The sequence below is a fragment of the Microtus oregoni genome, unplaced genomic scaffold (genome assembly GCF_018167655.1).
Source record: "Microtus oregoni isolate MIOR12 unplaced genomic scaffold, Mior012 000031F_ref0000149, whole genome shotgun sequence".
NCBI classification, from domain to species: Eukaryota; Metazoa; Chordata; class Mammalia; order Rodentia; family Cricetidae; genus Microtus; species Microtus oregoni.
The window spans coordinates 23,661,125-23,800,439 of record NW_024543090.1 but is presented as its reverse complement, the minus strand read 5'-3'; the positions used below and the strand labels follow the sequence as shown (position 1 = coordinate 23,800,439).

General features: G+C 49.7%; 6 protein-coding genes across 9 annotated transcripts; 3 read left to right on the top strand and 3 right to left on the bottom strand.

The window, feature by feature from the left end:
- Positions 1-4,506: 4,506 nt before the first annotated feature.
- Shf (Src homology 2 domain containing F) lies at positions 4,507-24,457 on the top strand. 2 transcript variants are annotated; one of them, XM_041679096.1, is made up of 7 exons: positions 4,507-5,003; positions 13,266-13,407; positions 16,030-16,236; positions 17,750-17,890; positions 19,160-19,331; positions 19,460-19,579; positions 23,495-24,452. In XM_041679096.1, the coding sequence occupies exons 1-7, from the start codon at positions 4,509-4,511 to the stop codon at positions 23,679-23,681; spliced, it is 1,464 nt and encodes a 487-aa protein (XP_041535030.1). In that variant the 5' UTR covers positions 4,507-4,508; the 3' UTR covers positions 23,682-24,452. The 2 variants fall into 2 exon arrangements, with proteins under 2 accessions (XP_041535030.1, XP_041535031.1); XM_041679097.1 differs by lacking the exon at positions 17,750-17,890 and having other exon boundaries at positions 23,495-24,457.
- A 1,018-nt stretch (positions 24,458-25,475) lies between these two features.
- Positions 25,476-59,235, bottom strand: Duox1 (dual oxidase 1). The gene is made up of 34 exons (XM_041679095.1): positions 59,156-59,235; positions 56,863-56,971; positions 54,653-54,736; positions 54,095-54,259; positions 53,086-53,273; positions 52,731-52,932; positions 52,403-52,569; positions 51,954-52,014; positions 51,753-51,849; positions 50,037-50,124; positions 49,211-49,313; positions 48,778-48,950; positions 46,744-46,919; positions 46,380-46,498; positions 45,665-45,802; positions 44,872-44,985; positions 43,968-44,167; positions 43,239-43,424; positions 39,548-39,773; positions 39,287-39,380; positions 38,863-39,038; positions 36,624-36,693; positions 36,119-36,244; positions 35,044-35,222; positions 34,707-34,937; positions 34,112-34,211; positions 33,938-33,987; positions 32,656-32,783; positions 28,723-28,876; positions 28,120-28,352; positions 27,752-27,910; positions 26,510-26,665; positions 26,278-26,406; positions 25,476-25,699 (listed from the first exon to the last, which is right to left on the bottom strand). The coding sequence occupies exons 2-34, from the start codon at positions 56,918-56,920 to the stop codon at positions 25,577-25,579; spliced, it is 4,653 nt and encodes a 1,550-aa protein (XP_041535029.1). The 5' UTR covers positions 56,921-56,971; positions 59,156-59,235; the 3' UTR covers positions 25,476-25,576.
- A 5,825-nt stretch (positions 59,236-65,060) lies between these two features.
- Positions 65,061-68,238, top strand: Duoxa1 (dual oxidase maturation factor 1). Of its 2 annotated transcripts, XM_041679241.1 has the most exons (6): positions 65,061-65,207; positions 65,523-65,580; positions 66,184-66,318; positions 66,570-66,783; positions 67,035-67,252; positions 67,920-68,238. In XM_041679241.1, the coding sequence occupies exons 1-6, from the start codon at positions 65,061-65,063 to the stop codon at positions 68,171-68,173; spliced, it is 1,026 nt and encodes a 341-aa protein (XP_041535175.1). In that variant the 3' UTR covers positions 68,174-68,238. The 2 variants fall into 2 exon arrangements, with proteins under 2 accessions (XP_041535175.1, XP_041535176.1); XM_041679242.1 differs by lacking the exon at positions 66,184-66,318.
- A 1,043-nt stretch (positions 68,239-69,281) lies between these two features.
- Positions 69,282-72,622, bottom strand: Duoxa2 (dual oxidase maturation factor 2). The gene is made up of 6 exons (XM_041679133.1): positions 72,337-72,622; positions 71,426-71,483; positions 70,903-71,037; positions 70,445-70,658; positions 69,991-70,205; positions 69,282-69,660 (listed from the first exon to the last, which is right to left on the bottom strand). The coding sequence occupies exons 1-6, from the start codon at positions 72,481-72,483 to the stop codon at positions 69,467-69,469; spliced, it is 963 nt and encodes a 320-aa protein (XP_041535067.1). The 5' UTR covers positions 72,484-72,622; the 3' UTR covers positions 69,282-69,466.
- A 165-nt stretch (positions 72,623-72,787) lies between these two features.
- Positions 72,788-90,696, top strand: Duox2 (dual oxidase 2). Of its 2 annotated transcripts, XM_041679182.1 has the most exons (34): positions 72,788-72,962; positions 73,271-73,392; positions 73,653-73,742; positions 74,147-74,311; positions 74,803-74,990; positions 75,151-75,352; positions 75,520-75,686; positions 75,999-76,059; positions 76,169-76,265; positions 76,679-76,769; positions 77,186-77,288; positions 77,784-77,947; positions 78,456-78,631; positions 78,833-78,951; positions 79,277-79,414; positions 79,626-79,739; positions 79,900-80,102; positions 80,374-80,559; positions 81,417-81,642; positions 81,724-81,817; positions 83,337-83,524; positions 84,039-84,108; positions 84,449-84,529; positions 85,263-85,441; positions 85,622-85,852; positions 85,925-86,024; positions 86,657-86,706; positions 86,907-87,034; positions 87,282-87,435; positions 89,047-89,279; positions 89,447-89,605; positions 89,880-90,035; positions 90,139-90,267; positions 90,513-90,696. In XM_041679182.1, exons 2-34 carry the CDS (start codon positions 73,323-73,325, stop codon positions 90,633-90,635), a joined length of 4,635 nt encoding a protein of 1,544 aa, XP_041535116.1. In that variant the 5' UTR covers positions 72,788-72,962; positions 73,271-73,322; the 3' UTR covers positions 90,636-90,696. The 2 variants fall into 2 exon arrangements, with proteins under 2 accessions (XP_041535116.1, XP_041535117.1); XM_041679183.1 differs by lacking the exons at positions 89,047-89,279; positions 89,447-89,605; positions 89,880-90,035; positions 90,139-90,267; positions 90,513-90,696 and adding an exon at positions 88,789-88,979.
- A 13,969-nt stretch (positions 90,697-104,665) lies between these two features.
- Positions 104,666-136,393, bottom strand: Sord (sorbitol dehydrogenase). The gene is made up of 9 exons (XM_041679292.1): positions 136,185-136,393; positions 126,310-126,343; positions 121,465-121,629; positions 117,219-117,378; positions 112,684-112,802; positions 110,538-110,603; positions 109,564-109,739; positions 106,581-106,702; positions 104,666-105,782 (listed from the first exon to the last, which is right to left on the bottom strand). Exons 1-9 carry the CDS (start codon positions 136,248-136,250, stop codon positions 105,617-105,619), a joined length of 1,074 nt encoding a protein of 357 aa, XP_041535226.1. The 5' UTR covers positions 136,251-136,393; the 3' UTR covers positions 104,666-105,616.
- Positions 136,394-139,315: the final 2,922 nt, after the last annotated feature.

The following is a 139,315-nucleotide window of genomic DNA, read 5'->3' as shown; positions in this document are numbered from 1 at the left end:
CACCCCTGTGAATACTATGTGTATCATGCTGTTCATACATCTGTGCCTTTGCCTGACTCATGATGCCCTCCTGGATTGGAAAGGCTCTGCACCTTTTATTTCATCTATCCAAATCTTGAAGGAGTGTAGAAAGTCAGGGAAACATAATGATGGCATGGCAAAAACAGAAGATTTTCCTCGCTTCAGAGTCTGGTTGAAAATTCTAAAGATTCCTATCACTAAGGCTAATGATCTGAGTTCAGTTCCTGGTAGAATTGTGGAAGGAGAGAACCAGCTCTAACCTACACACTATAACCAGCACACACACACACACACACACACACACACACACACACACACATGCATACTTGCACGCACACACATTTTTTAAATGTTAAAAAATTCCAACAAAGCTGGGTGGTGGTTGTGCATGCCTTTAATCCCAACACTTGGGAGGCAGAGGCAGGTGGACCTTTGTGAATTCGAGGCCAACCTGGTCTACATGAGCTAGTTCCAGGGCAGGCACCAAAGCTACAGAGAAACCCTGTCTCATAAAAAAATAAAATTCCAACAAGATTTGTTGTAAATGTTGCCAACATAGTATTAATCTCTGTGTCATGTATAGATATTTTTTGCTACAATAATAACAGGCTTAAGTTCTGAATATATATGGCCTTAAGTAGGCCCTCATTCTTTTACCCAAACATCTCTAGAGAATCCCTAGCAGAACTGCTAGCTTTGCTCATAGTAAAGTTATCCTACATCCATGTATCCTTGTAAACTAGAGTTTTATCTTATCAATTATAGTCATATCAGGGACCCCCGAGGAACCGCCTTGTGGTCTCATTTGGGTTTCTTAGCAAATCTTTGAATATGGTACCTTCAAACCCCTCCAAGATCCGATATATGATTACTGTAGAAAACAGAAGCCACCAAAAGCAATGAGCATGACTCTTGGGGAGCCTACAGGAGCCTGTATCCACAGGGATGTCTTGGGGAGCCTACAGGAGCCTGTATCCACAGGGATGTCTTGGGGAGCCTACAGGAGCCTGAATCCACAGGGATGTCTTGGGGGGCCTACAGGAGCCTGTATCCACAGGGATGTCTTGGGGAGCCTACAGGAGCCTGAATCCACAGGGATGTCTTGGGGAGCCTACAGGAGCCTGTATCCACAGGGATGTCTTGGGGAGCCTACAGGAGCCTGTATCCACAGGGATGTCTTGCTTCTTCAGCTCTTCTTTGGGAAGCCTACACCCATGCTTTTGGGTGTGTCTTATCTTTCTACCGAGAACTTCTCTTTCTCTTAACATTTATTATTAAGCCTGTATTAGAATATCTTTTTTTAAAGATTTATTTATTTTTATGTGTGTGGGTATGTGTATGTGCATGTGTACACATGCCCACAGAAGCCAGAAGAAGGTGTGGGAGCCCCTGGAACTGGAGTTGCCTGACATGGGTGCTGAGACCAAAGTCAGTCTTCTGGAAAAGCAGAAAGAAAGTGCTCTTAAACCACTAAGTCATCCCTTTAGTTGCCCCCCCCCCTTTTTTTGGAGACAGAGTGTCCCAGGATGGACTTGAATTCATCAAGGGAATCCTCCTGTTACAGCCTCCAAGTGCCCACCATATTTTACAGGGTTCTGTTTTTGTTTGTTGAGACAGGGTCTCTCTGTTATGTAGGAGCCCCAGCTGCCCTGGAACCAGATGTGTAGACCAGGCTGGCTGCAAACTCCCAGAGATCCTCCTGCCTCTGCCTTCCAAGTGCTGGGATTAAAGTGGTGTGCCACCATGCCCAGCATCGCAGGTTTGTTTTCATCTGTGGGACAGGGTTTCAGACAGCCCAGGCTGACCACAAATTCCATCAAGATGATGTCCTTGAACTCCTGATCAGTGGCTTCAACCTCCCAGGCACTGGAATTATGTGTGTGTGCTGTGTGTCTTAGTCACTTTTCTATTGCTGTGAAGAGACACCGCCACTAAGGCAACTTACAGAAGAAAGCACTTAATTGAGGACTTGCTTACAGTTTCAGAGTTAGTCCACTATTATGGCTGAGAGCATAGGGCAGGCTGGCAGGCATGTTGCTGGAGAAGTAGCAGAGAGTTTTACATCCTGATCAGCAAGCAGAGGCCAGGGGCAGGGGGTTAGAGGGGGAGCTGCAGGGGCTGGGCCTGTAGTGTACTGTTTATTATTATTATTTATTTATTAAAACAATTTATTTTACATACCAATCCCAGTCTTCCCTCCCTCCCCTCCTCCTGTTTCCTCCATCTTCTCCCTACCCCACCCCCTATCCACTCCACAGAGAGGGTAAGGCCTCCCATAGGGCATCAACAAAGTCCGTCCCAGGACCAAGGACCTCCCCTCTGAATCTAGGCTGAGCAAGGCATCCCTCCAAAGAGAATGGGCTCCAAAAAGCCAGTTCATGCACTAGGAATAAAGCCTGATCCCACTGCCGGTGGCCCCACAAACAGCCCAAGCCACACAACTGTCACCCATATTCAGAGGTGTAATGGGCTTTTGAAACCTCTAAGCACACCCTCAGTGACACATCTCCTCCAACAAAGCCACACCTCCTCCAACAAGGCCACACCTCCTCCAACAAAGCCACGCCTCCTCCAATAAGGCCACACCTCCCAATCTTACCCCCAAACAGAAGAGCCTATGGAGACCTTTCTCATTCTAACCACCAGGCATCACCATGTTCCCCTCATTTTACATTTCCTGAAGCAAATACAGCTGGTGTGGTGGCTCACACCGGTAACCCCAGCACTTGGGAAGCTTGAGCCAACAGGATTGCCAAGAATCCGCCGGCAGTAGCTCTTATCATTCATCGCCCGCCAACCTTAATTCTCACACCAGCCACTATTATTAGCCTACCTAGCATAGGACCAGGGGCATTGTCTTGCCCATAGAACTGGCTAGGTCATAGAGCTGTTGACTCCTGACCAAAGGCTTTTCCATCCCTTCACATGTGGGAATTGCTAGAACATCCTTGGGTACCTGTCATCTCTTTTGCTCACCTTTGCACCGTTAGTTAATATTTTAGACTGTACATTTTGGAATGTAAACCTCTTATTTCTGTATTACACCTCACGAAGCGATTGTTTTCAGTGTCTTTTACGGGCCCACTATCCAATGTGTAGCTGGGGTCCAACAGCATTTGTATTACCTGGCAGTAACCGAGCTGGACCTGCAAAAATGATCATCTGCAATGCAACAAGACACCCCCACCCCGGGAGATTAGGGGTCACATTACTGTGTGGGAATTCATATATATATTTGAATTTGCACACAGAAATGTAATATATTTGAAATCTGGAATCATAGGACTATTAGACTTGCTGTTTTCCCATCACACCGTTCTCCCTCAGCTTTGAACTCACCCCTCTTTGGAGACTCACATTTTCTCTGCTCATACAAAAGGCTGTGCTAGTCCGTCAACTCAAGGCTCTCTGGAGACAGGAACTGAGGATCGCTACTTTAAACCCGACTGAGCTTTTATAGGGAATTCCTGGTCAGCTACAATACGAGACCCTACCCTATCTCAAAACAACCATGAGCAGTTGGAGAGGCACAGAGGCAGCAGGCAGAGCCTGTACCATGGTGAGATAAAGCAGATAGCTTCCCGGGTGGGGGCGGGGCGGGGGGACCTGTTGGCCTTAGCTTTAGGGCTGCAAAACTCTTCTTCGTTTCTAAGACAAAAACGCCAAGCATCTTGGCGTCAGGGCAGCATTGGAGCCCTGAGAGTGTAAGAGGCTGCTGATAAACAACGTTGCAACTGTTTCTCGACTTGATTTATTGACGCGTCTGTTTCTATTCTTTCACTAACCTGATTGACAAACCCAGGGCGTAGCTTGAGGGATTTCCACAAGAAATCCTTCAGTGCAACCATCAGGGCTGTGTGGGCCTGCCGGGGACAGGTGCGATCATGGATGGGAATTGTTTTGTGCGAGCGAGGGTTGTTAGCATGTGAAGCGGCTGGGTGTATGTGGAAACCAGAGCAATGGGTGTCTCCAGGGGAATTGATTGCATGCGATGTGAGAAGTTTGCCTGGATAGAAAAGCAACCTAGATTTGGGTATGAGCTGAGGGATAGGAGGAGGTAGGCGGGACTCCCAAGACGAGGGAGTAATAGGTACATCTGAAGAACGGTTCCTTCCTAGACTCTTAGAGAATATTGTTTCCGAGTCTCTGGGCTTTGGGGGAGGAATAAGATGGGTGGGATGTGCCTGGGGGCTCGACTTTCCGCGTCTGACGCAAAGTGGGAGCTGGAGAAGAAGAGCAGATGGGACCAGTGAGCGCCCCACAGGAGCACGCGCAGCGACACGTGGAGGAGTCTCCTTCGGCTCGGCAATCGCACCCCCGCACCCCGCTGTCTCCCATCTACTTCTCTCTAGTCTTCGGGTCCCCGTTAGGCAGCGGGCCCCGCCCCTCTTGTCACTGCGAGCCCCGCCCCTCCCGCCGGCGCAACCCCGCCTCCTCTCGCCCCGCCCCCGCCGCCCGCGGTCTGCTCGCTCAGTTGGGAGGACCCCATGCTACTGAGCGGAGCTCCTCCTCCGGGCTCCGGCCCCGGGCCGCGGGCGCAGGGCAGCGCCGGGGGCGGCCCCGGGGGATCTCGCCGCGGGGCTGGGGGTGCGGGGGCTGGCCCGGGAGGGGGCGGCAGCGGCGGAGTCGCAAAGTGGCTGCGGGAACACCTTGGCTTTCGTGGGGGCAGCGGCGGAGGGGGCGCCAAGCCCGCCCCCCCAGAGCCCGACTACCGCCCCCCTGCGCCCTGCCCGGCCGCGCCCCCTGCGCCGCCCCCGGACATCCTGGCCGCCTACAGGCTGCAGCGTGACCGCGACTTTGAGGACCCCTACTCCGGGAGCTCGTCCGTGTCTGCCGCCCTTTCCACCCCCGCCGCCCCTGGCCCCACTCCGCCCCCGCGCCACGGCTCACCCCCGCACCGCCTCATTCGAGTCGAAACCCCCGGCCCTCCAGCGCCCCCTCCGGAGGAGCGGATCTCCGGACCCCATGCCAGCAGCGACAGGGTGAGTGGTGCGCGGGCGTACCCCAGGAGGGGTGGTGGTCTGAGGTCTGGCGATTTGGAGAGGGACAAAGGTAGCTTGGCTGGGGCAGCTTGGCTGGGGCCCAGCCTTTAGCCGTCAGTATTTCTGGTTAAAATCTGGGGGCTCAGATTTTAACCCCTTTGTTAGATTCTCCACCGACTAATTTGAGCCCCCAAACTGTCCTGTTTCCTATTAGAGCCCCAGGACTGGTGACCTCCTCCCTCATGGGTACTCCAAGCTTTGCAGCCTCTCCACTGTGATCCTGGAGCCCCTTTTTCTAACGGACATTGAGAAGCACCCCACCTCCCTTTGCAGGTTTATGGCCTTTGTGCCCTCTGTGGAGCAGCAGCTTCTCTGCCCTTTGATCTCTGACTCTTTCCCCCAAGGCGGAACCGGCACAAAGCTTTCCCCTCCTCTTTCTCTCTCCTTTCTTCTTCCTCCCACCCTGTCCTGGAGTCCAGGCATGCTCGCAGTCTGAAGCTCCAGAAGGGAGCTGAAAAGTGAGATTTCTTATGTGAAAAAAGCAAGTGCTGGTCTTTGCCTTTCCCGATGAGGTTAGAGGGGTGAGCTGTTAAGATGGGCATTGTACAGCTCTTGCTGAAGAAACTCACCCCCAGGGTGCAGGCACACTCCCTCAGTTCCCCCCAGTATGAGGATGCTTGGTGGTCAGGACCTGTTGCCCAGTGAGGGCTGAGCAGCTAAGTCCTTTGGCGATCTCCCCTTGGCCTTCCTCTTCCTCAGTCCATTCTGAGGGAGGCTGGAGCTTCTCTTGGAGCTGCAGACTCGGGAAAAGAGTTTGTTTCCCCGGACATCTGCCTTCTTTCTTAATTCCACTTTTATCCTGTCCTGCAAGATAGACAGCCGTCTGTAGTTCCCCAGCCCGAAACTGGAAGATGATGACTGTGAGCCACCCCCAGCTCTGTTGTCCTCCACATGTCTGAGAGCTAGTCTCCCCGGGGCCTATTCACCTCTCCTCAGCAGAAAAGATTTTTATCTGATTAGAGAACAGTTAATGTCTGAATCCTCAGGTTTCAGAACTAGGGTTTCCAGCCAAGAGAGTACTGTCCAGTGAGGCTTCCTGGATAAGAGAGATGTGTCAAGAGCCCCAGATGTGTGATTCGTACCCCCCCCCCAAGTTCTTTCTGTAGAGCATGGCTGCCCATCCTGACCCAGCATCCTAAGCTGTAAAAGCAAGGTTCAAGGGCACTTCTCCCAGGCTGTTCTGTCTCTTCCCAAATTCCCCCTGCTGCTGTATGGTGTGATGGTGGTGTGGCAATGAAGTAGGGGGAATAGCTAGGCCTTGGCTTCCCCACTGGCCAGTTAGTCTCCTCCTCTTTGGCCACTGGCTGCTGGCCCATGGCCTAAGCTGTCCTTGGCTATTTTCCTCCCTGTAGTGGCTTAGAATGACCTAACAGGCTGCCCACTAGGCTGTGGGTTCTTCCAGGATAGGTCTGCTTTTTTTCTTCATTTCTCTGTCTCTGAAGTGTCTAACAAAATGTCCTGAAATGGTGTCTGTCCATTCTCAGGGTGGCCTAAGTGTCAGGAACTTCCAAGACACAGTTCTTCCACTTTCTTCCAGAAACCTCCAAGGTAGCCATAGGCACACATACAGACCCTTAGAGCCTTCTAGTCCAGACCATCCAGGCTTCAGTTGGGTCAACTCTGATCTGTGGGTTGTTTAGACCTGGGGGAGGGGGCACACACACAAGAGGCGTCTGATTCTCTTGTCAGCCAGCCACAGAGACGGGAATGAAATCCAACAGGCTCTCCCAGGAGCCACACAATCTATGCTTTCTTCGGTGGGTGTGATAAAGGGATGAAGGATGTGCCACCAGAGCTGTCCCAGGGGCTGACCTAGGGCTTGTCATTATTCAGAGAGCAATCAACTCCCCACTGTCTAGGAACAAACCTTGAGAGATCCCAGAGTCTTCCCTGGGAAAGGCTAGGCACAACAAGGTGCCTGAACTCTTACCCTAAACCAGGTCGTCAGACACCCCAGGGCACATGCACAGTGCCACCTCTGGCCCTCGCTCCCACTGAGCTGTGTATGGTTGCTTCCTTCCTCTTCTCAGCCCTGCAGAGCTCCTTGGCTGGCAGACAGAGGCGCCAGAATGCACCGAGAGGGGCTGTATCCCGAGACTGGATGAGATGGGTAGAGGCGCCAAGGAGCTCACAACATGAGGTGGCAGGAGGGAATGGGGATCTGGACAGGGTCCTGAGGTCCTATGCAGGGCTCTCTGGCTGCCAGCCCACCCTGAAACCCACTGGTATAATTGGCAGAGGCACAGAGCTGACCATCTGGCCAGGCCTAGCAGGGCAGGTGTGGGAACAGCAAGATCGACACCCTGCAACCGGCAGCTAGGGCATGGCCAGATGGCCCCCAGAAGAACCCCCTCTGGTGCTGGGCCCTCGTCCCACCTCCAGGCTTTGCTCTGGCAGAAGGACCAGCGTGTTGGGCCTCCTCTTCATTTGTTCACTGTTCTCCAAGCTTCAGCAGGAAAAACGTGATCTAACTGGGGAAAGGGGATGGGGCTGTGATTGAACGAAGGCTGGGTTGCCTACCAACATCTGCTGTTGTCTGCTGTGATGCCAATAACAGGCGAGACCTGGCATGGCCAATGAAACGGGTGCCCCATATTGAAACCAGGCCTCATATTCCTAATCCTTGGGCAAGACCCTAGGGCTCTTGAGTACCCAGAAATTGTTTGTAGATATTTCTCACTTTTATGGGGAAAGGCTCATAGCTCTCAAAATTTTTACAGGAGTTTTTAGCCCCTCAAAGTAGTATTGAAAACTTTTAAAAAGATTTCATTAACAATTTAAAAAATTATGTATATATGCTTATGTGTGTTTGTTTATGGCTTTGTGTATACAAATGCAGGGCCCTTGGAGGCCAGAAGAGGGCATCAGGTCCCTGGGAAACTGTAGGTACAGGAGGTTGTGAGCAACCAGATGTGAATGCTGAGAACCAAACCCAGGTTCTTTCCAAGACGGGAGTGTGTCTTTAACTACTGCACTGTATCTGTAGCCCTATACTGAGAACCTTTTTAAAAATACAAACATGTATGCTCACGTACAGACACACGTGGGAATGTCAGAGGAATTTCTGGGAGTCCATTCTCTCCTACTATGTGGGTCACAGGGATCAAACTGAGAGAGGTTTGGTGGCAGGAACCTTTACTCCCTGAGCCAGTTTACTAGCCCCAGTATTGAGGACTTTTAATAACGAATGTATGTCGCGGATGTACATAGGCTAGGGTCATCCAGGCCTCTTCTAGAGAGGAGAGGACAAGCAGGAAGAGTAAAGTGAGGCCGGAGGTATCCGTATTCCATCAGGGCATTCCTGTCCTGATGTTAGCAAAGGACCACTCTCAGCCAGTGTTCATCGAGTGTAGAGCATGTGTCCTTATGTGACACTGGCCTGGGTGCTGAGAAGGACACCTGTTCCCTGTTGTTTTTTCTTTTGAGGTTTTTCTCTTTTTTTTTCCCCCCATAAGCTTGCCTTCCCATGCCCTCTCAGAGTGTGGGAGTCTGGTCACCTTATCTTCTGCTTGTTCTGTGGTGGAGATAATGAGGGAAAGTCGTGGCAGAGGGAGGAGTCCAGGGGAGGGACTTCTGTGGCCCAGTTAGACCAGCCCTGGGCTGCTTGTCTGTGTTATCACTGGCACGTCAAGGATGGCTGGAGAATGTGGCTGCTGATGGACCGTGGGGTTGGTCTGTGGCACCAGATGTCTAGGGGATGGCGTGGCCAGGGAGTGACTTGGTCAGCATCTCAGCCCTTACACCCTACCCTGCCTTTGAGAGCTGGCAACAGCCGAGCAGTTGCTTGTGGATGGGGAAAGAAAGCTACCTAAGCTAAGCCAGTCCTGAAGGGGCCGAGTCCTTCGAGGGGCCTCCTGCCTATTCTACCTGTCCTCATTCCAGAGCCAACATGACATTGTGTAAGAGCCAAGATGGGGCCCGACTCCTGCATGCTCTGGCCTTGTGGGTACCTCCAGCACACCTCCAGGTGCTTCGCTTTCCTAGAACTTTGTGTCTATGAGTGTGAGCTCCTGGGGGACCCCCCAAATTGGTTTCTTTGTCCTTAATACAGTAACTGGCATTTGCTGAGCCTATGTCTTGTGCCTGGTGCCATTTTCTAGCAGCTAAATTATACTGGACCAGTCAGTATTTATAGCAACCTTATTATAAGAAAGAATCTGTCTCTGGGTTGTACGTAGGGAACCGAAATATAGGGATGTTGAGTCCCACTTGCAGGGCTTTTCAACCAGTAAGACATTAGCCCTGAAGTTTACAACACAGCGGGACTCTGGACCAAGCCCCACGCCTGGGCCTTCAGCACCTGCTACCCGCACCCAGCAGAGAGGTGGTATTCCTGCAGCATTTGCTAACTAGCAGTGTGAGGCTCTTAGAGAAGGGATGATGTAGTTCAGGGCTGAAGTCACTGTTTCCCGGGGACTAGGGTCTAGCCCTGGGGGGACTGTCCTGAAGTGAACACAGACATGACATACCCCGGGGCCTTACAGGGTTGGTAGTGTCAGCCACATGTCTGTCGTGCTTGAGTGTTTTGTAAGTATGATTAGAAAGGGGGAAATGACCCCTGTGCTTCATGCTGGCATTTCCCAGGCCAATAGGAGAATAGGAGAAGGTATCAGAGTAAGTGGGGGCAGCAGGGACAGATGTTTGACCTCAGAGAAGTAAGTCCTGTACTGTTAACCACACTGATCAGCTCATAGGTGTTCAGTGACGTAAATACGTTGGGGAGATACTAAAACAGGCAAGTGTTTTTGTTAGTTTGTTTCTCCATTGCAGAAGACTGAACTGGTGTGTGTGTGTCGGGGGGGGGGGGGTGTCATTGAGCTATGTCCCCAGCCCCTAAACTGAAATATAACCCTAAAATGTGGAAATGCCTGTGAAAAGGGCACTAAATGTAAGCTTGAAGCCGTGGCAGAAATAAGCAACGAGAGAGTTTGGGAACTCTGAAGTCCCCAGAGTACTTGTTCTGCAACTCCTGGAACCCGTGGGGAGGTCGGAAAACTGCGGAATGGGAGATGACAGCAGATGGTAGGCCTGTTAGCTACCTTGGGAGCGGTGTGGGCAGGAAGGAGAAGGAAAAGCTCACAGCTGCTCTGGGAGGGCCTCTGCCGAGCTGGAGGAGTGGCAGGGTCCTAGGGACAGCCTACTGGATGGCAGCAGAGAGCAGGGAGTGACACCTTTGAGTAGCACCTGTTTACCTCCTCGCTGGGAAGTGGTTCAGCATTTCAGTGGCGTGCCGGCTAGGACAGAGGCTGTGTGCTTCAATATCACCTTTGTGTCAGGCGCCTTTCCAGTGCCCCACCTGGCAGTTCCTCCCATCTGCCCTTGAGCCAGAGGCTTTGATCCCTATTCAGAAGTAGATTGTCCAGTGTGCCTGATCCTCCTCCTGCCACTGGTCACGCAGGCCACTCAAAGATCAGAGCGATTGGGGTGGGGGTGGCGTATTGATGTCACTTCTAGGATAGAAGCCTATGAAGGCGCTCTAGTAAATATGAATTCAGTATCTACTGTGCGCTGGGGCCTGGGATAGGTATTGGGCAGAACAGTGGGCATATCAGAGGGGTTCAGGGGCCACGAACAACAAACCATCGTAGGCCACACATAGTCCACAGGGACAGCTTTTCTGTAAGCAGTTTATCCCCCTGTAGACACAGAGGCACCGGGGAAGCAGGCCTGGGCTCTGACTGGAGTTTTCTGTGCCCAGAGTGGCTACCAGTCCTGCCAGCCTTCCCAGCTGGTGACTCTGCTGTCATTCCTGTTCCGGGCTTCGTGGGTAGCCCTCTGGATGCTCCAGCCCAGGGTGGGGGTCGGGGCTTCCCAGAGCAGGGTGTGGAGCCAGGAGTGGAACAGAGGAGCCATTGAGCTGCCACCTGCTTGCCCACAGGCATTGTCAGCTGGCGCTGGGGAGGCGCACACCAGCCTGGGAGGGGTCAGGACTCCGGGGAGAAGCAACTGTGTGTAATTCTAACCGGGCTTACAGAGGGGAGGCCTGGAAGGGCTCTGAAGTGGGGCCCCAGGAAGGGTGTGGAGGGCTTGACCTCACGGCGAAGCTTGTTAGGACCCAGTCTTGTTTAGAGAGTCTTGGTCCTCCATTCTGACCGTACTTTACCTAGGTTCATGTCTTCTCCCTCTTCGAAATCAGGGAAGAGTGCTTCCATCCCTCCCTCTCATCTTATCAGATGGATTTAACATGATTTCCTGAGAGCTTTCAGTTCCTGGGGTGTTCAGTTGCAAATGTGGGTCCTGCCCCCTGGAAGTGCCCCGTCTTTCTGAAGATACCCAGTAAAACAAGCATTTGGTACACAAAGTGATTGGCCCCAGGAAGGAGATACCTGGAGAAGCATGGAAGAGCCTTCTGAGGGGAGAAAAGTGAGTAAGGATTGGCCAGAGTAGGAAGGTGTTCCAGGCAGGGAGGAAACCATTGGATAATAAAATGACCATAATGCTTTCAGAGCTGTGCTCCAAAGACGAACCTTGAACGTTTTCCTCAGAACACTGGAGGTCTGCATATTGTAAGGTTTAAGGAGAATGTGTCAGGTGATGCAGACGTTTGTTGAGCAGCTGCCACACAGGGGCTGATGCTGTATGCTGACTGGCAGAGTCGCCAGCAGTGAGCAGTGGGAAATCCTGTCGGTGCCGGTGCCAGGGGTCGTGTGATGGATTCTAACAGACCGCTCTGTTTCCTGGAGGAAGGAGGACATAAGGGTTAAGGCAATGGTGGTGATACAATAGAAAGATTTTTCTAGGGCCTCTTGGTTGCTTATTGGAGCTAGAGACGAAAAAAAAAAAGTAAGAGTTCTAGGCTAGCAGATGGCTTGGAGTACTGACAGGTTGGTGTGACCTACTCCAAGCAGGCAGGTATGAAAGGAAGTGTTGGAGTTGGGCCAGACTGAAACAAGGTAGTAGTAAAGACCCAAGAATAAGAGAGAGGCAGCCATTGGGACAACCTCAGAAACCTGTAGGTGGGCCAGATGGGGTCAGAGAAACAGCCAGAGGAACATGAGGTAGGGTTGGTTCTTCCATCTCCTCCCTCCGGGTTCCAGGTCCTTTCACCGAGGGCAGGGGTCCCCCCTGGCTCAGTGGCTCTCACAGCTCTGATCCAGCTCAGGTCTGAAGTCCAGGCTTCAGTTTGTGAAATGCAGGAGTGGCCTCTCCCTGTGCCCCTTCTGATGTCACCCGCCTGTAACCCAGTGAGTGGCGCAGTGCTCCAGGGTCTGGCTTGGTGAGTCCTACCTTCTCCTGCCCAGTTTGGAGAGAAACTCCATCGTCCTCAGCCCTACCCTGCCCTGAGTGTCTCAGGTTCATCCGCTTTCACTGGGAGAAGGTAGATGGCTGACCACTGTATGTGACAGTGATGGGCAGCTGGGGAAATGGGGAAAAGCTAAGACTGGCTTCTGTAGCCTGGTCTCTGGGGACTCAGGGGCTCGGTAGTGTCCCAGGGCAGTGCCCCTAGGCAGTTCTCTCCCAGGAGCATAAGAAGACCACTGGCTACAGGTTGATAGCCCTGTGCACAAACAGTAAGAGTTCCAAATTTGATTTTTCCATTAGACAGAATGGTTTGGGGGTGTTTCCCTACCTACCTATTCTCCAGTTTCTTCAGAGAGAGCATAAGATGAGCACAGGATAAGGACGTGATAAAGATCAAACAACAGAACGGTGGCAGAGTGACGTCTCTGCTTTCTTGCCTTGTTTTGTTTTGTTTTGTTTGAGACAGGGTCTTATCACTTAACTCTGGCTGGCTTGGTATTCACTACGTAGGCCAGGCTGGCCTCGAACTCCCAGAGTTCCACCTGCCTCCGCCTCCTGAGTGCTGGGATTACAGGCTCATGCTGCACCATCTACTTTATTTCTTCACGGTCACTGACTGTTTCTCCATTGAGCATCTGAAGAGTGGCAGACCGCACCGCACTAATCTCTGCTGCCTCGCTGCTCTGCCCTTTCGGCTCTTTTTGCAACCAGTTGTTCCAGCGACACATGTGTAACCAGTGCTTTTGAGTCCTCTCTGTTGAGCCCGTGTGTGTATAGGCTCTTGTCCAGCTTGGACCCTAAGATAAACTCCTAAGATTCAGTCACTTCCTGCTCCCTGTTGAGCCTAGGAGATGACCACAAGGCAGAAAATTAGCAGGAAAGAAAGAAGCCCCGTCTCTACCTGGGGAGCGGAGCGGCCTGCCCTTGTCTGAGCCTCCTTTTCTCTGCCGACTCCCATAGTTGGCAATCCTAGAAGACTATGCAGACCCGTTTGATGTTCAGGACACTGCCGAAGGCTCAGGAGGAACTTCAGTTGTTCCAGAGAAGGTTCCTGAAAATGATGGCTACATGGAGCCGTATGAAGCCCAAAAGATGATGGCTGGTAAGTACTGGGGATGAGGGAGATGCTCCCCAAGGCCTTGACTCTCCAATACAAATGTAAGGACTGGTCCTGTGGTCCCTGGAAAATAGGGAGAAAGGTCCTGCCAGGTCCTCAGGAATGTGGCCAGGACCTTCAGGACAGTCATTTTGGAAGAGAAGGTATATGGTGTGACACCCGAGGCCATAGAAAAGGCCTTGAAAGCAAAGGTCCAGTAGAAGCACTGGAGAGAGGAGGGGCAGGGTGATGGTATAGATCAAGTCAAACCTCCCCAAAGGAGTCAGTCGGCGGCCTTTGGAAGTGTGATGCGTCTGAACTGACATTATCAAAGAGAAACACTAACGGCAGTTAAAGATGTCCATGCATTAGGTGTCTGGTGTGGAGCAAGTATCTCAGAGTTGGAGAAGAAAGAATTGAGTCAGACCCGCCCTTGGGGAACAGAGGCCAAGGGATGACCCCGGGGAAAGAGTAAGGGACGGGGTGACTAGAGGACGAGGGCGGGCCAAGAGAAATGCTGGTTCGGGAGACCGAGAAGAATGCAGAGGTTGAAGTGACGAGCTTGGATTTGTGCCAAAAGAAAAAAGCAGGGTTACCGTGGCATTTAAGGGGAGTTCCGAGGCCGTGGATACAGAATGGACTAGGAGAGCCTATCATAAAGTTGAATTAGCAAGCTCTTTCAGAAGTGGTTGGGTTTGTTGCTTCCTGATGTTGTGTGGTTTTGGTTGTTCTTATGAGACATGGTATCACTACGTAGTCCAAGCTGGCCTGGAACTTCTTGTGTAGCCTAGGCTGGCCTCGGATTTACTGCAACCCTTCTGTCCTCACCTCCCAAGTGCTGCAATTACAGGCATGAGCCACCATGCCCTGCCCAGTTGTTTGGGTTCTGAGGAGCCAGTAACTAAAAATTCTTTCTTCCTCTCCTTGGAAGAAATAATTAAGAAATAAGATTAATGAAAGGGCTAATGGAGATTAAGATGTTAGCTTTATTAAGATGTCAATTTATAAAGTTGATCAGAGAACATAACTTAGTGATATTAACACAATGGGTTTCTTGTACTTTTCAAGAGAGTCAAACTTGCCCACTCAGGGCTTGGTGGCACAGGGTAGTTGTGGCCTCTGCACAGGGGCATGCTCCTCACTGCATGGACAGAAAAGGACTGGGATTACTGTGTCTGCAAGAAGGCAGAGCTGACCAATTAGATGAGCTGCCCTGCCCTCCTCCTTGTTAGCGATGGGTGAAGGGACAGAGTGTCACCCCAGGACACTTATTCTAGGGAACCCTAGAAACCCAAGCCTGAAAAGTGGAGGTTTGTTCAAGTAAAAGTCTAGATATGGAGAGGGGAGGTTGAAAGTCATGAGGTTGAAAGTCGTGAGCAGATGAGATTTCAGCCGGAGAGATGGTGCAGTATTAAGCGCCCAGACTGCTCTTGCAGAGGACCTGGGTTCAGTTCTCAGCACCCATTATCTGGTGACTCACAACAGCCTGTGACTCCAGCTCCAGGGGACACAACACCTCTCTGTGACCACCTTCTCTCATTTGCACAAACCTACATCCAGACAGACACATACACGTGCTTAAAAACAAAGCAAATCTTAAAAAAGCAAAGAATGCGGTAGGGTCAGGCCCAACGGAGCATCGTAGTGACCGGAAGTGGAAAAAGTAAAAGCGCTACCCTGTTTAAGTCTGAGAGAAGATGGCCTGAGCCATGCCACAAGTGTCCTGGAATTATATGTGGAAATGAAAGTGCTCAAGTGTGCATTTTTCTTTTGGAGCAGTGGGACCTGGGGGAAGGAGATGTCACTGGGCATTGAACCTAGGCCTCATGCATGCTAAGCAAGTGTTCTACCACTGAGACTCAGTCCCAGTCCTAAAATACACATTTTTGTGGCAAGTTAGCTCTGGAGCATTATTATTATTATCATCATCATCATCATCATCATCATCATCATCATCAGATTTGGGTCAGTGATCTCAAAAATTTCCTAAGCTCTGGAGAAGGTAGTGAGTCTGAAGGGAGCTGTTGTTAGAACCAGGCATTGTTAGTAGCTGTTCCAAGAGGACCAGAACTCCAGACACAGTTGTGCAGTAAGTCTGGGCAAACAGTTCAGAAGTCAGGGTAGGGAGAAGTGAGATCTGGGCTTGGGGACAGAGGCCAAGAGAGGATCCAGGAGAAAAGAGCAGCGGGAGGGAGGGAAGCCAGTGGCTGGTTACCGACCTGTCAAAGGGGAAACTTTAAGAGGAGGAGAGGCCCGTGGTATATGAGCAACAGAGGATTTCCTGATTGTGATTATTTCAATTAGAACAGAAGTGGAAATTAATGAATAAGTAAACAGAGCTAGGCACTAAGGAAGAGATGGACTAGAGGAGGACTGTGCCTCAGTTTCCTTCACATGCCCACTTCAGCTTCCCAGTTCTGGCTGGCCATCCTGGGATCCTTCTCCTGTCTTCTACCTGCCACTTCCTCCCCTGGAAGGTCTCATGCTTTGAGAGCCCTGGGAATGTTTCAAGGGTGCGGGACCAGGATTTGTGACGGCTGAGTTCCCCTAACGCCAGCGCATCGGCTCTGAACAAATACCGCCTGAGATGCTCAAGGTTGAGCTTACTACTCCTTTTTGCCCTGGCAGAGATCCGGGGTTCTAAGGAGACTGCAGCCCAGCCCCTACCTCTCTATGACACACCCTATGAACCAGAGGATGAGGGGGGCAGCCCAGAAGCTGAGGGGACTCCCTGGCCCAGGGAATCCCGCCTGCCGGAGGATGATGAGAGGCCTCCGGAAGAGTATGACCAGCCCTGGGAGTGGAAGAAGGAGCGGATTTCCAAAGCCTTCGCTGGTGAGTCTTGCTGGCGTGGGAAGCTCTGCTGGGGCCTCTGAGCACTTCCCAGGCTCAGAATAGGAGGAGAGGACCCTGGGAGCCAAGCAAGGTCTAGGGGTGGAGTTCTGGAGCAGGGTGATTGAGTTCTGTGTGTGGGGCTGGGACTTGGGCAGTGTGGATGTAGCGCCGTGTGCAGGGCATGGGTATGGGAAGAGAGAAGGAGCTCTCCTACATCTTGCCTCTTCGAGGCCAAGAGGCTTGAGCTATAACTACCTTTGGGGTTTTGGATAAAAATAAATTCTAATACAGATTTATGAAACTTGTGGCATGTGTTAAATATATTTGAAAAGAGGGTATTTAACACTTGAAATGATGAAAATAGATGCTTATGTACCATGGATTCTGGGGCTGTGTCTTCAGTGGTAGGCCCTGCCATGGCAAGGGTGTCTGGCTCCAAGGGCAGTTCTGGGCTACAGATGGAGGCTGTGAGGTTGCTAAATGAAGATCAGGTTTCTCCTGCCCCAACCACACCAGTGTCCCAGGCCCAAGTCCACCAGGGAAATGTGCATATTGGCAGTCTGAGATGGGTGGAGCAAGGGCTTGGAATTGGGAGACAGCCTGAATCTTGAGGGCTTAGATGCCATTAAATTTCATTCCTGCTTCCATGCCCCTGCACACACACACACACACACACACAAACACGCACGCGCGCGCGCACACACACACACACACACACACACACACACAACCTCTCACACAGAGACAGCTCATCCTGCATCCAGCCCTCTGCTCTGCCTTCCCCTCCCCACCCTGGCAGCCAGACTGGGAAACCACAGGTTTCTGCTTTGCTTCCTGTAAAGCACACACCCATCAAGGATGGGCCATTTATCTCCAGAGGTCTCCTTGGAGAATCAATACTGTTTGGATTGCTTAATGGGAAAATCTATGTTCATCATTAGGAAGCCTCGTTAGTGGTCCTGCTGCCGCTGGTGGCGTCACTCTTCTCAGGACTGGGAAGAGGAGAATTCGGTTTCAAAAAATCATCTGCCCCAAGTCTGAGTGTTCCAGATACCCTGAGGCTTCGCGCCCTCCCCCAGGCTTTGCCCCTGTCTTCGAGTCTGCCAGCTCCCAGACTGGGGGTTAGGAAAGGAGACAAGGGGTGTCGGGAAACTGGGTGTGGTCCTGGGAAGTGTGGGCAGCTCCTGTGCCCATGTTTCCACTCTCCCGGTCTTCTTGCTCCCTGGAACTGGCAGCTAGTGAGAGGTGGAAGATTAGGGCCGATGGAGCAAGATTCTGTGCCTTCCTGTTTGCCACTCAAGATCCCCACCTTTTCCTTACCAGGCAAGGCTGGTCTAGTACTGGCCCTGCCAGGCCCTCAGAATCCTGTTCTGCCCCCGGTGTTGCCTCTGCCTCTGCCCTCCTCCTTTCTAGGCTGTGTGTATCTTACCTCTGCATTTTGGTGTCTCAACGTCTGCCTCTCTCTGTCTCTGTCACTGTCTCTTTCTCTTCTCCCTTCTGCTGCTGGCTCCAGTTGACATAAAGGTCATCAAAGACCTACCTTGGCCTCCGCCTGTGGGACAGCTGGACAGCAGCCCCTCCCTGCCTGACGGGGACAGGGACATCTCCGGTCCAGCTTCACCCCTCCCAGAGCCCAGCCTGGAGGACAGCAGCGGTGGGTCCTTTGGGGACTTGTGGCCAGGGTGATAGGTCCTTTATCCTTTAGACCCTGTCTGTGGGTGTGGGTTGGAAGAGAGAACAGAAGTGCCCATCCCTCTCTCCCTAGAGCTGTATGCATGGTCTTTTAACCAAGGCACTTTCCTAGTAGGTTCTGCACTGTGCCACAAAATTCACTATTGTCAGCTATAAGGAGGCGGAGACAGGAGGACTGCCTTGAGTTTGAGGCCACGCTGAGCTGCTACATAGTTCCAGGCCGGCCTGGGCTATAGAGTGTGGAACTCTGTCTAAATACAGAGGAAACCATTGTTTTTATAATTTAAGTTCTCTTCGGGTGGAGCTTTGCCTGCTAAGGCAGGTGTTCCTGAGGTGTGGGGAAGTGCTGGCAACAGGAGATGCTCTCCTCTGGTGACTGGAGGGAAAAAAGGTAGTCATTCATTCAAGAGCTAGAGGGAGAAAGAGCCTCGGTCGGTGGGGCAGGGGGAGGCATCAACTTCTACGTCCAGTTTGCCCAGAATGAACACCCAAGGGTGTGTGGGGTGGTGGTGTGTGTCCAGGCATCAGCCTCTGTTGCACACTGCGCATGAGACTTTGTAGATAGTTTGTAAGTGCAGGCGAGAGAGAGTCACCTGTGTATGTGTACCTGTGGGCATGGGCCCCACTGGGGGTCCCCTTGTGCTGATTCTCAGGCTGCCCTGCTCTGGAGATGCTAGACCCTGTGCTCCTATGGATGGGGGAGGAAAAGCAATGGGCAGCGACCTTGGGTGGAGAGGGGCTGGCAGTCTGGCGGCTTTGGACAGGATTAGCCTGTCAGGATGGCACCAAGGGGAATCAGATAATTGTTCTCGGATCAATAAGTCATTTCTACAGAATGGCTTGGCAAGGCGATTTGGGGAACGGTAATGAACTCTGAGGAGGAGAAAGAAACAATATTATCAACACTGAAGCCACCCTGAGGGGGGTGGAAGAGGAGAAGGCAGTCGGTGGAGGGAGAAGGCTTAAGTGGTTTCTCATGTTTTGTCCTCCCTCGCCTGCCAGTGTGGACTGGGAGGCCCCAAGGGCTCTGCCATGGCTTAGTGACTGCTGCATCCTCACCCCCACCCCCATAGTGGCCCAGGATTCTGTCCCTGGAGTCAGGCAGACAGACCAGTGAGTGTGCCCTCCCAGAATATGCCTTTGACCCTTGTGGGGACTTGAAAGAAGTAAGCACTTGAGAGGACTCTGCCTCTGAGGACCTCGGAGTCCATGGTCAGTATGTTCCTTACAGCCCAGTTTGAAGGATTGGAGAAGAACTGCCTGTCGCCTGGCCGGGAGGAAAAGGGGCGGCTACCTCCCCTGCTTTCTGCTGGGAACCCCAAGTCAGCCAAGTCCCTAGGCGTGGAGCCCAGCAGCCCTCTGGGGGAGTGGACAGATCCAGCACTGCCTCTGGAAAACCAGGTGTGAGTGTCTGTGTCCACTGGGGACTCCCTCCCTATTCCTCCCCTCCTGCAAGGAACACCCAGAATGGGTGGGCCTGGACGGCGAGGGACCCAGCAGAGATGCCCCCCTTCCCCTCTCTCATCCTCAGCTGGTACCACGGGGCCATCAGCCGCACAGACGCCGAGAACCTTCTTCGGCTGTGCAAAGAGGCCAGCTACCTGGTGCGCAACAGTGAGACCAGCAAGAACGACTTCTCTCTCTCCCTCAAGTAAGTAAGGGTGGTCATGGGTAGAGGGCCCACTAGCCCGCCCCCAGAAGAGGATTCAAACAGTCTCTTCTGGTCCATCCAGGCTGGGAAGAACCACATGCCTTGTGAACTTCTGCTTACTCCACCCCAGGCCCTGGGGAACCTGAAATGTCAGAGACTCCTTAGCCCCTGTGCTTCAAGGAAAAAGCACTTGAAGCTTTCTGTCACTAGCTGTTCAACCTCTTGAGGCCTCTGTTTCTTTGATAAGATTGAATAAGATCCATTTTATTGGGAAGGATTTAATAGCATTTGACTTAGTGTCTTACTTAGCACCTAGCATGTTCTTAAACACCACGCTAAGTGCTTAATAAATTATTGCCATCACTGTTAAACCCTAATATGTAGAAGCCCTGACAAGGAGGAGCTTTACTTAAAGTAGTCAGCAGGGTGAGGTGGGGGGCAGACCTAGGTGCAAAGCCATCCCACTGAGTGAGGAACTCTGTATGTGAAGGGCCAGGAAGAGGTGACCAAGATAGGGCCCTCCTTTTCCATCAGCTTGCTGTTCTACACAGCCCGGACTCAGACTCCCAGGCTCTCCAGTAGCAGGATGGCCAGCTCTTGGCAGCCAGGCATTCTGCCCAGGATAGCTTGCCATTCACATGAGGTGGCCAGCTCGCGTAAGGTGTCCCACTCACCTCCCCCATCATGGCAGGAATATCTTCAGAACCGCACACCACGTCTGGTGCATTCGATGCAGATACAGCTACACCTCGAACAAATGCACACATGTAAGATTATTCGTGTTCACTGAAAGGGATCAGAAAAAGTATCAAAGAGAAAAGTGGCCTCAGTTCTATCCTGGGCTTTGATAAAGCTGGCTGTGCAACCATAGACAAATCCGTGAACTTCTCTGGGCCTCAGACTCTCCCCTTGCTGAATGAGCTAATATCGTGGGTTCTTCTAGCTCACGTATTCGGGAGCCCACAAGCTATAAAATCCAAAGAGGATGTTGGAAAATTTCATTTGTCAAAAGTCTGATTTACAACAACTTTAGGTGGAGCACTGTTATTAAGATTATAATTGGAATTCTTGGCACGTACCACCTAGCATATATACCATGTCCAAATCAACTACCACTCTGCTGATAAATCTCTTTTTATACAGATGAAATAGATTCAAGGAGCTTTGTTACTTGCTCAAGGTCACCATCAAATAATTAAGTCTCCAAGCTGGGCATGTGGATAGTAACTTGTCTCAGTTACTCAGGAAGCCCAGGCACAATTTCGTGCACCCAGGATTTCCAGGCCAGCCTAGAAACTGTTTCAAAAGACACAAAAAAAAAAACAGGACCTAGCTCAGTCTGACCTCAGGAACTGTGCTGTTCAGAGACAGGGTTCCACCCCTCACCAGGTTCCACGTGCCTGAAATCTGATACTCTCCAGCTCAATGGGAGACACTGTCAAGATTTGGGTCTTTGCAGTGGAACTGGGAAGCTAGGGTGAGGGACCGCCTTAGTCTAGGGAGTAAAAAGGCAGGCCTGGACGCCTGCTCCTGCTCGGGCTGATCTGGCCCCTGCAGGCTGTCTGCCAAGGTCTCGTTTGCATATAAATGGCTTCTCTGAAATACAATTATGGTTTCTCTTCTCTCCCTAATGGAAGGGCTTTCACTGGTAATTAAACAGCTTCCTCAAAAAGCCTTGCCCGCCCTGAGCCCTGTGGCCCAGCTGGTCCCACCCAACCCCCTGAGGGTCTGGCGGGGACCTTGCTGTGTCTTAATGGACCCTCGGACTAGTTCCTGGAGGTTGGACTACACAGACAGCCCTCGGCCACGGTACCTTTCTTAGCCAGTCCATTCCTCGGGGGAAAATACCCTGTGCAGTCTGAGAAAGGTAGTTCTCGCCAGTGGATTGTGGGAAGGGTGGGAGAAGACAGGGCCCACACTGCTTCCTACAGCACATGGGAGCAGCTGCTTACTGCCCTACCTCCCCATTGCCCACAGATCTATGCTGGCCTCATACCCTTGGCTCCTTTCCTCAGGGCCTGTGTGGTCACTGCACGCCAGACGGTAACTCAGACCTACAGACCCAAGCAGATTCCTAAGTAAGACTTTAGGAACCAGACTCCAAGAGGAGTGGACTTAGGCCCGTTTGCCCCCCACCCTTTTCTTCTCTTCAGTTTTCTTCTCAATTTCTTGTTTCCCAGTATAATAGGTCTGGTCAAAGGTTGTGTGTGTGTGTGTGTGTGTGTGTGTGTGACAGGTAGATGAGGCAAATGCTGAGAGATATGCCAGCCCCGCCTCTGGTACAAGGATGTTAGAACCGAGGCAGCCTGTAAATGGACTTTTTTTGGGGGGAGGGGGGGCGCACCAACTCATAAAAAAACAACACAGAGACTTATTATGAAAGCCTGGTCTTAACTTAGGCTTGTTACTAACTGGTTCTTATAACTTAAATTAACTCAATGTTCCACTCTCATCCTCAACAGCTTAGATCCCACAAGAGTTCTGGGAATCTTAACTCAGGCCAAGCCAGGATTGGTGACTTTGATACCAAAACAGTTTCAGTACTAGCCAATTTATGAAGTGAAGTTGGGGGATTTTAGTTAAAGTTATTTCAGTATATGATTTAAGCATGAGGAACAAAAGACATGCTCAGAAGAAAAATAGGATATACTCAAGTGTGTGTACAGCCTCCTGGAGGGAGAGAGTGCGGCTCATATTCTTTTGCTTTGTCTTGTTTTTTACTATAATCGTATGTAGGATTTGGTTTGGGTCTGAAGTTACTGTCTTATCTTGGTGAGCTTCTGATAAGATTAGTATCACTAAGGTAAAAGTTTAACCCACAGGAATATAGGAAGGTGGAATATCTTTGCTGTAAACAGGGTTTTGGGAAATTTTTGTGGGTTTTTTTTTTTTTGCCCTACAATTTTTAATCAAACCATAGGAAAAGGAACGAGGCCTTCCCCAAGGGCTTACACATTCAGGCCTTAGGATCTACGGGCTCATGGCTACTTTAACATAACATTTCTATGTTTGAAAGCAATATTACTTCTGCGTCAGCCGCCTTTACAGCAGACATCAATTGTGCAAGAATTCTTGCTGCTTTGCTGGCAAGAGGCTTCAATCAGACTCCAGGGTGAGGGGCTCGCCTCTCCTCTCACCCCCTCCCCAAGCCCCCCTGCTCTGTGATCTCTCTCTCTAGCCTGCCTCACTCCTGCTAATGTCACTCGAGGCCTACAGGGCTGGCTGGCTGAACTGAGATCCAAGTAGAGAAGGGGTGCTCTCAGATTGGGGGGGGGGGCTTCCCCATTAGTGTAGTTCCTCCCAACACTTAGCTCCAACAAACACTGGCCTGACAGTCCCACCTGCATCCTCTCCCTCCTGCCAGGGGCATCCCTCACAGGTGCTGCCATGTAGCTCAAGAAAGCCAAGGGTGAGGCTGGACCTGCAGTTCAGTTGGTAGAATGCTTGCCTAGCACAGACGAAGCCTGGGCTCAGTCCTCAGCACCCTATAAACTGGCACACACCTGTAATCAAGAAGTAGAGACAGGAGGATCAGAGGTTCGAGGTCCCTTTGAGTATTTAGCAAATTTGAGGCTAACCTCACTTACCTGCGCCTGTCTTTAAAACCAACCACGGTAAGGTTGAGCTGGCCCCAATTGGCCACAGGCTGATGGACTGAGATCACAGAACTGGAGGGTGCTGGTCACCGCACTCCTCACCGGCATACACCCTGTACACTCACCACACACACATCCTTGGCACACCCAGTATTCTCACCACAAAGCCGGTGTGAGCTACCTACTCAGCCCCCCACCCCATCCGTATTCACCTCCCACTTGAAGCTGGCTTTGGAACCACATCTGCTGGGGATGGGAGGAGGTGGAAGTAGGGGACTGCGAAGGACCCCTGGTCACCAGGATCTCTCCCTCTTCCCAGGAGCAGTCAGGGCTTCATGCACATGAAGCTGTCCCGGACCAAGGAACACAAGTACGTGTTGGGCCAGAACAGCCCACCCTTCAGCAGCGTCCCTGAAATCGTGCACCACTACACCAGCCGCAAGCTGCCCATAAAGGGGGCGGAACACATGTCCCTGCTCTACCCTGTGGCCATCCGGACTCTGTAGATGTGAGACCAGGGCACTGTGATAGTGGAGCCAGCCTTTGCCACCTGCCCGATGGCTGTGGTTCTTACCAAGGACATGAAGTCACGAACCTGGCATCCCCTTGTCCTACGACCTCGTAGGCGCTGAAGATTCCTTAATTTATTATAAGGGGGAAGGAATCCTGGGCCTTGGAGTAAAGGGGCGGTGTGGGACTGGGAACAGAGGGAAGCCTGGGGAGGAAGGAGGCTCCCGCGCCACCACCCTCTGCCCCCTCCCCTCTCTCCATCCTTCAGGCCCGGTCCCCAGGGGGCCCTCCCGGGCTCCGGGCCAGAGGCTCGGCCAGGCACGGCTGCCGGCGCCGCCCAGGGGCTGACGGGAGGGGCGGGAGCGAGCGCAGACTGTTTATAAACCCGCGCCGGAGCCGCCGCCGGCCGCCTGCGAAAAGCACTGTCGAAGCCTCAACTCCTTCCTTTGAGCAAACATCAAAACGTCCCCCAACGGGCACGGGGCGTCCAGGCCGTGTCACCCCCGCCATTGCTCCTCAGCGAGCCCAGCTTCCCGCCATCAGCGGGCTATCCGGGAGGCGGGAGGCGGGGAGACAAAGAGGGAGGGCGGCTGCCACGCGGAAGGCGCGCGCAGGCGGAAGGCGCGTCCCCTTCGGGCCGCGGCGCTCGTTCGGCTCCCTCTGGTGGCCGGGCCTCAGGGCCACCTGCCGACGCCGTGGACCCGCGGCCGCCCTGCTGCTTGCTCTGTGGGGGCCGAACACCCCCGGACCGTGATCCGACTACCTGAGGCCCCTTTCCTCCCCCCCCCCCCCCCAGTCCCGCGGCGCCGTGGTGTGCCGTGAGCCGGTTGGGAGTCTCTAACTCAGTGGATGTTGCCTCCCAAGGGAGGATGTGTGATCTGAGAAATGAGGGAATGGACCGAACCCTTTGGAGTCGGGCAGCTTTTCAGAAATTCTCTCGGGGGTCTGTCCTGTCTTTGAGTGACAGAAAGAGCAACCCACCATTAGAAACAGGCCTAGAGGGATTAGGAGACGTCTGTCTCATGCTGCCTGGAAGACCGTGTCTCTGGGCAGACCAAGAATAGCTGATGTCCTGAAGGAAGCCAGGCCTACTGTGGCGCTCCAGAAACCCTTCTATGCCCTTCCTGATCAGCCTTCAGCACCCTAACACTGGCCGGAGTGAGGAAGGGTACCCTGAGAGGAGAGAAGGGACCTCTATTGTGGTACTCAGCTTAGCTGGGTTTTCTCTGTAAATACTGGCGAGATGTCTGGACCACTGGGTGCCTTCACCCTGAACTGAGGCAGAAAAAAAGAAACCCCCAAAGGTGGAAAGGCGGTTTATTTGCAAAAGAGACTACTGCAGTAGGGAGGTAGGGCTGAGGGGCACTGCTCCTGGCAGGTTGGGGCAAGGAAAGGTCTGACTACGTTATGCAGTTAGGCTGGTCCTGAGGGTTTCCTTAAGTTGCCCCTGCCCACTCTAAAACATCTCGCAGCTGTTTTGAAAGTGGAGAACCCGGAAGGCGGGAAGGTCACAGAGTGAAAAGGTCAAAGATGCCAGCATCCATACCACCACTTCATCCTCAGAATCACAGTTACCTACATAAACGTGACAGCTTGTCTTCTGAACTTTCATTTTTCCTTGGAAGAATCCTCATTTTGTCCCAACCAGGATGCTCCCCTCCCTCTGAACCTTTAGTTCTTAAACGGCGCGCTTCTCCAAGCTCAGACACTTGCTGGCCCTAGAGATCTCTGCGCCCACACATGATGTCTGAGCATGGCTACCTGGACCAAACTGGTAGGCAGGAAGCGAGCCAAGCCTGAGGCAACGAGAAGAAATGAGTACGGGGTTAAGGCGCAGGCCAAAGCCCCTGCTCTGCTGGGCAGTAGTGGGCAGAGTTGCTGGGCAGGAGGCCTAGAAGTTCTCATAATGGTGAGAGAAATGAGTCCGGTCCTGCTTGTTGATGAGCTGACAGGCCTTCTCCACATTCTTGGTCATGCCAGGGGGACCACAGCTGAATACTCCAATCTTTCGGACCTATTGCAGGAGGAAGAACCAAAGGTGGACGTATTTACCGGCAGAGGTAGGTCCGTATTGGTCAGCAAGGTTTATGTTTAAGGTACAGGCTTTGGTCCTATTTAAAAAGCCATCCAGTGTTCCCATTGAAGGTTTATTTTGTACCATGCATGGTGAGGGCTAGCTCACTATAAGTCTAGCTCAACTTTGTAAGTGCTAGGTCACTGTAAAAAAGGCCACTTAACTAACCAGTGTTCAAATTCAGGGGCAGTTTGTTGCTGATGAGATCTGTGGCCAGCCTACTCACTGTTCCTGGTAAAAATTAGTTCCATCAGGGCCAGGGCAATCCTGAGTAAGGGATGTTTCTAGTATTGAGCTCTTCCATTTGGTGGATAAATTTAGGGCTTCCTCCTTTCTTAGCACCTTAGGGTGACCCCCCCCCCCCCCACCTATGCTTTTCTAGTCTGTAACCTACCAATCTGCTAAGGGGTAGATTCTTGGCAGTGACCAAGTCTTTCCCTGATAGAGCAGGTTGGAGAGCTTTGCTCGCACCCCAGATGATAAAAGGGGACAAAAATCGGGATGTGAAGGAGACTTACCTGGGGATGAACTTCCTGCAGAGAGTTGAAGAAAGGCTCAAAGGGAGGGCGGCCAAAGTGGGTGACCGAGCGCAGGCCCGTGAACAGACTCCGGTTCAGCACCTTCTGGAAGTGCCGCTCACAGATGTACTGGGGGAGGAAGTGAGCACAGAGGATCATAGCCAGGCATGGCCAGGACCAGCTCTTGGCCCTGATAGTGTCCCACCTGCCCTGCCTGGTTGGCCTGGCCTACCAGCATGGTGGTCCTGAGGTCAAACTTCTCAGCCAGCTGGGTGATATAGATGTGCACAGACACCAGGTCCTGGTGGTCATTCTCCTCCACCTCCCGGATGATGTCAGCCAGCCACTCAAACTGCCGCTGAGTCCTTGTCACCCAAATGAAGTAGATCTGAGGACACACACTGGGGCTCAGGGCCAGCTCAGCTTGGCTTCCCTACACATCAGGGATCCCCACACGGAATTCTGACCTAAGCCAGTTTGTGACTGTTCCCAGACCACCTGGGAAATAGGATGTATGGGAAGTAGGACCAGGCTCTGAGGCCAGGGGCAGATTACCCCTGGACAAAGAGAGGTGGAAGTGAGGCAACCTGGTGCCAGACTAAAGAGCCTTCCACAACTGAGCTGAGGGGCTTTGGGGTCAGAAGCAACTTCCTCAGGCCAAGCCCAGCACTTCCTTCAGTGGGAGATGCTAGAGCAGGAGGCTGCTCACAGCTGAGCAGCTGCCTAGAGGCAGAGCTTTGAGCTTAAGGGCACTCCATGGAGCAGCCACCTTGGGGATCCCCAGCTGCCTGAAAAGTGATGAAAGGCTTCTATCAAGAGGAAAAGCCAGGTGCTGCAGGTGAAGGAACAGGTAAGGAAGGAACTGTCACCCTCTGAGTGCTCACAGCCTGTAGGCTGGGCCTCTGCCCGTTGCATTCCAGCGCACCTGATTCACCTGCCAGGCCCAGAGAGACAAGCAGAGGCCTGCCATTGGGTCTGAACTACAGAGAAAGGGCCTGTGTGGAGGGGGCCTGAAGGCTTGGCTGTACCGCTAGGGCCAACCCACAGGCAAGTCCTACCGTGGCACCTCCCTCAACCCTGAGACCTGAGCCAGTTTTACTTGGGCCCCACCCCAAAGGTGCCCTTCCCTCTCCCAGCCAGCACTCTGAGGGCTGGCCTCTTCTGGATGAGGGAATACGGGTTTCTTTGGTTGCTTGTTTTGTTTTGCCTCCCTTCAGCCCTTCCTGGAGGGACTCTCACAAGCAGTTCCTGTGCAGAGCACCCCATGGCTGAGTGAAGGAGCTCTTAGAGACTGGGTGGAGTCCTACAGACATCAGTATACCAATTCCGCCTGTCAGGACAACCTGGCATCTTTCCAACACACCATCCTTCTCCGGGTCTCAGACCAACTTGTCCTCCCCAGAAGGTAGAGACTCGAACAGAGGCAGGAGATAGCGGCAGTGCTGTGCTGGGGGAACCGTGGGCTGGCACTCACTTTCTTACAGAACACTTGGCAGCTGACTGATGACTTGAAAACCAGGTCTTTGAGGATGGAGGCAAAGGGGGTGACCCCAATTCCAGCTCCCACTAGCACCGACACCTCAAATTTATGCCACTCCTGGTGGCCCTCTCCAAATGGCCCATCGAGGTACAGCTGTGGGAAGGACAGTGGTTTTAAAATTCAGCTTAGCCATCATTCTGAAGCCCGAAATGGACATGGTGGGTAGGGAAACGGAGTTACAAGACATGAGGAAGAATACAGGGTGGGGTTGGGTCTGTGCTGCTCTCTGGGAGGAGGCAGTACAGCAGGGAGCCTGGTGATGCAGTGGGGGGCCTATAGAAGTGTGTAGATAATCTGGGCACCTTTGGGTATCTGGCACAGGTGTCAGCGGTCGCAGGTGAGTAGATCTCCCTGAGGCGGGTGGTCCAGGGTCCAGCTGCCCGGATGTGCAGGCTGAGCGTGTCCTCGTGGGGTGCCGAGGTCAGTGTGAAGGGGTGGTACTCAGTGGTCCCCAGAGCCAGGCATGCAATCCTCACCCACTGCCCTGACTTATACTCAAAGCCCTGGGGCCTCTGGAAGCGCAGATGGGTCACTCCTGGGAAGGGATGGCACAAGAGACTGTTGCCCTGAACCCAGCAACAGTATGGTCTCTAGAAAGTTCCTCGAACAATAGCCTCAGATCTGATGACAAGGTAGACACTCCCCCACTAGAATCTTGCTTTGCAGAGGAGCTGGGGATGAACAGGGCAAGGGGAAAACCTGGCCTGGGCTCCTCTACTCTCTGTCTTAAGAGGGGACATGCCTCAAGCAAAAAACATTCTCATCAGATTACTTCTCCCAAGAACCCCAGGTCCCTTCCCTTCCCCTGGACCAGGACAGTAGACTGGAGCAGCCCAGGTACTGCCTGTGTCCTGTCAGCTCCCTTAATAACCAAGTGGGTTCCCTCACAGTCTTCAGGCTTGTACCTGAAGGCAGCAGCTCGGCCTTCACCACGCTGATCTCCACCTTCTTCCGACTCAGGCTCACCAGCTTGTCCCCCACATAGATAATTGCCGGGGCCAGGAAGAAGATGTGGAATCGGGGTACCTGGATCAAAGCAAAGCTGCCGTGGATGATGAGCTGCACGGGATGAAGAATAAGGCTCAGTCCAAGTGGTACACACAGCTTTGACCTAACCCACTGGGGTATCCATTCCCTACCTCCCATGAATCCGTTCCTTCTAGGTTCTGAGATAATCACTCCCACCTCCATCCTCCAAAGCACACCAAAGGAATGCTACCATTCTGTACATAGCCAAGGTAACCCCTACCTGGATTCTGTAAGATATCCTGTGTGTGTGTGTGTGTGTGTGTGTGTGTGTGTGTGTGTGTGTGAGAGAGAGAGAGAGAGAGAGAGAGAGAGAGAGAGAGAATATATATCTCAGATGTACCAGGCTGGCCTTGAATTTGTGACGAGCTTCCTGCCTCAGCCTTCTGAGTAAAGAATTTACCAGTCTGCATCAACACACCTAGCCAACGTAGCTCTTTCCTTATCATGTTCTCTGTCTAAAAAGCTTTAGTGAACTTCATTGACCCCTCCGGCCTTGCAGCACTCTGGCCTCTGGACTCCTACTAGCTGGTTCTTTCTCCCTGGTCCTTTTGGGTTCAGAATCTTTGCACTTACAGGGGTAGGGCAAGTCTGAGCTTTCTTGTCCCTAGATCTCCCCATGGCTACTCCATCCCCCTTTCCACGTCTCAGCAGAAATGACACCTCCACTGCCTATGTCCATCACATCACACATATCTCTTTCTTTCTTCCCTCGTCCATGGTCAGCCTTTGTTCATCCACATGTGTATTCTTTTCTGAGTGGTCTGAGGAGGTGGAGACTGTGCTAGCATTGTCTTGGATCTGCATGATGTCTGCTGGGTGCACATCTGGCACTCAGTAATTGTCGGGGAAGGGCTTGCCCTGTTTATTCCACCTTTTGGTGGCTAAGAACATCTAGCTAGTCTTTTCCATGAGATACCTTGGCAGCTTATAACCCTGCCCCAGGACTCTCTTCCCCTCGCTTTCTTTTCTTTATTCTCTGGGATTAAACCTAGAGACACACAGTGCTAGATAAGTGTTTTTACAACAGACCTACAGCCAGCTTTTTCTTACTTTTTACTTTGAGGTAGTCTTAGGGATTTGATCAGGCTAGCCTTAAATTCACTCTGTGGACCAGGTAGGCTCTGAACTTGTAATCCTCCTACTTCAGTCTCCCAAGGAGCTGGGACGACAGGTACCTGCTACCAGGCCCAACTACAAGGTCTTCTGTAAGCCATGCCAGCTCCCTCTCTGCAGCCTGTGATTCTAGAGACCCCCTCCCTCGCCACCTCCCTGGTTCACTGTTACCTCAGCAACAGTGTTCTGCTGGTTCTGCCTCAGCCTCCCCGGCCACTCATTTTCCAGCTCCTGCGCTGGCCCCATTCCATCTGCCGCCCCAATCATGGGTGTGGTCCAAGCCTGCTTTCCTCACCCACTGCTCTTTTCTCCTGTGCTCCGCCATGTAGCATGGCCTCTCTGATAAGCCATAACCATTCTGCCTCATCAGCCACCCCCACATGTCACCAGCATGTCCTGCCACTACCCAGGCCTGTCTCCTCTGTCCCTTGCATATCCTGTCACTCCTCTCACCCTTCCAATTGTGTGCATGCCCTTCTACCTAGGTCCTGCCACCTGGATTGCTCTTCAGTGTCCACTCAGCCTTGTCGATGTTTAGTTTCTCTTTTCTAAAGCTGTGGCTGAAGTCCCATTTTCCCCTCAAAGTCGCCCCTAGCCAGGTCAGCGTAAGTGAAACTCTTCCTCCGTGACTTCCTGTGGCTTACTGTTGGGACACTCTGCTCAGCAATCCCTTCTGTTTGGAGTGAATGTGGCACTGGTCTCTGCAGCAAATCCTAACTTCCCAAGGGCAGGAATCGCCAACTATGTTGGACTTCCCACAGAGCTAGGGAAAAGAGACCCTTGGTTGCTATCTATTTCAGTGAATTCAGGTCTCCTGTTCAAGAATTCCTTCTCCAGTCAAGGGTTCCACATTTTTTAACCTTTCCCCACAAGTGGTGAAGTTCAGTCTAGGCTGTTGTCAGCATGAACATTCTTTCTCAGAGTCTGCTCCCTCCATCCCCGGGGATAAGTGGGAGGAAGTTTCTTTGGCCCTGAACTCCCTAACCAGGCAAAATGCTCTCAATCTGCCAGGCTGGGGCTGCCCAGCAAGCCAGCGATGTCTACAACCCAGCAATGAGTCAGAAAGCAGTCTTGAACTTAGGGAATCAAGCTAATCACTCTACTGGGTCTCCCTGCTCATTTTATCATCAGGACCATATTCCTAGCAAAAGCAGTAGGCATCAGGTTAGGACTCCACCCTTCATTGGGTAGGGAGGGAGGGAGGAAAGGAGGAAATTAGCTAACCAGAGCTCTCAAAGGAGGGAGAGATTATTTGGAAGCAAACATCAGCAGTTCTAGAAACTGTCCTAAGCCAAGGCAGATAGTTATTTCAAAATCAGGAAGTGCTAAGCCACAGCAATAATCTTCCCAGCTAACAGCTGCATCTGGGAGGAGGGAAGTAGGATACCAGGATTCAGCCACAACCAGACAATGAATGGTACATTCTTCATCGCAGAACAAAAGAGACCCCTGTGTACTGTTCTGCTAGGAGATAAAAATGCTAGTCATGGGGGCTTTGGGCTCTCTGAATGCCAGCAACCAAGCCATCAATCAACTGGTGGGAAAAATAAGGGCCTCGGGACTTGGTTTAATTTCTCAGTCACCTTAGGGTGCCCTTTGGGGCATACTGTGTACCTGAGGCAAGGGGGCAAACACAGGGACCTAGGTCAGAGTCAGCTCAGGAATTCAGGTCAATCAGCTGTTGACAACACAGTGGAGGGTGACAGGAGCAGGAGAAGAAAGGGGAGGAAAGAAACCATGGATCCTAGCTCGAGAAGGAAATAGGATAGGCGTGTAAGAACGGTAATGTCAGAATCAAGCCTTTGCTTGGGCCTGCTCTCAGGCACTAACAGGTGTTGTCTGAGTCCTCAGTCATGGCCAGTGTCATGGCATCTCGTGTGAGTCTACATCAAAGAGTGCCATATCCTGTTCTCCACTCCCTTCCTCCTGGCTGCAGGCTCTTCCTGTGAACCTCCCCCATCCTCAAAAGGCATAAGAGATCCCTTCCTCTGCCACCTAGGCCCTGACAGTCTTCAGAGACCCAGCCATTCTGTTTGTCTCTCATGCTGTGTCCTGAACTCTCCTTGGAGCCTAGACCATGCTATTACATCTCTGTTGTCTGTCCATGGTGTCAACAACTCCTAATAAAGTCCTTTTCTCCAGTGATGCCAGCTCAGTGTCCTCTTGGACCACTTGCCCCACCAAAACCTAACACGGTGGAGTCTCAAAGTCCATCTTATCAGCAGTCCGGCTGGTGTTTCGAGCAACCCTATTAACTTCATAGGTTTTTGGTTGCGTGATGTGACTAATGTGTTCTCAGATGAGGTCAGAACAAAAGTAGAACCCACTAAAGTTTCTCTAGAAGAATAATTCTTCCTTAAGGTGCAAGCAGTCCACCCAGGAACCAAAAAACCAGCCAGGCAAAGGCAGAGAAAGACTGGAGAGAAATGGTGTGGGGGAGTCTGTGAGGAATGCGGATGAACCTGGCAGGGCTGCTACCAAAAAAACCCACGGCAGGGAGGGATCTTCCGAGAGGCGCGTAATGGGTTCGGCCTCCTGGAGAGCCCCACTCTATAATTTCCATCTTTATGGAGGGATATGGGGAAATGAATACATGAAATAACTAAGGGGATGGAAAATCAACATCGAGCCCTCAATGCCTCCCTAGGAACGTCTTGTCTGCACCCCATTGGCCTGGCTCACAGCCAGAAACTCACCAGGACATAGAGAAAAATGTAGAGGTGGTGGGTCAGCCAGAAGCCCCGGAAGCTGCGTCGGCGGAAGTGGTGGGAGGCGAAGACGTACATGATGGCCAGGGCCAGGAGCAGCAGGACTCCAGTGAGGCCTGGGAAGAGAAAAGGGCAGGAGACTGAAGAACAATGCTAGGCTGTCTTATCACTGATCCGCCTGGCCGTTGCAGGGCCTGGCATATTGCAGGCTTCTCAACCGTGTGCTGAATGATTGAATGAATGAATGAATGAATGCACAGAAATCTCTAGATGAGACACTGGAAATATCAGGCCCCATCACCATGGAGTCAAAACTGCACCACTATTCTTGGTTATTATGACATAAACTCTGGACCCGTTTGTGCCTGGGACCATACCAAACAGCAAATTGACAGAGTCCCTCATCTACCCAGAATTGGTAGAGAGCCCCAGCTTTCCTGGAGGATTCCATGCCAGGGGTACAGAGAGGGTCATGCTGAAGCCAGGATGGGGTGTGGAAACACAGAATACCTCAGTGATCAAGGAGGAGAAAGACGGTAATTAGGAAGATTAGAGCCCTGATGTGTGGGAACGCAAAGGTTAAGGAGGGATTGAACCGCAGCCTGTAAGAGTCGTGAGCAGAGAGAAGAGCATAAATACAGCCTTATCCACTAGATCCCAGGGTGCGGAAGTCAGCAAGCACCCTCTGAAGTTCAAAGCAGTAGGATTTTTAAAAACCTGCTGTATTTCACAGAAGGAGTGAAAAACACATTACCCCAAGGAGGGAACAGACTGAAATTATAAATAGGCTTAGGATCAATCTTAATAGATTCACAGCTATTAGCTCTGAGTTGGGTGATTGCAGTAAGCTAGGAATATTCCCCAACCTTTGTCAAGGCTTCTTATGGTGTGGGTGGGGGCTTCTGCCTGAACTGATTTAAAAAAAAAAAAAAAGCCTGGTCCTTCTCCCATGGAGCTGGGGCACAGCATTCCTCCAAGCAACAGCCATGGTAAGTATAAGTATTATAAAGAAGGCCTACTCCTAACCCTCTGAGAACCAGTCCAGAATAAGGTCCAGTAAGCCCCTCCTAGGGGGGATCTAGCCCAAGGTTGAGGGGAGCTGTGATGCAGCCACCAAAGTTTCTTACTGCCCAGAAGTGTCCTCTGGGCCAGAGGGCAGAGCCTGGCTCATCATAAGAATTGAATGAGTTGGCTATTCAGTGACAGACGGAACCCATAGCCTGGAATTTGGAGTCAAGCCTAGACATTCAGAGAGGGGAAGAGTTCTCACCTGGCACAGTCTGGAAGAACCACCAGTAATACTTCTGAGGGAACTCTGACCTGTGTGGAAGGCACAGTACCTTTCAGGCTGGTCATTGTCCATCCCAGAAGGTGACCCTGTTCTCTGGGCCAAGCAGATTTATCCTCTACCTTCAGGAAATTCATTCCTGACACACACACTTACCCATCATCATGGAAGAGGCCAGGGAAGAGGCAGGAGAGGACACTGAGCGGGCTGACGGAAAACAGGTACACATTCACCGCATGGCCAGCACTGTGTAAGACTAGGGAAGACCAGACAGGGTGATGAGCCCAGGGACAGCCAAGTGAGGAGGCTCAACACATCCGAGTGCCAAACAGACATGGAGGAATGAAACAGCACCCTCGTGGTCTGGGCTGCTGACTGGTAGTCAACCTCCTGGTCCTCCCCCATTCCACCCACGAACACAACCACATGAGTCTGAAATTATGCCATTAGAAGCTCATTCCTTTGGTTTCCTTCACGGATCTGTTTTAAAGCATAAGAACTAAGAGAGCAAGCATTTCTACCCTGTCAGTTAAAGCTGAGGGGTTGAAAGTATAGGAAAAGCCATTCAGGGCAGGGTGGGCTCCTGAACTTAACTTCATCCCGCAAGCCCAGCTAACTCCATCCTTATGGATATGGCCACCCAAGAGCCACATTAAAGTTAAGTGCCAGTGGGGACGGGGAGGAGCCCCGGAGGAGGGGAAGCTAGCAAGGTCAGCAGGCACTGAGAGAATCCCAGAGCAGCAGCCCCTGCCTGTGAGGATGATGGCTGTGGAGGCGATGAGGCGATGGAAGTCCACAGCGGCATCAAAGGGAATGTAGCGGTTGAGGAAGGTCTCTCGCAAGAAGGTGATGAGGTTGCGACACATGGTGAGCAGGATGTAGGAAAACATGAAGGAGATGCTGGCCGCCGTGCCCCGGGACAGGATGATGCCCACACGGGTGGTATCAGTGATGCCGCTGTGGTGTGCCGCAAAAGCATAGTCTGTGAAGGGACAAGAGGGCAGTTGGAGGCGACGCTATCGTCACTTGCTGCAGAGCATCACCACGACCACCCACCCCCCTGGCCTGCGGTATATGATGTCACTCACAGTAGGCCCTCTCCAGAAAGAGCGCCCCAGTGATGGCGTAAAACACTGCCACACAACCTATGTGGCGCCGATAGTTCTCAACGAAGCGCTTGAACTGCTGCAGCGTTTGGTGACGGCGGCTGTGTTGAAACTTCTCTCGGTGTGCCTCCGTGAACAGCAAGGGCTGGAACGAAGTTACCCTGGGAGACAAGAAGCCTTAAACTTTGGCCTGTGAGACTCAATACCAGTGGAAACCTGCTACCCCAAGGGGTGTCTCTGAAGAGCGTCCTGGAAGGACAGGTTCAGACCCTTAGTAGGCTACAACTACTAAGTCTAAGTGAGGGCAGATCTCCAAGTGATTATTTCATCCCCAGGGCATACACAGCCTCTACACCAGGGTCCATTCACACAGGCAGCACCTTTCCCTCCCTGTCTGTTGCTCCTACCAGGCACCCACAGTTAGCCTATGGAAGGCTCAAGGGGCCTGTCACAGTTAGCTTTAGTGGTTAACTTGACATCCCTGGGAAGAAGTAACCTCCACTGAGGAATTACCTTCATCAGATTGGCATGTTTGGGGCATTTTTTTTTGTTGTTAACTGATGTAGGAAGGCCCAGTCTACTGTGGGTGGTGCCATCCCTGAGCAGTGAGCCTAGGCTATATAAGAAAGGTAGCTCAACCGCTAAAGGAAGCAAGCTGGAAGCCAGCGTTCCTCTGGTTTTTGCTGCAAGCTCCTGCCTTGACTTCCTGCCATGGCCTCTCTCTATGATAGATTGAAACCTGTAATCCAAATAAGCCCCTTTCTCCCCAAGTTGCTTTTGGTCATGGTTTTATCTCAGCAACAAAAACCTAACTAGGGCAGGTTCTCTGCGAAGGCCCCCCAACTTCCCAGACAGAGGTGAGAAAACATCCCTGAGTCCTGAAGTTCCTTGCCCTTCCTACCACTCTAACATTCATCAGTAGGGAACTGTAGTGACAGGCGCACCGATTCAAAGCATTCTAGCGCAGGGAGTACTTATCTGCCTATAGAGCAGAGTACTCAGCACCATGTAATGGGTGGTTGAAGGGGCATTGACTTTAGGGGCAAAGCAGCCATACTTCTTGCCAAATCTCCGTCGGATCTCTTGAGGAGGGTCTGTGTCCATGGGGCACTGTAGTCTCTGTGGTGATGCCTCAGTCTTGATGTTGTTGCGGGCACAGTGGGCATTTATTCTGGGCGAAGGACTAGGAAGGAAAAGCGGAAAGTGTCTGCCAACTGACCTCCTGCTGCCCTGCTCTGCCTCCAAACCAACTTTGTTGAGGAAAGATAAAATCCCTCCACGCGGGACAACAGGAGTTCCCAGCAAGGTGGACAGGGAGTGAGTTCCAGTGGAGGTCGCCACATGTAACTGTGTCCTCTCTGAGGACACTTGGCCCCGGCAGTGAGTGAGCTCTGCCTAACTCAGCAGGCTCACTTCTCATCCCGATGTAGGATGTACACACAGAAAAAGTGTGCCCTTTTTCTGTTTGCATGAAGGTGCTACATGGGATGGGGGCAGTGCCCAACCTCAGCCATCCTAGGGACAAAATGACAGCTACCCCATATACCCAGACGGAAACTCACCAGATCTTCTCCTGGCTGATGTAGGAGGCTCGACGGCAGAGGTTCTTGATGACTTCGGGCACTTCCACCCCTGTGATGAAGAGCTTGGTGAGGGAACAGCTCAGAGTTCAGCTGAGCCTAGCTCAAGCACAGGGTCCCCCTCTTTCCTAAGTTCAAACCTGTAGAAAGTCTCCATCCAGAGGAGAACCTGCCTCTGGGGACCCCAGCCTCAGTTCTCGGCCCAGTCCAGTGAGAACCGGACTCACCTATCTATTGATCAGTGTAGCCATAAGGGAAGTCACTCAAAGGTCTTTCTGGGCTGGAAAATGTTCATAATACAATACTGGAAACGTTATCTCATTTTCCTGTCAGGGCTGCACACTGAGAACAAAGCAAGGCTGAGCTGCAAATCCGAGTTCTTTTTGGAGGGCATGAGGGTTGAGACAGGGTTTCTCTGTGTAACAGCCCTGGCTGTCCTGGAGCTCTCTTTGTAGTCCAGGCTGGCCTAGAACTCACAGAGATTCGCCTGCCTCTGCCTCTTGAGTACTGGGATTATAGGCGTGTACTGCCTGGCAAATCCAAGTTCTTACAGGAGACTTGGAGCCTCCAGGGTGCTTCTAAGTTCTAAGCCAACCCCGAAGATGTCTTGCCTCATGGTGAACTTATCCACATGAAACCCAAGTGTTTAAGAGTTATTTTAAACTCATGAGTGTTTGTATCCATAGATCACTGTGCATCATATGTATGCCTGATGCCCAAGGGGGCTGGAAGAGGACACCCAATCCCCTGCAACTCGGTTCCAAGTGGTTGTGAGCTGCCATGTGGGTGCTGGGAACTGAACGTGGTCCTCTACAAGAGCAGCAGGTGTTCTTCACCACTGAGCCATCCCTCCAGCCCCAAATTCAAGTGTCTAGCTCCAAATGCCAATATCTGACTCTCCAGTCGTTCGGCAAACAGCAAATGTGGTGAGGTAGTAATCCAGAAAGACCTCGTTTTGGTGAAAGAGAAGAGCTGTTTGTAAAGCCCATGTGCCCTTTTCTGTCATGGCAAACCTTTTAAATAAGCTCAGAAGGAAAGAGCAGTGTGCAGCGATGACCAAAAGGGAAACAAGATGCCACACATTGTTCACTCAGTCCCCTGCCTGGTCACACCAGGCCCGGTATCCCCAGGACTGTGTAGCCTGGCTAGCCTCTGCCCTCAGGCCTAAGTACCCATTGCTTGGCTTCCTAGGAAAAGAAGAAAGCTACAGACTCAGCTTTCCTTTTCACCAGCTCCCCTTGCCTGCAGGCCAGAGGAGGCCTTGTGCAGAAGTTGATCCGCATCTTGCCCAACTCGCTCCATCTCTCAGCAACGCTGCTAGTCCCCACTGTTCTCAGAATCCCGGGAAGGACTGGGTTTGGCCTCAACATGTTCCAAGGAGAATTTCAAGCTACAAAGACGTTGTGACAGCTCAGAGCAGGCCACGCACAGACCCTCGGCTTGCAATCTGTCCCATCCCTCACTTTGTCCCTGACCCTCCACCCACTTGAGTCAGACGCAGGTAGGGCAGGAGGTAGGGAGCAGACAGTATCGTTGGACCTTGACGTACTCAGCAAACGTTTACTAAGCACTTAGCCAGGAGATAGGGCAGGAGTTAGGGGATAAAACCCCAAATACACCCCACCCATACAACCTAGTCACTGAGAACGTACCCTGACCTGAGTAGAGCTGTAACAAAGAGACACTGTTTCCTCCTTGCTCTGGGCACTAAGATCAGAGGTACAGGGGTGGGGTGGCTTTGGCAAGGATCTAGCAGAAGCAGGGCTCCAGTCAACATCTCTTACCGAAAATTGAGTGTAGTAGCAAACATCTGTTTTCCCAGCACTTGGGAGGTAGAGGCAGGAGGATTACCAGAAGTTCAAAGCCAGTCTGGTGCGCATAGCTAGTTCCAGGCCACCCAGTCACGCACAGAGCAAGACTCTGTCTCAAACAAAAAAAATGTCTCCCACCCACCTCTCACCCCACTGCAGCAGCCAGGCTACATTCATGGGCCCAAGGTGCTTCTATCTTCCTGGGCCCTTTCCTCCGTACAAATAAAAATAAATTAGCAATGTTATTCGATAATCACATGAGCATCATCCAGGCTGGCTATATTATGCATTCATTATTATACTGATTTTTTTCCTTCTGGTTCTCATATAAAGTATTTCTGTGGGCTCCTAAAAGTATGTTATGCCTCCTGACACATACGTCAGCCAGCCTGCCAGCCAGGCAGCCCCACCTTTGACACAGAGCTGTGTGAATCGGAGATCGCTGTCGTGGTCCCGCAGCATGAAGTGGAAATCCTCCCAGGTCAGCTCCTCCTTGTCCTGGAAGCCCGACTCCCGGAACATGGACTCCACCACCTCAGTCAGCTGGGCCTTGGACAGGCAGTTGTTAGAGATCTCGATGAAGGACCTAGGGTTGGGGTGGGCACACCAAGAAGGCTCGCTGACCATCCCACCAGGTCTTCGGGGAGATGGGAGGCTAAATCAGGGACCCGGCTTGCTGAATCCCAAGTTCCCTAGTAGTTCTGGAAGGCTCTGGTTACAAAGATAAGGAGGAGGCCCCCTGCTTCTCCTTTATAACTATTCCTGTGATGGACCCTCCTCTTCCTGGAAGTCCCTGTCCTGACTTAACTCTCCTTGCTGTTCGAGAGGACCAACCTTAGCATCCTAATGAACTCATCCTTGGAAATGAGGCCATTCCCATCAAAGTCATACATTCGGAACATAAGGCGAGACTTCTCCTCGGGGGAGCCTGGAAGAAGAAGGGTTCTGTGAGGAGAGCCCAACCCAACCTCCAGAACCCCTTACTAGACTCCCAGGCATCTGTCGTGGATTCGGGGCTCTCTGTTTCCTATAGTTCAGCCACACTGCAGTGCCGCTGTCCCGCCCCTGTCTGAACATTATTTTCTCCTTTCTCACCTTTCATGAAGACTACCAGGATGTCCAGGAACTCCCGGAAAGAGAGGTATCCATTGCCGTCCTTATCAGCCAGAGAAAACATGGACTCCACAAACATGTCCTGGGGCTTGAGGCCCAGAGACTCTGCAAACTCAGCCCTGCTCAGCTCACAGGTCAGGGCCTCACGCACTTTCACTGAGGAGTCCAGAGGCAGAGTCCCTGCATCTGCCTGATTGATGTCCAACACCTGCATTTAGGCAGACACAGGAGTTGGAGGGCGTCCTTCACTTGCAGGTTGGTGGGACCACTTTCTGAGGCATCTGTCCAGCACATGCCCCCATAAGCAGTCCAGGTCTGTGAGTTACAGCTATGCTACAGAGGCCTGGCCCTTTGACTTAGCTGACTGAACCAAGTATGCACATTGGACCCGACCTGGGCATTTGGAGTTACAACCGATAGGTTCCAGAAATGTTGTGACCTCAGCACAATGCTGTGATCTAAGCTCTGTGATCAGAGACACAGGGGTTAGAAGAGTCAGAGAGAAAGTAGACACAATCAAAGACAGGCCTTGCTTGCCAACAGTATCCTCCCCCAGATCTTCCCAAGCCAAGATGAAGCCCTCCTCCCTTTGGGGTTCCTGAGACCGTGTTTATCCTTTATGTCTGTCTTCCATCTAAAGGGGTTGGCAGAGGAGAATTCTTATTGTGGGTCATCTCCATCTTACCCATGGACTGCCCCAGCAGGAGAACAGCCGGTGAGGGAAGCAGGTAGGCCAAGGCCATAATACCTGTTTTTCCTGCCTGTCAACAGCTGCTCAGTCCAAGCCTGGCTGTGTTTTCATGAGGCAAACACTACAGCTTCAAACAAGGTGCTTTAGTGGAAAGAGCCTGGGGCAGGAGGTAAGAGACCTGGGTTCATGTCCCAACCCTGCCATCTGGGTGCTGTGTGCCCTAGGGCAGTTCCCTTCAGTTGTCTGGCCTTCATTTCCTCACCTGCCCTATTTATCTCATAGGTTACGGTGACGATCAACAGGAGCATCTGTGTCGGGCATGGCTTGAGAGTACAGGGCAGCTAGGGGGAGACCTAACAGTCTGTGAAGCTTCCAGAACAAGGTCTTCCCTTCATCCTGATGACATCTGGACTCAGTGCAGGTGCCTGGATCCCACTGGTGCCCTAGCAGGAGCCACAACCCAGCAGCTTAGGGTTCCCTGGTTCTTATGCACACTCAACAGTTGGAGAATTAATCCTGGCCCAGAGTCCATGTACGCATGCCCATTAAATGGATATTCTCCCGTGTCACTCTCTCCCGGCTAGGCAGCTTACTCCTTCCCAGACATTAATTTTCTCCCTTTTGCAGGGCTCCTCTGCTCAGTCCTACCTACCCACTCCCTTCTCCTGGGCCAAACCTTTTCTTTGTGTCCTTGCCAATCTTAACCTCCACCATGATCTTACGCCAGATTGACAGCTTTTCTTCACTAACATATTAGATCACGTGTTCCCTGGATCACCTTTACAGTCCTCATCCCTTACCAATCTTTTGGGAGAACATCAACACTGGCCCAATAGAATGATTAACTTTCTTGGGACGCATGCTGTATTTATGTGTCTACCCTGAGCCCCATGCTGGGGACAAGAACCCAGGGTTTTACACATCCCAGAAAGCACTTGATCAGTGAACTATGTCCACAGACACCATTGGTTCTGAGACAGTAGTCGAAGCTGGATTTGAACTCCCAATCCTCCTGATTACAAGTGTGTACCACCATGCTTTCTACATTAAACCTCCTATTTCCACTCCAGCGTTCTATCCAGGTTATCTTTAAGTTTGGACCAGATGTGGGCATCAGTCTTTGGACTTTTCTCTTCTATCTAATTTTCCCACATCTTCCCAGTAGTTCTCAGAAGTCCATATGGTAGCTCCTTGATACGCTCCCCAAAGAACAGAACTCTGGCTCCGGAAGGGGCACAGAGCTGGCTTGCTATGCTTCATTCCTGTCCACTGTCTCCCAGGAGACCGGACTGAGTTGGGTAGGAACACATCCACAGGAAGTATGAAGAGAACTAAGAGAGTGCTTTTTCAGAAGAGCGCCAGCTCTTTACATGCTCCTACAGACTCCTCAAAGCAGAATAATCTTGGCATCTGTGCCTTTATTTTGTGTATCTCCTTTGGGCTTCCGTTTCCTGTTTGGGTTGGAGAGAAGGCTCAGGAGTTAAGAGCACATACTGCTTTCCAAGGGAACCTGAGTTCAGTTCCCAGCACCAATATTAGACTTCTCAGGAGGTTCCCAACCATTTCCCTGCCATTTGAGTTCCTGGGGGATATGGTGCCTTTGCCCTGTGAGCAGCCACACTCATTTGTGCTGCCCCGCCCCTGTGGACATAATTAAAATAAACCTTTTTTTAAAAAAAGCAAAAATAGTGCCAGGCTGTGGTGGTGCACACCTTTAATCCAGCACTCGGGAGGCAGAGGCAGGCGGATCTCTGTGAGTTCGAAGTCAGCCTGGTCTACAAAAGCTAGTTACAGGACAGATTCCAAAGCTACAGAGAAATCCTGTTTCGAAAAACCACACACACACACACACACACACACACACACACACACACACTAAAACCTCCTGAGGGTATCAGGGTGATCAACCCTAAATTTCTTTTCAAGGCTGAAGACATCAGATGAGGGTAACAAAGCTTTGCTACCAGATTTTACACCCTGTTCCAGACCCCCGAAAAGGAGCTGAACGCTGTAGTAACTGCCATAAACCTGTAGTCACCTTCCCTTCAGGACAGCAGAGCCTGTAGGCAGATCATCCCATGACGAGATGCTGCCTAAACAGAAGCAGGTACTCCATGATGGGAGCTGAGGCTGCCCACGAAGCAAAACAATATCATCTTGTGGGAACTAGAATGTTCCTCTCACTGACACATTCTCTGGAGCCATTTGTAGAACTAAAACTGAAACACTAACCTGCCAGACCACGGTGTGACTAGGGCTGACTGTCCATGCATGCCTCAGACCATGGTGTGACTAGGGCTGACTGTCCATGCATGCCTCAGACCACGGTGTGACTAGGGCTGACTGTCCATGCATGCCTCAGACCATGGTGTGACTAGGGCTAACTGTCCATGCATGCCTCAGACCACGGTGTGACTAGGGCTGACTGTCCATGCATGCCTCAGACCACGGTGTGACTAGGGCTGACTGTCCATGCATGCCTCAGACCACAGTGTGACTAGGGCTGACTGTCCATGCATGCCTCAGACCATGGTGTGACTAGGAATGACTAGCTATGTTAATCTACCAGACCACGGTGTGACTAGGGCTGACTGGCTATGCATACCCCCGGGCTCCCTCTTCTGCCCTTTCTGTCTATAATCTAGAAGTGCAGGTCAATACCCCCAAAGACAGCATTGTGATGTTCCAGCTCTGTCTTCCCCACATGACTATGTTGACAGACTCCTTGACTTTGGTTTGTGAGGCAAGCAGCTGAATGAACCTAATTAGTTGGGACATTCCCCTATGTCCACTCCTCTAGATCTGGTCTCTGACCTGGGACTCTAGTAACATAAAAGTCTGGTGAGTTGACCTAAATCATGACACTTAGTTAAGAATCCAAACCTTGAGTTTTGAATGATCACCCCTATGGCCTCAAGCAGGTAAGGATGCGCGCGCACGCGCATACACGCATGCACACCAGATCTGATCCCACATACACACCTGAGAGAAAAGGTGCCTGAAAAAAGTCTCCAGGAGGTGACTCCGCTGTTCCCTGGTCACTGCCACCCTCATCAGCTCCTGCTCCCGCTGCTCCCACTCCTGGAAGCTCAGCTCACTCTCCTTCAGGGCCCCCCTGATATTTTCGACCAGCGCCTGGCGCTCTTCCTCCGTGTTCAGCAGCAGCACCTGCAAAGGCAGCAGGAGCAGAAGCAAACATGTCAGAACCTCTCAAAGAAATGTGTTTCACTTGGGTCACACCAAGGGTAATTTGGTGTGGCCTTGCAGAAGAGATACTGTCTTTCCATTTACAGAAGAGGACATGAGCAGGTGAGCGTATACTCCATACTGGAGAAAAGCCGGAAGTAGGGAGGGGAGCAGAAGGTGGAGTGGACCCACAACTGGCCTCCTGTTTAACACCCCTCCAAGTGCCTGGAAATCCTCTAAACTGAAATGAGGGAATAGGGAAGAGGACACAACTTCTTCCAGGAACTCCTAACTACCTAGGACACATAAGAACATCCTTCATAGAGAAGGAAGCTGCCAGTGGCTGCCAGAGTATGAGGAAACTATCAGCCAGCATGGTCTAGAACAATACAGACACGTTCAAGTTCATCTCTCTATCAGGTGCTATATCTGGGGACTAGTGACCAGAAACCCTAGCTCTTGGCTTAGCGTTCCTTCCCTTCCACATAACTACCTCATCTACGATGGGGGTCAGCTGGGCCATACCAGGTCATACTCCTTGGGGATCTTGAGCAGCAGGGCGCGGCGCCCGCGGTTGCTGGACAGGATGAGGTTGACCTGCTGCGGGGGCCGCAGCTGGATGGTACGGAGCACGGTGAGCCTGCCATCTACTACTCGGATCTGTCCAGGCTGCAAGTGTACGAGCACCGGCCTGCAGGGCTCCTTGCGGCCCTGCCACTCTGAGGCTGGAAAGCAAGAGATGGGGCTGGGTCACCTAGGGTGTAGAACGCATCAGGAGAGAAAGAGAAGGCCAGTACAGGGTCTCAGCAACAACTCGGCCCCTTCCTAAGCCCCAAGGGTCATTCTCTTCTCAACAGTTCTGCTGTTCCTCTAATCCATGAGGAGAAGAAGGACTGCTGGTTCCTGAGTGTTTGCTGGATATTCCCCGTAATGCTTTGCATTAGTTATTGCATGTCTTCACAACCTAAGATACAGGCACCATTAGGATCCCCCTTTTACAGAAGAAACAGGTTTGGAGATTTAAACTAAAATCTGCCTAAGGTCCAACAGCCAGTCTGCAGTGGTGGAATCAAGATTCCAATCCTTGCTTGACTTTCCTTCATTAATTGCTCCTGTTGCCTGCGATTCCAGAGTAAGATGCTGCAAAACCATCCGGGACTTGTGATTCATAACCCTTTGAAATGAAGGCAGGATCTCATGACTCTTCCACTACTCCATCACATTCCATTTCTTTAGGGTCATTGGGAGGAGCTTTGCAACTTGGAAAGCTGCAGGTCCAATGCCTACCGTGCCTCTCCTCCACCTGCCCATGCTTCCCCGACAGCCCTATAAACGAGAATCCTTTTCCACGGGCTTCTGAGATGGGAGTAGGGACCAGAGCCCTAAGCCATATCCTTCCCATCACCGCCCCAGCTACCCCCAGGCCTACCTTCTACTCCCCCTACAAGCTTCTCAGACATGATGCTCTGGCGGTCCTGTCTCTGGAGCCTCTTGAAATTCCTCATCCGAAGCCGGGCAACAATCCAGGCACTGAGCAGGCTGACTGGCATGAGAGTGGGGGAGGGTATTCCAGGAAGTGAGGGTGGAAGCAGATAGGAGTCGCTCCCGTCTCACCTCCTTTCCTTAGGATGAGTGCTCCCTAGTCCTCCCTTCTGATGCTCCTGCTGCACAGCTTTCCAACTGTGGAGGCCCCATGGAAGGAATGGCTTTGCATCCCACGGGGAGCTCTGGAGAGTGTCTAAAATATCTGTCTTGTCACCAACTGTTCCATTACTCAGATCCCTTCCCAGCCAGGGACTAAGTCCACACTTGGATTCCTCAAACCACAAGCTAGACATACCATACCAGGCTGCTGGGCCACCCACACAGAGCCTTATCATGTTCCTGTTCCAGAAACCGTGTCTGGCCCAGCTCTGCTTCTCAAGTGAGGATTTGTCTCTGACAGCTCCCTAGGCACAGCCTAGGCACCAACAGGTGCGGACCTGGGCTCTTACAGACTCTCGGCCAAGCTAGGCCTGGGGGCATCTCAGGAGATCAAGGAGGCAAGTCTCCTGGGAGCTCAGTTATCTGCAGCAAGACACCTTTTCTTCTGCTTGCGTTTTTCTCACCACCCAGAGGGACAGCTACTCTGTACTGTTTGCTGTCATACATAAAACAAGCCCAGCTCACCCCTAGATTGCACCTTTCAGTAGCCCCATCTTGCCTACCCATTACTCTCCTACCTAAGGGGAAGCAGCAAAGGGTCCCAATGGTGAGTCCGAAGCCAAATCCACTGCCCTTGAAATAGTCCCGAATGAAGAGGGGGACACAAGCTGGCAGGCCCTTGGTGCTGAGCTGACTTGGCTGTGGACAGGGGTCTCCTGGGGAGGCAGAGGAGGTCAGAATATTGAGTACGGGGCCACAATCTAGCACAAGCCCACTGAGGAGGGTGATAACAGAAGAAAATAGGGTACTCTGGGAACTAGAGAGCAAGTAGCAAGACCATGGCATTTGCCTAGGTGGGTAGCAAGCAGGTCCCAGCATGAACTTCAAAACACACACACACACACACACACACACACACACACAAAGAGAGAGAGAGAGAGAGAGAGAGAGAGAGAGAGAGAGACTTCCTTCACCACTGCTATCGAGTATAATAACCTCGCCTTCATTTGACCCTCCTAATGCCACTTACAGCCCCCATCCTGTCCCATTTGAATGTAAGAGTCCTTCCCAGGTCTTTGAGAGAGTCAGTCCTCTTCCCAGTTTATCACCTCCTGGTCTTGTGCAAGGGGTAGCTGTATGTGGCAGCCCTGGTACCCCAAACCAAACTTCACAAGGCAGAACCCTCGGTCATACTACACTTAGAGTGTTCATCCGGCCTCATCAAACCAAGCCTACAGTTGAGGAAGGACAAGACTCTGAACCCTCCCCTCTAGCCTTCTCTAGGTCTCTTACCTGCAAGCCAAAAGAAGACATTAGGCTGCAGGGCTCTGGGGTCCACATTGGTGACAGCCACTAGAATGTCCCTGAGGGAAGTGTTTCTGATCTCTGCAATTTCTTCCTTAGAGAACAGTCTGGCATAAGAGAGGTGGAGAGCTATCATGGTTAGGGAGAAACTTAGGACCCCACACTCTGGTATCCCATGGGCAAATCGTCTCTGGTCCACAGCTGTTTGTGAGAGTCTGCCAGCCTAGGGAGCTGCCAGAGACAAATCCTCACTCGATCCAGAGGGACTGGAATTGAGGCCAGTTGTAGGGTCAAGCAGAGGGCTGTGGTCCAGGCCTCAGTAAATCTGAGACGTGGCCCTGGCAAGCATTACCCATTCCTGCTGTTCTCAAACCAATAGCGATCACCATCCCGAAGTCTGACAAATTGGTCGAGGACAATGGTGCTGAAAAGAGGCCCAGGGTCCCCATGGCTCTCCAGAAGCCCTCCTGGGAGCAGCTCCAGTCGAGACAGGTCCTGATTGTATAGGGCAGCTGTGGCCTCCAGCACCTGGAACACAGGATGATTGAGAGGACCCAGCAACCAGCCTTGGGCAAAGAGACAGCTCCCAGGGATTAGCCGCAGGCATGATAATAATAATAAATGACCTGAACAATATCTCATTCCTAGAGATACACCTATCTCTAGGAATTACACTATTACACCCCAGGCTTTGCTCTGGGTGCTTTACATAAGTTAGAGCGTTTACAGGAATCTTTCCACATATTCAACAACCTGTTCTGTGAATGTTGAATAAAAGCAACAGCCGGTCGTCTACATAGTTTCTTGAGAAGGAATAGACCTGAGAAGCAAATCACTGTGTGAGAGGCTGAATGGCTGAATGATACTATAAAAGGCTTCTATCCTTAGAGTTAGAAAAAAATTTAAAAAAACTAAATCCCTAGCAATCCGTGGTCCCAGTTGCTCACACCTTATAATCCCAGCACCGAGATACTGAGGCAGGGGGATCACCATGCACGCTGCTTGTTTTGAAACAGAGTCTCACTGTGTGTGCCAGGCTCGTGTGGTACCGAGATATTCCTGCGTCTGCCTCCCTCGTACTGGGGTGTAGATTTGTATCACCTCACCCAGTGCCAGAGCTTTCTACCTTGTTTTTTTTAAATAATTATTTATTATGTATACAATATTCTGTCGAAGAGGGCACCAGACCCCATTACAGATGGTTGTGAGCCACCATGTGGTTGCTGGGAATTGAACTCAGGACCTTTGGAAGAGCAGGCAATGCTCTTAACCTCTGAGCCATCTCTCCAGCCCTCTACCTTGTTTTTAACTTCATTTTATTTTCTATTGCGTTTAATTTTTGGGTGTAAGTTGTGTGTGAGTGCAAGGTGATGCGCATGCGGACCCCAGAGGACAGCTTTCAGGAACTGGCTTCCTCCTTCCACACGAGGACCCTGGAGAATCAAACTCGGGTTGTCAGGCTCAACAGCAAGTGCCTTGACCAACCGAGCCATCCCAGTGGCTCCTATTCTTTACCGGTGTTCTAAGTACCTGACCAGACTCATTTCAACAACACCTAGCTGAAGCCCATGACTTATTAAATTGATTTGTCTCACGATCCCTATCGTTATAAAAAAATGTTTTAAAAATGTTTGTGAGATCACTGTACATGTTACTTTTGGGCAGAGGTGAAGAGAGTATTTCTTGAGACAGGGTCTCCTGTAGCTTTGGCCAGCCTGAAACTTGCTGACCTTGAATTCCTGGACCTCCTACCTTTGTCTTCCAAATCCTAGAATTACAGGCGAGAGACACCATGCTGGGCGTAGCACTTTCCTGTAATAAGCCTTTCGATTCTTTCCAGTAACTCTACAGTAAGGGCAAAGCACAGTACACTAGGCACACAATTGTGGAAACACATCTATGCCTAGGTGACTGTGCCAAGACGACTGTGCCAAAACGATAGGGCAATCAAAGTTGGTCTATCGATGAGTAGTCAATGCCATTTGCCCACAGGCGATAGCTCAGAGTGTAAAAGCTAACTTAGGCTGAAGACAGCGGGAATATCAAATACACAGAAACATAGTTTGTTCCTAAGTCAAGGGCCTGCAATACCACTCTAGGGCTGTCAAGAGTAACAAAATTAATGTCTACCAAGTAAACGCATTACATGCAATAGACAGTCAATACATATTTGCTGGACCTTGGCCTTCAGAGTCAAAAGTCTAATCCTGCTAGACTTGGAATCTCATAACTTGGTGGACAAGATTGGGAAAAGTGACCTTCATGAGTTTTGTCCCCTGTCAAGTGCTTGTCTCTGGTAACCATGTTTTACTATCCATCTTCCCTGTTTGGGAATGGTGTACCCAGGCCCTCCCACTCAACCCTCTGGGTCCTAACCCTTCCTCACAGTGCCATTGCTTCTTGAGAGTGAAGGGTTGATGTCTTGCCAGTGGGAAATGGGAGGCAGACCCAGTGCTGCTCTGGCATTGGTGTAAGAAGGCAGGCCTAGATCCCGACCCCGCTGCAGGCAGCTGGCCACGTAGTCTGTACGGGAGAACTTCAGTGGACCGGGCCAGAAATCTGAAAAAGGAAGACTAACACGTTGGAAGAGGTCAAGGGCCATCAATGCAGCCTCCAGCCCAGACCAGTCCGACCAATGCCAAGAACATTTGAGCCATGGAGAAGGAATGGGGTCACGGTCAGTGGATCAGAAATTTTCCCAGCAACGGATGACATACATCCCTCAGCCCTGAGAACTCCCCCCTTCCTGGCTCAGGTCCAGCCGGATCTCCTCCCAGGGGTCAGAGGTTCACAGCCTGCAGGGACAGCCTTGGGCTTACCTCGCACATCCTCAACCACGACATGGTCCTCTCTCTCAGCGATCTGGGAAACCATGCCCAGCAGCAGCGCATCCACATCTTTAGCACTTCGTAGGTTTGGGTGCTTAAGGAGTTGGGAAAAGAGGGACATGGATAATGGAGTCAGAGGTTGGGTAGCCTGGTGCCCTCCACCACATCTGCCACATCCTTGAGCCCACTCAGTCGTGCCTTTTGCTCCTGGTGGGCATTCCTCAACTTCGGGTCAATTCTTCACTCAGGGAAAATTATATTCCCACCCAAAGCCGATGTCTTGGAACACAGAGGATCTTTAAACGTTTATTCTGTCCTAGATTTGACAACATGATGGGCAAGGTCCCTAGACGCTCATCTTTGCTCTCTCATTAGCTAGTTGTATGATCATGGAGGAGTCATAGGACCTGTCTGAACTTGCTGTTCTCCTTTTACCAGGGGAGAGCCCGAGACTACTGGTATATATACTCAACTCTCAAGCAATTGCCTAGGAGGGATAGCATTGCTGGGTGCTCCAAAGCCTCCAGGGACCCAGAGCTGTCAAAGGAGAGGACATACCTAGGAGGAGCAGTGAAGGTGGAACCGCACCAAGCACATAGTGTCCCCTCCCCTCCTGTCACCCCCTCCTTGGGTGAGGATAGGGGACTGACTTCTGACCAGGTACCCAAGCTGTCCCCTTCACTCTAGCCCATCCAAGCTGCCTACTGCAGTCCCATTGTCTACCTTCTTCACATACTCAGACACATGCACATACAACACACACACACACAACACAGCATATACATATATTAATCCAATATATGTCTCCAACTCTAACCTCTCGACTCCAGTAGCTGTTACAGACCCGGAGGGCTCCGGAGAAACTTGCGTTATTGGCAATCCTCTGGAAGTGGCAACTGGCATCCCTAAAATGCAAAGAACAAGAATGGTTACTGAAACCACAGGGTCCTAATGTCAGACATCAGCTTTGCTCTCCAAGACTTCAGCCAGGGGTCCCAGGCCATAGCCTTTCCTATTTTCTGTGTAATCAAGACATCTGACCTTGGTAGTTACTGAACTATCTGACTTTTGGAAAGTCCTATCTCCCATCTGACCAAATGTGTGAAAATTTGGCCATAAATATATTTTATCCGCGCCCTTTCCAAGCGGATAAGAACACACACAGATAGCACCCATGCACACACAGTTAGGAGTCCTTTGGTACCACTTGGTAGGAGTTCTAGGGCCCTCTAAATAGTAGATCCACTGATGCATACATCCTTTATGTAAAGCAGCATAATATTTGCCTATAATCTATGCACAGCGACCCATACAGTTTAAGGACTCTCTGAATCTTTGTATGTATGTTTTGCACAGACATATTCATGTGTGTTTGGATGCAGGTGCATGTGTGAGTGTGCATGTATGTTTGTACACATGTATGTGGAGTCCAAAGTCCTTGGGTGTCAGTCCTTGGAAGCTGTTCACCTTGTTCTTTTGAGGGTCACTCACTGGCACCTAGGACCTGACAGTTAGGCTGGACTGGCAAACCAGCCGTCTCAAAGGGTCTGCCTGTCTCTGCCCTCTCATCATGGGAATCACAAGCCTGAACCACCAATCTGTCTGTTTACAGGATGTTAGAGATTGAACTTTTGAACTACAGGCCTTGTGCTTGAGTGGCAAGTACTTTCACCAGCTGAGATATTTCCTCATCCCCTACATTGTTATAATATTTAATATGACATAAATGCAGTCTAAATAGTCTTTAGATTTTATTCTGTTAGGAAGAATGTCCCTAAAATGTCTACATTTTCAGTATGGAAGGAACTTTTCCGGATACTTAAAATCTGAGGTTGATTGAGTAGATAGGGAACCTAACATTGTAAGGGCTGACTATATATGCACACTACCTGTATATACTTTTATGATATACACATCACGTATACACAGTTTTATTTATATGTATGTATACATTCTTTTTAAAGAGAAGGTCTTGAGTAACCCAGGCTGGCCTTGAATTCTCTGTATAACCTTGAACTCCTGTTTCTCTTGACTTCATCTCGAGTGCTGGGAAAAGAGATTATAAGGATGCACCCACCCTCTCTTTCTAAAAATGAAGTTTTCCCATTTGGCCTACTCTGGCTCTCTGAGCTCAAGCAACTCTCCCATATCAGCCTCCCAAGCAGGAGAGACTACTTTAGACACCCGAGCCACTGCAACCAATTATATGTATACATTTCTGAAGGATGCAAGCTTCTCTCTTTTGATCAATCAAGTGTGTACTTCTGTAACCCAGCCTAGGAGGCAGAGGCAGGATGATCTTGGCAAGTTCCAGGCCAGCCAGGGCTACACAGTCCTGTCTTGACAAACTAGCGACCAAACACATACAAACAAAGCACACAGTTGTGGGCTACAGACAGTCCACACCATGCACAAGGGTCTGTTCAAATCTCCTTTCTTTATTCTCACCATTCTCTCTAGAAACTAGCTGCTCCAAACTGATATAGAACCCTGTCCTGCTCCAAGACACAAATATGTGAGCCCCCTCTCCTACCTCATGTAGACCCCGGGGGGCACCATGGTGGAGAAGAACTGCTCAGAGGCCACCATAAACTCCGGGGAGATGCTGGGGTCCAGAAATGGATGGTATCCTGAGGTAGGAGGAGAATTGGACCCATTAGGACTTTAAAAACTCACTACCAGCCTTTCTTCAAACGATACTTAGCGATCCTCAGCCCTCCTCCCCACCCCTCACCTGCATACTTGGGGGGAGTTTGCTTCAGGAAGCTGGGCAGCCACTCATACATCGCAATGTTCTGAGGGGAAAGAGGTATAAAAAAAATGTGTAGGGCTGGGCCAGGCAGGGTACTGAGCCCAGGAAAGCTTACGAGTAGACACGAGGACCCAGCAAAGCCGATCATGGAAGAAAAGATTTAAAAACAAGGGCACCAAGAATCAGGTTCTTCAAATATTTACTGAGAGGGAAATGTTAAGTAATGAACAAACCTAAAATTATCTGGCATAAACAGAGTTTGCCTCTCTATCATGTACAGTAGTTTTCCCGGATCTCCAGGAAGATGGACCATCTTGGAAAGGGGCATCATGGGAAGGGGCCTTGTCCAAGGCTGGGGAAGCTTTCCTAGTGGAGCCAGATCTCCCTGGATCCTACTCGCAGGTGAGCGCGGGTCAGGAGGCACCACTCACCTGGTAGGTAGCAATGACCCTCTTGCGCGCATGCTGGAACAGCTCCTCATCCCCCCAGTGTGGATGCTCCCGCGCCAGCCTCCTGGCACACAGATTGTGGTAGCGAAACCACAGCAGGCCCAGAGCTTGCAGGAAGGGCTCCCTGTTCCCGCGCTGGGCCCCAAAGGCTGCATCCATGTGGAGACAGAGGGGGTTGGAGGAAGGCGATGGGAGGCAGCATGAGCCAGGGGAGCCCAGACCCACAGGCAGACCCCTCCAGCCCAGTCCCCAACCCCATCAGCCTGATGCCTCCAACCCTGCTCCTTCTGCGGGGACCCCTCAGTCTCACCATACATCTCCTCCTGCCTGTCCTGCTCCCTGGCAGGGTCCGGTGCCATCCACATGAGCAGAGGGTCCTGGGATTTCCGAGGGAATGCAGGATCGGTCCCCGATGCCAGCTGTCCTCCTGAGAAGCTCCTCAGCGTGTCACTCCACGAGTGAGAGGAGCCATAGATGGCACTGCCATCCAGCCAGCCGGTCACCTGATTGGTCTATAGGGGACGTGCTGGTGAGCCAGGTGGGGCGGGGGGCAGGCAGGTGCCAGAGGGTGGGAAAGAGCCTCACCCTGACCAGTTTTCCCAGCGGGTCTAACCTCAGTCTCCCTTCCCGCCTCCCTGCCCTCCTCCCTGGCTGCCTGGCCTCACCAGATCCCTGGGGTTGCTGGGACTCTGTCCGGTCTTGTGGTCCCAGCGGCTCCTTTGAAAGGGCAACACCACGTCCCCACGCTTGTCAGGGTCGAACACGGGGTCCCCACGTGGGATGTAAATGTTGAGGAACTCTGCGGGGCAGCCTGGCGTTTCCACACTCACCAGGTCAGAGAGCACGTGGTAGCCTGCCCATACATAAAGCAGGAGGGATTACCCGGCTAGCCAAAGGCCATGCTCTTCCCTGTCTCAGGTGTGGAGGCCTCCCCGCTTCTCGAAGCTTCAGGATAGTCATCTCCTATTATGGGCAAGTCCAAGCCCTGACCTCCACATCCCCTCCCAACTCTCTTTCTCCTGCCCTGCCTGTGCCTACACCTGCTTTAAGATGTTGTCATTGTCAGTTTGGCCTTCTCCTTGGTAACTGGGAGGTGTTTGGTGATGATGCCTCAGTAGGCAGGGTTGTCAGCACCAGCTCCAACATGTAGCTCAGAGCCTCCCAGAAGGCCCGCAGCCAAGCAGGAAGTCACATGGGAGTCAGCAAGGGCACCCAACATGGCCAACAGAAGCCATCATTGCTGCAGGACCAGTCATTAACCCCCGTTACTGAGCTTGTGACACCCCAACACCCCCATATAGCCCTCTCTGCTGAGGTCAGAACCCTTCTCTCAGCGTGTTCTAGCAGCCACTGGGGCAACAGGGTCCCAGGGACAGTCTATCACAGTGTGGACACCAACCCTCACCCCAAATGGAGAGATGCTCCTCTGCTCTCCTCCATGTCCTCTTCCAGCACAGGGAAGATTCCTACCAGGCTTCACTTCAGCGTGGGTCCTCCCTTCTTCTGCTTTTGTCCCTACCCTACTTCATGATTTCATGGCTTCCTCTTCCATCTCTCACGCCCATCTTTGATCCTCCATTGTATCTTTCCTCATCCCCCCGCCCCGTTCCTTACACACTGAGGTGTTCAGTTGACACCCACTGGCTCTACTCCTCCCGAGGCTGATGTTCTCACCGAAGAAGACACCCAGGACTGTACGGTTCCGCAGAGAGGGCTGCCCTGCAGGACCTCTCATGGCCGTGTTGCTAAGTTCTCGGGGGTTAGGCAGGTAGGGTTCTCTCAAGGGCTGGTACACTCCATCGGCATAGCTGGCTGGAACAAGGCGCTGCAGCCGAGAGCCTGGCACAGGAGAGGTAAAGACAAGGATGGATTTGGTGTGTGTGTCTGTCTGCCTGCCTGTCTGTCTGTCTGTGAGTGCAAATACCCTAGAGGCAGAACCCCTAGGCCTGAAGTTACAGGTGATTGTGAGATGCTGGACATAGGTGCTGGGAACTGAACCCAGGTCTTCTGTAAGAGTAGCAGTTAGTGCTCTTGATCACTGAGCCATCTCTCCACTCCAGGGAGCATTCTTGACCTCTACGTTCAGGCTTCCCTCCATACCTTGAATCCTGAAGCCTTAGATATTGGCAGCCTCTGACGATAGTTGCGATAGCCTTTTGTGATACTTGCCAACTCTCAATCTCCACTGGAGGGTACCACCTTGATGCCCGGACTAACTTTGCCCTCACCTACCTTTGCTGCCCCATCTGTGCTCCATGAGGTTGTTATACCATCCATCAAATCGCTGTACCTCCCAAGAAATGGAGTTCTGAGCCCCTGTGTGAAAATAAAGGGAAAGAGGCCGCTGGGCAGGTGCAGGCAGAGGGGACCAAGCAGGCCATGAGGGAACAGGGCCTGTGATTCTGATTCTTGAAAGAGCAGGAGGAGGAAGTACGGCCCAGAACCAGGGCAAAGTGCTGTCTACTCTTTAAGCCAGGACTTGACTCCGAAAGTGGAAAATGGTGCACGACCATGCAGCACCTGCTAACCGTGGCCTCAGAGGAGAGGCAGAGCAGCACAAAGCAATAGGATGGGGTCACACAAGCTTGCACTCCTCCTATTGCAAGTCTTTGGGAGACACAGGAGGACAAAAATCATCCCTAACCCTCAGATCCGGTAGGGAACAAGAGCCAGCCACACCCTGTAACTGGGAAGGACAAGTCATTCTGTGACCCATCACTGGGCAGGAGCAGTGTGAAGAGGGACTTGGCTCTTTCTCACTGAGCAGAGCCCCAAGGCAGGGTGTGTTACTGCTACTCTGGTCTTTTTCCCAGTTTCTTGGGTGAGACCAAGGACTGATCCTGTGAATGACCTTGCCCCATCCTCCTTTGGAACATCTTGTCCCTCATTTCATCCCTCCTCCTCCTTTTCTTCTTCTCTTAATTTATTTATTTTGTGTGTCTAGGTGTTTTGCCTGCATGAATGTCTGCATACTACACATGTGCCTGATGACCACAGAGGCCAGGAGAGGGCAACTGACCTCTCGAATCAGCATTATGAACAGTTGTGAGCTACCATGTTGGAAACTGAATCCAGGTCCTTGGAAGAGCAGCCAATGTTCTTAACTGCTGACTCTCCATTCCAGTCCTAATTCCTGTTTATAATGCTACTATAATAACCTACAATCCAGGAGGGAGCATTTGGCTGATGGGGTGGGGGGGAAACTGAGGAAGCACGACAAAAAGGGAGGGTCTAGAATCTTCTCGGTCAGTAGGTCAGGAGACTAGCCAAACCCTCCTCGTCTCCAAGAAAATTTAGAAGACTTTTCTGCTCGCCCGAGAGAACAGAAGAAAGGGCTCTAACAATGATCAATACCTCTGATTGTCCTTAGACCAAGCTTAAGATCTCCAAGCTGTGGGTGCTATATGCACACACAGGCACACTCACTGGGGCGGGGGGGGATCAGGAAGGAAAACAACTAAAGTTCTAATATTTGAACCTGGCTAAACACCTAGGACAGCAGGTCAGTCACTCACACAAGACCTCTAGAATAAGATGAAACGGTGGTAAGCCAAGGAAGGAGTCTCTCGGGGAGAGTCTATCTTAGGGGTAAGAGGAAATAGCTGGCAGAGAAAATGAAGTCTCAAAGAATGGAGAGTATGGGAAAGAACTCAAACGTGAGCAGCTTTGGCAAGGGAGAATGTAAGGTCCGTATCACTGTCTTGCCACTGCCAGCCAGGAGGTGCTACTTTACAAGGTCCATCTTCATGAATCACCCCCAAGATGCAAAACACCTTTGAGGTTTGCTCTTGCTTGCTTGTTTCGATGCTGGTGCCTCTATCTCCAAAGTGCCGGGATAGCTGCCAGGTGCCACCACACCTACCTTCCACCACTGTGGGTCCAGTTCCCTCTTCAGAGCTCTGGATTATAGGGAACAGCCACTAATGCTAAAGTTCTCAGACTTCTAAAGCTGGAATTGCTGTGGGCCGTATTGTGTTCTGATGTTATTGTTTTATTTTGCGCTTTTCTCCAGCACTGGGGATGAAGCCCAGGACCTTATATATGCTGGACAAAAGCTCTACCACTGAGTTACATTCCCTGCCTAAGAGCATTTTATTTTAAAAACACTGGTGACTCCTCTTTAGCCTTGGGTTCAATTTTACCCTAAGATGCTTTATTGTTTTACGCGTCTACTCAATCTTTCCTGTGCCAAGTCAGGAGAACTTACCTCATCTAAAAGGATAAAAGACAGTGGAGCGAGAAAGGGCCTCATACTAGAGGAAATCATTTTTATTCTGTCATCTCCCCATTTATTCAACAGCTAGAAACAAGAACCTGTCATGTACAGTGTATTATATCTTCTTGAGATTAAGGTTGTAGAAACAATAGCACACATCTCTGTAGAAGACAGAGGACATGGGTTCTCTGCTCGTTTGCGCACTTCTTCCCAAGTCTGTACTCACCCAAACAGGCCGATGTCCCAACCAGGAGTATCCAGGCCAGACCTAGAGGGGATCCCATGATGAAAATGGTAATGAGGGATTAAGTGTTGGAATTCTTCAAAATAGAGACCTAGAAAAACAGAGGATAGAAGAATGAGCTCAAGGCCTTCGTGAGAGTCAGGATAAGGCTTCTGCAAGACTTCTAAGAATCCAGGCCGGGCAGAACCTGGAAACAACCTAAATGTCCCTTGACTGAAGAAAGGATAAGGAAAATGTGGTACATTTACACAATGGAGTACTACACAGCAGAAAAAAAATGATGACATCTTGAAATTTGCAGGCAAATGGATGGAAACATCATAGAGTGAGGGAGCCCAGACCCAGGAAGACAATTAATATATGTACTCACTCATAAGTAGTTTTTAAACATAAAGTAAAGAAGACCAGACCACAAATCACAATCCCAGAGAACCTAGACAACAATGAGGATCCTAAGAGAGACTTACATAGATCTAATCTACATGGGAAGTAGAAAAAGACAAGATCTCCTGAGTAAATTGGGAGCATGGGAACCATGGGAGAGGGTTGAAGGGAAGGGGAGAGGCAGGGAGGGGAGCAGAGAAAAATGTAGAGCTCAATAAAATCAGTAATAATAATAATAAAAAGAACCCAGGCTGGAGAGTTGGACCTAGGAGGCGTGGTCAGCTAAAAGCAAGCGCCTCACTGTCTCTGAAGCCTCTCATTCATTCAACCTTTAACTGATGAGCACACATTGTGCACAGAACTGGCCTAGGCTCTGGAGACGACGTGGTAAACAAAGCAAAGCCAACCTTGCTCCTGTGGCCTTTAGTTTCTGAGTAGTTGAAAACCCTTGCTTTGGTCCAGCTGCCCACACAGTCTGCTCCACTGTCAGAGCCTAACTTGGGAGGAGGTAGCAGAGAAACCCTGCTGAGATCTCGGGTCTGCTGCTCATCCTCTGTGGGATCTGAAGTAAAACATTCATCTGATTGCACAGTCCTGGCCAGGAATGTGCCTGAGCTGCTGGTCTCCCAGCGTGGCAGCCAGCATCCGATGTGGTGATGAAGCTGACTTCAAGCACCACAGAGTCTGGAGCATGGCTCTCCTATGGAGAGGCTGGAGCATGGCTTCTGTGAGCAGACTCAAGGGAAGTGTTTCAGGCCTGCTTTCCCTCCACCTGCCAACAGGGAAACAGAGGCAGCAGGAGACTCAAGCCAGGATACCTCTGGTGAAATTTCACTGAAGATATCCTAAGGGCAACCTGGAGATTGGATGGGGAGGGAAGGGTGAAAGTCCTGTGCTCAGGGAAGGCCCCATCTTCAGCCAGAACTCCTGACCATGCTCTCCAGTCAAAGGAGAGAAGCCTGTGAGTGGCCTTGTCCCCTCTCCATCTCCTACTAAACAAGCGAAAAAACCTAGATCCTGCCTCATCCCCCAACTCAGTATTCCCTCTATCCTAGAGATTCTTCAGGGTGTGGCCTTCGGTAATGTTCAAAGAGCTGGGCTCTGGATAGTTGAAGCCTTGAACTGGATGTGGTGGGGTGACTGGCTATGGTTGTTTCCCTAATCCAAATAGTCCGACCTCTTTCCCTTTCTAATGTGGTAGATATAGCAGTCAAGCTCAAACGGCCTGTGGGATTTCAGGCCAGACTGTGGGGACAAACTAGAAAGGAAGACTGAAAGACCATGCTGAAAACCTCTCCGTGGGTAGGTAACCCTTCGCAATTTACACAAGACACTTGGGCGTGGTAACTTCCCAAACAATTTGGAAATGAAGGCACAACTCCAGGGCAATGGAGCTCCAGGCAGTGGCAGAATCAGGGAGAGTACCAGCCTGCCTCGTTCTTGTCCACATGACTGTGTTTCCAGACCACAGTCTTAGAATGGTGATTCTATTGGCCCCGGGGTGGGAGTGAGAGAAAGATGAGTTAAGATCTATTCCAACCTGGAAGATGAAGAGCAGGAAGTAACGCCCGTATACTTAAGACCCCAAAGTCCCTCCTTGGCATGACGTGATGGCGCCAAGAAATCCTTTAGGCCCAAACAAACTAGGTCATTCAACATGCTCAGGACCAGATGACCCTGTTTTTTCAAAACCTCAGCGTGCTGAGCTCAAGCCTTAGCGAGATCCCTTTCAGCCTCGGGGAAGGATTGGAGGTACGCGAGGCTCCGATTCCCGTTCTGCGGAGAGGAGGGCCACCGACCGGTGTTCCTTTTCCCTCCGTCCCCGCCCTTGGAGCCCCCTCCCTTGGAGCACCCATTCCCGCGGGTCAGGAGAAACGCTCTTGAATCTGACCTTGGCCTCTGGTCCCTCAGTCAGGGACTCTGATTGGCTCCGGCCTGGCTCCGGGTTCGCGGTAGCCCACTCGGTTCTGGCTGCCTCTTCAACTCTGAGCCCGGGCGGGCGGGGCTCGGGGCTGAAGAACGGGTAGCGCGTCCTGGCGCTGGGGCGGGGCACAGTTGGGCGGGATAGAGGCTGGCGCGGGGACCCGCCGAGGTGCTCCTAGGGGACCCGAGCGTGAAAGGTGAGACCATGTGGGGTGCAGGGCTCCTGCGGTGCCAAGGGTTCAGGCAGTGTGGCCATGTGGGAGGTGGGAAGGGCAAGTCTCCCTTAACAAGTTGGAGGGGGCTGAGGCGAGGGGTGGGAGACCCGAGAGGGTGTGGGGCAGGCGGGCTGTCCCCAGATCCTCGCCACACAGTCGGTGTCAGGGTTCTAAAACAAAGATAATCTTCCAATACCTACTTCCAGACCTGGCTCCAAAGCAAGGCATCCATCCATCTGTCCCCAAAACCTGTAAGTCTGGGTAACCAGGATTCCTGGTGGGAACCTCCCAGGTTTCACAGTCCTGCGAGCCTGGTAGCTAGGTTTGCGTTGCAGCTGCCAGGGACGCTGGCGTGGGTAGGGACTAGGAGGTCTGGGGGGCGGGGGTGGCTTGCACAGGGCCCAGGCGCCTGAGCACTATCTTAGCACTCGGGTCCGTCCGGTGTCCGAGGGCGGAGTGCCAGGGACGAGAAAGTTGAAAATGACTTGCAATGGAAGGCGGCAAAAGCACCAGGCCGGGTTTATGGGGTCATAACCTGGTCCGTATTTGAGTTAGAAGAATGGGAGGTTGGACGGGACCTTGATGGGCTGAAGTGTATAGTTTTGGTGACAAGACGTCAACGTCTGGACCTGATTCCGGCCTTATCCCCAGGACTAGGAGCATTGCGAGTGAGTTCCCAACGGAGGAGACGAGCGCGGGTGCCACGCACAGTATCTGAAAGAGAGGAAGGAAGGTAGGGAACCATGGATCGCGTGTGGGTGCCGGGGTCTACGCGGTTTCCAGGCGATCAGACCTTGAAGTGCTGCTCCAGCACCGACCCCTAGGGGCGCACTTCTTGAGTCTACACAGACCTATTCAGAGGTGGGGTGTGTGAAGGAGAAAGTCTTAACAAGAAATTAAGACAAGGCAAACTTCTTAAGGCTACAAAGTCACATGATTTGTCGACACTGAATCTTTATTTCTCTTATCTGGAGTTTGGGTAGGTCGGATTGCTCAGTTCCCCATCCCTGAGTCCATCATCATCCATCAATGGGGAATATCTCTCTCTCTCTCTCTCTCTCTCTCTCTCTCTCTCTCTCTCTCTCTCACACACACACACACACACACACACACCTCTACCCTCTTTATGAAGGAGGACTAGGCATTCCTGAAAATGACTCCCTTTAGTCAGCCAAGCTAAACTTTTCATGGGTTTTACTTCAACAGAGAGATAAGCCGTCACTTTCTGGTAGCCACGCATCACCTATCAGAGTGCTTGACGGGATTAGACATGTCACCTAAGCTGCCTTCATAGGGGGCTAGCAGTCCTTACACTGCCCGGGGGAGGGGGCAGAGGAAGACTTTAGGAACCTCTCTTGTCAAACTTCAAGAGAGGTTCCAGATCACCTACCAAACCCGTTGACTTTGAGTGATGAAACTGGTCATTACTAGGCTGGGTTTTCTTCAAGACTGTTAACTTTATCTCTACCCACCCAGCATAGAAACACTGGAAATCCACTTCATCTTGTTATAGGAAAGGACCGGGTGACTACATCGGAAATCCTACTGAACATGGGGAAGCCTTTAGTACTTACAGGCTGCCCTCCAGGCCTCATGAGAAAACAGAACCCTAAAGTGAAGGAATTGGGCCTTCTCAGTGAGAAAGCGCCAAGTCATCTCGGGGGTCCCTGTGAAGAACTATAGGTGTCTAGTTAGAGCACGAGAGAGTCTGGGTGCACCCGTCTTCTGTCTGTCTGTCTGTCTGTGGTTATGTAAGTCTGTAGGTATGTATTTGACAGTCCTATGTGTGTCAGTATAGACTGGATGTCATGGCAGCGAGCTAAGAGACCAGAGGGTAAAGTTAACATTGATGTGAGATTTTTCTAGATTAGAGCCAATTCTGCTGCCAGACTTTATTTGTCAAGCCTGGGAGAGAAAGATGGTCCCAAGAGAAACGCAGGCTTTGTGGAAAAAGAAGAGTCCTGCAGTCTTAAAAAAAAAAAAAAAAAAAAAAATCAGTCATTCTCTTCATGCAGGAACCCCTTTTGCATAATAATGGAACCAAATTAGGATCAGTCATAAAAATTCAACTCTACTACATCAGACAGTGCAGGGAAAGGAGTATCCACACCACGAAAGTGCATGATAATGGAAGGGACCATGCAAGGCAAATTGTCGTCACCAGCTGTCATTCGCTCTAGTCATCCTTAATATATATTTTGGAGAATCGGAAATGTTAACAATGTCCTTCTGTACCTGAGATAAAAAACCTTTTGTGAGTGTTTCTTTGACGCATCTTGTTAATAGAGATGAGCCATGCTCACAAAACTTTCATAACATCTCATTAAAATAAGTGCAGAAATACTAAGTGTGTGTGATCCCGACCAAGATGCATTGCGTTAGTTAATATCTGCTTCACATTGCAAGTGTCTGTTGTTGGAACTCAATCATATAATATGGGTTCTTTTTCATTTTTCACATTCGTGGGGAGGGGTCTGTGTGGTGTGTGTGTGTGTGTGTGTGTGTGTGTGTGTGTGTGTATGCATGCATGCATACATCCTAATGGGGACACCAGAAGACAACTTTCAGAAATCAGTTCTCTCCTTCCACCATGTGGCTTCCAGGGGTCAAACCCAGATTTTCAGTCTTGGCAGCAAGCCCCCTACCCACTGATCCACCTCACTGGTTCTAATATGACTTCTTTCTATGAACAATCTCGCTTTATCTTAATTCATGTCTTCTTTTTATCTCCTCTTCCCCCTTTCCTCTACTTCTCATCATCATCATCGTCATCATCATCATCAGTATTATCATATAACCTTGGATTGCCTTGAACTCACTGCGTAGATCAGGCTTGCCTCCCAAGCACTGGAATTAAAGGAGTGTGCCACCATGCCTGGCTATCCTAAATAAGACCTAAGGCCTTCTACATTGTATAGCCCTTCTTCCTGTATAGACTTTCTTAGAAATGGTTTCAGTTTTGGCATCGTAAATAAAAATTCACTACAACAAAAAAAAAAACATATGCTTTACAATAAATGTCACTAGGCCAGCAAGACAGCTCATCTAGTAAAGGCACTTGCCGGCTATGCCTGACAAGCTGAGTTAAAGCTTCAGAACTCACATAAAGGTGGGAGGATACCACCAACTCCACAGAGATGTCCTCTTGTTTCTAAATGCCTGCCGTGGGAAGTCACACACATACACACACACACACACACACCTACACACACATACATACGCATGAACTAATAAACACAAACATTTAAAAATAAAATGTTACAGTTAGTTATTTTATTTTAAAAAAGGCTCTATTTTATTTTTAAAAATTATGTGTATGACTGTTTTGTAGGTAAAAATGTCAGTGCACCATGTACATGACTGTTACCTGCAGAGGCCGGAAGAGGGCATTAGATTCCCTGGACCTGGAGTTACACACAATCATGAGCTGCCATGTGGTGGTTGGGAATTGAATCCAGGTCCTCTGCAAAGAGTAGCAAGTGCTCTTAATTAACCTCCAAGCCATCTTTCCAGCCCCTTATCTATACATTTTTGGCTGATCTTACAGTGTATGCTTTGTGTTCAACTAAATACAAATATTTGTGGTTTTGTCTTTACTATTCGTAGAGACTCTAGCTATTGGAAGAGGACTTCTAGACAGTTTTTTTGAGATCACTCAATGTAGATCAGTTTCCCCAGATCCCTTCTGGTGCAGCGTTGAGTTGTTGGCACTCAGTGAACGTGAGTGAGAGGACAGTGTGGGTAATGAGGGGACAGAGCTCCCTCTTGTGCGCAGACTCAGGAGGAGATGCCTATGGGACCAACTCACATATTCATTAATTTGATCCAGAGTTTGATTAGAATGTGCTATATGAAGATGATGCAAAGATGGGAAGATTAAATCTCTGCCCTCAAGTCTCTGTCTAAAGCGGAGACAAACGTTTAGAGTGATGGAGTACAGTCATTATTGGGACCATGAGATACACTCAAAACACCAGGAATGGGAGAGTGGGAAACCTTCCCATTGGTCCAGGGGCGTTAGAGGGAACTCCACAGAGAAGGTAAAGTGAGCTGAAATTTGAAGTGAGGAAAGGCATTTGCCAAGGCTGGAACAGTCCAGGTAGAGGGAACAGCACACACAAAGGCAAGAATGTTCGGAAGCATGTCAGCTATGGGGAAGGGAGGAAAGGGTGCTGCTCATGAAGCGCTTTCTATGTGAGAAAAGTGGATTTTACCCAAGGCAAAGAAGTGAAATGATTACATCTGCTTATTAGAAAATGTTTTTCTTGCACCAGGCAAGAGAGGATGAGACTAAAATCAACAGAACAGTAGCGAAGGGAGCCAATGGACAATTTCAGGAAATTCTCCGAGGGTATGATAGCTTGTTCATCAGGTGTCTTTGACAGTGGCAAAGCTAAAATGCAAAGAACCCAGAATGAGGACAGAACAGCAGAGAATTCCCTGTTTGCCTCTGAGAGCGTTCCTTGCACTTTCGGTGTCCGGTCTCATTCCATCCCCATAATGGATGTAAACTTTATTGTTTCTGTTTTTTCCCAATAAAACTACATAGAGGTGAAGCTGCTAAAGACAGAAGCAGAATGCAAATCCTCTGACTCCAAAACTGCTTTCTTTACTTTCCCACTTAACAATCTCCCTGCTCAGATTAAATTATGGGTCCTCCTGATAATGTGAGTCCCTGGTGCAGCTCACACTTGGGAGAACGAGCAGAACTGGGACAGTGGCTCTAAGGTTCTTTCTTCACCCCTGCTCTTGATATCTCTGAAGTTGGGGTACATCTTATCACAATGGCTGTTAAGGTTTAAATGAAGTACTCCCCCCCCCCATGATCGTGAGATAACAGTGTGTCTTGCAATGAATTCTGTCTAAAAGCTGATGAAATGACCAGGTATAATTTTACTGATGCCCTGTGTATAAAGGGACAAACAAGAGACAAACAAGATCTAAGATCAATCAAGCAACAAGGCAGAGAAGACCAAAGCCAGTATTTGAGTTGAAGAACCGCATGGACGATGGATGTGATGGACAGAAGGGGCCTATGTTGGTGATGTGTGGACTAGTAGGACCTCTGGTCCCAGCACTGTGCCTGACAGCGAACAGGGATTCCTGCAATGCCTAGTCAGGCTGTTCTGCACTCACCAGTCCCAGGAGCTAGGATGCTTAAGCTCTAGTGATAAACTCAGACTGTACACTTAGAAGCTTTTTGGCCTTTGTTCCTTTGGAGACTGAAGAAGAAAGGCAATCTTTCCGTAAGCCGTCCGCACCATCTCCTACCCTTATGGCTTTGTTTGATAGTAAATGCAGTTCTTTAGTTCTTTTTCTGTTCTGGGATCTGCCTGTACTAGAGTCTGGGGAGAATAAAAGAGAGGGTTTTTTTTTTTTCCTTTAGATATTCTCAGAAGAAACAGAAAAGGCCCAAAGGTAATGATGGTACTTATTTAGAGGGCTGAGTGGTTAGGACGACGGGCAACAGATACCGATTGTCAAGACCATAAATCTGTCACAGTCAAAAGATGGGGAGATGGATGGCTAAAAGGCAGTGAATAACAGTGATGGTGCTGAAGATCAGAGCGCACACGCAAAAACTCAGAGCCGACACTCCTCAGCGAATGCCTATTGTTGCAGCCTCACCACCTCTGCACGCCCCCGCCCCCCGACAAAATGGCTGCTCTTGGATACACCCTGCCCTTCTACACTGGCACCAAGCCAACCTTCCCAATGGACACAGCTTTGGCTGTTATAATCACCATCTTCCTGACTGCACTGGTCACCTTTATCATCATCCTGCCTGGCATCCGTGGGAAGACGGTAAGAAACAAACCCAACCCTGGAGACTCCAGCCCTGGGGAGGACTTCAGCTTCAAGAGTGAGAAGTCCAGACTCTGTCTAGAGGCAGACTCGGGGGAGGAAGTCCAGTACTGAGAACGCCTCTTCACCATCCCCCGTGCAGAGTTCCCCACTCCCTGAACCAAAAGCTTGGGAATGGTTTTGTGCCAGACACTCTGATCTTAATTGGCCAAGTGAGCTCAGCGGTAGAAGCCCCGCCCCTCCCCATGGTAGGAGTAGGAAGGGTGTACAGGGAAGGAAAGCTAGGCTTACTAAGCCCCACCCCTTCTGACTCAGAGGCTGTTCTGGATGCTGCGGGTGGTGACCAGCTTATTCATCGGGGCTGTGATCCTGGGTGAGTGCCAGATGCCACAGACTTGAGCAGCAGCCTCTGTCTTGTGCCTTTTCCTTTGTGGACTGCCTCTCTTCTTTCTGTGGCTCCCTAGTGGTCACAGATTCAGGGTGCCTTCCAGATCCAACCGCACATGTTACCATAGTTTTAGCCTCTTATTCTTGCCCTTGCCCTGAAAGGTGTGGACCAAGGAAAGCATCTTCCTACTATTTTTATTTGGGTCCTAATGAATGTAGGCAGGAGGACTCTCGGGGAGGGTTGTTTGCTGGGTTCCAGTGATTCGGAGAATGGGAAACACAGACCATTTTTATTGAGGTTGTCTGTGTTTGCCCATCGTGGTCTATGCTAATGTTCCCTTACCAGTTGCATGAGCGGCTGCCCATAAGTGGGACTGGGAGGATAAGCAGAGTGTGAGCATGGAAAATTTTAGATTCTGACCCTTTTCTTCATCCCACAATAGTGGTTGGCAGACTTACTATGAGCCAGGCCTGGGCTAGTAAATGGATATACAATTACAACAAGTTCAGGCATGGAACCCCTGTAGCTTTCCTTCTGACTAACCCAGCAAGGCCCAGACCTTCCTGAGTTGCAACTCCCCAATCCCAGCTGTGAATTTCAGTTCGGAGTGGTCTGTGGGTCAAATCAACACCAACACGACATACAAAGCCTTCAGTCCCAAGTGGGTCAGCGTGGATGTGGGACTGCAGATCGGGCTCGGAGGAGTCAACATCACACTCACAGGTGAGGGCTCTAACTTGGGGAGAAGGGAAGGCTCTGCTCCGTGTCTTGGAGATGCATCTTGTGTGTACAGAGCTACCATGTGTGCCCAGCACTGGAGCTTGGAAGGGTAGGAGCTGAGGGGGAAGGGAAATTCAGAACTGTCTCCTCTGTCCGCTCTTGGCCCTTTGCCCCGTGTGGATGAACCCCTACCCAGGTGAATGGTCCAGCCCAGTTCTCGGTTTCTTGCTAAGCACAGCCACCCTATTCCCCAGGGACCCCAGTGCAGCAGCTGAACGAAACCATCAACTACAATGAGGAGTTCCTGTGGCGCTTGGGAGAGAGCTACGCGGAGGAGTACACAAAGGCATTGGAGAGGGGCCTTCCAGACCCGGTGCTCTACCTGGCTGAGAAGTTTACCCCTCAAAGCCCATGTGGGCTGTACAACCAGTACCGCCTGGCAGGACACTATGCCTCAGCCATGCTGTGGTGAGCATGGATATGGGATGGGACAGCCCCTACTGGCCTAAACTCAGGAATAGATTATTTTTGTAGCCATCTCGTTTCCACTCAAGGGGGTATCCTGAGTGTGTGTGTGGGGGAGCTGGCAATAACCTTAGTTCTTGGTTGGCAAGCCACAGGCAAGAGTGCCCCTTGGGACAGCCTCTACCTGGACCATCCCATCCTCTCTGGCAGGTAGAGGTGCCTGGGCCAGTCCTCACTGCATCTTGGCTCTCCAGGGTGGCATTCCTCTGCTGGCTGCTGGCCAATGTGATGTTGTCTATGCCGGTGCTGATTTATGGTGGCCACATGCTGCTGGCTACTGGCCTCTTCCAGCTGTTGGCACTTTTCTTCTTCTCCATGGCCACATCATTCATATCACCCTGCTCGCTGCGCTTGGGCACCGCTGTGCTGCACACTCACCATGGGCCTGCTTTCTGGATCACATTGGCCACAGGTGAGACCCTCTCCTAAAGGTAAGGGCTGAGAATGGAGGGCAGGAACTATCATGTTGGCGGAGTGGATCCACTTCTAGAGGTCAAGACGTCTGTGCCTTGTTTAGAGCCCCATCCTTCTTAACTCCCTCACCGCCTGGCTTTCTCTCTCCAAGGCCATTTTCTCTCCTCATCCATGCTCACTTCCCTGTATCATTTCGGTCACATCCGTTATCCCCTAACTCTCTTTACTCACGTTCTCCAAATCTTCCAGTTGTACGTCCCCTCCTGCATCCCCTAACCACAGTTCTCATCTTTTCCTAGATCCCTTGTATGTCCCCAGCTCACACGATCCCCAAATGCCCTAAATCAACCTGGCTCACAGCGGCACTCTCCTGCCGTGCTGTGTCTGCCCACCCATGTATCGCATGCCTCCATCTTTTGTCCCCATCCGTCCCTAGTCTCAGTCCATCTACTTCTCTCTGTGTCTCAGTTTAGAGTATGAAAGTTCAGGACAGTAGACCCATACCAGCGATACAGACCCGAGGACATTCAGTGAGATCTATGAATTCCAGTTACCCTGAGGCAGGGACCCAGACCTCCCTTATAGAGTTTTTCCGATGTTCGGAGGAGCTGTTCTTGGAAGGACGTACTAGAACTAAGGCAGACACGTGTCCCCTTCATCCTCAGGACTGTTGTGTATTCTGCTTGGCCTAGCCATGGCAGTGGCCCACAGGATGCAGCCTCACAGACTGAAGGCTTTCTTCAACCAGAGTGCCGAGGACTCAGTGCTGGAGTGGGGTTCTGAGGAAGGGGGACTCCTGAGCCCCCGTTACAGGTCCACGGCTGAGATTCCTGAGACCCAGGACATTCCCATGTCAGAAGCTTCCTCTGAAACATGTTTCAAGGAAGAACACATCAAACCATCTGACTGTGCCCTGTGATGTTCCTCTACTGGTGGCCACCTGAGTTTCCAGATGGGCTCCAGACCTCACGGGAGCCTCCATAAACAACCAGAACAGCCCAGGAGGTGGTGTTGGGTGTGTCAGATGCCCAACTCCAATTTGAAAGATAGAGCAAAAGTCCCAAGGTTCTGAAGAGATGTCAACCGTGCCTATAAACACTGCCGTTTTGCAAGACAGCAGGGATGAGTCTCTGCGCAAACACCACCTTCTTGGATGCTTTGCCTCTTCAAGGTCAACCTCCCTCTCAGAACCAACATTTCGGGCATCAAAGTGGTCCCTCAGCACCCATCACTTTGTTTTGAGGGCCTGGGTCCCTCTCCTTTCTTTTTCGATTGCTCTCATAGTTTATGTGACCTCTGAGCCTGCACTGGAAGGAGACCAAACATCTTGTTCCAGATCTAACACTAACCAGTTGTGTGCCACTTTCTCTTTGAGCTTTAGTTCCCACATATGCTGTGTAAGATTCTAGGACTTGGGAAGAACCTTTGGAAAAAAATCCCACGATGTATATAGTGTGTATGAGTATTTTGCCTGCATGTATGTGTGCACCAATTGCATGCAGTGCCTGAAGAGGCCAGGAGAGGGCGTTGCAGAGATTCCCCCTGGAGCTGGAGATACAGGCAATTGATAGTCACCATGTGGGTATTTGTTCTCCAACCCTAGTACCCTCTACCACTGAACCATCTCTCCAGACTCCCAGGATTTATATTTTTATGCCTTGTTAATTTCTCTTTTAGCTCTCAGGTACAAACACAAAAGAAGTCAAGTGGGAAGAATTACAGAATCAACGCCAAAATCTTAATTTTTTCCCAGTAGATTCAGTTTGGCCAGTAGAGAGAGATGTGGGCATTGTAACCACCCTGTGGGGCAGCTCCCGAAGATGCAGGCGCCTGTCAGTTCCCCTCGGTCTTCACTAGAGGGCGCACCTCTCCCAGATCCCTTCTGTGTTTCTCTGCTTTTTTCAGCTCTTGAATAAACAATACTACATTATCACTAGCCTAGCAAAGCTCTCAAGAGTTTGTGACTCCAAAGGCCAAGAGACATCAAGGAAATGGATAGGCGGGGGAATTTTGAAAAACAAAACAAAACAAAAGTTTATTTACAGCTCTCCAAGAAATCATTCCCTAGAGCAAAGGGCACGTCCAGGGCTCCCCCTCGTCCTCCTGCGTGGTCGTGCAATCCCCTAGACTCAGATGAGCTCCGGGCGCGCCCTTAACACTGTCTTCAGGTCTGCAGGATCCCAAGGAGGTAGGAATCCGGAGTTAGTTCTCTTCACAGGACAGTGGTAATATTTAAGTCTGGGTTCTCGAACTGCTTGTGTTGCGGGTTGTCCAAGATGAGAAGCGATTTCCCTTTCGCCTGACTGCTACAGTCGTTGCCACTTTGATCCAGAAAGGAGCGAAGAGCGCTGGGCCAAGTGTAGTGGAGAATCACCACCGCCGCTCCGAGGAGGAGGCTTAGGATGCCTGCATCGGAGGATGGAAAGACGGAGTCAGGGATGCAGGCGCTCCTTGCCATCATCAGGAGCCAATCCCCGGAATTCCTACACACACAATCCTCAGAAAGAACTCTTCCGAGTTTTACATGATGCACAAGTTCTCACTCACCCTAACTGGGGCAAAATACTGAACCCTCCCAAACTAGTTCCACTCATCGTAAAATGAGAGTAACAGTGTCTCCCCGACCTTCTGGCCGCTATTGAGAGGAAGAAATAAAATAACTCATTCTATACGCTGGATAGCGCACATCCTTTACATATCCCAGTCACCACCAGGTGAGCATCTCTTGGTACCCACCGGTGGCCAGCGTGACCCAAAAGGAGGGGCCGTAGTGAGGCGTGAGGGCGGCGGAACCCAGGCGGAAGGGGCAGAGTGGCACGCTGGAGATCGAGGCGAAGGCGAAGACGCCAAAGAGCGTGAAGGCGCTGGTGCTGAGCAGGGCCAGGCCGCCGTAGAGCGGGGCGGGCATGGACAGCAGCGCGTTGGCGATGATCCAGAAGCAGAACGCCACCCTGTGAGGGACCAAGGCAGCGCGCCAGTGAGCCGGGTTCCCTGGCCAGGCCTGCTGGAGGCGCAGGGGAACCCCGGAGAGAGCCGGCTCCTGCGCTCTTGCCGTGGCTGGGATTCCCTTGATTTTTGCTGCTCGCCAGAGGATCCTGCCCACGAGGCTGCAGTTCCAACCTGCAGCTCCCGAGGCCGTGCTCTCCGGGTCGCACACACCCTGCCCACTCCCCACACACCACACGCTCACCACAGCGTTGCTGCAGCATAGTGTCCTGCCAGGTGATACTGGTGGTACAGCCCGCAAGGGCTGTTGGGTGTAAACTTCTCTGCCAGGTATAGCACTGGGTCCGGCAGCCCCTTCTCCAGGGCATCAACGTACTCCTTGGTGTAGTCTTCGTCCAGACGCCAAGTGAACCGCTCATTGTAGTCAATGGTCTCATTCAACTGCTGCACGGGTGTTCCTGCAGGGAAGCCGTGGGGTCAAGGCCAGAGACCCGGAAACTGAACACGTTCAGTTAGGGAGATAAGGGTGGGGCAATTGGCAGGAAAGAGAAAGATTAGGTAGTAGTTGGGGGAAAACCCAGATCCACGTCAATCAGAGGCTTTCTGAGCCGGAAGGATGTAGAAGATCCTCTAACAACTCGTGGCACTCAGCTCCATGGGATCTCCCAGCCCTAAGAACTCACTTGGCCCCAGCCTCCTCACCTCTGAGTGTAATATTGACGCCCACCAGTCCCACATGCAGACCGACGTGGACTTGAACACGGGCTGTACTGAAGGCTTTGTAGGATGTATTGGTCCACACTCCCCCCACGAACCAGTCTCCGCTAAAGTGCACAGCTGTGGAGAGATGCACACAGTAACTTGCGGGGATGGGTGACAGTGGGAAGCGGTGATGGGAGGTGGGGCAGAAAGATGAAGGCTTAGGACCTGGTGTAACAGCAAGGCAAGGTCAGGAAAGTGGGCACTGGCCAAGAGCAATAGTGGAGGCGGCAGCGGGAGCGGAGGTGAGTAGGGTGTACCAGGGCAAGTAAGCTTTCATCAAGGTCAGCCTAGACTACAAAGTGAGAGGCAGTCTCAAAACAAAACATCCACAGCAAAAGAACAGCCAGGGGTGCCCGAAATAGGTGCAGAATGGAAGGAAGCCCAGGAAACCAAGCTGGCTCCCCATTTCTCGGTGCCCTCTGCCACTCTTTCCCTACTCCAACTCCTTTCCCCATACACTCACCCACAATTTCTGCACCGATGAACAGACTAAGAAGAACTCTCACCAACCAGAACCAGCGCTGTGGGAAGAGACAGACACTCAGGTCAAGACTGGGTACTGCCCAGTCCATCCTCAAGACCTGCCTTGACCCCACTCCATCCCAGCCTTGCTTGCATTTATGACCATTTCCCCTGCCCTGTTTTCAGGTCCACCTTGCCTGGCACTCTCTGGCCACCTTTTTACCCCCAGCTGTCTGGCTCCCGTTCATTACTTCTAGTTCAGTCACTGCTTGGTGAGGCTCAGTGAGTTCAGAAGTGCCAGGCAGACAAGGGTCACCTCTCCCAGAAGAGGGAGGCCCCAGGACCTGGTGGCCAACAAAAGGAGAGGAACAGTGGCTATTTCTAGATGAGCCAGTTCTCCCAAACTGGCAAAAAGATCAACACAGAAAGACTAGAGGTCTTTTCAGACTTGGGGGGAAAAAGACAGTTTAGGATATGGGGGCTGGGAGCATTTAAGGGAATTGCCAAACTTGCTACAAGTTTGAACACCCTGTGTAAGAAACACACAGCAGTCTAAATTGCCCATCCTCTTGGTCAGAAGGTTCAGAGAGAGGTGGGAGGTCCTGGCAGCACCTGAAGCCTCCACTACTGGGCTGGTTCTCACTTTCTGCAGCAGCCTCCAAAATAAGGCACTTGGAGTCCCCCCTCCCCACCCCAAGTCCTGAACCAGGAACTGTCCCTCTCCTTGTGAAGAGTCCTTTGCCGAACCAGATTTCTAAAATTTGTTCCTGCTGATCCTCAACTCAACTATTTATGAAGAATCTTCCTTATTCTTGTCTGCCCTGAATCTCCGAGAAATGCTCTACGTATAGCTCTCTCACCCCACGACATGAGCTTCTAGAACCCTCCTAAGAACTTTCAGTACCCCCTTACCGAGTGGCCACGGATCCCAGGCAAGATTAGCAGGAAGCTGACCGCTAAGCACAAGAATACCAGGATGACAATGAGCAGCGGGACGCTGAAGCCCGCGGCGTGCCTGGGTTGGGGATAAAAGGGCATCACCCCGTCCCACGCAGTCATTCTGAGAGAAGTTCGAGAACTGCGAACTGGTGTGAGTAAAAGAAAGTCTGAGACTCGCGGCTCTCTTAAGAAGCACAGAGACGGGATCCCGAAGCTCTTCCTGATTTGGCAGGTTCGCGCCGCCTTTGCGAAGAAAGGCAGACCCCCTTTTATAGGAGCATGGGCAGCAAGCAGGGGAGGTGTCCCAATTAGGTGGCAGGGTCCCGTCCAGCTGAGATCAAGCGCGGGGCGGGGACATGCAAATAACGGCAACCCTTCTTAACTGGAGGCCAAACCTCTGGTCCACACACTCACACCTGCCGCTGCCGTGGTGTGAGCTCATACCTGCGAGACGGGATCGAGAGTGAAGGTTGAAAGTACATCCAGGAAGCGTGAAGATTCTCGGAGCTTCGAAGGTGGAGTGCGGGAAGCAGAGCAAAGAAAGAAAGCCTCCAAGAACACAGAAGCCGATTGAAACGGACCAGAGCCTTCCACCAAAGGTTGGGTCCTCCTAGCCCTCTCCTTTTTCCGCCGGCATTCACTGCAGATGGGAGTGGGGTTGAATGCGGGCCCCTGGCTCTCAGTTCATTAGCTTCTCCCACTCTCCTGCCTCATCCTGGAGAAGCAGTATGTGGGAAATTGGAATGAGAGTACCCGGTTTTAGAGCAAAGCCCCGGGGGATTGAAACAATGCCGCACTATGTCAGGGCTGGGGGGGGGGGGGCATTCTCAATAATCTGCCAGGTTGTCCCAGAAAGAGCGTCATGAAGATGTGGGACCTGAGTAATGCTTCTGCCGTCCTCTTCCAGCACCAGCTGTAGGGGTGTGTACTACCTCCCACCTCCAGGCTGCAGGGACAGCATGCTTCCAGCAAACCCCAAGACACTAGTGCTCCTGGGTGCTCTGCTGACTGGACCCCTGGGTCCAGCAGGTAAGTAGAAGGGACCTCTAGCTGAGAGGGATCACCCAAAGTCCCATGAGGGTGGAAAGGGAGAAGTGCAGTTGGTCTTGGAAGCGGGAAGGGCTGGCTGGTCCATCTCCATCTCCGACAGGATTTGTGAGATGAAGACTTGTCCTGAGTCCTGCGGCTTTGTGGAAGGATTGGGAGTAGAGTTGGTTGGGAGGACTTAGCCAGCTGGGGAAGGGTCTCTGGGAGGTTAGTGCCAAGTTGAAGGCTCTCTGCTCCCACAGGTAGCCAGGACGCACCCTCACTGCCCTGGGAAGTGCAGCGCTTTGACGGCTGGTTTAACAATCTGAAGTACCACCAGCGAGGGGCTACTGGTAAATCCCGAGTTCTTCTCGCAGCAGCGCCCGCCTGCAGTTGGAGTGTGGCTGCAAGCGGGGTTTGCATTCACACCACACTCTTGCGCATTCCTGGGGCCAGGAGATGAGAGAGAGAGGGGGAAGAAGGGAGGGAGAGAGAGAGAGAGAGAGAGAGAGAGAGGAAGAGGTAGAGAGGAGAGAGCGAGGGAGGAAGAGAAGGAGAGAGTGTGTGTGTGAGAGAGAAGTGGAGGAAGGGAGAAAGGGAGGGAGGGAGGGAGATGGAGGGAGGGTGAGAGACAGAGAGAGAGAGAGAGAGAGAGAGAGACAGACAGACAGACAGACAGACAGAGAAAGGGCAGGTTTGGGTACCAGGTCTTGGGCACCAGGAGCTGTGATCCAGCTCAGCTCTCTGCCTCCTGCAGGATCGCGCCTGCAGCGCCTAGTACCTGCTAATTACGCTGACGGAGTTTATCAGGCTCTGGAGGAGCCGCTGCTGCCCAACCCTCGGCGGCTTAGCGACGCTGTCACTCAAGGCAAAGCCGGGCTGGCGTCCATCCACAACCGCACAGTGCTAGGGGTCTTCTTTGGTGAGTGTAGGAAGAAACCAGGGCGGATCTGGAGCTCTTTCCGTGCCCAGGGAAGGACCCCGGGAGTCCCACCGCAACTCGTAGGAAAAGAATACTTTCTAAGAAGCGCTTCTGCTGTCATCTTTGAGTACTTGGGTGTGATGCAGGGGATCTTTCTCTTACACCTTACTCCAAACTAACAAGTGCCATCGGATGCCCTGGCCGTTTGCTCTCCTCAAGACTCTAATAATTACCACGCAGAGGTGAAGGGAGCCTGTTAATCATATCATTTTTGCATCTGGCAACAACGTTGCCATGTTCATGAGAACATGCATGTTCATGTTCTGTTTGCATATTAGAAGATCGAGGCTCCCGAGGGATAGCCTAACACACCGCGTTGTGGCTTGTGCTCTGACCTCTGCCTTCTGCGCCCTGAGAATTACTAGAGGTCTTCCTGGCCCTAAGAGAGCAGAGCCTGACGATTGGTTGACCACGTTGCCCTCTTGACCCAGGTTACCACGTGCTCTCCGACCTGGTAAGTGTGGAAACGCCAGGCTGCCCCGCAGAGTTTCTCAACATTTACATCCCGCGTGGGGACCCTGTGTTTGACCCCGACAAGCGTGGGGACGTGGTGCTGCCCTTTCAAAGGAGCCGCTGGGACCGCAAGACTGGACAGAGCCCCAGCAACCCCCGGGACCTGGTGAGCCAGGCAGGCAGGCAGGAGGGCAGGCAGGCGGAAAGGGAGACTGAGGTTAAACCCGCTCGAGACCTGGGGTCTGGCTGGGAAAACTGGGCAGGGTGAGGCTCTTTCCCACGTGCAGGCACCTGACCCGACACACCTCACCAACGTGTCCCCACAGACCAACCAGGTGACCGGCTGGCTGGATGGCAGTGCCATCTATGGCTCCTCTCACTCGTGGAGTGACACGCTGAGGAGCTTCTCAGGAGGACAGCTGGCATCGGGGGCTGATCCTGCATTCCCAAAGGAATCCCAGGACCAACTGCTCATGTGGATGGCACCGGACCCCGCCACGGGGCAGGGAGGGTCGCAAGGGATGTATGGTGAGACTGAGGGGCCCCAGCAGAAGGAGCAGGGTTGGAGGCATCAGGCTGATGGGGTTGGGGACTGGGCTGGAGGGGTCTGCCTGTGGGTCTGGGCTCCCCTGGCTCATGCTGCCTCCCATCTCCTTCTTCCACCCGCCACCGCCACCGTCTCAACATGGATGCAGCCTTTGGAGCCCAGCGCGGGAACAGGGAGCCCTTCCTGCAGGCTCTGGGCCTGCTGTGGTTTCGCTACCACAACCTGTGGGCCAGGAGGTTGGCGAGGGAGCACCCACACTGGGGGGATGAGGAGCTGTTCCAGCATGCGCGCAAGAGGGTCATTGCTACCTACCAGGTGAGTGGTGCCTCCTGACCCGCGCCCACCTGCGAGTAGGATCCAGGGAGATCTGGCTCCCCCAGCAAATCTTCCCCAGCCTTGGACAAGGCCCCTTCCCATGAGACCCTTGTTCCCATAGGAGCTAATGTTTAGGAAAATATGAAAAGCTCCCGCAGATGTTTATGTGAACGATTTTACTTGTGATTATAATTTAGTTGCCTGGGTCCTCCATCCCCCACAATTGGCCTTGCCTGGGTCTCATCTCTGCACCTAAGTCTTCCTTCCTCACAGGCTCATTCCAACTTCTCCTTTCCTCTTGCTAACCCTCAGAACATTGCTCTATACCAATGGTTGCCCAGCTTCCTGCAGAAAAACCCTCCAGAGTATTCAGGTAAGGGAGAGGAGTTGTGGGGGGGGGCACCTAAGCTGAAGACTCAGAGAAGAAACAAGGGTAGATTTGTGATGCCAGGGAGTGAGGTAAGGAACCTGTCTTTTTGCAGGGTACCGCCCTTTCATGGACCCCAGCATTTCCCCGGAGTTTGTGGTGGCCTCCGAGCAGTTCTTCTCCACCATGGTGCCCCCCGGGGTCTACATGAGGTAAGGGAGGGGCTGCAGGTGGAGCTGCTCAAGGTTGGAAGTAGGTACTCCATGAGCCAGCTTGGAGCTTGCACGCCCCTCCACAGTTTCAGCAGAAGAGAAGCAGAACTGGGGGGAGAGGGCTGAAACAGGATCCAGGGGTGGGAGGTTTGGGCTCCAGAGGAAATCCTTAGGCTCTCCTAATGGCAGAACGTTGGTTTCTGAGTATAGGAAATGCCTGCAGTTGGGGTATCGCCTCACCTCCCACCACCCATAGGTCATAGAGATCACCCTCTCTTCAAATCCTTTCACTGTTCTAGGAGGTTTATGGGCCGTCCTTCACTCTCAACCAGCCCCCAGAATTGCTCCACCTCGTTCACCACCTTAGCGCCTGCCCCCAATTCCTTTACTGTATTTTTAAAACTCCGTTTCAGAAACTCCAGCTGTCATTTCCGGAAATTTTCGAAGGAAGGTTCTGGCAGTTCTCCAGCTCTCAGAGTCTGCAACAGCTACTGGATTCGGGAGGTCAGCATGGGGTCAGGGGCAGAGAGTAGGGGTCATGTTCACTTATCATAAACCCTTGGAAAAGTAACAATTTGGGTTCTTGAGCAGTGGTGCCTCCAGGTAGGGAGCAAAAGAGAGAGAAAATTATCTGGGGGGAATTGTCCAAGAGAGTCTGGAAATGCCTGAGCATGGAGGGTGGGGGTGGGGAAGGCGATGTGCCTGATCTCCTAGCTGCCTGGGAAAGTGAGGCAGGACTATGGCTGGAACCCAGGTGTTCAAGGCCTCAACAGTCTACCAAGATACAGAGAGGAAAGGAAAGGAGAGTGGGAGAAAGAGAGGGGGGATGGGGAGAGCTAGAGAGCCAGAGGGGGCCTTTGTCCTGGGGCCTTTGGACTGTGGTCCAGGGTCAAAATCTTGCATGAATTGTTCACTTCCAGAACCCCAATCTGAAGAGTGCCGAGGAGGTGGACCAGCTGCTGCTGGGAATGGCCTCCCAGATTTCAGAGCTGGAGGACAGGATAGTGGTTGAAGACCTGAGAGGTGAGCTCAGAGCGTGGGGTGTCACAGGGGGACACTGAGGATCCTTCTGGGTGAGTCAACAGGCAGACACACCGATACACACAAATACACAGACTTGGAACAGATGTCAGAATACGTCGAAATTTGAGTGCCCCCCCCCACTTAATTTCTAGTTTTGTGTTGCTTTTATTTTAAGGTGACCGTGCCTGAATGTGGTGGGCATGGGGGCAGCACCACACATGAACACCATCTCTGGGGTCTACTTAGGTCCTAAGGGTTCTTATCCAGCCCTGTTTTACAGTTGGGATTTCTGGTTGGTATCAAGAATTATCTTGAGTCTTAGAATACCTTTTAAGAAAAGTTGCCCCGATCACACATGGTGGCCCTGGCTCCACAGCAAACAAGGCCACTGGTGTCGTGTAGAAGAGTGCTGGGGAGAGCTCTCGACAGCTAACTATAAGGATACAAGGCAACAAAGGGTTGGGATGACTGACTCAGAGTCTGGTCTCTTTTCAGATTACTGGCCTGGCCCGGACAGATTCTCTCGCACGGACTATGTGGCTAGCAGTATCCAACGTGGCCGAGATATGGGGCTGCCCAGCTATAGCGAGGCTCTGTTGGCCTTAGGACTGGAGCCGCCAAAGAACTGGAGCACTCTCAACCCCCAAGTAGAACCACAGGTCAATAACATCAACACAACAATAACGGCACCTGGGGGTAGGGAGATGACTCAGTTGATAACATGCTCATTTCATGTTATTAACATGTTAACAAGTGTGAGGATTTGGATCTCCTATATATAAAGCTGGAATGTTCCTGTGATCCCAGCTCTGGGGAGGCAGAGATAGGAGGACCCTAGACCTTACCGGCTAACCAATCCAGCCAAAGCAGCGTTATCTATCTAGGTTTAGGGAGAGACCCTGTCACAAAGAATAATGTGGTGACACTCAGTGTCAACCTCTGGCATCTATATGCACATATCTATGTGCAAAAACTTATCCCCTCCCCCCACACATACATACACAAGTTAATGGCAGCCAAAACTTTCTATGGCTCAAATCCTCTACACAGGTGAACTCACTCTCCATTAGAATATTATAAGGTTGTTACTCTCAGTGTTACAGTTTTACCGATGATGGCATTGTTGGTGAGTCCACACACACGTTTGTTACCCCCACGATGCTCCAGGTGCTGGAGGCCACAGCTGCTCTGTACAACCAGGACCTGTCCCAGCTGGAGCTCCTCCTGGGTGGACTCCTGGAGAGCCACGGGGGCCCCGGACCTCTGTTCAGCAGCATCATTCTGGACCAGTTTGTGAGGCTACGGGATGGTGACCGCTACTGGTTCGAGAACACCAGGAATGGGTAAGGCCTGGCTGGGCCCTGCCTCAGACCTCACTTTGGCCTGGGGCTCCAGACCCTCTCTGCCTGACCCTAGACAGCCCCGCAGGTCTTGATTCCAGGGGCCTACCCCATCCTTCTATCCACTCCAGTCCCTTTCTTCACATGAGTCCGTGGAGGACTGAAAGCCCCTTCCCATCCCAGCAATGGCCTTTCCCCCTGTAGACTGTTCTCTGAGGAGGAGATTGCGGAAATCAGAAATACCACCTTGCGGGATGTACTGGTAGCTGTCTCCAACGTGGACCCCAGTGCCTTGCAGCCCAACGTTTTCTTCTGGCAGGAAGGTGAGTAGCTGGGCGAGCAGACATGATGTGGGGCAGTCACCTGGTGCAGCCCAGGGAGCCATGCACCTCTGCGTTGGGCTGCAAGGCCTGCAGTAAGCTGCTCCCTACACTGCCGTCCACGCAGGCGGGAGGGTTAGACCGAGCAATCGAGCTGAGGTGGATGCTGAGAAATTAGTTATGAAAGGGGTCTTTTGAGGAGAACGAGTTCCAGAGAGGTGGACCTGGGAATGGGAGAAGATATTTGGCCCTTTCTAAGACAGGGGAAGAGGCTTGCCTAGGGAGTGGGAGTCTTGGGCTCTGAGGTCTGCCGTGACTTGTCCCTCAGGTGCCCCCTGCCCACAGCCTCAGCAGCTGACAACGGAAGGCTTGCCCCAGTGTGTGCCCCTTACTGTGACTGACTACTTCGAGGGCAGTGGTGCCACTTACGGCATTGTCATTGTGATTCTCTGCTGCTTACCATTAGGTAAGCACTTTACCTCCCCCATCTTTTTCTGGCCTCCCCCCCACACACACACACCACTTGCTGGCTTGCTGAGCTAGCTCCTTTGTATAGCTCGAGCCAGGCTCAGGGAGCCTTGGATATCCAAGGAACAGCAGCGGAAGGCCCTCCACTTCTGAGGCTATGAGCAAAAGGTTCTCCCTCCCTCTCACTGATCTCTCCTGGTCCCCATCAGTGAGTCTGGTTGTCGCTGGGGTGGTGGCTCATCACCGGAACCAAGAGCGCAAGAAGCTACAAAAGAAAGGCAAAGAGAGTCTGAAGAAGGAAACAGCCAGTGCTGGATTGCCAGGTGAGATGAGCCTGGGGGACGGAAGTGGGGAAGGGGATCTGGGACCAAGTTATAGAGCGGGATGGAAGTCAGGCTCAGCAGAAACACATGCTCAGGTCGGAGAATGACATGGGCTCAAAGACCCCTGCTGAGTCACCACACACAACTGTTCTTTCCTCAGCGATGGAGTGGCCAGGCCCCAAGGAGAGGAGCTATCCTGTCACCATCCAGCTGACCCCAGACAGGAGTCTGCAGGTCCTTGACAAACGTCTCACCGTGCTCCATACCATTCAGCTGCGGCCCCCACAGCAGGTCAACCTCATCCTGTCCAGCAACCGAGGACGCCGTACCCTGCTGCTCAAGATCCCCAAGGAGTATGACCTGGTACTGCTCATCCTGCCTCCCTTTGCGGCCTGTTTTCGTGCACATCCCCTCTCATAAGCGAGTCACCTCCACTCTGTGTCCCAGCTTCAGAGCTTGCCTGTGAAGACTGAAACTGGAGGAGGCTCCCTCCTTTCAGTTGCTCCCAGACTGATTGACAGGCCACTCTCTGACCACAGCCTGGATTGTCAGGGAAGAGAGTCCTCTTCCTCCCTCAACCTGAGGTCCTTTGGAGTGGGGCTGGACCATGATGGCAGCCCTTTCTCCAACACAGGTGCTGCTTTTTAACTCTGAAGAGGAGCGGAGTGTATTTGTGCAGCAGCTGCAAGACCTCTGTATCAGCTGGGCTCCAGGTCTGCGCATGACTGAGATGGACGAGAAGGAGCTATTTAGGAAGGCTGTGACCAAGCAGCAGCGGGCAGGCATCTTGGAGATCTTCTTCAGACAACTTTTTGCTCAGGTGCCATGACTTGATACCTGGCACAGGGGATGGAACCAACCTGAGCTGGATGGGAACTAAGATTTTCACCCTGCAGGCTGGCAACAGTTAGATTCTAAGACAAGTCACCGTGTTCTTGTCTCTGTATCCCCACTTCCTTATCTAATCAGCAGTGGAGCTAGTGAGGTGATCTACAAGATTAATTCTCAAATGGTACCCCTGAACCGGTAGCGTCAACTCACTTGGAAATTTGTTATCAAGGCTGGTTCTCAGGCTCCTCCTCAAACAGATTGAACGAGGAGCTCTGGGGATGAGCCCCAGGAAGCTTCATTTTAACAAGTCTTTCCAGGTGATGCTGATATAGACTCAAGTTTGAGAAATGCCGTTCTGTAGGCGGTGCTTAGCCTAAATACATGTACTTAGCCTGAGTACCTCGCGGGCGACGATGAATGGCAGCAATGTTAGTTTTACATTCCCTGCACATTGACAGGGTTCAGATTCCAGGCACGCAGCAGTGCTGTTTGAATTAGCCGAGCACTTGGGCTCAGTCCTTGACTGCTGGCCCTGTTATAGCCCCTATCACCTGCCTCCAGCACACGTTCTTTCTCTTTTCATTCCTCGACTTTGCTCCCTGCCCCTTTCACTTTTTCTCCCTTCTCATTACTGTCCTTGCTGGGTGGTGCTTGGGTCCAGAGAGAAAAGAAAGGCTGAGAGAGTCCGTTGACCCCTACGATAGGAAAGCAGAGGCCCAAATCAGCATGGCTGAGCATCAGGAGCTGGGTTTTGTGACCTGCACGTGGAGGAGATAGGAAGTCATTGAACTGCTTCTGTCCCAGGCCTTACCTCCTTCTCTCCCTCCCTGTGACTGCCGAGTACAGGTGCTGGATATCAACCAGGCAGATGCAGGGTCTCTGCCCATGGACTCATCCCAGCAAGTACGCGAGGCCCTGACTTGTGAGCTGAGCAGGGCCGAGTTTGCCGAGTCTCTGGGTCTCAAGTCCCAGGATCTGTTTGTGGAGGCCATGTTTTCTCTGGCCGACAAGGATGGCAACGGCTACCTCTCCTTCCGGGAGTTCCTGGACATCCTGGTAGTCTTCATGAAAGGTAGGGTAGGGACCAGCAGAGCATCTGAGGACCCATGAATTTGTTCTCAAGGAGGTGGCCTGAATCCCCTTTCCCTCGTAGGTTCCCCAGAGGATAAGTCCCGCCTGATGTTTACCATGTATGACCTGGATTCAAACGGCTTCCTCTCCAAGGACGAATTCTTCACCATGATGCGGTACAGCCTGGGCCTTTCCAATCCTGAAACATCTCGATGTTTTAGACAGTAATGCAATTTGGGTCAGAGGTGGGCAGGCAAGGTGGCTGAGCGGTACACACTGCATCCTGGATTCTCAAGGCATCCACCTTCAAAAGGTCACCGAGGCAGGTCCCTGCCTCTAACAGGGTCCATATATCTACTCTGTTTAAAATTGCCAGAAACGTTGCCCTAGTTTTAAAATGTCAATAAAGAGCAGCTGTGAGCATCCTCAACTTCTCATTCCCAAGGACAGGACCTTAGTAACAAGCCCCGTTGAGCACCACAGGCATCTCTCTTCCTCCTCCTTCTCTTCTTCTGTTTCCGAGACAGGGTTTCTCTGTGTAGCCCCACCTGTCCTGGAGCTCACCCTATAGATCCGGCTGGCCTCAGACTCAGAGATTCACCTGCCTCTGCCTCCCGAGTGAGAAGGCTAAAGGCATGTGCCACCAATGCCCAGCTTTTCATTTCTTCTTGAATCTGCTTTCTCTAAGTTGAGATTAGTGTGTAGACATTTGGCATATAGTTCACCAAAACCAATGAAATGCGTGTGAGTAAATATTGAGCCCAGCAGCCCATTTTCTTCAAAAGCGCCTCTTCCTGCTTGCCTTCCCATTGCTTTTGGCGTTACCTTTGCTGACAATCCCAGCCTGACACAGGCGATTACCACTACTTCCTCCTTCTCCTCCTCCTCTTCCTCCTCCTCCTCCTCCTCCTCCTCCTCCTCCTTCGGTTTTATTTATCTTTATCTTTTGTGTATTGGTATTTTGTCTGCATGTGTGTCTATGTGAGGGTGTCAGATTCCCCCGGAACTAGAAAAACAGACAGTTGTGAGCTGCCATGCTGGAAGCAGAAATTGCTAGAATATCTAGCACTCTTAATTCCTGAGCCATCTCTCCAGTCCCCAGCATAGACTTCCAAAAAAGCAAAAATGACTACAGCCTGTACTTTACCACCATGACACCGCAGGTTCAGTCCTGGCAATGTTATAGAAAATCCAGGAGGAGTTCCCATCATCTTCTAACCCTACAATCCTATAATAAGATAGAATGAGGGGGTACTCCACATGCTCTAGGGTATAATAAGATAGAACGAGGGGGTACTCCACATGCTCTAGGGTATCGGTGTAAGGAGGCAGCTGCCATTGCAGCGGTGCCCCTCCCACACTCTAGTGTCCTCTCTGGATAGGGAGAGTGGGATCCCTGGGGGTGATGGGTGTGGGCTTTCCCAGAAGAGAATGGGCAGCGAGTCCATCGCAAGAGAGGGGCATCAGATGTCTCTGCAGTGGTCTTTCCCGTTTGTTGTCATTTCATTCCTCTGGGCTGGGGATGCTTTTCCTACACTGTCAAGGTCCTTGAGTCTGGGTTCATCCCCTCACCTAACTTAGTGTCGCCTTCAGGCTGAACAGGCACCTCCCAGCACATGTCCCAGATTGCTGGTCTGAGGAAACCCCATCCTGACCTTGCTGCATGATAGTTACTCTATTTCTATCCTCCTCCAGGTCCTTCATCGAAATTTCTAACAACTGCCTGTCCAAGGCCCAGCTGACTGAGGTGGTGGAGTCCATGTTCCGGGAGTCAGGCTTCCAGGACAAGGAGGAGCTGACCTGGGAGGATTTCCACTTCATGCTGCGGGACCACGACAGCGATCTCCGATTCACACAGCTCTGTGTCAAAGGTGGAGCTAAAGGTGTGTGAGCATGGAAGGAATATTCAGAATCAGGAAGACAATGAATGTTCAGAACAGAGTTCCCGATGGACACAGCCCAGGCCTTATTGCCTTTCCTCTGAGCCCTCGGTGCTTGGCACTGAGCTAAATATGGACACTCAGAGACAAGTTGTATTTTGCTCACAGTGGCTCATGACACCAAAGGGCAAGCCTTGGGCATTCGCCTAGGGTGTATCTGGCCAGAGAAGGGGGCCTTGTTTTCTTTTCCCGAAGGATGTGCAGAGTCCTCTCTGTCCAGAGGATAGCCCCTTTCTCCTTACACAGTTACCACGGTTACCACACTGGCTGCCCTCTGTACCAGAAGTGCTTAGTACGTACAGGGAGAAAAATGGGGCTGAAGTCAGAGATCTGGACTTCATTAAGTCACCACCCAGGGCTGAGGCAGCCTTCCAGGGTCCAGGAGGAAAGAACAGTCTCCCATCCCACCCTTTGTCCATCTGAAGAAGCCAACTGGAACGCCTGTTCTCCTTTCCAGGTGCTGGGGACGTCTTTAAACAACGCAGCGGCTATAGAGTCTCATTCATCACCCGGACTCCTGGGAACCGGTGCGTAGGCTCGGGGTGGTCTCCTTGGCTAGATCTATGTAGAGAAACAAAAGAAACAGAGCTAGCTGATCAAATATTTGACCTCTTACCACAAGGTCAGTGTCAGCTCAGACTCCAACTGCTTTCTACAGCCCGTGTTGCTCAAGAGCTTGGCTCTCCCCTCTGCCTCTCTAGGGCTGAGGCATCCTAAGGACAGATGAGCAACTTGTTGCTGCTTTTCCTCCTTGGTCCCTCCCTGGTCTCAGGGTCCTTCTCTGGATTCCATTCCTACATCAACATGGCAGTTCTTGTCCTGGCTGTCTGCAATGATGAGAAGAAAACAGATTCCATTTTCTTTTAGCTCCTGCCCCCGGGAACTGGTGCTCCCCTTAAAAGCCCCAGAGCTGGGAAGTGCCGGCCTAAAGAAGAAGCTGGGCAAAAAGTGAGTATTTCCTAGGTCCCTGAGCACAAGGATGCTTAGAAAGATGTCTCAGGGTCTCTGCACCCTGACACACTTCCCAAAACCCCCTTCCCTTCGATACGCTATGGTATCAGGTCTCTCAGGGTCTCTGCACCCTGACACACGACCTCAAACCCCCTTCCCTTTGACATGCTATGGTATCAGGTGTTCTCCATGGAACACCTGACCCATTGTGGCGTCTGGGCCCTGAAACCCATTGGATCTTCTGCAGGTTGCACAGTCAGAGAGGGGGCCCCACTGCCCTGTAGCATGAGAGATAGGAACTGGTGAGGAAGTGGCTCCCTGACCTTCCCTCAGGGCCACCTACACTGGAGGGCTAGAGTGTCAAATGACCTCATCTTCTCTCAGCCTCCAAACTCACCTTCAGGCAAGAGACTCAAAGCACCACGAGCAGGGCACACGGGGTCTCCTGGCTTCTGCTGTACGGAAGTAGGCCAGTGCAGAAAGCAAAGGAGGGGGTGTAGAACACAGAGGAAGAGACAGGAAGGAGGAGGAGGTAGAGTGTGAGGAGTCAGAAGGGGGTGTCTGGAACAAGCAACAATGGAGACAAAGGGTTGGGGGAGTAGGGTCTGCTTGTGTTCCTTTCACTGTGAGGATCCATCCTTCACGGGTCCCAGATCTCCATTGGTTGGTGGCACGGAGGGGGTGCCAAGGAGCCCCTTCCTTCCCAATGCTTTCTCTTTCACTGCTACAGGTCAATGGGGCCCTCTCCCCGGCTGTACACAGAGGCCGTGCCGGAGAAGCTGCAGCGGGGCTTCCTGGCCCAGAGGCTACAGCAGTTCAAGCGGTTTGTGGAGAACTACCGGCGCCACATCATGTGTGTCACGATCTTCTCAGCCATCTGCGTGGGCCTGTTTGCAGACCGTGCCTACTGTGAGAGTGCCAAGCTGCGGGCAGTGGGCGGGGAATGTGCCATATCTCAGTGGGGAGTGGCGAGCCCTCTGGCTGCCCTCGCCAGTCCTCAGTGTCTGGATGGCAGAGCCCGGGCATTGGGACTCAGACTCGGGATGTTGTCTTGTGTGCCATGCTGATCTGCCTCAACTCTGGCCCTAGACTATGGCTTTGCTTCGCCACCCACGGATATTGAAGAGACCACCTATGTGGGCATCATCCTGTCGCGGGGCACAGCGGCCAGCATCTCCTTCATGTTTTCCTACATCCTGCTCACCATGTGTCGCAACCTCATCACCTTCTTGCGGGAGACCTTCCTCAACCGCTACATTCCCTTCGATGCTGCTGTGGACTTCCATCGCTGGATTGCTATGGCTGCAGTTGTCCTGGCTGGTATGTGGCTCCTGGGATGGGAGTAGAGTTGGACCCAGTGAATGGCTCTGACATGATGTCTCTCTCTTCCAGTTTTGCACAGTGCTGGCCATGCGGTCAATGTGTACATCTTTTCAGTCAGTCCCCTCAGCCTGCTGACCTGCGTCTTCCCTAACGTCTTCGTGAATGACGGGTCAGTTCATGGGAAGGCGTCCCTAGGGTCTCCTGGGTGGGCCAGAGGGTGTAAGAGGAAAGAAGTAGGTGATCACAGAAGTACAGCTGCTTGGTGCATGGAGGCACAAAGCTGTCCCTCGTGGGGAGCTGAAAGGTGACCACCTTCTCTCCAGTTGTCTGTGACTGGCCAGGATAGGACCTTAGGAAATGACATCGGAGTCTCTTTCCCATATATATCTGACACACAGTTTACTATCTCACTTTGCTATCCACTCACTGGACAAACACTTATACATCATGTGCTAGGTATAATTCAAGTGCCGGAGAGCTGGGCTGTGCAGATGAGTGCAGTTGTTCAACACTTTTGCTCTGTAGCTGGTCTCACCCTCCCTCCTCTCACAGAATAATGGACAAGTACTCAAGGAGGCCAGGGCTGACTTCAGGAAGAGAACGTAAGATAGAATGACAGGAAATGTTGCAGTGGCTGCAGAGAATAGAATGGTGACAGTGGACACAAGTCTCCTTGGAAGGATCCCTTAGCCATCCTGCTGGAGACATAGTAACCAGCTGTCAGGGGGCAGCACCAGGCTGGGGTGTAGCGGTGATGTCCTTCCGCCCCAGCCAGAGGTTCACTGTGCCTTCGCCCCACAGGTCCAAGTTTCCGCCAAAGTACTACTGGTGGTTCTTTGAGACAGTTCCAGGTAGGACGCATGGCGGGATGTGGGATCTGAGCAGGAAGTGGGGTGTCTGTGGGATCTGAGCAGGAAGTGGAGTGTCTGTGGGATCTGAGCACTCCTTTTGAAGTTGGGTGGGATGGGTGTAGTGCGGTGTCCTGTTTGTTGTGTTTTGATCTCAGGCTGAAGTTCACAGACACCCACTGACTCCGTCCTCTTGTTCCCAGGTATGACAGGTGTACTCCTGCTCCTGGTCCTGGCCATCATGTACGTCTTCGCCTCCCACCACTTCCGCCGCCACAGTTTCCGGGGCTTCTGGCTGACCCACCACCTCTATGTTGTGCTCTATGCCCTGGTGAGGACCTTTGATGGGCAGGGTTGGACCTTGGAAGGGGACACTTGGGATGGAAACAGAGGGTAAAGTAGGGAGCAGGGAGAATTAGACCCAAGGACTATGATCCTGAGATCTGAGACCCCCACACTGGGGTCTATGCCAGCCCATCTACAAAACCAGATCCAGACCTTGGGTGGGCCATGCCTGACAAGGAGGAGGAAGGTGGTGCCTGGCTGGGTGGTGCTATACTAACTGGCCGTATTTCCAGCTCATCATCCACGGCAGCTATGCCCTCATCCAGTTGCCCAGTTTCCACATCTACTTCCTGGTCCCAGCAATTATCTATGGAGGGGACAAGCTGGTGAGCTTGAGTAGAAAGAAGGTGGAGATCAGCGTGGTGAAGGCTGAGCTGCTGCCTTCAGGTAAGGACTGGTCTGATACAGGCGTGGAGAATCAGTTGGCTCCTCAGATATGGTAGGAGCTTTTTCAGGTTTCTTGAACCCCACCTCTGACATTCTCCTGAGGACCCCTGAGCCCCTAAGATCTTTCTGATAGAAATAGCATCCCAAGAGGGGGCTATGCTTAGTTCCTCACAAGACTTGCAGACAAGGGGCTAAGGAGATAGCTCAGTGGTTAAGAGCACTTTCTGCTCTTTCAAAGGACCTGAGTTCAGTTCCCAGCACCCATGTCAGGCATCTCATAACCAGCTCCAAGGAATACAATGCCGTCTTTTGTCCTTCACAGGAATCTGCATTCACATGTGCATATACCCACACGCAGACAAGCATGTATACACCTAATTAAAAGCAAAATAAATCTTTAAAAAAGAGAACGACTTGCAGACAGTGAGAAGCAATGATGGGAAGATGCAGGTAAAAATGACACAGACAAGTTCTAGGATCAGGAAGATTTCCAGGAGAGTACAGGGTAGTGATATTTCATTTGTATTTTAATAAATAAAGCTTGCCTGAAGATCAGAACACAAAACAGTCACAAGAGTCAGTCATACAGGCCAGACAACACACACCTTTAATCCCAGCATCCACACTAGTTAGCCATAGAAGCCAGGCGGTGATGGTGCACACCTTTAATCCCAGCACTAGAGAGGAATATAAGGCAGGATGAGACAGGAATTTATTCTCTTTCAGCCTGAATATTTCATAGAGGTAAGAGCTCTATAGTGGCTTGGATGCTTTGCTTTTCTGATCTTGAGGTTGAACCCCAATATCTATCTCTGGGTTTTTATTATTCATGCAACATTTGGTGCCCAGTGTGGGGCTCAAACCCATGACCCTGAGATTAAGAGTCCCATGCTCTACAGACTGAACTAACCAGGCTCAATACAGGGCTAGGAGTTGCCACAGCAGAGAAAGGCCAATAGCCCTGATAGCCAGACTGCTGCTGTGTCTGGATTGGCTGATGTGAATCACTATGGAGGGAGGTGGGAGGTGTTAGGGAGCATAAGGTTATCTAAGCTCCAAGATTCACATCGCAAAGAACTCAATTTCATTTCAATCTTATTTCACTTAGGATTACTTAAGGGTAAAGTTAAAGTAGCCTTTCATATGCTCCAAAACTTTTAATTCTCCGTTTTCAACAAATATCAGTAAGCCTGAGGTCCAGCTGTGGTGGCAACCAACAGTATCCAACAAAGATTTGGTAACAAAATATGTTGCTTTGACATGTACATCATGGAAGTCACCCTCGAGTAGGGGAGTTTGGTAAGCCCCTGGGATCAGAAGGCCCCTCCACTCTGTAGGCTGCTTTTCTGGCAGTGCTGAGCCTTCACCCTCTGTGGGATGAGGAAGGAGAAAGGAGAGACACTAAATTGGGTCAGAGAAGCCCAACTCTTACGTTACCCAAGAAGCAGAGGAGACTCAACTATTCTCAGACCAGGAATCCATCTGCCTAAACCATGTGACTGCAAGACCGTCTGGGCCTCAGCAGTGTAGAAAAAAAAAAAAAACAACAGGTATCTGCTGGTCTTCAGGTACAGTCTCTAATCTAGGCTCTTTCCTACCTATGACCTCTAGGAGTGACCTACCTGCAATTCCAGCGACCCCAGGCTTTTGAGTATAAGTCAGGGCAGTGGGTTCGGATCGCCTGCCTGGGCCTGGGGACCAATGAGTACCACCCCTTCACACTGACCTCTGCACCCCACGAGGACACACTCAGCCTGCACATCCGGGCTGTGGGACCCTGGACCACCCGCCTCAGGGAGATCTACTCACCCCCAGTGGGTGGTATTTATGCCAGATACCCAAAGGTGCCTACCCTAGGAATATCCCTTTCCCCTCCGTCCTGACACTAGGTGCTCCAATCGTGACAATGCTCATCTAAGAGGGGCTGGGGTGCTCTGTCCTCTCATAGTCCTCCCCGTTTCTGGCCTCAGAGTTGGGGCAAGGCCAGGCTCACTTCCCCTTCTCTCGGCAGCTGTACCTCGATGGGCCATTTGGAGAGGGTCACCAGGAGTGGCATAAGTTTGAGGTATCAGTGCTGGTAGGAGGGGGCATTGGAGTCACCCCGTTTGCCTCCATCCTTAAAGACCTGGTCTTCAAGTCATCCTTGGGCAGCCAGATGCTCTGTAAGAAGGTGAGTCTCCCTCCTCCACCCTGCATGGGGAGCATGTGGCCTGATGGAGTCCTGATATCATAGCAGAACACTCCTGGCTTTCAACCACAGGGCCTGTGGGGACCATTACATCCAGTGGTCCAGATGCCAAGTCTGGAGGGTGGATAGGAGCATGGCCATAAAGAACTCCACTGGCCTCGGAGCATCCCTCTATGGGATATCTGAGACATCCTGGCATCTCAGAATGTAGGGGGCCAGACCTGAGCTGGCCCTGAGCCCCAGTGTGTGTCCTCAGATCTACTTCATTTGGGTGACAAGGACTCAGCGGCAGTTTGAGTGGCTGGCTGACATCATCCGGGAGGTGGAGGAGAATGACCACCAGGACCTGGTGTCTGTGCACATCTATATCACCCAGCTGGCTGAGAAGTTTGACCTCAGGACCACCATGCTGGTAGGCCAGGCCAACCAGGCAGGGCAGGTGGGACACTATCAGGGCCAAGAGCTGGTCCTGGCCATGCCTGGCTATGATCCTCTGTGCCCACTTCCTCCCCCAGTACATCTGTGAGCGGCACTTCCAGAAGGTGCTGAACCGGAGTCTGTTCACGGGCCTGCGCTCCATCACCCACTTTGGCCGCCCTCCCTTTGAGCTCTTCTTCAACTCTCTGCAGGAAGTTCATCCAGAGGTGAGTCCATCCCCTCCCACCCTAGGACCCTATGTAATCTCATCTTGGCCCTCAAGACCCCTGCAGCTCCATCCTGAGCAGAGAATTCCCACCCTGAGCACAGATTTATCCTAACCACCCCCAGCTCTAGCCTCTTTCCCAGGGTCCAGGGTAGAAGTCTGCTTTTTGTAGTCAGGCTGGACAAGCTGACTTCCCTGGGCAGCGGGTGGTTCAAGGCTCCAGGACACACGTCTCTCCATGGACAGGTTCGTAAGATCGGAGTCTTCAGCTGTGGTCCTCCGGGGATGACCAAGAATGTGGAGAAGTCTTGCCAACTTATCAACAGGCGGGACCAGGCCCATTTCGTGCACCATTATGAGAACTTCTGAGTCTGATGCTTGGCTCCTGCCCAGCCCCTCTGTGAGCTTCAGCACAACTGTCAATTGAGAACACAGGGAGGAAACTGGACACCACCCAGACTCTGCCTCGTTGCCCCATCTACCTCCTGTTCTGGGCAGATAGACAAGGCCTCTCTAATACCCAGATCATGCTGTAATAGGTTATGGGATGTAAAGGGATGAGGGACAGTTCCTGTTTCCGACAATTGTGGAGGGAAAGGGTACACCGTGTGTCACCTCCCGTGTGTCTGCGTTGCCTTCACAGAATTGGTATATATAGTGGTAGGCTTTCCTCGGGGGGATCATTTGAGCATCCCCTCAAGGTTCCTCTCAGAGACTGAAAGCCTGCAGAGCCCACCTAGCTCAACTCAGGCTCTGGGCCACCCTGCCCCAGCTTCAGCCCCACACTTTGCTGCTCCAAGAGGGCCACAAGCCATAAGGCCACCAGCCCTGAGTTCCTAATGTCAGCCAGTAGCGTCTGCTGCCCTGACCCTGCAGTGGATCCTCTGTGAGTCTGAGGAGCAGTCCCTGGGCTCCAGGAGCAACAGTCTCTCGACAACTCATCCCAAACCCCTCAGCTCCTATTTCCCAGAGAAAACGTAACAGCTTTCCCAGTTTGCCCAGTTTGGGTCCTGGAAGCCTCTTATCCTAGGGAGATTCAGGTCACCTGACCACAGTACACAGATGTCACCTCTCCCCTCCTTCACATGGTGTTTTACTAAAAAGATGAGTTGTAACACATGTACAGTTGAGGTATAGTTGCAGAACATGTATGAATCTTAAAGTAACTACCACCCAGGTCAAGTCAGAAAACATTTCAACATTCCTATCACCCAGAAGTTTCCCCGGTAAGTCTCCCTCATCCTGAAGCAACTCCAAATGTGATTTCTGTCACTGCAGTTTGGGCCACACCGAATTCAGCTTTAATCCTGGCCTCACATCCTGGTGCACTGTGATTCATTCCTGCCGTTGTGTCTTTTGGCAGTTTGTTCCCCTGTCTTGCTATGTCGCCTTTCTTCCATTGTAGAGCTGGATCCTAGTCTGTTACCTGGTCTGCTGGAAGGCAGTGGGGTTGTTTCTGGCTGTGGATGATTCAATAAAGCTGCTATGAACATTTGTATGCCTATCTTTTGGTGGATGTAATGCACTTATTTTTCTGGGTCTGGAATTTATCTGGGAGTGAAATTGCTGGTTCATGGTATTCTCTAGCTGGAAGAATTTGTAGCAAGGAGAGTTTCAGACCGGCTCCAGGATCTGAACCAGCTTCCTTCCTTGGTGGGTTTCTTCAGAAGCCAAGTATCTCCATAGTGAGGCCATCTCTGACAGAGCGGGACATACCAAGCCAGAGCCCAGGAGACCTGGGACTCTGGTGCCAAGTTTATCTGTAGAGATTATAAAGAACAACCCTCAACTTCTTTGAGCCTTTTCCTATATTTATGCAGCTGCTGTGAAGATATTAGGAGGTGAGATAGCAAATTGTCCCAGACAAATTATACAGATGAGAAAAGCGTAGTATAGTGTGCTAAATTTTAGTCTATCTGTTTAATTTTTTAAAGTTTCACTAAGTGTGTTTTTTAATATAATAAATAAACAGTGAACATATTTAAGGACAGCATTATGTGTGCCCTGGCCTCCAGTTCTCCTGGTCCTCACCAAGTCTCACGGTCCCCAGTCCTGAACTAAGAGCTGACATCCAGGTTCTTTGATATCAGCCTTAGCTTTATTCTCAGATCTGACCCATGAGCACCTTCCTGCTCTTTCTTTAAAAAAAATTTCTTTCTTATTTTATTTTTTGTTTTTCAAAACAGGGTTTCTCTGTGTGGCCCTGCCTATCCTGGAACTCATTATGTAGACCATGCTGGTCTCAAACTCAAAGGTCTACTTTCCTCTGCCTCCCAAGTCCTGGGATGAAAAGCATGTGCCACCACCTCTCCCTGACCCCCCCCCCCAATATTTTTCTATTTGATCCTAACCCACTCATCCTTACTAGATTGCAAAATGGCATTAACACAGCCACCAGGGTTATCCCTAACATTCTGTCCCCTACTTCTCTCCCTCTCCTCCTCTCCATGCTAGGGAAGTGACAGTCTCATGCAGAGTCTGGGATCTTAAAGAGGCATCCCCCAGTTACTTGTTGCTCTGACTCCAAGGCAATGCTAAGTGCATGTCCAGCTGGGTAGAAGGACATTCTATGATGACCCTGAGCAACCTTCAGTAGCACTTGGTCTTCCCTGCTCCGCACCTCAGCTCTAGATGTTGGCTGTAGGCAGACATTTATATGACTTGACTATTCTGCCCAGTCTTGGACACGTTTCCCCAAGCTTTAAGTCCAACTGAAAGAGGAGAAAGTTGACAAGATGTAACATCCTTCCCAGCTCTGGGTACCAGCTTCTGAGGGAGAGCATCCCGCCCAGCTTGATGTTTATAATGGACAGCTCTTGAATCGTATCTAGGTGACTGAGTACACACAGAGAACATTTGGTGCCTCGGCTTGCTCCTCCACAGAACGGGGCGATGTATTTTCTCCATAGGATTTGGCAAGCGCCAATGACATAATCCAACTTAATAAGGTGCTGGCCTTGTTGGGTCTCAGAATCAGGCCCAGTTCCAGGGCATTTACATGCCAGTGGAAACAATCAAGCAGTAAGCAATTTAGGGGGAGAGGATTTCAGCTCACAAAGGCTTTGAAGACAATAGAATCACAGTGGGGGACTGGAAGGGAGGGCACCTTTTAGTAAGGTGGATGAGCAAAGCCCGAGGAAGCTCCTAAGATTCTAACAACCCATGCACACAATCCTTGCTGTATGTCCAGCCCACTTGGTCCTCAGGATGAACTACAAAACAGCTGTTAATATTACTCCCGGTTTACTCTATAGAAACCGAGTTCCTCATTACCCAAGACGCAGTGATTGGAATCCAGCACGCGTAGGCAGACTGTGCCCTTAACTCTCACTTTAGCCTCGCAAAAGCAAAGACTTTACTTCAGGCCAGACGTCTAATGTGATTTTGATTCCCGCCACTCTAAGTAATCAAGGTCAAGGTTCAGGAGCAGAGCTCTGTATTCCAAGGAACAGGGTGTGGAGGCCTCAGTGCTGTTAAATGACTTGTCCTCAGACCACGCCCATCTGACCTCCTTATCAGTTCCTATTGGTTCCCACTCACCCTACTAATTAACTATCTGACCTCCCTTATCAGTTCCTGGGTGGTCTGTGTTTCACCAGGGTCTGGTACTGTGAAGGGAAGAAGACCTCCCTAGCCCCTGAGGTCCTCCCTCCACCCACCACTGAGAAGTCACTCACCTGAGCCTGACGTGAAACCGAATGGAAGGTGACGTGCCGAGCACAGGATGCAATGAAGCCTTGGTGAATTTCCCAGCTGACTTATTCAGAATCCCCTTTTGTCCTGAATAGTGACCTCAAGTGAGCTATATCCTGAAGGCCTTCTTCTCTCCTCTGAAAATGAGAGGCTAAATCTGTGGTTCCAGAGTCATCGCGAGAGTACTGCAACCAGGCGGTCTGGGCTTCGTCTCCACTTCTATTAACAGAATGACTGTGTGATCTCGGGAGACCACCTGAGTTCTCTGCGTCTCAAACTTCTCATCAGTAAAAAAAAAAAGTGAGAGAGAATGGTGGGCCAGTGAGATGGCTCAGTGCATAAAGGCACCTGCCACCAAGCCTGATGACCTGAGTTCAATTCCCGAAATTCACCCAGCAGGAGAGAAACGACTCTACCAAGTTTCCTTTGACTTACAGGTGCCCAATGTAGCATGAGCCTCTTGCCACACATATAATAAAACAAATAAAATGTAAAAGCAAGACAAAGCGATACAAAAATAAACCAAGGGTCTTTTCATACCTAAACTTTCATTTTCCCTTCACCCATTGTCTCAAATGAACAGAAACTTTATTTAGCTCTCTCAGCCCCTTAGCTAAGGATATATGGTCTTCAGGGAGTTTACTGTGTGTGATCCTATAATTTCTAACATAATTCACCTCTTCTGTTCCTCACAATACTGCACTGGAAGAGACACTGCTATCCCCATTTAATCAAGAAGGCAAATGAGACCCGAGTGTCACACACCCACCGGCATCGCGCTGTGAACAGACAAAATCAGCGTTTGAAATCAGGCTTGATATCTCAGAGTCCATTCTGTCCCTGGCCTGTAAGGCCACAGTTTTCAACTTGTGGGTCGCAACCCCTTTGGGGGGTCAAATGACCTTTTCATAAGGGTCACACAAGACCACTGGAAAACACAGATATTTACATTATGATTCATAACAGTAGCAAAATTACAGTTACGGTGCAGCACAGAAAATAATTTTATGGTTGGGATCGCCACAACATGGGCCTCTGTGATAAAGGGTTGCAGCATTGGGAAGGCAGAGAACCACTGCTCTAAGGGAATGGGAAGGGAAGAATGCAGGGTTTTTTATTATTTTCTCTCTAGTTATTCTGATGGTCATTTATTGAAGAGCTGCTGCGCACACAGATCATACTAGATTCCAAACCCAAGACATTCCCAGCCTTCACTTTCCAATCTACCTGGGTTCAGGATACCTTCAGAAAGGCCTGGCTTTGGGGAACCGTGCTAGAGGGACACTGGATGGGGCAGGAGGCTGCTAGGGCTGAGTTTTCTGGGGAATTGGAAATTTCTTACCTGGTGCAGCTGACAGGGAAAGGTACCAAGGAGCCCCCCTAAGACAGCCCAAGGCCAGCTTCCTGATTATGCGCTATTGTTTGATTCCCCTCAGCAGCTCTGTCAGGCGGGGGTGGATGGTTAGACACCCAACAGCAAGTGAGAAGTTAAGCAAACTGTTTAACCAAGTGGAATATTATACATCCTTTATCTGTAGAACTGATTAGGCAACTTTCCATATTCAGAAAATCTGGCAAAACATCTCAAAATCTTAAAATGTCTGAGCCTTCTTTCTACTAATTCCTCTAGTAAGAACTTATCACTAGGAAAAAAAACCCAAAATCTAGATAAATATTTACAGCTGAAAATATTCCAGAATAGTAACAATGTTTAGACTGTGCCTGAATGAAATTTTCAAAGTCGATGTTTCACTACCAAAATGGAAAAGCGGGCTGGCAAGATGACTCAGTGAGTAAAACCGCCTGCCAAGCAAGCCTGACAACCCGAGTTCAACCCCGGTGATGCACAGAAAAAGTCTGATGCTGCCCTGGTGTGCCTGAAATCCCAGCACACATGTGGTAAGACAGAAGCCGGGGGAGATAGAAGCCCTGAAGTTGGCCTGAAGCGGGCCACGTACGTGGTGAAAAGAGAGACTGGCGCACCAAGGCGGGAGGCAAAAACTGGTTCTGAGAAGTTGTCCTCTGACCTTCACAGACCTGCACATGAGCACACACACACACCATGATGGTGGCAGTTTTTAAAAGGAAAAAATGATTAAAATGAAAAGGAAGAAACAATTTGCTAGCCTTATCCTGAGAGGAAAAAAGGACAGCACACCCTACACTCTCCTGGGGTGGGCCATGTGATGATGATAACGGTGTCAGTGATCAGCATAGGCACCGATTTCTAAGAATCCTACAGAAATATCTGCAATTAAATAATAAAAAGATCCATATGCACGGAAATTCAATGATTCTACATTAGCAAAATGTGAAGGAAATCGAAACACCTAGTACCAGGAGACTCACATATAAACATAAGGCTGCACAGTGTATGTATACAAAGGACAGTACTGCAGTGGGTGTTGTGTTCTCTACAACCATTCGATGCGTCTGATAATAATGTATTATCATTAAAAAATGGGTATTATCTATATGTGCTGAGACAGGAATATATATATATATATAAATATCCAAGATAGAATTTCATTGTGCTGAGAAAATGGCCTACCGGGGACACCATCCTCCAGCTCAAATCCTGCTGAGCTACTTTCCTGGGCTCCATTACTGTTTGGAGCCTTCACTCGATGAGAGTAAGGGTAAGACAACATAACATTTGTAGGGCTCCACAAGCGTATGATCGAGCCTATGTGGCCTTTCCCTGCCCATCTACTTGCCGACTATGAATTCAAAGATGTGATTCAAAATGCCATGTGGCTGGGAGGTTACATGGGCTCTAGAATCCGCAATAAAATGTCTTTGGACATTATGTCCGTGGTTGTGGGAGTTGTGAGGAACAGTGGCTCTGAAGGGCTTGCTTAGGACATGATGTCGGTGTCAGAACCCCTGAAGAGGAAGTAGAAAGATTCCATAACACTTCAGACAAGATTGAGTAAGGCTGTTGGATGAAATCTTAAATGAATATGTCTCTATATCAAGATTAGAAAAAGAGCATAGTTGTTAATAGACATAAAGAGTTGTTGACAGGATTACATCTCTTTGTAGAATGTTTGCCTGGAATACGAGAGTCCCCAGGGTTAGTGCACTACCAGACAAAAGCGGAAATAATAATAGTGGACTGTCTCTTTTAGGTCTGTCGAGACTTTAAAAGAATATTTTATTGTTGTACGTATATGGGCATTTTGCTTGTGAGTACTGTGTACTACGTGTGTGCCTGGTACCCACAGAGACGTTGGAGCCCCTGGGACTGGAGTTTCAGGTGGCTCTGACTCATCATGTGGGTCCCCTGCAAGAGTAACCAGTGCTTTAAAACGCTAAAACCATCTCTCCAGCCACCCCCACCCACCCAAGGCAGAGATACAGAGATAGATTACAGCCCTTGGGAGGCTGAGGCAGGAGGATTGAGAGTTTGAGGCCAGTCTGAGCTACACAACAAGACCCAGTCTGGAAAACAGAACAAAAAACAGTTCTATGAACTGCAAACTAAGGTAATATTTTTCTCTAAGTCAACTTAAAAGGATAAAGAAAGCCCAGCCCTCTGGAGAATTCACAGGTAGTGAAGATGAGAACCAACAAAGAACGTGACAAAGGCATTCAAGGGAACTAGGAAGTGGAGGGTGATCAGGAACAAGATGACTCAGTTGGTGGGAGTGCTTGCTGCCAAGCCTGATGACCTGAGTCCTCAGGACTCACATGATGGGAAGAAAATGTAAACTCCCACAAGTTGTCCTCTGACCTCCACATACTCCTCTCTCTCTCTCTCTCTCTCTCTCTCTCTCTCTCTCTCTCTCTCTCTCACACACACACACACACACACACACACATGCACACACACACGCACACGCACACACACACGTTATGTTCAGTCTGTGAGGACCGACTCACCGAAACACAAAAGGACAGTTTATTGTGTGCACAATTACAAGCCAGTAGGGACCTTGTCAAAGCAACTGTTGCAGCAGCGGCAAGAGGAGGTCCCCCGCCCTTCTAGAGAGCATTATTTAAAGGCAAAACCCAAAAAAGTTACCTTGGCAGAGTGTGGAGTGACGGATTCAATCCTGATTGGCGGAAGTCTAGGGACTTTTCACCAATTTTATTTTCGAACCTCACCTGTTGCTTGTCAAGTTTTCATATCGGCTGACCTTCAGGTGGGAAATTCTGCTGCTATCTGCACTTCCAGATGGCTACCCTGTCACTTTTGCCCTTAGCCATTTCTGAGGACTGGAATGTTTTAGGGGAAATAGCTTACACAAGACACAAGATGGAAGCGGAGGACAAAATGGAGGAACTTTGGTTCTTCAACACACATACACGTTAAATAAATGTAATTTTAAAAAAGGAAGTGGAAGGTAGAGGAGAGGTTCCTGGGCTGGTGCCACACACATGGGCTCATCCTGTCCCTGGCTGCATCCTCCTCCTAGTGAAGACAGGGTCAGAAAACGTCAGACAAAAGCTGTTGGGTTCTTGGGTAGAGGGTCTAACCTGCAAGAAACCCCAGCATGCATCCTTGCACCAGAGACCAGCTTCAAATTCATGATTCTCCTGCCTTTACCTCCCAAGTGCTGGGATTTACAGGTACATGCCACTATTTTTTGGCTAATTAATTAATTGCTCTGTGTCTCATTTTTCTCAGTCATCAAATGGGGTAACTGTCCTAATCTGGTTAGAATATGATGAGTTACATGAGATAACATCTATCCCTTAGAAGTGTCTGGTCCACAGCAGACATGGGCTCACATCTATCCCTTAGAAGTGTCTGGTCCACAGCAGACATGGGCTCACATCTATCCCTTAGAAGTGTCTGGTCCACGGCAGGCATGAGTTCACGTCTATACCTTAGAAGTGTCTGGTCCACAGCAGACACGAGTTCACGTCTATCACCCTTAGAAGTGTCTGGTCCACAGCAGACATGGGCTCACATCTATCCCTTAGAAGTGTCTGGTCCACAGCAGACACGAGTTCACGTCTATCCCTTAGAAGTGTCTGGCCCGTGGCAGACATGGATTCACGTCTATCACCCTTAGAAGTGTCTGGCCCGTGGCAGACACAACTCCCTTCTTCCCTGCAGTAACTTAGTATTCTGTTGACAAATGGCCACTGGGAGAAGAGTCTGTGATTCCCATTGCAAATGATCAAGAGAACGCAACTTAAATGGCTCACCTGCAATGAATGCGTCAGGACTCCAAGAATGGATTTTGGGAGAGAGAGGAGCCCAGGAACTTCCTCTGCCCCTGTTCCATTCATCTACCACCCAAAGAAGGCCCTAGACCCAGGAGGCCTATGGGGCTGGTCCTCTCTGGATAGGCACTTCTAGAAGCCGTGGCCAAATCTCATTCTATGTTGTGAAGTCATCCCTACAGACTAGCACAGTGTCTGGCACACATAGAAGAAATTCTGGAGACATGTGTTGCCTGTTAAGAGAGCATTCTCTGCCTCTGGTCCAGCATTGTCTGAGGTATCCACAATTCCCCTTAAAACAAGAGGCTGAAGGATTTGGCTGGTTCCACCCACTGTCCTCAGGAGATCCTCTTCTTCATTGGTCTACAGTGTCTTTAATGGGACTCCGGAGTTCATGACTCTAGTCCAGGTGAGGCCTCCTCTTGCTATGGGACAGAGGTCTCTTCCTCTGACCCTACTGGTCCTTGGAGCTTCCTTTCTCCTCATCATAGTAAGTCACTAGACACTTAGACTGTCCCCTTAAGGAAGTCCAACCATTCCGGAGTCAGCTCAGGAGAATGGCTCAGAGCTGAGAGTCAGGACTACCTCTTATTAGGAAGAGCAGACAACGCTCTTAATCACAGAGCCACATCTCCAGTTTGAGAATGCTGGGTCTAACCTGGGCCTTTCCTGTCACCTTGGGGAGTTCTCATACAACTTCAGGCATCTTGGCAGAGTCAGGGGCTCAAAGCTGGAAAAATCTTAGGAGATTGCTCACCCAGCTTTTCAATATGAGGGATGCACACTGCTCTTTACAGGCAACGCACTGAATCTCGGTGAGATGAGGACAGGACGCGGACACTCAGTAAACACAATCACGGTGACATACTAAGAACTTCAAAATGACTTCATCTGACCCCTTGACAACCCCGGGGTAGGTATTACTTTCCTTCTTAAAGGACCCGAGGCTGAGAGAAGTCAAATGGGCTGCTGGGGGCCATAAAGCAGTGGTGCAGCCTAACATGACCCCCCCTGTTTCTTGCTTTGTGGAGCCCAAGTCATTCAAGTGTCCACCAGCCTCATCCGCTACCACCTCTGTCAAGTGCATGGCTGCTTTTCCTCAGCTCTAACCCAACCCATGGCCATGCATATGCCAGGCAGCAGAGACTTTTCCAGCTAACCTCCCAGCAATGCCTGTCTTCCCATTGGGAGCATCACTCCCAAAGAACCACAGAGAGAGGAGACAGCAACTGGAGGAGTGAAGGTTTCCTTGGGTCCTAGTTTATCTGAGGGTAGCAGCATGTGGGAGTGTAGCACCGGGAAGCCAACGCAGTATCTGTCTAGGGGAGCTCTGGCTGGAACCTGCTGGTCTCTGTGTTGTGCTGAAAGTTCCGCTGCCTCCCAGCCCTGCAGCCGCTGAGTCACTGCCTTCACTCTGCCCTGGATTAACAGTTCCTCGTCTTCGGGTTTTTCCTCATTCAGATGTTGACCTCTTGGTTTGCTGATAATAGTTACCCCATTAAGTTCCTGAGAATCAGTAAATTGTTTTTCTTATATTTTGTGTGTGCGCATACGTGCGTGCATGCATCTCTCTCTCTCTCTCTCTCTCTCTCTCTCTCTCTCTCTCTCTCTGTGTGTGTGTGTGTGTGTGTGTGTGTGTGTGTGTGTGTATGTGTGTGATGGAGATCAGAGGACATCCTGTAGGAGTAAGCTCTCTCCCTCTACCATGTGGTTCCTAGGAGTTGAACTCAGGTCATCAGGCTTGGTGGAAGGTATCTCTACCCACTGAGATGCCTTGCCGGTCTTACAAGAATCAATAACTCTTGATGTCTTTGAGGCTAGTAGCCCTGTCCTATGCCATGTAGTGTATGACAAGGGACATGTTTCACTTTGGTGTCCATGGGACTAGATATCACTTGAAATGTATACTGTTAGGCCAGATAAACACTGTGTTCAGTATACACATGGTGGGAGAATAAAGAACAACATGGCCATCCTCTCTGAATTACTCAGAAATTTCTTTAAAAGTCTTAAATTGTCACGTCTTTCATCAATCCAAGATCAGCATCCTAATGATTAATCCAGTGAATTCCACAACACACACAGTTATACCTACTAAAGAGAGGCCAGAACAGCAAAGGGACATTTTATATGTATGGCCCTTACTTTCTCCCAGTGACTTAGTTCGGTATGGCAATCTGTCTTGCCACTGAGGGCATGGGTGTGGGAAAGCTTTTGGTACAGGTTCACTGACAGTGGTTCACTGCTCCATGGTGACCTAGACACTTTCCCTATAATCCCACGCCAGCCCCTGCAGGGGCTGCTGTCCTACCCTGAAAGGGATGACTGCTAATACCATTGTGGAAACTCAGGCCTGGAGACATGGTGGCAGGTTCATGTTCTGAGTGGAGGAGGACCAAGCCTCCATTTTCCCAGATGATCTGAAGTCAGTTAGCCAGTAACTCTATGACCCCACCTTCAGCAGACTCTGGGGTTTCCTAAGGCACAAGTCCTCTCACATTGTTCATAACCTGGAACCCCAAAGATTTTTCTAGTCTCAATATCAGCGTGTATACCCACAGGCTAGGGAGAACGGCTCAATTGACAAAATGCATGTCGTGTGAGCATAAGGGCATGACTAGCTCCATATCTAACATACATGTTAAAAGCCTGGCAGAGCAGCGAGGCTCTGTGATCTCAAAGCTGGGGAGATGAAGACAAGGCCAATCTCTGGGGTTCACTAGCAAGCCAGCCTAGTCAAACCATGAGCTTCAGGGATAGAGATGGTGTCTCAGAAACCTGTGTGGAGAGTGATTTTTTTTCCCCAGAACTGTGAAGAGGCCCACAAGTGAGGCCCTGGGTGCCAAGAGGCCCGTGCGGATCAGTAGCTTGTGGATCCAGTAAGCATGAGTTTGTAGGATTAGGCGGGACCCACGGGGTTTCAGTATCACCCACAGAAGCGTGAGCTGATCCACGGGAGGTGTGCTTCCGCCATGCCTCAGTGGTACTGCACTACTCCCAAAGGGCCATCTTCTTCCCATAGTTTCCCCCTTACAATGAGTGGATTGATGTATCCTTACCCTTTCTAGGTTGTGCCTCGGCCTTCAGCTTTATGTGAAGTACTGGAAGACCAAGACACAGAACAAGGTGAAATCTATAATGCAGGTGTTTCCACATGAAGGCCCTCCCCCCACCAACCTGGGCCATTCTCTTTCCCTCAAGCTACCCCTTAACCCAGGACTTGAACTGGAGAAAGCCCATTACAGCTAATCCTGGGAGATATTCCCCATGGGGTCTTTTCCCCCAGGAAATGATGTGTCAGTACATGAGGGGACCTCAAGATTGTCCGTCAGATAGCAAAGGATTCCTCCAGCAGAGGCTGGCTGGAAATGGAAGTGGCTTGGGGTCACAGTGAGCTAGTGGCTGGCCCTCTCGGCCCTATAACGAACCCTCTACGATGCACCGCCTCTCAGGGGCTGCATGGGTCCAGCAGAGGCTGGCTGGAAATGGAAGTGGCTTGGGGTCACAGTGAGCTAGTGGCTGGCCCTCTCGGCCCTATAACGAATCCTCTACGATGCACCGCCTCCCAGGGGCTGCATGGGTCCTAGAAGCCAGCCATTCTTCTGGATGGAGGATTCACTAAGATCCCATGGTGGGAAAACCTACTAGATCCTTGCCCTCTATCAGGTGCCAGCCAGGAAAAGAATTCAGTGTCTGGCTCAGCTACGGCTTTTAAAGCTGAGAGCGAGGGGCAGAGGCTGTGAAGGCAGGGGTGGGGGAGGAGAAAGGAGGAGGCTGGGCAACAGCACACTAGCAACATCTGTGTCTGGAAAACATGCCTGTCGGTGGTGTTCTCACAAAGCTGCTGCACTACAGCCCTTTCCCACCCTCTTCCTCCCTTTCCGGCATGTGGAGAGGTCAGAATTGTCTGTCACCAGCGGTGTAAGCTTTGACTGGGCCTCCTCATCTCTAGCGGGGTACAGCTTCTGTCCTGGCTGACTGCCTGAGCATTGCTTCCCCGTCTCAGCTTCTGAACTTTGAGCCTAAGCTGACATCATGAAAACAGAAGCGGTTCTGAGGAAAAGGCAAACAGTCAACACATCCTGTATGTTTTCCCCACGCTTGACCTCTGGCTTTACTACCCCACATTGCCTCCTTTATGCAAAGCAGGAGGCTGGGGAGAGAGAGCCCGGAAAGAAAGTCCAGGAGTGTCTGCTGTGGCCAAAGGAGATCAGCAAGATGGAGTTGCTAGAGCCAACATACCAGCCTCCCTGGGGGTCCTACAGGCTGCCTTCCTGCTCCTCGAGGTCACCTGTGGGTTCCTCTTCTCAGCTCTCTACTCTAAACCCCACCCCACTCCAGTACTGGGAGTGCCAGCTGGGTGGGGTCCTCCATGTTGACCGAATGTATGCCCAACCTGGTGAGAGCACACAGAGGCCGCCAGGACTTCAATGTTGGGGAGCTTTGGGGAAATTCATCATCTTGGTTCCGGGACTGATTCACTGAGACAGTCAATAAACACTGAGTTCCTTGTGGAGATAGAGGGAATGAATTCCCTTCTTCCTGCAGCCCCTTCTAAGGAGCATCAGGATAGAGATGTAGAGGGAGACCTCAGGCAACTTGGTGATCCTTCACCATGCTTGTGGCTCACTGAACAGCCCACCCCAGCCTCTCAGCTCCTGGGATGTGTGAGAAGCCACAGCTTGGAAGCTGAGGGCTGGACATGAACACAGGATGATCCTCTGAGCTGCTATCTTAGGGTTTTGCTTTTATTTCAAACATACTCTCTCACTAGGCTAGCCTTAAACATGATCCTCCTCAGCGCAAGCCCTGGAACTATAGGTGAGCACCAAGTCTTCTCTGAACTGCGTTTGGGATCAGCCCACCCACTCTTCAGAGTTTTACAGGCATCATAAAGCCCAACTGAAGCCAGAAAACAAAAGTGTTAAGACCAGCTTAGCCCATCTACTGCAAGCACAGTTTTAGGCCAAGTGACACATCTTTGCTCTTCATGACTTAACCTTGCTGTCTGTGCTTCCTGTGGCTCCCAAATCCTGTTGTCCCCTCTCATTGGGACACAACCAGAAGAAAAGTAGTTATTTGTAAATTTAACAGAGAAACCTGTGCCTGCCTGAGAGTTCTCAGAAATCTTCCCAAGTGAGGGGCTTGTCTCATTCCTACTAGAGGAACTCTGGGCATCCCCATGCTGGAAGGAGTCTTCAGAGAGGGCAAGCGATCAGTCTGGTGCTAACTAAATAGGACGGAGAGAAGGAAGAGCAAGCCAGCAAAAATGCAAGGCTGCCGAGAGTGTGTGGACAGAATTCTGTGAATCTGCCTCCTGCAGGAGCAAAAGAAAAGGGTTGTGCTACTTTGCCTGAATTACTTTCTCTACCTCCAAGATACTCATACATTTGCTACTTCAGTTTCTAGCAGTCTGTGGGATTGTATTTCATATGGAAAATGTCCCCTGCTAAAGCTCTGCGATTCTTCCTTGTGTGAACTTGGCAGCATAAGTCTACTCCCAAAACAGGCATCAACCATAGCAGGAGTCCAACACCAGAGACAGAATTTATTTGCAAAGCAGTCTGAAAAATCTCCAGATTTTCAGCCGTTCTCTATCCACAGCCGAAGAGGTGGGATAAAGTCCGCAGCCCAAGTTACAACACAGTTTCTGTGTACTCATTCTGAATTAGTTTAAGATCACAAAGGGAATGATTGGACCCAAATCTTATACAGAAAAGGCCTAGGATGAAAAGTTCTGTGGTGCCCACCCAACAGCTACCACCAGCCTTACACAGTTATGAGAAGGGGAACATTTTCAGAAAGCCCAAACTGAGTGGATGGGGGGTAATAATCACCTGGGAGGGAATTCTAATCCCCCCAGTAAGGAACCCAAGCCTCTGTACTAATTAGGCCGAATTTAAAATCTCTAGGCAGACGTCTCCTGGTTGCATAGCAACTGGCACTGTTCCTTGCTGTGAATGAGCAGTGTCGGAAGGTGGTCCTCCACTTTACAAATGTAATGATAGAATTCTCAGGCGTTGAGGAAGAGGTGGTCCTTGGGCAGAGGTGAGTGCTCTTGGTATGTAAGCCAGTGTAGCTCATATGGAATTTGTTTCATTCTTTTGATTAGTTTTTATCCAGAAGGCAAGTTCCTTTTCTTATCCTTTATCATCAAACCAAATGACACTTGGCTTGACAAACATCGTTCTCTGAACTCAACAGATGACAATCATTCATTGAGATGGAAGATCAGCTATGGGGCCATTTACATCTTAAAATCCATTCTTCCTAAGTCAGCTCCACCCCCTAGCCTACAAGTCCCCCGAAGTATCACTACTTCTGTCTTTAAGGCACACTGACTCCCCTAGGCTCTCTGTTTATTATGAGTTAATTATTTCTACCATTCAAAGATTAGTTCTGAATCAACCAACCCCGCTTCCTAGCCATTTAGCCCTTAGATTCTGAGAGGGTGGGTTGAGGACACCAATAAATTCATTTTAGGGATTCTGGTCATTGGGGTCACACTTGATCATAACTTTCAGCCCCACTCCCTTTTTGGTTGTTTCAAAGGCTTCTAAAGCCTTCTCCAGAGGAAATCTATGGGTAACTAAAGGCTTTACATTCAACGTCTTCGATGCAAGCATGGAAATCGCCATGGGCCACCTGTAAGAGACCGTAAGCATTTCATTCGCCTTCAGGGGAAAAGTCAGGTCCCCAAAACTACTAATCCCAGAAACTGCTCAGTCACATTTATTTCCAGCATGGTCCTTGTACAAGGTCAGCTCCATAGTGACAGAAGGCCCGTGGCCTGTCATCTGCAGGTACAGAAACTTTCATTTGCCATATCCAAGCCTCCAACTCCTTGTTCTGCAGTTTAGGCCATGAAACCTAGACGTTCTTTGCCAAGAAGGACCGAGTGATACTATAGAGGCCAGTGTGAAAAGGCAGTAAATGGGGAGGTGGCCAGGAATAGGCCGAGATAACCCATTCACACAGATTAGCAGCCCAGCTTGGCAAAGGCGAATGCAAAGTGGGCGCTCTGCTGAGGACATGGAGGGATAAGCTGGGCGTATGAGGCACTGCTATGCTCCAGTCAGAGCATCCTTGCTGCACACAGTGGGGAGCAGTAGGATATGGATAGGGTGGGTGAAAAGCAGCTCTACCCCCAAAGAGACCCCTGATTCCCTTTAAAGGAGAGGAAGGGAAGTCTGGCTGTAGTAGGGAGGGAGGAGGGCTTAGGTGATGAGTGGCAGACCCAAACCCCCTCCCTGTCTGCTCCTCCCTCTGAGGAAGAAGTATATGTTTTCTCTTAGCAGCCCTATCATATCGGGTGCTGGCAGTGTGGTCAGGGAGTGCCTCTCATAAATAAACACGCAGAGACTCCTGGTCTCAGAGGTTGCATGGGACCTGCCTTGACCATGCTGGCTGCTGGTCACCTTGGATCACCCTCAGCATACTCACGTGTTGCAGTACCGAAACACGCCCTTGATATCCACTTCCCGTATGGCTGCATGCATTAGGGGTAAATTGACCATCTCAGAGCCCATTCCCACAATCACCAAGGTCCCACCAGAGTGAGTGGCCTAGGGAAGAAATAAGAGAACTCAGGATATACAGGAAGCCCAGAGAACGTGATTCTTGCTACACTACTAAACTCTTCAACATGCCACCCAAACCCAAGAGTGGCAGGGTATGCAGAAGTGTAAGGGTGACTAATGGAGACACAAGGAGCAGTCAGTATCGGCTGGGCATGGTGGCATACACTGCAAACCCAGCACCAAGGAGGCTAATGCAAGAGGATTTCTGACCATCCAAGGCCAGTGTGCCTACAGAGTGAGGGCCAAGTCAATCAGAGTTACATAATGAGATCCCACATCTCAAAAAAAATCAAAATGAAAATAAGAAACCACCCTCTGAACTCATCAGTAGTGAGAAAACTGCAGCTGTCACACAAACAGGCTGTGGATCCTGTGCTCTAAAAACAACTTCACCCACAGAGGCAGGCAGGAGGCATTTGTTCTACACCTCAAAGGCATTGAGCAGAATGGATCTGTTCTTCCTAAATATTTGTCTGGAAATCCAGCACTCTGCTAATGTCATGAAATTAGACTCCAGGGAGCCACTCCCTTCTTGAAGCATGTCAGACGAGGGAGAGTATCTCCTGGCAATTTCTATGTGATGCTGTGTAAGTACAGTGCTGGCCTGTGGCATCAGCAGGAAAATGAGCAATTAGTCCTGCAAAATTTCAGTGATAGCCAGACATGGCAGCGGCACTTACACCTGACCATTCTGAGAGATACAAAACAGAGCGACAGGAAGGCACACAGCCAGCCCCTCTGAGGGGAGGGGTAGGAAATGTCATGGAGAGAGGCCTGCAGTACCCAGAGGAGAGGTGGTACTCCAGGGTGCAGCACTGTGAGGCCACTCCTGCTGCTAAAACCTCTGAGCAGCCAACTTGGCCTTTCAGCTAGCACCTCGTGGCTAACAATCACTGGGCTTGGTATCATTGTGTATGCAGTTTTTGGCTGCTTTATGCTTTCACTGAAGTGCAGAATTGCTTATAAACAACCCAGGAATAGACATGTAATGGAAAAAGCATCCCTGTCTCCACTGGAGATGGGCAGGAGGTCAAAGCTGTGGGTTGAGTCACAGTAAACTCTTAAATAACAGCTTTTCCAGAGAAATGCTCTCCCCTTGGGAGTTGCCCTCTCTGACAATGAGGAGGAACTTGCTGGCTATTCCAAGTAGCAGGGGCCAGCAATATGCAGCCACAGGCCAAGGAATGCTCAGATTACTTGACTACTCTGGGTATGGTCAATATACCATGAGATGACATCCGTTCTACCCAAGGGCATCTACCACATCACACAGACAGCATCCAGTCACCTCCCTGACAGGAAGATGATGCTCAGCAGTGCCCATATTTGGTGCTACTGCCTGCTGCGCTCATTGGCAGTATGACCACACCTTCTGAAGTCCATGTTACGCATGATGGCTCCATGTTAGAGAGACATCAGCTTATGCCTGGGAAGTCCCTCAGGTCACAGCCACATCTACACCATCCCAGGTGTACCAACTACTGGAGGTGACATCTGTTCCCAAGTATCAGGGCAGAGAGGAAGAACAGTTACATCCATCAAGTTTCATTGCCCCTCTGTGGTATGGTATCACCTGAAGATAGTAGATATACCTTCTTCTCTCTCATCACCTGCAATGTGTCTAACACAGAGCCTGGCACCCAGGAGGTGTCACTCACAGACTCATCATCTTGCATAGTTTTGGGATCAATTTGCCTTTCCCCACATGGAGACCACTGGCTATGAGAGTGGAACAGAAGACGGGTTGATTCTAACAGAAACTCAGGACAGGACCAAGTGATAATTGCTTATCCTTCCTGCCACCTCCTTGCCCTCTGTGACACTAAGCATCTTGACAGGAGGAAATAGCTCTGCAAGACTTCCAGGCTGGAGGGCGTACCATAGCTAGAGATGTTAGCCTTCTGTCTCACATGCTGCAAAGTGCCCTGGGCATGAGCTAACTATGACTCAGAAGGAAAAGAGAAGCCCGTGGCCCTGTGGGAAGCAGTCTAGGAGGCAGAGGCAGGAGCTCCTCCCAGCTCAGGCCCTCCCATCCTAGCACAGTTGTTTGTTCAATCCTTCCCATCCAGTGGGCTCGACAGAGCTGGGATTGACTCTTGACTCAAACCTGGGGACTTGGAAGAGGTTCCCGGACTCTCTCACTGTAACGTATTAACTGGATTCAGACCTAAGGTGCAGAGGCATCGTGCCTACAAAACGCCCAGCAGAGGACTGGCATACAGGAGGCTTGTTTTTCCTCTTTTCCTTGTACTTTGCTCTGTCCATGCCACACCCTCCCCACCCCAGCTCCTTCTCTATTTCCCATAAGTTGCTGGAGGGGTGGAACCTTGGGGGTGAATCAGGTATGGGCAGCTTATCGGCTCCTCCTTCTTCTGGAAGATAGCACCCCACTTACCAGTTTTAGCCTTGAAAACTCACCTCACCTTGGCGACTAGCTGAATCACTAGCTGTTGTTTTGTATCAATGACTCAAAGACTAGTTTTCCTCAATAAAACAATACAGGAACTTCCTACTCTACTAAGGCATGGTCTTCTGTTTGTCCTGCTAATGGTTTTGTTGAAAGCAGGCTTTACAGGTACTGGAGCAATGCTAAAGGTAGCCCCATCCTGAAAGGGCATCGCGTGTCTGTTTTTGACAACTGAACCTCATTAGGACTCAATGAAGGCTCAAAGCAAGTTCACACAAAAGGCAAGAGAACAAAATGCAGAGGTGTTAGCTGATTGGGGGGGTCACACAGCAGCCCAATGGAGCTTGATGGCAGATCTCCTCACTACTGCTCTCCTTACTACTCTGTACCACCTCTGCCCCCAAGTTGCACAGCAGCAAGCTGCCCTCAGCTCACTCACATAGATGCCCGTCTGGATGGAGGATTCCGCTCCTGTGCATTCAATAGTGACTTCCGGTTTGCTCCCTAGCATGCTTTCCACTTTATTGGCAATTTCCCGGGGAGACTCTTTGGTAACCTGGAGGGTGAAATCGGCTCCAACTTCCTTGGCTTTGGCCAACCGAGAGGAAGATAGGTCTAAAGGAAAACAAAAGTTAGTTCAAATGCAGAAGCCAGAGAACTGACTAGGAAGAGAATGGAGGTATAAGATTTGATGCAGCTATCTGCAGCACAACGGGTGAGCTGCTGAGCTCCACAGACCCCACACCTTACACGCTGCCCACTATGTGCTCACGCATAGGCACCCTTTCCTTCTGCAAAATACCTCTGTATGGCCTCCTAGTTCTACACAGTTCTACATAGGTACACTTACACACACACACACACACACACACACACACACACACACACACAATTTTTGCTTTCTAAATTCAGTCAGACAGACCAAAGGCTGAAGCCTCCTCTTAGCATTCACAGGGTAGTATGAAGCCCATACATAAGGAACTACATTCTCCTCTCCACAGCAGCTACCTTCTCCTTTCACTAAAGGGACTTCTACCAGGCAATGGTGATGCACACTTTTAATTCCAGAACTGTGCAGGCAGAAGTAGGAAGATCTCTGTGAGTTTGAGGTCAGCCTGGTTTACAGAGTAAGTTCCAGAACAGCCAGGACTACACAGAGAAAACTTGTCTTGGGAGTGGGGAGCAGAGGGGGGAGACTTCTGAACCCTGAGTTAGTCATTCCTGGACAACCCAGGAGACAGGAGGTAGAAGCTCTTCAGACACCAGCACTTCAGGAAGTGTGGTGGTTTGTCCTCTAAAGGTTCACACAAAGGTTTGCTCTCCAGTGTGGAGTTCTGAGGTGGTATACCCTCTAAGAGGTGGGATTGGGGGCAAGGAAATGAGAGCGCCAAGTTTAAAAGAGACCCCTCTTACCAGTCACCAACACTTGAGCAGCTCCCATTGCTTTGGCCACAAGCAAAGTGACCATCCCAACTGGCCCTAGACAAGGCAGAGAATGGAGAAGATTGCATGTTACGAAACATCAGCTTCCCCCTGCCTAAGCCCTGGACAAGGACTACGGTGTATGTGTGTGTGTGTGTGTGTGTGTGTGTGTGTGTGTAAATGTGTGTTGCTAGTGTTTCTCCAAGTGCCTGGCACACAATGAGATGTTAAAGCTGTTCATGATGTAGATGTGAACAAATGGGTGAAGGGTTGTTTTTTTCATGAAACACGTTCCTAGCAGTAAGTTCTGTCTGATCCCTCATAGTTCAGAGCTACAGCTGGTTCCCCTTCACTAAGGCATTGCTGGAGAGAATCTCAAAGAACTGGAAATGAGGAATCAGAAGATCTGGATGTTTTCCAGATCCAACTTCAGAGAACATTCTACCCCTCCCCAGGGAAAATCACATTCTTCCTTGACACCCCAGTACCCGTCTTCTGTGAGGTGGGCGCCTGGGTTGACCCACCCACTCCCACACTATTTGCTTGCTAAATGGCACCGTGATTTTACTGTAAATGTCCCACAGAAGCCGGGCAATGGTGGCACACGCCTTTAATCCCAGCACTCAGGAGGCAGAGACAGGCGGATCTCTGTGAGTTCGAGGCCAGCCTGGTCTACAAGAGCTAGTTCCAGGACAGGAACCAAAAGCTATGAAGAAACCCTGTCTCGAAAATTCAAAAAAAAAAAAAAAAGTCCCACAGAATGGGACAATAAGGAATACTTTGAGTTTGCTTTTTATATGCATCCCCTTGAAAACAACTTTGTGTTTTTTTCTCCAAACTGCAAGAGCGGTTAATGACACAGATTTGAAAATTAGGCTACAACTCTGCAGCTATCGACAGAAATGTTTACAGAATAATGATTTTCGTATTGCATTTATTTACTATATGTGTGCATGTGTACATGTGTACAAGTAGGTTCATGTATCATGGCACATGTGTGGAGGTCTGAAGACAATGTGCAGAATTCAGTTCTCTCCTTTTTCATGTGGGTCCCGAGAATTGAGCTTAGGTCATCAGATTCGGTGGTGGGTGCTTTACCAGCTGAGCCATCTCCACAGCCTGGGTTTCTCGTTTTGTTTTTAAGGGAGCAAACGACGACTATGTGGCATAAAGCCTGTAATCTGGCACTCAGGAGGCTGAGGCAGGATTTTAAGTTTAAGACTATCCTGAGCTACAAAGCAAGGCTCTATTTTTTAAAAGCCATATTTTTAAGTCGCACACAAAATCTACCCAGGGATGGTGAATACACCTGCAATTCCAGCATTTAGGCAGCAGAAGCAGGAGCACCTTGAGTTGGAAGCCAATCTTGCTACCCAGAAAGACCTCAGTCAAAAGCAAAACAAACCATAAAACTAAAGCTAACTGATTCTTCACCAAAATAGTAACAGCAGTTCTCTCAGGCTATGAGTAATGAACTTTGACTGACTTCCTGTGAGCATGTGTGCATGCGTGAGTGCATGTGTGTGTATCGTCTGGGTTACAGCAATTAAAAACTCAGGTGACTTGGTCTAGGCCTTTGGGATTTGCTTCAAGTGGCCAGAAGCAGGAGATGGGAGAAAACTCAGTGGCTGGGCTCCTTCCTTCTGTGAACAGGGCCTACCTACTTCCTTTGCCTAGGAGGAAAGGCTATCCTTTCTCTAGTGTGACTTACAAGTTACAAAAGTTACTCTTCACTTTACTACCAAAATTTCCCCAGTTTTATTGAGGGTTCAAAAATTATTGCAAGATTTTTTATTATTTAAATGGATAGGTGGTTATATACCTTATGAAATCTAATGTAAGTTACTACCATGCTTATAGATATTTTGTTTATTTGTTTGTTTGGGCTTTTTGAGAAAGGGTCTCACTGTGTAACCAAGATTGGCCTGGAATACACAGAAATTCTCCTGCCTCAGTCTCCTGATGCTGAGATACAGATGTGTGCCATTACATCCACCTTCGATGCTTCATTTATTTAGCCAAGGGCTGCTCATTGAAGGAGGCACTGTAACCCTCTCCTACCCAGAAAGGGTCTAGAATCACCTGGAGAAGGAATGAAATGGGGGAGGGATTTCCACGTCCCCAGGCAGTTTCTTACCAGCTCCACACACAAGGACCTTTTTCCCCAGAGAAACTGAACCTCGACGGCAGGCATAGATCCCCACAGAGAGAGGCTCAATCAGGGCCCCTTCCTCAAAGGTGACATTATCAGGAAGCCTGAGAAGTAATCCAGCATACACAATTAGGGTCTCTTACTTTATTAGGTACTGACAATGCTATTAACACTACACTACCATAGTACAAAATTACTACTATATACCACTGGTATTACTCTGTATTTGCCTAAAGCCGTTACAGCATTTAACATTTGCATTGACTTATGTATGTGTACAGCAATGCGCTGAGCACTTTATATACACTTGGTCACCACACTGTTAGAACGGTTCAGCAGTAGTTTTGTTACCCCCAGTCTATTGAGAAAGAAATTAGGCTGCAAGAGTTAAATGCCTTATCTCAGAGGTTCAAAGTGGGGGCTCAAAGGGGTTGAAGTGGAAGCCAGAAATGCTTGCTTCCAAAAGTCCTGCCATTCTGCCCCAGGAAAGTAATTTTCTTTGGCGAAATCACTTCAGATTTCAGTAAATATGTCACGGTTTTTTTTGCTGATGTTTTTCCTTCTGTGCTGGGGATTGAACTCTGTCCCTGCACCTAAACACTGGCCCACACTATGTGTTTTTCTAACATGCCTCCCAAGCTAAGGCGTGGCATGGTTGTCATTAACCAATGAAAGCTTGCTTAACAAATGGCTAACATAACCAGCACTCTCATTTTCGGCTTCTTGACTTCTCAGCATGTCTGGTTTCCCTCTAGCAGCCCCTACCGCTTTGCCAGGCAGTGACTTCACTGTGAGCACCTCTCTGCTATCATCTCCGGTCATCTACTCCAGAACCACATCTGGTGACAGCAGCTGCCAGGCTGCTCCAGGACTGGCTGAGATGGGAACAGGGGTTGTTCCAAAAAGCTGAGTTAACAATGTGTCACCTAAGCCACTAGGTTCTTGGTTTTCTCTTCTGAACCCACTGGCATCTCAACCACATCCACAATCCCACTGGTGGCAGTGAGTATTTGAGGGAGGCCTGGCAGACTAGAATGCTTTCTCACCCATTATTCCATCTAACCCTGCCAAGCAGGCAGGGCAGGCTTATTTTCACCTTTATTCCTCAGTGACAAGATTGCAAGGCTGATTCCCAGCAAGATGCAAGCCAAGGAGCCCTGACTGCCCTCATGTGCCCCACATCAGGGGCCTCTTGGCACAAGTAGCTCTGGTGCTACTTTATTTCTGCTGGTTCCTTGCTATCCAATGTTTACTCAGTCCCCAGCAACACGTGCAAATGTGGAAACCTGTAAGTTCCCCCAGAGAAATGAATGTGGCAGCTAGACGTGTGTTGAGCCCACCAGCCTTTTGCCATTGTTATAGTATAGTTCCTTACAGAATAAACGCAAGGCCTCTGCTTCTCTCACACCATGCCCCACAGTCTGAGTCATACTCTGCTCACTCTATGGGAACATTTTGTCTAAAAGGAAAAATGAAACAAGGAAGATTTCTAAACTGCCATGAAGCAACCCCTTTGCACACACACCCTCTCAGATACAACACCCTGCCCTCACATTCTCCTACAGAGCTAGGAATGGTTCTACAGCTGAGTGCTCCTCTCTCCTATCTTTGCCTTTCTGTAGAATAAGAACAGTAAAAAGAAAAGAGGGTGGAGACAGACGGGAGTACCTGTCAGCCAGGTGCTGCCTCCCCACACCTGCAGCAGGCTGAGAGCAAGGCTCAGACATGCAGACAGACGACCAGGAGTCTAAGAGCAGTCCTTCTACCGCTGTCCAAGGGAAAGGGATCAGAGCACTAGGGCTTTTGTTTACCTGGGCCTTTTGTAATTTAAGAACACCAGGGAGCAGGCAACTTGGTGGTTTTTACAACAGGGTTCAGGGAACAGATAAAAGGGTAAAGGATGAAGTTGGGCAGCGCTGGCGCACACCTTTAGTCCCAGCACTCGGGAGGCAGAAACAGGCGGATTGCTGTGAGTTCAAGGCCAGCTTGGTCTACAAGAGCTAGTTCCAGGACAGGGTCCAAAGCTACAGAGAAACGCTGTCTCAAAAAACAAAAAAACAAACAAACAAAAAAAAAACAAAAAAAAAAAAAAGAAAAAGAAAAAAAAAGATAAAGGATGGTCAAGAATCCAAGGACGAAGCTAAACACCAGAAGACATAGGGTAGGAAATACAGACGCTGTGGTAGCATAGGAATCCTCAGAAACAGAATCAAAGAGGGAGGCTAGGGCTGAGCCACAGCGGGAAGAGGCACAAGGAAGCCTTGAAGGAAAGGCAGAAGCTACATGGCCCCTAGGGATTCCTCAGATCTGCCACAATCACTGATAACCAGCATATCACTCGCCACCACGAACCACCCATGCCCATCTCAGCCAAGCCTCCCTCCTCAGGCCTGAACCTGGACCCCCATCACTGAGCACCTGCCATGTGCCATATGAAACACTTGATATACTCTTCCCATTGAATACATTGACTGTTCTGATGAGGGAGATATTGTGATGATTTCTATTTTACAGGCAAGGATTCTGAGGATTTCAAATCCTAAAGACCTTGGTCAAGGTCATATGGTAAGCAAATGGCAGAGACTGCTTTTTTGAGCTTTACCAGTGTTCCTCTGCCTTCATGAAAGGCTGTTTAAGGCTTGACTGGCATCGGACCCAGAGAAAGATGGCTGATCCAGGTCCCGCTTGCTGACACATACAGTCTGTACAGTCTGCTCTCCTCTAGGGCAGTCTTTACCACAAGTGAGGCAGGGCAATAGTGCAAGCACAAGCAAGCACATGCAAACTCACAATGAATGAGCAAAACTGGACAAAACAACCTGTCAGTGGACCAAAAGCACAGTAACAAATGATGCGCACTCCTAGCCAATCACAACACACCAGCAGTGACCAAAAAATTCTTGCAGCAACTTAATTTCCCTAATATCATTTTTAAAAAAAACACAAAAAAACTGACCTTTTTACAATAAAAAGCTCTGTATTGGAATCTCTTGGAGAATGTATTGTTGCCTCCACGTCTTCTCATCCCCGCCCCCTGGGAAATGGGGATCATACAACAGGCAGCAGCAACACACAAGGTCTCTGGCCTATGCCTCTTCTCTGAGTTTGCAGGGAGTACTGGAGCATATCATCTATAGCCAGCTGGGGGTGCCTGTCTGCAACCTCAACAACAAGCACAAGGATTGCTATGAGTTTGTTGCTGGCCTAGACTACATAGTCAATTATAGGCCAGTCTGGACTACATAATGAGATCTTGTTGAAGAAGAATGAGGAGGAAAAAGAAGATGAGGAAGAAGAGGAGGAGGAGGAGGAGGAGGAGGAGGAGGAGGAAGAAACCAAAACAAAAATTGAAAAAACAAAACAAAAAAATCTCAATTAGATCTGTCAGACCATTCCTGTCCTTGGCACATTTAGCCTTCATCACACAAGGCCCCTCCATCACACAAGCCCCCATACTGTCTGAGAGCTGCCAGTATGCTAGATAGAAGGAAAACACTTGGGTTGGTGTACGTCAGCAGCCTAAGGCTCCATGGTACAGTATGCAGGACGTATCTCTCAGATATAGCTTCTCAGCTCAAGACTGTTCCAGGCAAGGGAAGGGCAGTTTGTACCCTGGCTGTGCTCTGTGCCTGAGTTCATTAGCTTTCTTCTGCTTTCACTTAAGCCTGGCATAAAACTGGAACAATGTTACTCATCCTATTGTCATTCATCATGCATTAGGTATGTAAAGCCCTATTCTAAACAAGCACATGTATGGAGTAATAATGACTTTCCATGCATTGCCTAATTTAGTCTTCTGCTGGTTAACAGAAGCAAGGTCACAAGCAGCGAAAGGACCTAGCATGCTAGGACTCATGCCCCAGGACCACACTCAGGTTCCTCAGTAAAACCCTGGAAGGTGTTGCTATTGGTGGTGGTTGTTAGTCTCCCACTTCACACAAGCTCTGGATACATAGCTCTGGCTGGCCTGCCTCTGCCTCCAGAGCGCTGGGATTAGAGGTGCAGGACAACACACTTAGCCATAACTTTTCTCTCTGTGGCTGCAGTGGAAACTGAAGGGAAGGCTGAGTTATGGCAAGTTCTCTCCAGAATGGCAGCAAGGGGTGAGTGATCTTGGCGATGAGTTTCTATTACTGTTCCAGGTAATGGGAAGAGACACTGGAAGGCCACTGTGAGTCAGACTGAGCCCCAGGCAGGCTACATTCCCTCAGTGCCACCAAGAAGGGAAGGCCTGCCTTTAATGCCTTGTATTTAAAATTAATGCTGAGCTGGGCGTGGTGGTGTGAAGCGGGCATTCTCTGAGTTTGAGGTTACTTATCCTGATCTACATGAAGCGGGCATTCTCTGAGTTTGAGGTTACTTATCCTGATCTACATGTCTTTGAGCTCAAGGCCAGACAGAACTACAAATGAGTCTCTCTCTATCTGTCTCTGTCTGTCTCTCTCTGTCTCTGTCTCTCTCTGTGTGTCTCTCTCTCTGTGTCTCTCTCTCTCTGGTATAGTGATGTGTTAGGTACTAACTTGTAGCAGAAATCAGCACTGTGCTTGTAGTAGCGACAGAGGTTCCCATCGTCTGGGGGTGTGGCACAGAAGAAGATGGATGGGGTCAGATTGTATCGGCCAATCTTGCAGAATTCATCTGTTTCTCGGGGAACACCGGGCTCGATGGCAACCCGATCACCTGGAGAGGACAAAGACAGGCCACATCTAAGAGCAGAAGAGGAGTCTCACTTGTGCTGGGTCTTGTTCTGCTTCCCAACCTTTGAGAACAAGAGCAGGGGCAGAAACACTGCAAAGGCATGCCGGCTCACTGGCTGACACCACATGTGAGCAGTTTAGATGGTAACTAAGAGTCAGTCCATGTATGCATGGTGCTCAGAGGTCAGAGAAGGTGCTGGACCCCTAAGACTGGAGCTCCAGACATTTGTGAGCTGTGTATGGGTGGTGGAAATTGACCCTGAGTTCTTTGGAGGAGCAGCCAGTGCTCTGAACTGCTGAGCCACTGCCCCAGGCCCCATCCATCTTTTCTAGTGAACTTGTAAACAGACTAAAAATGTCCAATACTCTTCAGCCTTCCAGTTATTCACTGGAACCTAATAACTGAAAATGTAGGTATGATGAGCCACACAAGTCTTAAGTAGAGTAGTAAATACATTTGACAGACATTTTTTCCTATGTGAGAGAAAACTCCCATCAGGACACAGAAACTTCATCCCTGTGTCCATTTCTAGTCAGCTCCCGCTCCAGCCAAGACATCTGATGTTTTGAGTCTGTTCACTATAGATTAGCACTGCTCCTTATACACCATTAAAAACGGGGATCACATGGGATGCATTCTTTGCATCTGGCTTTTTCATTAAGTGTTTTTGTAGGTTGATACTTGTCATGTATCAATTGTTTATTCCTTTTTTGTGGCTGAATGGCATTCCACCCTATGAGTATAGCACAGATGGCTAAACTATTCTTGAACTGTTTGTTTCTCATTTTCTAGATCATTTTTATAAATATCTGGACTCTTCATTTAAATTGAGCATGCCTTAAGATTAGTAGGTTGTCTGCCTTATATATATTTTGCCACAATGGGGTGGGGGGCTGGAGAGACAGTTCAGTGTTTTAAAAGTACTGACTGCTCTTCTAGAGGACCCAAGTTTAATTCCCAGCACCCACATGGTGGTTCATAGCCAACTGTACCTCCAGATCCAGAGTATCTGATGCCCTCCTCTGGCTTTCACAGGCACCAGGTGTGACATGGTGCACAGATACACAAATAGACAAAATATCTATAAACATAAAATTTTTTAAATTGAAAAAAATTTATAAAAAGCTTTATATTCTAAAAACACAAAGGATCCACAGAAACCCGGTGGCTTTCAAGATGTACCTCTCAGCCCGCCTGACCCTTCCTCAGCTCTTCTCACCCTGTATTCCTCCTGCTGCTCACAGAACAATACCCACATAAAGGATAATATTCTCAACTTGACATTCAAGATGGAGTTTAACATTATCCCATTTAACCTTCCAGATATTACCACATTATACAATTCACATTTGTACAGTCTTTATCATCCCTACAACTCCCCAATGGAAGACATCTGACCTGAGAATAGGTGTCTGAGAACCCAGACACATTACTTGGCCTGTGTCATTTTACTTGTCTGACCCTTTTTTACTAACTCAAAACAAAACATTCTCAAATCTCAGATGGCAGGCAGCTCATTGATTCAAACATTCACTCTTGAGCCAGATAGAACAAGGTGACATTCCAGACAGCTCCGAGACTAGCCAGTGTGTGGCCCTGGGCAGAACAACATTCCACTGTCTGCATCTATTAATAAAGCTAATAATGTGTACTTTGTGGTAATAAATAATTACATGTGCTGGTGTTTAATGACCAGCAAACCAATACATACAAGCTTTCTTCTTCCTTTTAAAATTATTCTTGTCATATATCCAGCTCCAAGATAATATTATGAAATGTCTTTAACCACCCTTGCTCACAGTCAGTGTCCTTTCTTTGACCTCTGACTATATACTTCTTTCTCCGGTTGTTGGTGGTATTGACAGTTCTAACATCTGGTCTCCCTAACTAGATCTATGAATCCAGGACTCACTATTTTTTTTTCCCCATTTCTCAAAGTACCTGACCCAAGTCTGAACCATAGGAGACACTGACTAAGCACCTGCTAGAATTTAGAGAACCTGGTCCCACATGCAGGGATCGGCCATTGCTTGGCTGCTGGAAGATAAGAGCCTTCCACTTTGGGATAAGCCTGTATCACCACGGGCTTTTTCAACTTACATTAACAACAAATGAAGGCCTTGACTTAAGACTCCTAAATGAGACACATGTTTAACTTCTAAGCTTACTAATCCCTCTCTATGTCTAGTCTCAGAGACTAAGCTGCTTCTCTTGCCAAACCCCAGCCTCCTCCAATTAACCTGCAGTCATCTCCAGGCCATGCAATGGTCTCATTACCTATGCCAAGCCAATTCAGACCTAACTCACTGTGTTGGGGACAATGTAGTCTGCTGTAGCTCAGCACTCTGGAACAATCAAACCCAGGTTTTACTAGTCTGTTGTTTTCCTAGCCATCTAATAAAAAATGAAAGGTTATGTTATAAGCCCTAGGGAGAAACTTAACACTATTGTCATGCTACATGGATGCATTGTCAAGCTACCTTTTCAATAGTTACGTTTATACAGCTAGATTAGTGCTGCCCTCAACCTTGGCCAGGAAGGCTTCTCCCTGCAGAGACTCATAACTGGTCAAAGTGATGAGAACAAATGACTCTTGACTGTTCATCTTTATGTAGGACACCTATTTCAACCCCACACACCAAGGCAGGGATCATTTAGGAAGAGGTAGTTAAGGGAATGTAAGAACCAGAGTATGGGGGAAGAGCTGTGAAATGCCATCTTCTGGACCTGGCATGGCTGTTTTTACACATGAACTTACTGTAGCTATGGTTACTTGCGTAAGACCCATACAAGATCAAACCTACAAGACCAGTCAACATTCCAGCAGGCAGTACTAATTGGACGTATTTGTTTGTTTGTTTGTTTTAAGGCAAAGACTCAAGTGTGGGCAATCTGGGGACTCCTGGATTCTGGGGCAAAGGTGGGAGGGATACACTGTTTACATGCATGAAACTGTTAGAGAATGAAAAATTCTATTAGAAAAGAAGATTTAGAATGAAAGACAAATTAGTTAACTAGCTTAAAGGTTGGGTGTGAGGCTTAGCCTTGTTAAAGCTAAACTGTTCTCTGAGATAAACATTAAGTGACTAGAAGCAGGAATGTCCTTGGTTACACAGCAAGATGGAAGCCAAGTGGGCCAGAAGAGCTTCTATCTGAAAAGAAAATCACGATCTTTCTAAGTCAAAGATTCTAGGGCAGTGGTTCTCAACCTTCCTAATGCTATAACTCTTTAATACAGTTCTTCATGTTGTGGTGACCCCAACCATAAAATTATTTTGTTGCTATTTCATAACTGTAATTTTGTGACTGTTATGAATTGTAACGTAAATATCTGATATGCAGGATATTTGATATGCAACTTCCAAAGTGAGCATGACTCACAGTTTGAGACAGGCTGGCCTAGGGTGTGGGGATGGAATAGTTCTATCATGGGCAAGTCAGTTGTGCACTGTGCATTCCAAAATGCAGAGTACGCATTCTCTCACAATAGCATCAGACTTCCTTTGAATACTCACTGATTAAAGAGTATTCCTACAGGAAATAGACTCACATCTGGAAATTATACAAGCCAGACATGCTCATGCTGTTAATAATAGTACTCTGGAGGCTAGGACAAAAGGATCACCTTGAGATGGAGGCTAGCCTGGGATATAAAGTGTTCTTGGCCAACTTGGATTACAAAGTGAGGTATGGGCCAGCCTGGGCTACAGAGTGAGGCACTATCTCAAAAGTAAATGAGTAATTAATTAAAAGTAAAATAAAAGAGGTTTTTATTCTTAGTATTCAGAAGCAGTTTGTGGCTTATATAATATGAACATTTTTTCAGCCCATTTTCTGATTCATTTTACATGCCCCATCTCTTTTTTAAAGGAGACAGGGGTCTAGACATGACATGTTGACGACCCCTGCATTCTCTACCTCACATTCTGACTAAGAATCTGCTTTCTGTCCCAAGCCTGTGTTCCACCCACTCTGAGGTAGGGAACCAAGGCTCTTGTCCACTGCTGAACCTCTGTGCTTAGCAGAGGGATTGGTTCAGGGAGAGCACACACCGATGTTTCTACTGACCTGGTTTGAGGTGTTTCACCATCTCTCCGACTTTTGTGACTGTTCCAGCAGCTTCATGCCCGAGCACCATTGGCTTCTTCACAACAAAATCTGCAATGCGGCCATGCTGCCAGTAGTGGACATCTGACCCGCAGATCCCCACAGAGTGCATCTTCAGGATCACCTCTAGTTAGAGAGCCAAGGAGAGAAAATGCGTGAGGGAAAAGGCGAGCCTTCTCCTCTCAAGAGCTCTAGCAATTTCCCTCTGGACCAGGGAGAGAGCTGGTTCTTAGCAACAGGAACAAATTGAGATTACATAGGAAAACAAGCTAAGGAGAAAGTCCAAGCAGAGGAGAGCAGAACAGCTTGACCAAGCAAAGACACTGAGTGTGATGGGTAAGTTTACACATTTACTTGCCTAGCCAGTGGACCCAGCTGTTTAGTCAAACACCCATGCAGATGTTGCTCACAGGGTAGGTTGTTGTGAGGGGTTTTATGATACAATTAGCATTTAAACCAATAGACTGAGTGAACCAGATTATCTTCCATAAAAGTAGGTAGGCCCCATCCAATCAAGTAAAGGCCTTGTACACAAAGATGGGATTTTCTTTTTTCGAGACAGGGTTTCTCTGTAGCTTTGAATCCTGTCCTAGCTCTTGTAGACCAGGCTGGTCTTGAACTCACAGAGATCCACCTGTCTCTGCCTCCCGAGTGCTGGGATTAAAGGCATGCACCACCACCACCCTAGCCAGATTTTCTGAAGGAGAAACTTTCCTAAGAATCTAACCCAGGAAGCTTTTCCCGGGTCTGCTGCCCTGCCCTAGAGTTTTCCAGGCCATCCAACCACAGGAGCCAGTTGCTTAACATAAAATAAACTGCCCTCTTCTCCCCACCACCTCGTATATCTGCTCATACATACATATCTCATTTGTTCTGTTTGGAGAACCCTGACCAATCCTGCTGTAACAAAATATCATGAGGAGGAAGCACTGTATCAACCATTTAAAAGAACAACTGGTTTGCCCGAGATAACTGTTTCCAAACACTGTGCTGAGCCTACTCTTAGCGTCCTGAAAATCTCTCCACTGGCCACTGCATGATAAACTGCCATGTTAAGTCCCTCCTGTTCCTTGTTTTCTAAAAAGGTTTAGCTTTACTTAACTCTCCTGTAAGTTCACTTCACACTTCCCCTTTGAGGACTGAATCAAGTGAGGTTTGGTAGGACTATTGTTGTTAAGTGTCCAAGTTTAAAATGATGCCTGGAACAAGACAAGGTTACCACTCTTTCCATATCTACTCAATATAGTTCTTGAGGTCCTAGCTAGAGCAATAAGACAACAAAAGGAGATCAAGGGGATACAAATTAGAAAAGAAGTTCAACTCTCACTATTTGCTGATGATATGATAGTTTACATAAGTGACCCCAAAAATTCTACCAAGGAACTTCTACAACTCACAAACACCTTCAGTAATGTAGCAGAATACAAGATTAACTCAAAAAAAAAATCAGTATCCCTCCTTTACATAGATGATAAATGGGGTGAGAAAAAAATCAGAGAAACATTACCTTTCACAACAGCCACAAATAACATAAAATATCTTGGAGTAACTCTAACCAAACAAGTGAAAGACTTGTATGACAAGAACTTTAAATCTTTGAAGAAAGAAATTGAAAAAGAAACCAAAAAGTGGAAAGATCTTCCATGCTCTTGGGTAGGTAGAATTAACATAGTAAAAATGGCAATCTTACCAAAAGCAATCTACAGATTCAATGCAATGCCCATCAAAATCCCAGCAAAATTCTTCAAAGACCTCGAAAGAACAGTACTCAACTCATATGGAAAAGCAAAAAACCCAGGATAGCCAAAAGAGTCCTGTACAATAAAAGAACTTCTGGAGGCATCACAATTCCTGACTTCAAACTCTGCTACAGAGCTACAGTACTGAAAAGAGCTTGGTATTGGCATAAAAACAGACAGGACAACCAATGGAACTGAATCGAAGACCCAGATATTAATCCACATACCTATCTATGAACACCTGATTTTTGACAAAGAAGCAAAAAATATCAAATGGAAAAAAGAAAGCATATTTAACAAATGGTGCTGGCATAATTGGGTATTGACATGTAGAAAAATGAAAATATATCCATATCTATCACCACGCACAAAACTCAAGTCCAAATGGATCAAAGACCTCAACAGAAAGCCAGCCACACTGAACCTGATAGAAAAGAAAGTGAAAAGTACACTTGAATGCATTGGCACAGGAAACCACTTCCTAAATATAACTCCAGTAGCACAGACACTGAGAGAAACAATTAATAAATGGGACCTCCTGAAACTGAAAAGCTTCTGTAAAGTAAACGACATGGTCAACAAGACAAAATGACAGCCTACAGAATGGGAAAAGATCTTCACTAACTCCACATCAGACATAGGTCCGATCTCCAAAATATACAAAGAACTCAAGAAATTGGACACCAAAAAGATCACATAATCCAATAAAAAAAACAAAACAAAACAAAACTGGAGAACAGACCTAAACAGAGAACTTTAACAGAGGAATCTAAAATGGCTGAGAGACACTTAATCTGTTATCTTTAGTCAACAGAGAAACGCAAATCAAAACAACTCTGAGATTCCATCTTACACCTGTAAAAATGGCCAAGCTCAAATACACTGATGACAACTTATGCTGTAGAGGTTGTAGGGAAAAGGGAACACTTGTGCATTGCTGGTGGGAATGCAACCTGGTACAATCCCTTTGGATGTCAGTGTGGTGATTTCTCAGAAAATTAGGAAACAACCTTCCTCAAGACCCAGTAATACCACTTTTGGGTATATATCCAAAGGATGCTCAATCGTGCCACAAGGACATGTGCTCAACTATGTTCATAGCAGCTTTGTTTGTCATAGCCAGAACCTGGAAACAACCAAAAGGCTCCTCGACCAAGCAATGGATAAGGAAAATGTGGTACATTTACACAATGTAGTACGACACAGCAGAAAAAAATAACATCTTGAAATTTGCAGGCAAATGGATGGATCTAGAAAACATCATATTGAGTGAGGTAACCCAGACCCAGAAAGACAAATATCATATGTACTCACTCATAAGTGGCTTTTAGATATAAAGCAAAGAAAATCAGCCTAAAAATCATAATCCCAAAAAACCTAGCCAACAATGAGAACCCTAAGATACACATAAGTGGATCTAATCTAACATGGGAAGTAGGAAAAGACAAGATCTCCTAAGTAAACTGGAAGCATGGGGACCATGGGAGAGGGTTGAGGGGAGGGGAGCAGAGAAAAATGTATAGCTCAATAAAATCAATTTTAAAAAAAAGGAAAAAAATGATGTCTGGGCCTCTCAGCTCAAGTAGGTACCAAAAGATTCCGGGCTCTGTCTGATGGAGATGACCACATCATGAACACCACCCTGGGAAAAACTCCATTGTCAACAGACAAAGAGGCCCGAAAGTTCTGCTGTGCACCCAGACATGTTAGCTACTGTCCTTGCCACAAACCACAGCAAAACCCCTAGGTGTGGCTCTGAAGGGCTGTCTTTGCCCTTGTCTTTGGTTGAGCAGTTAGGAATGTCAGGCTGAATTCTGAGATCAAAGATAGAAAAAAAATTGCTGAAATCAGAAAAAACTCTCCCTGAGCTTTCCCTATAGAAGTCCACTGTTTGCAGCAAGAATTGAGATCTAACTTATTGGAACACTCGCTTTCTGACAAACTTTCTCTTCCAATTCAACTAAAACAAAAGACAAAAGAACGACAGTAGGCTGGGTGGGAGAGGGCCCTTCACAGTCCAAGCAAGTCCTTACTTGGCCACCCCTCAACCAAAGCTATCTTGTCAGGGTACAGTGGGGCACCTCCTCCACTTTTCTGAACATGGTATCTTTGTGAAAATGTTTAAGCCTTAAATTTGCATTGCTTGCTAAACACTGATAGAAATGGTCAATTTAAATATATCTTATATATAAATATAAGATATTTATATCTTATCATTCTAAGTCAATAATGCAGCTGACCTCTGAGTATCGAAGTTCAGGAGTTACCAAGAAAGGTGGCTTTAACTGATGTTCACCCAGAATCTGTGCTTCTGGGCTAAAGTGAGGCAGGGTAGAGAGGACATCCCAAGTCATCAAGAAGAGCAAAGGGATCTGAGGGACGTAAGATCCTGTCCATTGTCCCTAGCCTCACCCTGGAATCCTACAGACTATGAACTGGATTCTTGGGTGGAAGAAATATCCACTAGCCAACAGTTGGCATGACCTCCCCAGGTCTAGATACCACCAGGAAACCTGCATGACAGCTCAGTCCAGTGGGCTCACCCACCGAGAGGCCGAAAAGTGGAGCAAAGGTGTTCAGAGCCCTGCTCCTACATGCTCAGTCACTTTCTGTACTTGGTTGATTAAAGGAAGAGACAGGCCTCCTGCAGCCCCTCCCACCCCTGCTGGACAGGCAGATAGTTCTGGGCTGGCCCTCTTGGGTGTGCTAACACAGTGCTCCTTTGCTAACTACAAGATTTAGCTCTGTAGATTTCTAGAACCAGAATATGATTTGGCATCTGATCTGGTAGACAGGATACTGGCTGTTAGGTAGAAAGGGTTGGTTCTGCCTTTGGTCCACATGATTCACATTAAAAATCTAGTGCAGCTCAGCAGTCTGGTATCTTAGTTTTTCTCTTCTATCACTGATTCTTATATTTCATATAGTAGCCAAGATAAACCACTGTGGCCAATGGAAAAAGAAGTAAACATGCTGACCAGTAGGAAAGGGGGGCAGAGGTCAGTGCACACGCCTCCAAGGCCAGTACCAGCGAGTACCATGTCAGGTCAGCTTCCCATGGACATACCATTTGGGCCTGGCTCAGGGATTGGGTAGTTCTCCTGGAATAAATAAAACAGAGAAGTTGTTTAGTATACATAATAACTTACCCCATAAACATTTTTCTGCTTTTAAAATATTAGCCTGGAGTTTCATTTAATTATTCCTTAGAACACAAGTTCAAACCATACTCTACTATCTGTGAGCACTGAAGGGGCATGGCAGATGGCAGGCTTCACCATGCTGCTCAAAACAGAGCCATTGACTCAAATAATGGCGTGCACAATATATCCCAAATGCAATAGAAAGTCACATCTGTAACTAGTGACATGCCACAGAATGAAACAAAGTTCTCAAGCTAGGTTCCCTTCCTGGAAAACCAGCCTGATTCTAGATCAGAATGTCAAATCCTGAGGGAAGCTACTCTAGGCACTCATTACACCACCCCCTTTGGTGCTACTTGCCCAGGACTAAGAAAAACGTGTGCTAGCTGTGCCCCATGCAGAAAAGTGTCTCAACTGCTGTGGCCTCCAGATTTGCCTTCCACATTGGATCTTTTCATCCTGGAAATCATGGTCTCAGACACAGATGTTTGGTCTGGCATTCCTACTGGGAAAGAGGGAGGGTGTAAGCAGGTGCTTGCAAGGACTGAATCTCTCTAAGCAGGTGGGAGGCTGTCCACGACACCACTCCTTTCTCTTATTTCAGTACAGGCAGATAGGATGCCCAGTCCTCTCTTCTAAAACTTCCCATTTGGAGTTTTAGGAGCCCAAGGGAAACAAGGGCTCTGCATTTTAGTGCAAAAAGCAACCTGAGGTATCCTGGTATTTATAGCTAGTATTAGAATAGAATTTGAGGGGCTGGAGAGATGGGTCAGAAATTAAGAGCAGGGGCTGCTCTTCTAGACCCTAGAATTCCCAGCATTCACATGGCAGTTCACAACTGTCAATAACTCCAGTTCCAAGGGATCAAACACACACACAGGCAAAACACCAATGCATATAAAACAAAAATAAAAAGGAATCACAAAAAATAGAACTTTTCTCCATGGTTAACTGGCGAGGGTAAAGTCAGGGCTGACAAGAAGGAAGGATACTGAGTGGCCAGACCCAAGTGTTCAATTTATAATTTTTTTGTGGGCAGACAAGAAGCAAGGGAGGAAGCAAATGAAACGTTTACAGTGCCTGCTGTGGATGAGATCATTCTTTCAGCTTTGTCTTACCAAGCCCAGAGTTGACAGACAACATAACTTGGTCAAGATCCTATCACCATGCAGTGGTTAACCAGGGCTCAGCCCAGCCGTATCCAGCACCTATACCAGTTTCTATTGTACCTACTGGGTCTCAAGGTCGAGTGATCTTTCTTCTTTAGGCAACGGAAAGAGTTGTCAATCAAACAAACAAAAAAAAAAAAGAGCCAAGAAGACCTTTCAACCTCCAAAGGCTTCCTGAGCTGTCTTTTATGAATTTTATGAAACAATGTCTTTCTATGTTCCCAGGCACTGGAATCCATTATGTACCCCAGGATAGACTCAAACTCATGATTCTCCTGTCCCAGTGTCCTGCTAGGATTTAGGCTTGTGCCCCCAGACCTAGCTCAAGTCCCTGGCTTTAGGCAGACTCATAGCACCAATCCACCTCTAGAACTAAATGCTGCTCAACACTACCATGTTCCTATTTCTTCAGCACCAGGTACAGCCCAGCCTCAAACCCCGGTGGTAGCCTTCCCCAAAGAGTGTTTCCACGTAAGCTCTTCCTTCCTTCCTTCCTTCCTTTCTTTCTTTCTTTCTTTATTTTTTATTTTTTTGGTTTTTTGAGACAGGGTTTCTCTGTAGCTTTGGTGCCTGTCCTGGAACTAGCTCTGTAGACCAGGCTTGCCTTGAACTCAGAGAGATCTGCCTGCCTCTGCCTCCTGAGTGCTGGGATTAAAGGTGTGTGCCACCACCACCCAGTCAGCTCTAACTGCTTTCATTCACTTCAGAGCAGCAGGCTCTCCTGTGGAGAAAATTCAGTGCTAACTGAGCTCCTCCAGAGAAAGTTCAATCCGCGTGCTGACGCTGATCCGCAGGCACACAGCTACACTGTCCACCAGGTACCTGTGCTAAGTGCTGTACAGGTGTCACGGGATAGCCCAGGTGCTGCACAGCCTGAAGCCATCCCCATGGGTTGAGGATGGAGACTTGGGGTAGTTAGCAACCTGCCAGGGGCTGCAGAGGCTAAGGGTGGATGACCACTATGTGAGCCCAGGAGTGAGGCACCAACTGGCCGACACACAAAGAGCCTCGTGTGAGGGGGAAATGGTTAAAGTACTTAAGAAACATTTGGTTTTTTGGGGGGAGAGTGGTTGGTTTTCTAATGTTATTTTTTTTCTTCTCAGTAATTTTGAGTGGGGGAAAGTCTATAATCACCACCTTAGGATGGATAGGTGTCTCCAAAATCTCTCTCAAAGGAGTCACCAGTCTTATGTTTGAAACGAACTAACATCCTACACTGTTGAGTAAATTCGTGTTTCTTACCGTTACATCCAGTGAAAATTTAAACTTTAATTTCAGTGGAATTTAATGATTACTGATTTTGTTTCTAACTTGGACCCTTGCCCACATCCCTACCAATGGCAACAGCAGGAAAATCCCCTGACACAGATACCCAATTCCACATTCTTCCTATCTTTGCTTCCAGCTAGGGTAAGCCTGAACACCGGACCTGGGTGGGGAAATGGGAGATGGAAGCTCAGAGGAACAGCTGGTACACCATGTAAGCCATGAGCCACTAGAGATTTACTGCTATAACCACTACTAAACCTTACCCCTGCCGGGCAGTGGTGACACACACCTTTAATCCCAGCACTTAGGAGGCAGAGGCAGGTGGATCTCTGTGAGTTCGAGGCCAGCCTGGTCTACAAGAGCTAGTTCCAGGACAGGCTCTAAAACTACAATGAAATCCTGTCTCAAAAAAAAACCAAAAACCAGGGCTGGAGAGATGGCTCAGTGGTTAAGAGCATTGCCTGCTCTTCTAAAGGTCCTGAGTTCAATTCCCAGCAACCACATGGTGGCTCACAACCATGTGTAATGAGGTCTGGCGTCCTCTTCTGGCCTGCAGGCATATATGTTGACAGAATATTGTATACACAGTAAATAAATAAATATTTAAAAAAAAAACCAAAAAACAAAACAAAACAAAAAACCCTTACCCCTATTCCACATGCAAAGATGCAGTGACTATTCAGGACACTAGAGGGTGCTGTGCTGGTAGTCTGTTTACTGTCTGGCTGCAGAAGAGACCCATTCTTCACACAATCCCCCTCTCCTCTCTCAGGTTAGGTACCTAAGGGTGACCCTTACATTCAGTTTCTCCTTCCAAATGCTGGGAATATAGCTGAGCGCCACCAAACCATATTCCTGTGGTGCTGAGGAAGGAACCCGAGGCTTTGTGCATACAAGGCAAGCAGTCTACCAACTGAGCTACAGCCCTAAAGAGCCCCCTTCTCTTGATGACTTCACCCACCCACCCTTTCAACTCAGGCTCAGCATCTGCCTCCCCCTCTCCACAGGGGATGTGCCACTGAACACAAGATTATATTTAAGATCAACTATTGGGAGCCGGAGAGATAGATGGCTCAGCAGTTGAAAGTACTTGTTGATTTTGCAGAGGACCAGAGTTTGAGTCCTAGCACCTGTATTAGGCTGCTTATAAATACCTGTAACTCCTTTTGAGGAAGCTGAGGCAGAAGGATCTAGAATTTCAAGATTGCCTAAACTAGGCATAGCAAGACTTTGTCTCAAAATAAATAAATAAGCCTTAAGTTTGTATATATTATGCCAAGTATCACTGCTACCACAGCGTGGCCACTGAACACTAAAAAGGTGGTGTGTAACCGTGTTACTTAACCTCCTTTTCCATCTTAGAGTCCCTGGTACTAAACTTTTCTTCATCTACTTCTCTCTCAAGGTTTTTGAGGGCTATAGCTCAGGTGTTGAGACACACACACACACATACTCACACACATACACACACACACATACACACACACACATACACACACACATACACACACACATACACACACACACATACACACACACACATACACACACATACACACACATACACACACACACACACACACACACACATACACACACACACGCTTAGTTCCTCTGAGATCCTAGACTTCCACTTTATTCCCAGTGACTACTTTCTCATTTCAGACATTCAAGGTTTCCTAAGTAGAATATCTCGTCAATGAGTCACAAAGGTGCAGAGAGGAGCTCTGAAGCCTTCTTTAGTTCTGCTGGCATGCTGGAACTTTTCCCGTCAGAAACATCTATCTAAATCACACAGACAGCTGCCCTTCTCTCTGCAGGACACTTACAGTAGTCCCGAGTCCCCAGGAAGATGTCCCTAGTAGATGGGGTGATCTCAGCTGTCTCCGGCATTTCAAATAGTGTGTTTGTGTGTGTGTGTGATATGTCTTGAATGTCATCAGCTCCCTTTCCATTGGTATATCTAAATTCATATCCTCTACCCATTCTGCCTAGGTCAGTGGTTCTCATCCTTCCTAATGCTGCGACCCTTTAACATGTTCCTCATGTTGTGGTGACCCTCGACCATAAAATTATTATTATTATTATTATTATGCTTTTTCGAGACAGGGTTTCTCTGTGGTTTTGGAACCTGTCCTGGAACTAGCTCTTGTAGACCAGGCTAGTCTCGAACTCACAGAGATCCACCTGCCTCTGCCTCCCAAGTGCTAGGATTAAAGGTGTGCGCCACCACCACCTGGCAAAATTATTTTCATTGTTACTTCATAACTGTAATTTTGCTACTGTTATGAATTGTAATGAAAATATCTGACATGCAGGATATCTGATATGTGACCCTTGTGATAGGGTTTTTTAACCTCAAAGGGGTCATGATCTACACATTGAGGACCATTGGCCTAGGCGGTAGGAAGGGCTTCAAGCCAAGGAGAAATCAGGGAGGGTAAGTTTTCCTGCCTCCAGCCAGCCTTGGGCAGAAGTCAGACACTAGAGTAGCCTGCCCATGTGCAAAGTTGGCTCTTCTCAAGCCGTTGTGTACCCAGGGTGCATTACACAACCTCTTGATTCTCCCCTTCTGTATCATGAGGAAAGTCATCAAAGGGAGAGCCGCCCCACAGCAAATATGTTTGCTCTTATTTCAAAAGAAACAACCCCAAGTTTTGTCCCCTAACAGTTGAACCAGTTCTGGACAGCCTTGTCCTTTGGGAAAGGGCAAAGTACTCCAAATTATTGTAGGGAAATATCGGACTCCGTTCTTTTCATGGCAACTTTTAGAGAAATTTGCCCTTTAAAAGGCTGGGATTTAGAAGAGCTAAAGAAGGACTCTAGCCCTGATTTAGGTCTGATCCTTGTTATATGGAGATGAAGCCACCCCCATGCCTTAAAGGGACAGGCAGGGTATGGGAGGTAGAGGTGGCCTGGGCCCAGATTCTGAGCAGATGTCTTTGCCACTTGCTCCCCCATGCAGACTTCGTGTGAGCCTGAGGGCTGTGCTGAACATGTAAGGTGGACAAGACACTATCGTCACTTCTCCTGCTTTGTTTTCCCCTATCCCCATGTATTTGTCCTGTGTCCTAAGAGTGGGAGGAAAAGCCGAAGGTTTTCCAATTGGACGAGAGGCTTTTGTGAGGCAGTCAAAATAAAGGGTTGGAAGCGCTCCCATAGTCCACTGAGGTGGTCCTCTGCCAAGGCTCTCCTTGTTCTGCCCAGCCTCTGTCCTGCTGATAACAATCTTTCTGAAATACAAACCTGTTTAGGCTCCCCATTAGCCCTGAAAAGTCCCCTACCCCTCATGCCATGCCTCCACCTCACCTCCAGCCACACCCAACACATCCTCACAGGGGCCATTTCTCCTTCTCCTTCCTCATGATCCCACATGAGATAGGAAGGGGGAAGCATCCTAATTCCTGTGGGACCCTTAGGTGACTTGTGTTTGGATGTAGTGTTAATTGATGCATCTGGGTGTTGCAAAAACTCACAATCTACCCACTTGCCCCCAACACCAAACAAAACTTTAGTGCAGAGAAGTCAGCTGTCTCCTATTCCAATTTCATGAACCATAAAGAAAAGCAAGATCGGGGCTGGAGAGATGGCTCAGAGGTTAAGACACTGCCTGCTCTTCCAGAGGTCCTGAGTTCAATTCCCAGCAACCACATGATGGATCACAACTATCTATAATGAGATCTAATGCCCTCTTCTGGCCTGCAGGCATACATGCAGACAGAACACTGTATACATAATAAATACATAAATCCCTTAAGAAAAGCAAGATCTAGATTCTACAGGACAGGCCAAAGGGACAGAAAGTAGCTGAACCATGGCAGCTGAATACAGAGTTCTACCTGGCCCACATTCTAAGAATTTTGCCAAAATTGCCCATACATTTGCCAGTTTTAGCCTTTAATCATCTCTTCATGCTAAGATGGTTTAAAGGCTTTGGCCTCCTGCCTAAGCCCACTGCCTGCTCTTCCAGAGGTCCTGAGTTCAATTCCCAGCAACCACATGATGGATCACAACTATCTATGAGATCTAATGCCCTCTTCTGGCCTGCAGGCATACATGCAGACAGAACACTGTATACATAGTAAATACATAAATCCCTTAAGAAAAGCAAGATCTAGATTCTACAGGACAGGCCAAAGGGACAGAAAGTAGCTGAACCATGGCAGCTGAATACAGAGTTCTACCTGGCCCACATTCTAAGAATTTTGCCAAAATTGCCCATACATTTGCCAGTTTTAGCCTTTAATCATCTCTTCATGCTAAGATGGTTTAAAGGCTTTGGCCTCCTGCCTAAGCCCACAGCTAGCACATACCAGGGACGACGCGTGGGACTCTATGCTGGCCCTTGTGTAAGCGCAGCACCACTGGAGCACACACAATCCAAATGAATACTAAAACCTTCCCCCTCCTCTGCATTAAGAATTTAACCTAGACTCTACCACTGGCCTTGGACTTACTTTGGAGCTCACTCAGGCCTTGAACTTTCAGTCAGTCTTCCTGCCTCAGTCTCCTGAGTAGCTGGGATTACAGGCCTGGTGCCCCTCTTCAAGACAATTATAGAAGGAAGGGGGAAAAAAAAAACATTGTTAAGCCACACAACTAACAGTGGAGCTGGGACTAACCCCTCCTCCAGCCCCCTGGCTTTGAGTTTACTATTTCTTTTTCAAGAAGACCCCCATGAATTGACACTGCTTGCTGACGGCTGGGTGGCTTTCTTGTACATCAACTGACTCAATTCTTCTTCTTGCTTCCTAAAGTCCCAACTTTCTCATTTAAAATAGGGAAATAATGAAGCCAGGCATTGGTGGTGCACACCTTTGATCCCAGCACTTAGGAGGCACAGGCAGGCAGATCTCTAAGTTTGAGGCCAGCCTGGTCTACAAAGTGAGCTCCAGGACAGCTGGGAACACAAAGAGAAACCCTGTCTCCAAAAACAAAAACAAAATATAAAATAAAAATAATAAAGATAGAGCAATCTGGTTTTTCCCCTCATTATGAAGGAAAGCTACCAGTCTGTCCTAAGATATATATATGTATATGCACACCCAGCACGGCCCTACTGTGTACATACCTACTAGTCTGTTCTAATAAGTGTGTGTGTGTGCGTGCTCAAAACACACCACATTCCCTCTCTCACTCTATCACCCCAATTACAAATGCTCCCTCCTTGCTGTGTTCACTCTAAGCATGAGAAGACTTTGGTTACTGAAGTAAGGAAGAAAAGGAAGCCGTCTTCTAGGTAAGCAGAGGCGAGACTGGGTGTTAGGTTTCCGTCCTGCTTCTCTCAGCGGTAGCTCGGGTCCTGTTTGTCCAGAGTCATGCCCTGGACCTTGGCCAGTTTCTGGCTTTACAGGTGGCAGCCGTGAAGGCAACACTGAGAAAGCTTGAGCTCTCCTTCGCTTGGATTCCTGCCTTAGATTTTCGGAATGGGTGTTTCTCTAAACAAATTCCTTTCATGTGAGCTCCTGAGGCAAGGATTTTTATCAGTAGACCCTGCCCCTAGTCTACCCAAATGGAAGCTAGGTCTTAGTTGACCACCCAACCCCAATGGAAAGACCTGAAATCTGTATGGTGTCATATCAAAAGGGAACAAAGTCTTGTCTTCCCCCTTCCCATCCTATAATCCATAGCCAAGTGGCTATGGCTTTCAAAAGCCACTGCCGCTTAATCTGCTATGCTCAGACATCTTGGGTTTCATTGTGGCTCTCCTACTAGAGAACAGGTTCCTCAAAGCTTCCTTAGGACTGTTCCTCCCTGATTCTAAGGTTCGGTGCTGATACCACCACCCAAACTTTTACTCCTGAACCAGTCTGCTCTAAGGAAATGGAGGTAGCTGGGAGAGGATCATGCCTGGGAAGGAGAAGAACCCAGGAGGCCTGTGCTGGACTACAGGGGCCCCAGCAACAGCATACTCCCCACTAGGAGCTCTTACGACCTTCTTGCTTCAAGGGTTATTTACATGCAAGTGGAGATATCTGCAATTCAGGGCAGAACAGTCCTTTGTACAGGGCAGTGCTTTAACGATCTCTCTCATCTGTCTCCCTCTTTGGGATGTTTGGGGGCAGGGACTGTGTTCCCTCCGGGCCCTCAGACCAGTGCCTAGCTCCACAGCAGGCACATGCTCGCTTAATAAACAACAGTGACATGGGGGAGTATGTTCAGAATCACTCTGTAAGCTATGTAGAGACACATCACTTTTCTGGCCCACACCTGCCATCGACTGTAATAATCACAGTGTCTTTTGAATTCAGGAGGTTGGGTGGATGTTCTAAAGTGATTGGGAACCACACACGAAAGGGAGTTTGAATCTGAGTTCTTGTCTTGGGTCCATTAACCAACCAAGACTACCACCTTGGGGGATGGCACTTTTCCCATCACCTCCAGGCAAGGGTTCTGGGTTTGGAATCCACCGAAGGATAGGCCTACGGGTACAGGAGTTAAGGAATTCCTTGAACATTGGAAAATGCTTCCAAACTTAAGCCTGCTTGCACCCTGTAGAAACCACGGCGGGCAGATTCTTAAACAGACAAGAACTGTTCATCCGAATGAGTCTCTCCTGGGACACGTTCTTTGAGGCGGGAAGGAGGCAGAGATGGCTGGTACCCAAACCAAATACTGCACGTCCCGCTGAGATGGACTTTGTCAAAGGGACTTTGGCATGACCACAGAGATGATTCAGCAGATGTCTGGACTCTGGTGCAGGGGGGCAGAAACAAGTTTAAAGCCAGAGACAGGTACACAGAATGTTCTAGGGAAGCGCTACAGATGTGGATCAAGGGAGATAGCGATAGGCTGTATCCCCAGTTAAAAATGCATTGCGAGCGCTTACTGAATGCTGGGTCCTCTCGTGATTTAAAAAAAAAAAAAAATTCTGCAAGGGGATATTATCGGGACTAAACAGAATTTCACCGCTTTTAAGTGCCATCTTGCCACCCTTTTCCGCTCTGCACTGTCTATCGGGAGAAGATCTGAGTAGATTCGAATCCTGCCAGTCTCCCTCTGAAGAGCAGTAACAAGCGCGTGAATTTGCAGCTAGCGAAGGAGACCAAGGCTTGATTTGTTTTCAACGGTCCAGGGCACAGGCCACGTGCCAGGCACGGGGCTAACTTCCGGGAGCACGCGACCAGAAACTCTCCCTAGAGATAAATAACGGCCCGCTAACTGCTACCCCACCCCCACCTCCCGGTAACCAGCAAAGATCTGGGTAAACCGGGGCAGCCAGCGGTGCTTGGTACGGACCAACAGCCGGCCCTGTGAGTGACAGGAACTTGGGAGTGGTGACTGCCGCTGCAGGCAGAGGGGTGAGGCAGGGCGGGGCGGGTGGCGGCCTGGGTTCCCACCCCCCCGCTTTCCCTTTTTACCAGGCGAAGGTCCCCAGGTCCGTGCACCACCAGGGACAGGTTCTCGGCCTTAGCTGGAGCTGCCATGGCGCTTTCTTGCTCGGAAGCGACGGCTAGACCCGGTGAGGCGCAGGTGCTTCTAGTCGGCCCACCGCCAGGGGTCCGGAGTAAGGGGCAGGGGCGGGCCCTGGACGAGGCGACGCGCGGCCCTGAGGCGGGGCCTGCTCGCGCTTGACAGTCTGGGGGTGGGGTCTCGGAGGGGCGGGGTCTCGGAGGGGCGGGGCTTCGCGTAGACCCAGCAGCCCCAGGCAAGGAAAGGGGCCTTCGCGGGTCCGTGGCTGCAAAGGCCTGGGATTCCTTGCTAAGGCTAAGCACAGAGATCCTCAAGAGCAAGTTTAGGTCTGAGGTGGAGCCCGGCTGTTTTGCGTTATTAACTGGAACAGTGCAACTCACTGCAGGGGGACGCCGAATGCGCCCTGAGAAACCCACTCTGTGCTGTAGCCACTTTGGTTTCCCAAGCACCCAGCAAAAGGCTTGTCACCAGCAGGAATGAAAGAAGGAATGCCTCTGCATAAAGATGCTGCAGGGCAGAATTTGCTAGCCTTTCTCTTTAAAAGTTTTCTCGCTTTCCATTGGCAGGAGGATTTCAGCCCAGATCCCGCCTTTAGTACCTCCCAAGTCAGGACAAACAGGTTTCTTTCCCCTCTAGCAAAGGAGCTTGCTGCCCTTTTCTTTAGACGTCCATGCTGGGGGTCTCTTTCTTGTTTTGTTTTTCTAGACAGGCTCTCTCTGTGTATCCTTGGCTGTGCTGGGACTCTCTATGTAGACCACTCAAGCCTCGAACTCATAGAGATCCGCCTGCCTCTGCCTCCCAAGTATTGGGTTTAAAGGCATGCGCCACTACTGCCTGATGATACTGGAGGTTTCATTCCCTCACCATCCCTACTACTGACCCTGTAATCTCCAAGAGATTCTCATCGAAGATCCCAGCTCTGACGTCTCAACGTGACCATGGAGCACGGCTTTAAATTCTTTCAGAGCATCCGTTCCCTGGCTGCACTAGGGAACCCACTGAGGCCAAGGTTTTATTTCTTGACTAGAACATAGGGAGATGTTTAGCACAGCACAGGAGCTTAAAACAGGGCGATAAGCTCCTGTGATGAAGATGGATGCCAAGTAATGTTAGAAAGGGGAACCCAAGAGAGGTGGAGCAGGTAGAAGTTGGTTCAAGACTTAATAAAGCAACAGGATGGATTTATTTAACTTTTAAAAGTTATTTATGATTTTAAGTATGAGTTTTTTGTCTGCTTGTATGTATGTGCATGCTGGGGGTACATGGTATCCCCAGAGGCCATAAGAGAGCACCGGATACCCTGGATCTGGAGTCACTGATGGTTGTGAGCTGCCATGTGGCTGCTGGAAATTAAACCCAGGTCCTCTGCGAGAGCAACAAGTGCTCCTACCTACTGAGCCACCCCAGAATAGATTTTTAAATGTAATTTTTAATTGAAAAGCTAACAAATTTCTAATTACATTTCTCCCTGCAAAACTGAGTATCTAGCTGAGATTCAAAGCTCAGAAAATCCAAAAAAAAAAATTTAAATAAGTCCTCAGGTCCTTGCTACACACTGCTAATCAATGGTAGCCATGCTGCTCGACCCTGGGAGGCATGGCCCTCAGCCCAGCACCTTCCTTTGGAACATTAACTAAAGGTGCTTTATTTTCAATTCATGAATAAAAATATTATGTGAATTCTGCTTCAGAAAATTTTACCAGTTGTTTGATTTACAAAGTCAAGTTTTAAAAGCAGTTAGTCAGAGGGTCAATAAAGTATGCAGAAATCATTTTCTCAGAAGAGGAGAAGGAGGAAAAGCCCCAAATGCCACTTTCTAATTTTATTCATAATTAATAACAAAGGGACTTTCCCTAACCCAGACATAGAAAGACAATTATCATATGCACTCACTCATAGGTGATTTTTAAACATAAAGCAAAGAAAACCAGCCTACAAACCACAATCCCAGAGAACCTAGGCAATAATGCGGGACACTAAGAGAGACTTACATAGGTACAATTTACATGGGAAGTATAAAAAGACAAGATCTCCTGAGTAAATTGGGAGCATGTGGATGTTAGGGGAGGTTTGAAGGGGGGAGGGGAGAGGCAGGGAGGAAAGCAGAGAAAAATGTAGATCTCAATAAATTTTTTTTTTTTTTAAAAAGGGACTTTCCCTCACACCAGAAGAAATCAAGTCATAGGTGTGGAGTCTGTCTTCAAGTTCCATCCTAACAAGTTCTGCAAATCCAATGGACTGCTGAGGGACTCATCTCCCATCTGTCTAGTATTAACAGTTACAAAAGCAATAGCTGGTGTTAGAGCAATCCCACAATGCTGCAGTGTCAGGACACGCCCCTTCCCTTCACAACCCTCCTTCTCAGTGTATGGTTAGTGGAGTCTTCTCATATGAATGACTCCTCTGCAGTGAAGTTATTTCTCATATGAACGGGTTTGCAGCTTTGGGGAGTTCTCCTCCTAAATGATTTGGCACCAGTCCAGTATACTGCACCAAGCAAACCCTTGGCGTCTAAACAGTTTTCAGCTAGAATAAGCTTGAAGAATGCTCCCAAATTTGATCCCAAACTAAAATGTTAGCCATCCATTGTTCTTTGTTCTTATCATCCTCAGGAGGAGGCGTGTCCTCCTAGTGGCTGGCACGCTGCTAAGATGAGGTTCCCAGTTAGTTCCTTGGGCAGCTGAGGATTGGGAACCTGAAATGACCCTATCCTAGAGCAATACTGACGAATATCTTGCATATCATCATAGAATCTTCATCTGGTGATGGATAGAGATAGAGACAGAGACCCACACAGGAGCACTGGACTGAGCTCCCAAGGTCCCAAAGAGGAGCAGAAGGAGGGAGAACATGAGCAAAGAATTCGGGACCACGAGGCGTGCATCCACCCACTGAGACAGTGGAGCTGATCTACGGGGAGCTCACCAAGGCCAGCTGGACTGTGACCGAAAAAGCATGGGATAAAACCGGACTGCTGAACATGGCGAACAATGAGGGCTGATGAGACGCCAAGGACAATGGCAGGGGGTTTTGATCCTACTTAATGTGCTGGCTTTGTGGGAGCCTAGCCAGTTTGGAT

Excerpts from the sequence above, each read along its gene's own strand:
- Shf (XM_041679096.1), top strand. The coding sequence starts at position 4,509 with ATGCTACTGAGCGGAGCTCCTCCTCCGGGCTCCGGCCCCGGGCCGCGG. Across the intron at positions 13,408-16,029 it reads AGCCCAAAAGATGATGGCTG|AGATCCGGGGTTCTAAGGAG; the intron begins GTAAGTACTGGG and ends TTGCCCTGGCAG. Across the intron at positions 17,891-19,159 it reads CAGCCTGGAGGACAGCAGCG|CCCAGTTTGAAGGATTGGAG; the intron begins GTGGGTCCTTTG and ends TGTTCCTTACAG.
- Duox1 (XM_041679095.1), bottom strand. The coding sequence starts at position 56,920 with ATGGGATCCCCTCTAGGTCTGGCCTGGATACTCCTGGTTGGGACATCG. Across the intron at positions 52,570-52,730 it reads CAGGCAGGAGGAGATGTATG|CCTTTGGGGCCCAGCGCGGG; the intron begins GTGAGACTGAGG and ends ACATGGATGCAG. Across the intron at positions 28,353-28,722 it reads GGCCGAGCTGCTGCCTTCAG|GAGTGACCCATCTGCGCTTC; the intron begins GTACAAGCCTGA and ends ATCCCTTCCCAG.
- Duoxa1 (XM_041679241.1), top strand. The coding sequence starts at position 65,061 with ATGGCTGCTCTTGGATACACCCTGCCCTTCTACACTGGCACCAAGCCA. Across the intron at positions 65,581-66,183 it reads CATCGGGGCTGTGATCCTGG|CTGTGAATTTCAGTTCGGAG; the intron begins GTGAGTGCCAGA and ends CCCCAATCCCAG. Across the intron at positions 66,319-66,569 it reads AGTCAACATCACACTCACAG|GGACCCCAGTGCAGCAGCTG; the intron begins GTGAGGGCTCTA and ends CCTATTCCCCAG.
- Duoxa2 (XM_041679133.1), bottom strand. The coding sequence starts at position 72,483 with ATGACTGCGTGGGACGGGGTGATGCCCTTTTATCCCCAACCCAGGCAC. Across the intron at positions 71,038-71,425 it reads CATCGGTGCAGAAATTGTGG|CTGTGCACTTTAGCGGAGAC; the intron begins GTGAGTGTATGG and ends ATCTCTCCACAG. Across the intron at positions 69,661-69,990 it reads TTGGGTCACGCTGGCCACCG|GCATCCTAAGCCTCCTCCTC; the intron begins GTGGGTACCAAG and ends CCTCCGATGCAG.
- Duox2 (XM_041679182.1), top strand. The coding sequence starts at position 73,323 with ATGCTTCCAGCAAACCCCAAGACACTAGTGCTCCTGGGTGCTCTGCTG. Across the intron at positions 87,436-89,046 it reads GGCTGAGCTGCTGCCTTCAG|GAGTGACCTACCTGCAATTC; the intron begins GTAAGGACTGGT and ends TATGACCTCTAG. Across the intron at positions 90,036-90,138 it reads ACCTCAGGACCACCATGCTG|TACATCTGTGAGCGGCACTT; the intron begins GTAGGCCAGGCC and ends TTCCTCCCCCAG.
- Sord (XM_041679292.1), bottom strand. The coding sequence starts at position 136,250 with ATGGCAGCTCCAGCTAAGGCCGAGAACCTGTCCCTGGTGGTGCACGGA. Across the intron at positions 110,604-112,683 it reads GGTCCTTGTGTGTGGAGCTG|GGCCAGTTGGGATGGTCACT; the intron begins GTAAGAAACTGC and ends TGCCTTGTCTAG. Across the intron at positions 105,783-106,580 it reads GTGTTTCGGTACTGCAACAC|GTGGCCCATGGCGATTTCCA; the intron begins GTGAGTATGCTG and ends GGTCTCTTACAG.